General features: G+C 46.1%; 2 protein-coding genes and 1 long non-coding RNA gene across 3 annotated transcripts; 1 reads left to right on the forward strand and 2 right to left on the reverse strand.

Moving 5' to 3' along the window:
• Positions 1 to 3,267: 3,267 nt before the first annotated feature.
• On the reverse strand, positions 3,268 to 62,200 carry LOC119180014 (cytochrome P450 6A1). The gene is made up of 12 exons (XM_075870098.1): positions 62,181 to 62,200; positions 61,384 to 61,480; positions 60,120 to 60,245; positions 50,884 to 51,121; positions 42,855 to 42,985; positions 36,724 to 36,820; positions 36,050 to 36,113; positions 35,876 to 35,984; positions 30,764 to 30,855; positions 26,273 to 26,413; positions 16,537 to 16,699; positions 3,268 to 3,512 (listed from the first exon to the last, which is right to left on the reverse strand). Exons 1-12 carry the CDS (start codon positions 62,198 to 62,200, stop codon positions 3,423 to 3,425), a joined length of 1,368 nt encoding a protein of 455 aa, XP_075726213.1. The 3' UTR covers positions 3,268 to 3,422.
• Positions 62,201 to 88,308: 26,108 nt separating this feature from the next.
• Positions 88,309 to 93,709, forward strand: LOC142767605 (uncharacterized). The gene is made up of 2 exons (XM_075869614.1): positions 88,309 to 88,711; positions 93,363 to 93,709. The coding sequence occupies exons 1-2, from the start codon at positions 88,385 to 88,387 to the stop codon at positions 93,609 to 93,611; spliced, it is 576 nt and encodes a 191-aa protein (XP_075725729.1). The 5' UTR covers positions 88,309 to 88,384; the 3' UTR covers positions 93,612 to 93,709.
• A 4,741-nt stretch (positions 93,710 to 98,450) lies between these two features.
• Positions 98,451 to 103,246, reverse strand: LOC142767061 (uncharacterized). The gene is made up of 3 exons (XR_012884732.1): positions 103,189 to 103,246; positions 102,139 to 102,204; positions 98,451 to 98,775 (listed from the first exon to the last, which is right to left on the reverse strand). It is a non-coding gene; the product is annotated as an uncharacterized LOC142767061 (long non-coding RNA).
• Positions 103,247 to 144,179: the final 40,933 nt, after the last annotated feature.

The following is a 144,179-nucleotide window of genomic DNA, read 5'->3' on the forward strand; positions in this document are numbered from 1 at the left end:
CGCGGTGAGCGCATGGCAGGCGAGAGAGACAGTGACGCCACCACGTACTGCGAGGGAAGGTGTGACCTACTTAGCACCACCCTGACACCTTCGGTGAGGGGAGCACGGCGCGGCTTGTTGGCACGGAGACATGGATGGACAGCGCTAGGCAGGCTAGTCGAAGAGCTGCTTCGGATCTAAAAGCAGTGTTATCTCCGTGCCGCACAATTCACAATACAGCTGTTATGACTCTTCACATGCCTTCCTAAAGAGAGATGCTCAGTCGACGCTGCGCGTACGTGCGTGACCCATACTGTTAGGGTTGTTGTAGAGACGTGGGGCAAATTAAGAGCGCACAAGGTTATTCACGTCGTCTCGGAGGCAGCGGGTGCAGAAGCAGCGGCCTATATTGCGCCACGAACCACTTCTACCCGACCTCGGATTACTATAACTCTTTTTCCCGGCTTGGGATTATTCACAACTAGCACAGATACTGAGAAGTCAGGGTGACCGTTAGTGGCTAAATTGCGTCAAATTGGCATTGAAGACTCCGTTTGTCTACGACAATTTCAGGTTGGCGCCATGGCTACCTTTTAGCCGCATTGAAGTTCTGTTTTATCATTTCTAGCAGTAACTATTCTCACTGTTTGTAGCTGAAAGAACAAGAAAGCCTTACGAGCACAAACTATTTTCAACGTTTTCTGTCGCATTAGTCAATGCCACCGTGTTTCCTCACACCAGCCGTAGGCTGGTGCACATTCAGCTGTGCCGTGCAACACAGGGTGCGCCTACCGGCATGCAAAATTCCTCCGCTTGTGGCAAGAGCTTTCCTCTGCACAACTATATTTAGAGGCGCACTGAGCCAATAGTGAGCAACGATCGGCCATGTAGGCTCTTTATACCCAACGTAGTTGCTACGCAACCTGGGGCAACATAATGTTTACAAAATTGAATGTCAGAAAATACGAAGATATTTTCGTCGCAAGAAACACCTGACACTGTACCTATTGCACGTTCAAACATTCTTAGATCCCAACCCTTTGCTTATTATGAATATTTATAAGCTGATATATAATGTAATATTAAAAGTAAGAGTAATATTACTTCTAATTGCTATACCACCCAGCTAGCCTTGGAATTCAACACTTCCTTTCTGTATCTAACAGTGCATCAAATGTTTCGCCGTTCGGACTTGCTACATCGAATATACCACCGTATATTTTATGCACTATTTTTAATTAGTCCTTCTTGAAACCGATGAATTGAGGCAGCGTCTAAGTTACTTCGTGAACTATCACAGTGTTATAAAATGCGTAACCTTGTTGAACCCCTGTCATTTTGCAGACTTGACAATGTCGAGTGGCCAGCGTTTTATCTTTGCGTGCTGCTTCTTCTTGCGCTTCCTGTTTGCAGCACTAACCTTGAGATGGCAGTTTCAAAACTGGAGAGTCGTCAATAGAAAGGAGCACGCTTCGATCACTGTCTAAAATCTTGCAAAGTATGCTTGCGTGTTTTACAATGCACTTTAAGGTAAGGCTGTTCTACGCAGTAATAAACATGTTCTGTGTTTAGGTATTTTGCTCGTGCGTATTTTTTTTTCAATTCAAACGCACTAGGAAAAATAAATGTGCCTCCAATGTTTTGCTATTTTGGTATCCAGACGTGAAGTGATCCAAGATTTTCTGGTTTTGAAAATAATGGCAAACTCCCAATTTTGAAGAATTGGGAATTTACGGGAAGTAAACTCCGGTAATCGCCTGATTTCTGGCAAAAACGTAACTCGGCTGAACGCCCGATTTCAGGAAAAGCACCCCAAACATGGAGCTCTGGGTGGGAAGAACCACCACTGCTCAAATAATATTCTTTCTCAAGTTGCTGATTGTTTGCGCTCACTCCGATTTTGATTGCGTTTCGCCATCTCTTGTCTATAATGCTCTTTGCATTACAGTGAGCAATGAAGTAAGTAACTTGTCAGAAAATAATAATGAATATTATATGGGGTTCTCCCTCCCAAAGCACGATATGATTATGACAGACGCCGCACTAGAGGTCATCGACAATTTGGACCATGTGGTGTTCTTTAAAAAGCGCTGGCATCGTGCAGTGTGCGTGCCTCTACCCTTTCCGGCTCCACGGAAATGCGACCGCCGTGGCTGGCATCGAACCTGTCACCATTGGTTCAGCAGCCGAGCACCATAGCCACTGTTTTACCGAGGAGGACAGAAGTAAATATATAAATCCTTTTTTCTGCACCTTACCTGCGACTGGAACGCTAAGCTATAGAGAAAAAAATTGTTCTATCATTTTTGTGCCGCATATTGAAAATCATAACAGTGAGTAATAGTAAGACCCATAGATATATATTATACCTCCTTTGATCTATTTGGCTACAAGTTTGGCAATATATTTAAATGGCACGTCTACTTTCCTACCTTTATGTTTACCTCTGCCTACTTTTCTAGTATACGCAACGACAACCTTGCTAGTGGAAGAAACTGCAAAAATCAAGTGTCCTGCTGCATTTTTATACAAGTTCCCTTCGGTAGCCAGCTCTCCTGTCGAGGTTGTACTGTCTCTTAATCGTCTCGAGTAGAACGTAGCATGACCGCTCACGCTGTTCTGACTTCCGAGAGGGCAACTTGGGTCTAACACTTTCAAATGCTGCAAGCGCAGCTTCCTTCTATGTTTACCCGTACACTGGCTCCAATGCGCCTAGGTGGAACTGATGGATAATGGTGCCGTTTGATCACAACCAGTGGATGTGCTTTGTATTGCGTTGCTGGTAAACAAACAGTGCGAGTGGAGGCCGACTGAGAGAGACTGTCAAAACCTGTTGCACTCCAATTTTACTTTATTCCTCTGATAATGCATGGTTGTCGTGGTGCAAAAGACTAAAACAGTGTTATGAGACACCTCAACAGGCCTCCAGCACCACACTGTACATTCATCACAGAACGGAACTGCAGTGGAGAAGAGAAATAGAAGAGCGCGATTGCATTAAGCAGGACAGGGAGAAAGCTTAAACAAGAAGGAATAAAACAAGGCTTGAGAAATGTAATATATAACGTAGACGTGTCATTGCGAAGCAAATGTTCTATGAAGGCGGAACTGCTTCAAAGAGCACCGTAATAGTGTGCAAACTACTGGCTTTACAATTACACACCTTGTAAACTTTGCGGAGAAACAACTGCAGCCAATTGTACAATTCCATTGAAGCTGTCATAATTTCTTATTCTTCATGTGGTAATTTGAACACCACGAAGCAGGAATGACACACTACCGACAATGTTGGCAGGTTTCTCGTTCTAATTTACATCAAGGCAGCGCACGTAAAGCAAAACCAATTGTTTGAATACTCGTAAATATTTATGCTCGGAGCAAGGAGTTACATCTCATAAGATCCTTGCAGACATCTCGCAGCAAAAGAAGTGATGAATAAATATTCATTTCTTGGTGCTCAGCCTGTGTAGTCGAATTTTGACTGCTTCTTTAGGCACGGCCAAGTAAGAGTACGTTTCGAACTCGAGGTCTTCCTGAAAAAGAAAAAAAAAGACATCAAAATGCAGTTACTAAATTCACTGATGTATTTACCATTATTTGGTTTCTAAATAATTCTCACAAGTCCTACTTACACAGGGCCCGATTTTATTAGGCTCAATCAAAATAAGATGTTTCTACACTGTCATATTCAGTCGCTTTCAGGCCCGAAAGGGATTATGATTAGCGGCAGGATCGCAATTTGACTAATGTCTGCACCAAGTGCGAAAGTGCAACACATACTAGTCTAGACCGTGCGGCAGCGACCATTGTTGATCACGATCGAGAATACTGATACAGAGTGGTCCTCATTGCGAAACAATGAGCATATGAAACGGGTATTAAACGCTTATGCTGCTACTGGTATTACGCAACTGTGTCATGCCATCTAGAACAACCGCTGGCCCAGATCTTTTTACGTTTATTTTACTGAAAGATCTTCGAGCACTTCTTTAAATACTTATATAAATATACCACTCAATGAAGGACATAATTGCGCAATCATGGCAAGTACCTCAAGTAACACCACACTTCAAGTATTGTAATGCTCGACTTTCTCTGAACTACTTCCCGACAGTAAGCCTCACTACCTCTCCTTAGAAAATAGGTGTAAACTAGAGGGCTTGGTTTTCTGTTAGATGCGGTATTATTAGAACTAACGTATAATGATGCTAATCAAAGTTATCTTATGAAATAAAAATATATTAAAAACGACCCCTTATAATACACTTATTCCTTCATTCATAGCGTGGTTCTCGTTGTAGCTTACTTGATGCCGTCAGGTAGTATGCAAGAGAGTATTGGTCAGCTCCGACACGCAATAAAATCACGTGCTACGCGTGAAGAGGCAGAGCAAGCAAAAATAAATAACACTCAAGACGAAAAGTGTTCCACACTGGACGTATTGGCCACTGGCAGTGCTGCCTCACGCTCCTACGTTTAAATGCACATACAGGGAAACCTCAATTATATGGATTTCCCGAGACCACCAAAGATATTCGTATCGCCTGAAATAGCTAAAAACAGGAAGGAAAAGTAGCATGCGACACAGGGAAACTGGCGTATATTTCTATTTATCTTGTGTCAGGGTTGCATCAATGTCAGAACCACTCGTCACCGTAGACAAGATGCATTAACACCCCACTTCGCGAGAACGAACACATTTAAGAATTCTTTTTGCCCTCGGACAATAACTGAATATAATTGTGTATTTGAATCAACACGAAAATGCTGATTATTATAATTTCTTTGTATAGCGTTTCGCGAAACGTAATGGCTCTATTTTTGTATTAGTGTTTTTGTTACGTTTATTCTTTTTTTTGCCAACATGTTCACTGTTGTACCATTTTATTAGTCCTCCCTGCTTGAACTACGTGTCCGCAGTATTTGATAAATAAAAAAGAATTATTAAAAATAACTCAGAATAATTTTATTTAAGTTTTTAATAGCTTACGATCATACCAGCACTTGTTAATATATGGGCCATGCGCACGTGTTTGATAAACCTGGGGCGTTTCTACTCATGACAGCGCTACCCACTTGAAAATTCAGTGCGGTTTTTAGCATGACAACGGAACACTGCGATGGCAGTGATGGCAGAAATGTTTTGGCGCGACAGATCAACGTCACTATATTTCAATACAACAATGCAATGTTATGTTTTTGTTATCGCAGAGTTGTTCGAGATGTTTTTAGAAAGATTTATGGTGGCGCCCACACAATTGCGACTTCAAAGTTGCGCATGTTCAAGTTGTGAGGACTGACTACTTCAGCAAGGCTATCCTAAGCCTCTTTATATCCTCCTCTACTCCTAGGATGTCTAATAACGAGGAACATGGAGGCACTTTTTTTTATTATTCAGCGCTCATGCTGCAAAATTCGCGCATGCAATCTCGGGGGCCGTGCTACGTCTCTGGTGGTTTGGTCTCACCGTAAACAAAATTATTTTCAATAGCCAAGCTCCTTAGGCCCAGCCATCGCTTCCGTCGAAGCTCCACGCCACACGACCGCTACTTACCACGGCACTTCTAGAACAAAGTCTTCGAAATGAACGCGACTGCCTACGTAATAACTCGCGACGCTGCAGCTTCATCTTGCACAATTCCTCACGCATTCACACAACACGAATGGAGTACGGAGAGAGGGACCACGAAGAAACGCGCTAAGAATCGCAAACGGCTACTCTGTCCGCGTCTCAGCTGGCTGTGGCATGTGTGTCACCTCCGCGTTCCCGCGTGTGCCACCTCACGAGGGAAGCTACACAACTGTACTAGTTGTAAAAACGTTACCACATCTTACACCCTTCATGAAAGCCAGCAGCGAAATCAGGCGCGTAACCGTTTGCGTCCCATTTCTAAAGGGCTTCGCTCACTGATTGTATTCGTACACGGAACTGCTAGTTTTGTTACACCGTGATTCTCATAATTTTGCGCTGTGCAGCGCATGCCGGAGCTTGCTCGCATTCCCGAAGGCAGGCGAACGGTGTGGGTCACAGTCTTGCAACGACGCTATGGGTCCTGTTTTGAAATCTTCTGCACGGACGCGTCTGGCCCTCAACCATGAGGGGGGGGGGGGGGGGGTACTCAGCAGCCGTAGTCCATCAAAACGTTCCTGCTTAAGGGCTCACTTTTCGAGCCTTGGACATATTACTCACGCGGAAGAAGGCGCCATAGCTCTTGCCGCAATGAACCCTGCATCTAAGATCATAATTACAGATTCACGGAGTGTACCCGAAATCTTACAAAAGGTCGCGTCCCCAGTCGCGCACCTCGAATCCCGAAGGGGTGTTATCTGGAGCGCCCGAACACGTTTCGTCATCTGGACCCCAACTCACGCGGGGCTTGTTGGTAACGAGGCTACCGATTCCTGAGCCCACGCACTTATCACCTACAACATTTTAATCTTCCATCACCTGGCAGGCCAGGACCTAATCCGTTCCACTCCTTCCGCAACATCACATCGATGCACGAATCGAACAGGCTCCGATTTCCGCCCCCGGCGACGGGCCTGAATAAGTCGAACCAACGCTGGCTTTTACGTCTATACACAAAACACAGTATTGTGTCCAGCAAAACTTGAACCTTTCAATACGGAATTTCCACGTTATGATACCCGCTTGCGAATGGGTTCCACACGGTGGTCATCTCACCCGGTGGTCCACCAATCACTTTCCCTTCACTCCTATCCGAGAGATCTGGGAGGCTGCTCTGCTCGGCTGCTGGGCCTTCAATAGTCAAAGAGTGCTTGTGGCGAGGGCACCTGCCGCCATGCCACGGCTTAGGCCAAATCACTTTGGCGGATGTTTCAGTGGGCGAAGGAGCTTCGCTTTCCGGCGTCCAGATAAACGAGCCGAAAGAGACTTCATTCGATGTGCGCTCGAACGTTACGAGTGGTGGAGACGGTAAAGCGAGAGAGAGGGACACGGGGCGAGCGCGCGGCAGGTGAGAGAGAGAAAGTGACTTCACCGCGCGCTGCCAAGAAAGACGTGAACTACTTCACACAGGCCCCAACACCTGCGGTGGGGTGAGCGTGGTGCGGGGCATTGGCACGCAGACACGGACGCACTGCGTTACACAGGCTATTCAAAGAACTGCTTCACGTTTATTAATGTGGCTGATAGGACCTCACAGGTTATTTTTTTTTTGTTTTTAGAAGCAGTTCAGAACATACGCACTTCTAGGCACGTGCTGCGTTTCCTTACATCGCAAAGAAGCAGTACGGCAACCCGTAGTTTTCATGGCACTATTGTCACTGATAGTTAGAACAACACATTGAGCTAATGTTTCTTGTAGAATCTCTACAATTACCAATTTTTCGTCTAGGGGAACTTCCATACCCGGCAAACAACGTACACGCATACTTCGTCCAGTCGAAAAAATCGACCCTATATCTGCATGCTTCACTGCAAATGTCGTCAAAAGACGATAACCTTGCATCTGGAGAGAAAAAAAAAAACAAAACGTTTTTGATGTTCTGCGCGCGAAAATTGGTGAAATGTATTCTGGAGGCACTGCGTTGAATCGTCTCGATTCGTGCAGCGAAGGCGAACGAGCGCATCGTGGCACGTTAGAAACGAGAGATATCTTGCAGTTATTTTCGAAAACGAAGGAAGGCTTGCGCGCCTGTCTAAGATGCGATGAGGTGTATGACGCAAAGCTACGGGCAGGTGCCACCACCGTGTCGTCTTAGCAAAGCGTTGGAAACACTTGCCTTTTTGGGTATCGCGTTTCATTATCAGCGCAGTGTGATAAACACTACGGTCCTTAGTATTACTTGCATGTGCCTTATCTAGTATAAAGACACACATACAAAATATTGATGTGTAGTTATGGTGCATCATATATGCGCAATAATAGCTTTTTTAATTGACAATTGCACAAGTATTAACGCGAAACTTGAGCAATATTGGTGGGCTCAGATGACGGGATTGGCCGTTTGGGGTATCGTTTAGAGCAGTTTGGGGTATCGTTGCGGCAGACGAACAGACAAATGTACAGACAGACAGACAAACAAACATTTTTGCGTCGAAGTATCCCAAGAAAGATTAACGTCTTCAAAAGCATAGTGGTGCCATGCGTGCGTTACCACTCACTTGAGCAAGGAAAGTCATTATCAAGCAAAGTGATAAAACATTTTCGTTGGTACCAAAGCTTTTAGCAGCTCTAGGATAGAGTTTCAGATTTAATGTCTGAAGAGTAATAAATATTAAATACGGTGCACAGGAAACCACGAACTTACTGTTAGCCTAAATATGTTTAAAAGTTTCGTTCATACTTATTGAATTGTCACAAATATTCTATTTTTCTGCATTTGCGGCGTATTATCGTTCCCTGCCTGTCTTAATATTGCACCTTGATACATGTCGGGGAACAAATAACATCTAATTACCTCATAAAGATTGATTGATATGTGGGGTTTTACGTCCCAAAACCACCATATGATTATACGAGACGGTTTAGTACAGAGCTCTGGAATTTTCTACCACCTGGGGTTCTTTAACGTGCACCCAAATCTGAGCAAACGGCCGTACAACATTTCCGCCTTCATCGTAAATGCAGCCGCCCGCAGCCGGGTATCGAACTCGCGACCTGCGGGTCAGGAGCCGAGTATCTTGGTCACTAGACCACCGCGGCGGGGCATACTTCATAAACAAAAAAACACGCCTCATTTTAATTCTGGTGAGTGAAACCAAGTGAACCACGCTGGTTGAAACTTCGGTATAGCTGAGATCTCATCGCCTCCGCGGAGCAGGAAGATCGCGAGAATGAGCTCGAGTCAGCTCGATCGAGCAGCAACTTGAAAGCCAGCCCAACTCAGCCCGACGCAGTAGAACCTCGTTTCTTGAGACACTGAGTTTGCAGGCTGACTTGGGGTTTCCAGCGTTTGCGTGCGAATGAGCGCGCATAAACCGGACAGCGTGATCACCAATAAAACTATTTCAGTTAAGTTGTCGGCATTTTAAAGCAATTTGAACATTCTGAGCAGAACTGCGGGGGGGGGGGGGGGTCCAATTTTGCTGTTAGCGGCAAATTGAAGCATTAAGCTCGTCTAAGTGAATTACACTTCTATTACCCCCCTACATCGAAATAAACGGGACACGTGTATCGAGTTTGTAAAACACACGCACGTCGAACGTATTTTAAGGGAAACACTCATCATGGGGTCCATGTCAAGGTGTCTCACCATTCACACACAGGCAATATAATTTTTTAGGGGCGAAGCTCCTAGGGATCAAGCATGTCTTCCGCTATTCTTTGGTGAGGATGACGCTTATAACGACGAACAACAAGCGCGCTCCAGACCACACATTGTTTTTTTCGCATCACGACACAGCTCACGCAAGGTACCCATTTTAAGTGACGACGATGACGATGAAGCACCCACAGTAATGCATTGTCTAATCTGAACGAGTGACAAACAATTATTGCACTCCTTTCATTCTACCTATAGGGTGTCTTTTCTTTTTTTCTGTTTTTTTCTGGGGGGAGGGGGGTATCAATATTGAATATAAAGTAGAAAAGCCTCACTGAATTAGGTCATCGATTCTTGGCCAATCCCCCTGAGTGTGTACGAGCCATGGCTATGGAATCATCATCATCATCATCTTCAATTTCTTTCTGTTTTGCTTTGTGCATTTTAGCGATAGGATGACAATCATTGTATATAGTCATCACAAAAAGTCAACTGCTAGGTTTCTTGATCACACCGCCAGCGTGGGTGTGTCCCACAGTGTACAAACAAACAAAAATAAGCCTCTGTGTCATTCATCATTCTGCCGATCAGCACGCCACGTGCTACAGATCTGTAAGGCACCCTGTGTACTTGGTGCTGTGGCTGAAGACGGTGAAGGGTAGATGCGTTGCAAACAATATATTCTATTTCGTCCATCGATTAAAACCAGTGTGTACGTGCTCTCGCTGACTATACACAACCAACGACGAGGAGGGTGTGTACAGAGCTCGTCTTTTTTTGCGAATTTCAAACTCCATTTTATCCAAGAACTCTTGTCCCTTCATTTCACTGATCATATGGCAGCCTTAATGAAGGGGAAACGTAGTCCGCCCCTTAATTTTGTATACGACCAATAAACGTACATTGTATATGCGGTACACATGTTCAAGTGGGTAAAGTACGGGGGATTCATGGTTACCCGACTGACCCCGGGACCTTCGCCCATTCATACTCATTAACTTCGTGCTTATACTATGATCTTACTGCAGAGAGTTGCATTTTGTTACAGTACCAACTGCAACAACAGTACCTTTTTGGACATGATGATGATTGATGATGATTGATGTTTTATGGCGCAAGGGCCATTTCATGGCCAAAGAGCGTCAGTTCATCTTACTAAAAACATGGACAATGATTGTGATAAGCGGCTGTATAAGGGCCATAAAATTCCTCGCGATAAGGCGGGTAAGAACATAAGAATTAAAGACATGACAGTGGCGTGATATGCATATTAAAAAGGGTGACAAAGGTTTTGAAAATAAAAACATGTAAAATATTTGGCACTAGCACACTTGCCTCATCAGTGCCCTTGTGTCCAAGGGCTGCGAGGTAAGTGCTTTTAAATGTAATCACAGCAGCAGCGACCTCTCTTGAGAGGTCACGCTACGCAATGCCTGGGTATAATACATGGTAAAAGTTAACATCTCTTAAAAAAGCTAACAATGATTTATGGGTGAAAAGTGGTTCCCTACCGACAAACATTGCAGGGTGTAAAGGTATATGTTGTCGGTAGGGTAATGGGAAGTGTTGTCTTCTTAGAGTGTCTAACTGTTTACATTGGATTAAAACATGAAGAACTGTTAAAGCCTCACCACATTTATCACACACTGGTGGATCACCACCGGATAAAAGATGTGTGTGTGTCGTGTATGTGTGCCCTATCCTGAGTCTTGTTAGTGTTACCTCTGTTAGACGTGATTTTGATACTGGTGGCCAATGGCCAAGGTGTGGCTTGATAACGTGTAGTTTGTTTTGTGTGTGTGTATCCCACTTGCTCTGCCAGTAGTCCCTGAGGTTTAGTTTGAGAGACGGCTTAAGATCAAGGGCCGGGATTGATATGGATGTAATGGCGGTGTTCTCATGGACGGATGCAGCGAGCTGATCCGCCCTCACGTTGCCTTGGATCTCACGGTGCCCTGGCACCCAGCACACTACAACATGTTGTTTGTGCGTGTAAAGTGTGCACAAAATGGAGTAAAGTGAGACAAGGACTGGGTTTTTTGTTTTTTAAGACTGTGCAGAGCCGTTACCACACTGAGGGAGTCTGTATAAATTACTGCTTTTTGTATTTGTAATTGTTTGATGTGTTTAGCTGCCACCAGTATCGCGTAAGTTTCCGCTGTGAAGATACTTGTGCGTGGATGTAGAGGGCCAGCATCCGAAAAGGATGGGCCGACAGCAGCGTAGGACACAGAGGAGTTAGTCTTGGAGGCATCTTTGAAGAACTCAGGACATGTGTATTTGTGTTGAAGTTCCAGAAAGTATGTTCGGATATGGGCAATAGGTGCATGTTTTGTAACCTCTAGGAAAGACACATCGCAGTCTATATTCTGCCACTGCCACGGTGGCGGGTATGCTACAGGAGCCATTAAACTGTGTTCAAGTGACACTTCAGTTTCTTCTGCTAGACACTTCAGGCGAATTGAGAAGGGCTGCCTCATCGAAGGCCTGTTTTGAAACAGAGTTGAGCTCGACAAATCATTAATTGTAGAGTGTGAGGGGTGCTTCTTGTCTGCTTTCACCTTAAGGAAATAAACAAAGGACATGTAAGTTCTCTGCAGATGAAGCGACCACTCATTTGACTCAACATAAAGGCTTTCTACGGGGCTGGTGCGAAAAGCACCCGTAGAAAGGCGGATGCCCAAATGGTGCACGGGGTCAAGCATCTTCAAGGCACTTTGAGTGGCAGATTGATAGACAACGGCCCCATAATCTAAGCGGGTACGAATAAGGCTTCTATAGAGGTTCATGAGGCATTGCCTATCACTACCCCACGTACTACGTGACAACACTTTTATAACATTCATGGCTTTTAAACATTTTGTTTTTAAATACTTGATGTGCGGTACGAAGGTCAACTTGTTGTCCAAGATTAAGCCTAAGAATTTATGCTCGGCTTTGACGGACAGACGTTGCCCGTTCAGCCGAATGTCAGGTTCCGAGTGCATGCCTCTCTTTCGAGAGAACAAGACACACGTGCTTTTATGTGGGTTAAGTCGAAATCCGTTTTCGTCTGCCCATTTGGAAACCTTATTTAAACCCATCTGAACCTGCCGCTCACACACGGCTAAGTTGCATGACTTGAAGCCAAGCTGAACGTCGTCGACATATGTACAATAGAACATCATGCGGGGAATGGACAAGTGCAAAGAATTCATTTTGATGATAAAAAGTGTGCAACTAAGCACACCACCTTGTGGCACGCCTGTTTCCTGGACAAATGTTTGGGAGAGCACACTGCCTAGACGGACACGGAATGTCCGGTTTGATAGGTAACTTTCGATTATATGAAACATTCTTCCGCGCACACCAAGGTGGGACAGGTCTCTTAGAATTCCGAAACGCCATGTTGTATCATACGCCTTTTCGATATCGAGGAACACAGAGAGAAAATATTGTTTATGGACGAAGGCGTCTCTTATCTGTGCCTCGATACGAACGAGGTGGTCTGTGGTGGATCTACTTTCTCGAAACCCGCACTGAAATGGGTCGAGCAAATTGTTTGTTTCAAGAATATGTAGAAGTCGGCAGTTTATCAATTTTTCGAATACTTTGCACAAGCAGCTTGTAAGTGCAATAGGCCTATAACTTGAAGCTAAAGAAGGGTCCTTGCCCTCTTTTAAAATGGGAATAATAATAGCCTCTTTCCAGGAGGTAGGGATAGTGCCAGAAAACCAGATAGCATTGTGTAAACAAAGTAAGGTTTTTCGTGTTTCGGCTGGTAGGTTTTTTAACATTTCATACACCACACGGTCAGAGCCTGGGGCAGAAGTACTGCAGGAGTTTAGGGATGTTCGGAGCTCCGCTAGACTGAAAGCTTGGTTATATGCCTCGTATCTAGTGGATTTGTGTTCGAGTGTCTGCTTTTCTATTCTTGTTCTGTATTTTTCGAAAGTGTCAGTATAGTGGGACGAGCTGGATACCTGTTCGAAGTATGCACCGAGGAAGTTTGCCTGATCTTCCAAGGTATCACCTTGAGTGTTTACGAGTGGAAGTGTGTGTACTCGTTTCCCTGCTATCCTACCGACCATGTTTCAGACTTTGGCCTCTTGTGTGTATGAATTGATCCCTGACAAAAACTTCTGCCAGCTTTCTCTTCTGGCCTGCCGACGCGTTCTCCTGCCTTGAGACTTTATTTTCTTGAAGGTATCAAGATTTTCGGCTGTCGGTGAGTTCCGAAGCAGCCTCCAAGCTCTGTTTTGCTGTTTGCGCGCGTTTTGGCATTCAGAGTTCCACCATGGTACACGCCGTTTTCCTGGGTGTCCATTTGTTTGTGGGATGCATTTTGTTGCAGCATCAATCAAAAAAGCAGTGAAGTAGTCGACAGCAACATCAATGCTTAAAGTACATATGTCACTCCAATCTATACGAGCGATGGTATGAAACCGTTCCCAGTCGGCTCTGTTTATGAGCCATTTGGGAACACGGGGTGTACACTCAGTTGCTGTAGTTGTGCTCAAAACTACGGGAAAGTGGTCGCTTCCGTACAGATTACTGACGACTTTCCACTGAAGTAGAGGCACAAGAGATGGAGATACTATGCTTAGGTCTATGGAGGAGTAGGTGTTATGTGCGATATTATAATAGGTTGGTTCTTTTCGGTTTAGGAGACACGCGCTCGACGAGAGAAGGAACTGTTCGATCAGTCGACCTCGCGCGTCATACCGAGAGTCACCCCATAGCCTGCTATGCGCATTAAAGTCTCCAATGAGAACATAAGGTTCCGGAAGTTCATCAATTAAAGAGTATAAATCACGTTTTTGCAGCTGATAGCTAGGAGGAATGTAAATAGTGCAGATCGTGATCAGTTTATCAAAAAGAACCGCTCGAACAGCCACTGCCTCAAGGGATGTTTGGAGTTGTAAGTGTGTGCATGCAATTCCTTGATTCACTATGATGGCAACACCTCCGGATGATGTCATGGCATCATCACGGTCCTTTCTAAAAATAACGTATTTACGAAGAAAATTTGTGTGTTTTGAATTAAGGTGTGTTCCTTGTACACACAGCACTTTTGGAGAGTGTTCGTGTAAGAGTTCTTGGATGTCGTCAAGGTTTCTGAGAAGGCCCCTGACGTTCCATTGTATAATTTGAGTGTTCATGGTGAATGTAAAATAATGCTGTGTGTACGAAAAGCGAGTGGCTGTTTAGACGGGAGTTTGAGTTCACTTAACAGGGCCATCACCAGGCCCTGTTATTTGCTTTTTTGTTTTCTTGGCGCGCTCCAAGGAGCCACGCCGCTCTTTCGGCACCAAGGGTGCCGACGTATCCATTGCCTCCTTGGAGGCACTGGATGCCCGCACGTGCGGGCTGTTAGTTCGGATTTTGGGCCTCGCCTGGTGAAGGGAGGCCTTGAGACCCGAAGACTCTGGAGTCTCCGGTCTCTGTTTGGGAGTAGGCGGTGTAGCCTGGGCTACAGCCGCCTTGGGGGCAGGTGCCACAACCGCCGGCTCGGTATGCGCGGGCCGGAGGGGTGGCGAGGGCTGGTGCGGCGGTGCCCCCTGACGCGCCGCATCAGCATATGTTGGGCCGTAAAATGGCGACACTCTTCGTCTTGCTTCTTTGAATGTGATGTTTTCTTTGACTTTAATAGTGATTATTTCTTTTTCTTTCTTCCAGTTAGGACACGAACGCGAATACGCAGCGTGTTCCCCATCACAATTCACGCAGTGAGGCGTAGTAACACAGTTATCAGATGGGTGGCCATGGCTACCACATCTTGCACAAGTTTCCTGACCCCGGCAGTTCTGCGAGCCATGACCAAATCGTTGACATTTATAACACCGTCTTGGATTGGGAATGTAGGGACGGACAGAGAGTTTGATGTAGCCTGTGTCTATAGATGAAGGCAGTGTGCTAGATGCAAAAGTGAGTATTAAATGTTTAGTAGGTATTTCTTTGTTGTCGCGTCTGATGACGATTCGTTTCACATCCGTGACATTTTGCTCTTTCCACCCTTCAAGCAGTTCCTGTTCAGACATTTCAAGAAGGTCTGCTTCTGAAACAACTCCGCGTGAGGTGTTCATCGATCTATGAGGTGAAACAGATACTGGGATATTACCAAATGCTACGAGACTGCCAAGTTTTTCATAGTGGTGTTTTTCAGGCAGCTCAAGGAGAAGGTCTCCGCTAGCCATCTTTGTAACCTTGTATCCTGGGCCAAAGAGCTCGGTCAGAGATTTAGCAACAAGAAATGGTGATATGGCTCTGGCTTGTTTTTTTGGGTTTTTGCTGTGCACGACATGGAATTTGGGAAAGCATTGTCTGGGTTGGCTGAAAATTGAGATGTCATCGGTGCGTCCCCTCTTAGGCTGAGGACGATCTAGGAGACGGGGAAATGCAGGTGTTCCCATAGTAGTGTACTTTTTTTTCGGCAGCAATGGCGACCACCCACCATGGAGTCCAACCAGGGGACGCTGAAGCACTTAATAGCATAAGGCTGCAGACGCCAGCCGTACATTGCCACTATAACCAAATATAACTACTCAAGGTTGAGTAATTACACAAGGTTAACCCTTGCCGCCAGGAAAAATCGGAAGTAAATGGAAGAGAGAAGAAGACAGGACAGATTTAAAGACGAGAAAAGACTAAGATGTAGGAAGAGAGAGATAGGAAAAGGCGACTGCCGATTTCCCCTGGGTGGGTCAGCCCAGGGGTGCCGTCTACGTGAAGCCGGGGCCAAAGGGGTGTGTTGCCTCTGCCGGGGGGCCTTAAAGGTCCAATCACCCAGCATTGGCTCAACCCCCAGGATCCCCTTTTCCCCGGACACGGCAAAGCCACGCATGGCTAGGCGTGGGAGGGAGCCGAAATTCCCTCGTTAGCTCGGGTCCGTGGTGTCGCTACACACCAAACGCCTACTTGCGCAGGCGCCCCTGCGGGGGCCCTTTTTGGACAAGTTTTAGAGTGTGATGCACTCTAACAATTCCTTTAAATTGAGCATGCCTTGAAAACTGACCGTCGACAGCTCTCTGATTGAAATATGTGCCCTAACATATTTATTGAGTACTTACCTTCTGATCATTAAAGCAATTATGCTAACTGGTGTGGCGGCAGAACTTATGTGAGTCCGCCATAGGTGGCGTTTTGTCTTGAAGAAATTTTCCTTGGTTGCGGGAAACCTACCCTTCCAAAGTTCTTAGAATTTCCGAGTAAGATACCTTATATTATTTACGCAATTATGAATGTAGATTAAGAAAGAAACATCAGGAGGTGAGCCGTCGCAGATGCGTAAGTTTATGTGTAAGTGTAACAAAATTGTAAGCAATATAAGAACAACAAAACAAGGAATACCTTCTGAGAGGTGCCCAGCATGATGCGGTAATGGCGGAGGATGTGTGTAGTGGCGGAAGCCAGCTCCACTTGTGCCAGACGCTGGCCAAGGCATATGCGTGGTCCCAGACCAAAGGGCTGATAAACTATAGGGTTGATGCGATCTTTCTTCTCTGGACTGAACCTGAAATACAAGAACAAAAATACGATAACTTAAAAGGACAATAACGTGACACAATGAATCGGCTCAGGTTGATATATATTACTCTAACAACTATGTTATCGCTAACAAACAAGGAAATTCAGATCACAGTTTTATTGTTAAATATTGCGTGCGTGGAAACCTCTGCACGTTACCTCATAGATTTCCAAGTCCATGTTTGGTATTTTGGTGACAGTGGTTCGATATAATTTTCTAAGGCCTGGTATGTCCACTCTGAGGCCCATTCAGAGGACAATTCCACTGATCTTTACTGCTTGCGGAAAGTTAGCATCTAGTAGAGGCCTACAATATGTAGGAGGTCATAGTGTTTAGTGTGGGACTTGAAAGGTGGCGTAACCGCCCACATTTACCAAGCAGTGTCCCGCTACGATCACTTCCTGCCTTGGCGTTCGAATATATCTCGTAGTATTTAGGGTACCATTCAAGTCTGGCCAAAATCATTCTCTCCATTATTTTTCCAACACAATTTGAAAGTACGATCAATCGTAAGAAGTAATGTCCAGTGGCGATTTGCCAAGCCTAAGAAGCGGTACCAAGCGGCTAATCTTCCAATCTTGCGCAACGACACCAACTTGCCAGGATTCGTTGTAAGATGTTAAGGAGCGTTTTTCCTGACCGTTCACCAAGGTGGCACAGAATCCGGTAAGAAATGTCATCCAAGCAAGTCGACGGCGACCTATTACATAAGACGAGCGTCGCATCAAGTTCCTGTGATGTAAACGGTAGATCCATGCACTGGGTCCCGTGAGTTAAGATTTTCGTTCACTCTATGTAGGCTTGTGTACGTTGTCTGGCCCACAATCATAGCACACAACTCTTCTGCCACGTTCATGTCAGCGATGAAAACGTGCAAGGGCTCTGAAAGAAAAGCGCCGCTCTGGAGCAGAACGTAAGCCTCGCACAGTTCTGCATATCTGAGACATTGGTTTGTGAGCATCTAGCAACGCACGGAATTTCATCCATCGTTGGGTGTCTTAATTTGTCGGGGCGCGTTGTATGTTCTTTTGAATGCGACGGGCTGTTCGTAGATCGTCTGTGGAATTGGTGCGTCGGTATCTTCTTTCGGCACTACGGCGGATCGCATGAAGTTTCTCTGGCTCGAGGTGAAACTCAGAGTACTTCAGAGAGCATATTATTTTGCGCATAGCCACATGTGCCGTTTTCTTAATAGCTTACTGAAGACCACGGGAGAGGCCTTCCTCACAAGCATCCTCAAGTTGAGGTTTGAACATAGTCCAAACTATTTTTCGTATCGTGGTAGATGAGTACGTGTTTGAACTACCTTTGATCTTCAGGTAAGCGGAGACGTGGCCGCTTCCGTATGTTTCAATGTCCAAAAACCACTTTACCCATGTAGCGCATCATTGTGACACAAAAGACAAGTCAAGGCACCTGCGATATGTGGTGCCTCGTAAAAACGTAGGACTTCCGTCATTCAGAAGGACCAGACCATGGCGTGAAACCGATGATGCTAGACGTCGTCCTGTTGAATTAACTCTTGAGCATCCCCAGATTGGATGATGTGCATTGAAGTCCATGGTGATAATCCACGGATCCGAATGTGCCCTTATTAAGCTGTCTAGTTTGTTAGCGTCGAATCGACTTGATGGGGATATATACACACCCAGGAAGGCGAATGTCACCTTTCCATTTTTATCGGTCAACCACACATACTGACTGTCGTGATGAGGTTGCACTGACTGGGTGACGTTGGTAAGCTCCCGGCGAATAAATAAAACAACCTTGCTACTTTCAATGTCACTTGATCAGAAAACGACTCGTAGCCGGATAGTCTGATTGGGTGCGACAACTTTCGGTTCACATAGAATCATGATAGAAAATCGGTATCGACGAACGAACTCACGGAAATCAGATATGCGAGATCTAAGACCTCTTGCGTACCACTAAACAATCGACGATTCTCTGAGCTCTTGTCGAAGTGACGTGTGATTGTCAACTATGCTTTTACTGGAGGCTTGCAACGACCGGGCTAAACTCGTCCAGCACTTGAAGGCGTTGCTACGGGTTGGCGTATCAATGATTGTCAGAAGACCTCTGATGACACTCGCTATAGATCGCAGCATGGGAATGATTTGACGGTCTGCTGTCAGAGCCTCGTCAACAGCAGCAATGGCTTCTACTGGAAGCAGAGAGGGGGAAGGCTGCTTAGGAGGCCATGCGTTCGCAAGCGCCGGCCAGTCTTCAAGGAAGAGAGGCTTCGCCAGTGGAAGTATTCTTGTGCTCTCCGGCTTTCTGCTAGACGTTGATGGCGGTGTAGACTTAAGTGGTGCATGAACCCCACCTTCACTGGAGCGCTTCCGTCGGCGGCGACGTCAACGCCGGATTTTCTGTGAAGCTTCTCTATGGGTGGAGTTATCGATTGATTGATTTGTGGGGTTTAAGGTGGCGGTCGAAGCGGTTGTGGAGTCGAAGCAGTGGCGCCTTCGGAACCGTGTTATCGTCGCCGTCTTTCGTAATAGTGGTTGCAGCGGTGAGCTTTTGTGGCGCCCTTCGTAACGTCGTCGGAGGCGCGCTTCGTAACAGTGGTGGCAGCAGTGGGATTCGTGGCGCCCTTCGTAACGTCATCGGAGGCGCGCTTCGTAACAGTGGTTGGCAGCTGCGGGATCGGCTGGCGTCAGCGACATCGATACAGTGAGTTCCTGATGTTTTCCCCTCAGTTCACCAGACTACCCTAGCACAGGTTATAGTAGTTTAGAGAAGGGATGTGTGAAGCATTAGAGGGAGCTTTGATTGTTTCAAGCCAAGTCTGAACGCTTTGAAACCAATGTTAATGCGGGTGGTGTAAACACGGGAGTATTGAAAGTTGCTTGCGCGTCTTGCTAGTTGAATTATAGTGGGTACGGCAAGTAAATTGTTAGAAGGGACAAACAGCCAGAGGCTAGTGTGAACAATGGAGAACCTTAAAGCGAAGGAACTCATCGAAATTTGTGGAGAACTCGGCATTACTTTGGGCCGTGCGAAACGAAAGCAAGCGATCCTTGAGATCATGAAGGATGAACGAGTGTCGGCTGAGGAAGTCGATGAGGCCTGGGTGGATATCAAAGCGCGCCGCGAGGAGGCCGAAAGGGGAGAAGTTTGGGAACGTAAAGAAGCTGAAAGGCGAGAACTCCATGAGGAGGCCGAGAGACAGGAGCGCCTTGAATTGAAACGAATAGAATTGGCAATGCTACACTGTTCGCAGGCGCCTAGCGTAGCTTCTGCGACAGTTCAGGGCAGTGGTCAGAGAATTCGCGACCAACTGCCACTGTTAGTAGTAGGTGAGGACATGGCGAAGTATCTCTTCAAGTTTGAACACGTCTGTGAGCGAAATGCTTTGGAGCGGTCTCTTTGGGCGCAGAATGTGTTAGCTCTTCTTTCCGGCGAAGTGTCCGACGCGCTAACTTGCTTGTCGAGGAAAGCATTTGAGAGCCATGACGAGGTTAAGAAGTGCTCTTGAGACGTTATAAGTTGTCACCCGAGGCTTTCAGACAAAGGTTCCGGTATACTAAAAAGGGGAATGAGTCACACGTTGACTTCGCGTTTCGTCCTAAAGCCGATTTAATTTAATGGCTCAGGAGCAAAGGTGTTTATGACGACCGCGATAAAGTGGTAGAATGCATTGCATTGGAGCAATTCTACCGCTGTATCGAGGAGGATGTCAGGCGTTGGCTACAGGACAAACTTGGTGAAGTACAGCTAAACAAGGCAGCAGAGTCAGCTGAGGAGTATTATACTCGCCGAAAGTTGCATAGCAGGGCAGTGCGCGTTGAAAAGGATGAAAGGAAAGAGGGCTTTTCAAAGAAACCTGATCATTGGAAACCCGCTCCGCACCGTAATTTCAAGAAGGACTTGTCTCTTACGAAGGACCCTGTAGGGGAAGGGTAAACGGAAGCGGAGAAATTGATTGAGGTTCCTAAATAACGCACTGATACCACACGGGCGTTTGAATCACGGAAGCCGCTAATCTGCTACAACAGCAAAAAGTAAGGGCACATCGCGATAAACTGTAAGCTAAAGTTTGCTTTTGCAATTATCCGAGAATCGGAAAAGAACATGCGGTTGCTAGAGCCGTATCTCCAAGAAATTAGCATGAATGGTAAAACGTGTCGAGCACTTCGAGACTCAGTGGCAACCATGGACGTTGTCCACCCTTTGTTGGTGTCTCCGGATGACTTTACAGAAGAATGCGCGTTGATTAGGCAAGTCGCCGAGGAGCAGAGTGCTTGCTTACCAATCGCTACGGTTGTCATTGAAGGCCCGTTCGGTAAGCTTCGCACCGAAGCGGCTGTGTCTGTCACACTTCCCGATAGTTTTCCTTATCTTTCCTCTAACAACTCAGAGCAGCTTCTCAAAGAGCAGGGTAAATCGTTCTTCTCCAACTTAGCGTACATGGCCCTCACGCGATCGCAAGCGTGGAAGCTTTCGCAGGAGCTTGATCTTGTTCAATGTGGTGAAGCATCAAGTGACCTTGGCGGCGAGTCGACGGAACCTCAGGGAGGAAATTCTCTGTGCGAGTCATGTGAGCAGTCAATCGAGGGCCCCTTCGCCGAAGCGACTGGCGCGGTTTCTTTAGCAGGAGGAGACGACATGGCGCCATTGAGTCAGAGCGAGAGGGGTGCAACGCTCACGCCTGTAGCGTAAAGTTGGAGTGAGCTGTCGAGGGTTGATCGAGAAACGCTCATTCAAGAGCAGCGTGAGGACCTCTCGATTAAAGCGCTAATGGAAAGCGTGAACTTGGGAAAAAAGAAAAAGAATGTTTCTTTTTTTTTAGAAAGCAGGGCTCCTGTATCGGAGCAACACAAATGCGCAAGGTCGCAAGTATGAGCAGCTCTTGGTGCCACAAAAGTATTGTCGCCAACTATTGGAACTGGCGCATGAAAGCGCATGGGCAGGGCATCGCGGCATAAAAAATACCAAGGATGGAGTTTCCCTTGAGTTTTATTGGCCGAAATTCTGGAAGGATATCGAAGACTTTGTACGCTTATGCGAGACTTGTCAGAAAGCGGGGAAATCCGCGGACAAGTGGAAGGCTCCCATGAAGCTTTCTGATACCAATTATGAAATGAAATTAGGAAAGCTGCCGAACAAAATTTACTGCATTAACTTGATGAAACCATACGTTCAACGTCAAGCGGTCGTAAATCTGCTGTTGAATGCTTCAGAGGAAGAGGGAGCAGAAATTTTGAGTTCTAGTGATGTAATCGAAAGGGGATCGGAGGTAATCTTGGAGCAGTTGAACCTAGAGCCTAGGTTAAGTGAAGTCCGGAAGCAGGACCTGAAAAGGATCGTTTCCGAGTTTGGAGACGGGTTTTCGGACCGTCCCGGAAACACGACGGTGATTGAACACAATATCTAGCTAACTTGTGAGTAGCCAGTCCGTAGCAAGCCGTATCGTTGTTCCCCTGTGCAACGTCACAAGTATGAGCAGCTGTTGGTACCGCATTGGTATCGTCGCCTAAAATGTGGCCGGTCATTGAGGTGGAGCATGATACTCCAACAGCACAACTTTGACGTTCGCTACAAGAAAGGGAAGCTAAACGCTAATGCAGACGCATTGAGCCGTGCATTTAGTTAATACCTTCTCCACCTTTCGGTTTCTCGCTGGTGATTCGGGGCAAAATTTCGTCCTCATCACGGCCTTAGCTGAGCGCTCTCGTCCAGAATGAGCTCAAGAAGCCAACTTTATGTTCTATTATATTTCGTTACGTTGTTGTGCGTGTAAGAAATTGAGTTCTCATTTTAAGAGTCTTGTGTCCCACATTTGCCTCTTGATGTAGAGGGAACGAAATTCCGATAGACACGTAGCTAGGTATATGTTGTAATATACTTTTCTGGTGTTCTGTCGGGTGACCGAGGGCACTTGCTTGTGTCGTGTGTTGTCTGTTGTCGAACCGTTCTTGACAAGTTGCAGAACCATGAACAAGTGGTGAGACCAAACATCGTCAGAATAGACGAGTGAAGCTGGTCGACAAGTTGTGGCGACTAGGCAGTGGAGCTAGGATCTTTTCTCAAGAATGGGATGTGTTCCCAAAACAGAGTCTGGAGCTGCATTCTCCCCATGGCCCTGGAAGCGAACCTGGAGGGCCCTGGCGAACGAGCGCGCCTGACATCCGAGCCGCGTGGAAGCAGCTCGTCTTTCCAGTGCATTGTCTGGCAGTGGGGGTGCTGTTATGCCTGCGAATCCACACCGGACATCCATGCCTCTGAAAAAGGCAATCTGTGTCAAGGCCAGCACGCGAGCCCGCCTGACGCGAACAACTCAACAGCGTCATCACGCGGCGGTGCCTTTCTGTCGCGCATGCACCGCGAGCCCATCGAAGCAATCAGCACCTTTCTGTCTGGCGAGTCTGACGCAATGCGTGGCGACATCACTCGTCCTTTGGTGCAGCCACGTGCAGTGCAGTGGCTCCGGATTTGATGAGATTGACGCGGCCCAGCGGCGACCCCATTGGCGGATTCTGGCCTCACGACCAGCGGCGCTTCTGGTTGGACATTTGGTTACTCAAAGAATCCACCCGGTGCATATAAAAAAAGCCGTGCGGCGCGAGGAGTAGATCTGTGTGTCAGAGGAAAGAGCTCGGCTGTCCGAGTCTCTAAGCTGTCGGCCCCAGTGCCGAATTTGTAACGCCTCTGTCTTTGCTGAACATAAAGCTTGTTAACTCACCGTCGTCTCGTCCGCTCGTCTATCAGCTCTCTGCACAGAAGCAGTCGTGAGCTGAGAAACCTACGCTACCAAACGGCTGGTGACCTTCCTGGTGGAGTTCGAAGCAGTGGCGCCTTCGGGACCATGTTGGCGTGGCCGTCTTTTGTAACAGTTGTTGCAGCGGGGAGATTTCATGGCGCCCTTCGTAACGTCGTCGGAGGCGCGCTTCGTAACAGGAGATAGTTTGCCAGTTCAATATTCGATGCAAATTGTCGATGCATATTGTCATGCATATCGTCACAGTGCTCTTCCTCCCCCAATCTCTCACACCCGTGTATCCAATGTTGCCCACCCCCTTTTTTGTTAGGATGAAAGAGTGGGCACGAAACGCATACACACTAACGCTGAAGAAATTCATTCTGCTCTACACTTGAGGAAGAGAAGTCCGCTTGTCAAAACTTTGGTTCGACACAACCCCTGTTTGCAGATTTTGCATATAAATAAAGAAATGTTGATCAGATGAAAACCATTATACAAAGACAACTTAGATAACAACTGAGGTGATGCCTTTCATCACATGCTCCCGATGCGGCAGTCCCGACATGAGAATTCTCACTGAAAGTGTTTGTTTATTTCGTGTATCGTGTATCAGCTTTAGTTAAAATATTGTTAAATAATGGAATGTTAAACTCAAAAAGACTCAACAGTGCGCTGTACATTGTGGCACGCTTCTATAAATAGTTTGAAAATTGCAAATTTCAAAAAGTTTTTTTAATAAGTAGCACCATGCATACAACAGCGCATGGTTGACAATATCTGCATGCTAAGTAAATGCGTACAAGCAAGGTGTATTTTCCTCTCTGCTCTGGCAGCTTGCGTTAAATTTTCACCTACGTACATAAGTAAAAATTCCTCACCTTTGTAAAGGACACCTCATGATATGTGTAAAAACAGCAATTCTGCGTTGTTTTGTATATTAAAGTCCCAGTTTGTGAGCAGAGCATTCTAAACTTAGTGAAAGACGTTTTGAACATTTGTGTAAAGTTCAAGTTGAAATATGAACATTGTCCGCTTCACATGGGCTTCAATGCCTCCATCACCAATGTAACCTGGGTGCAGAGCTTTCTTTGTTGGAAAGCTCATGTTCTTTTCCTGTTTCTCGAACTTACGAACCTGTTGTATTTTGCTAGAAAACGAAGTTTCCAGAAGCAATTCTTGCTAATCTAAGCAGTATTTCGTTTAGAAGTGCAAGGCACTTCATAAGACTCTGGCCCGTTATTTCCTCATACTTAAATTTCCGCATGTTACGTGCAGTGATGGTCGAGTCATCGTTGAGATTAAGCTGAAATTTTGTGGGCATTTTTTTAATCAATTCACTCAGATTATTTTAGGTCCTCCTGAAGTAGAAACTTTAGGCCAGCTTTTCACAGTGGCCGACTGAAAGATCAATGATTGTTTAGCATTTTGGACAGATTTCGGAGATGTACATTTCAGGTTGTCGCCTTAGGTGTTTGCTGATTCATTGCTTGAAAGCTTTTCTCGAGATATCAAGCAGTTTGGCTGCAGCTAGATTTAAGCGTCGGCGTGGTACTTTAAACAGAACGCCTAATCGAAAGAACTTCAGGTCTAATAAACGTTTTCCTTATTCAATAACGTTCTAATTCTCCCTAAATGTTTTGCCAAAACGCTAGGGCTAATCTCTGACCTCTCTAACGGTTCACAGACTTTAAAACATCCTTAGAGGCCACAATAAGGGTTTCTCTATTGAATATCTGTGATCCAAACTGGTGCCACCAACCTGGCCGCTCACAATTCGCCTCGTGCATGGCTACAAATAAAAAAAAGTCAATGATATTGGTAGCTTAGTTAAGGTCACACAACTTTCTACTGCCGAAGTGCAGAAGTTGGGGCCTGTTTATGAGCGCAACAGGGCCAGTAAGAGAGGGGGTGCGCCGAAAAATAGGTATGGTTTCGCCACTGCAGTGTTAATCGACACACATTTTAATGTCCCGCACTACTCAGAATAATTTCCCTCATTCAATTTCAATTACAGCGCTTTCTGTTCGCGACAACATTTCTTGCGAATATATGTTGTTATGCATTATGTGTCTTCAAGGCTTGCCTACGTGGTCAATATTTTTTTCAGTTTCGCATGCTCAGTGTGTTATGCAAGTGTCAGTATACTAGAAAGTCTTTTCTACCTCAACAAAAGAGAGGTCATTTGGTAAATAAGAAATTATTCAGCTTACGATACTAACCCTATACCTCCACCACACCTCATCAGCCGATGTAATCGGAAGTAGGACGTAACCAATTCTAAACACATTTCACTCCCTGAGAGGCAGGAAGTCAAGTCGAAACTAAATGATACGAAATATGTCACACACGATCTACGGACAGCTTATACCTGCAATCTCATTCACGATTATTCAATTCACTGATGACCAATCCACGTCGTGAACATAAGTAACCTCAGAGTATATATCTGTAAATGAAAGTTTGACAGAGCCCAAATGAAGAGTGAAAATTTAATTACTGAGGCCAAGTGAGTACCAATGGAAAAATTCTTGGCGATTGCAACTGCGATTTAGCTCTAAAAATATATTGTGAACATGAGGCCTCATTCTTACAATTACTTCTATTAGCTTGAGCGTCTGGCGTACAGAACACTTAGAAGAACCTGTTTTTCCATAGTTTATTTCTTAATACGGCTTTCAGTAATGGTGTCGCAAGGGTCTGCACTTTTCGTACTAGTCTATTCTGTTTGAAGGTGCGTTGTTGGTTACAACGTTATGAACTTGGCTAACGAAACGTGCCATATGAGAAAGCTTGGCATAAAACATGATTATCAACCTTTTTTAATCTTAAGGCCATCATATATTTTCACTTACCTTTCGGGGATGAACTTTTCAGGATTCTCCCAATATTTTGGGTCGTGGTGCAACTGAAATGTGGGCACCATGACAGATGTTCCCTTCTTAATCAGGTATTTCCCGTAGAGATAATCTTCGTCAGCACACCGTGTCGTAAACCTGTGTATGTAAACCAGTGTGATGTGACATCACGGTGAAAAGATGGCAAAAATATTCGTGTTTCAAGAACCAATTTTGACTCAAGTGTAGCATCAGAAATATATCTACCTTTCTAATGAAAGTCAAAACACAATTAAGGGTTGAGAGTATAAATTCTCTGTGTGATCATGGAGCACTCCACAGTCGCTGTGTAATTTGGTTGCACGAAGTAGACCTGGCAACCAGCTCTAGTAAAACTGCTCACTTTTGAGTTTTTCCTTCCCGTGTTATACCGAGTAAACAGGCGAAATAATAAGTATGCCCATGGAAACAGTGGGATAAGCAGCTTGTGAAATTTGCATTACAAATAAGAAATCTTAGTGTGAAGAACATCGTTTGGGGCCACTGGAAGCTACATTTGCACAAAAGGCCACATGAAATAAAATTTTTAGTTTTACGCTTGATATTGTGCGATGTGTTTGTGCAAGACTTCGTAGTTAAACGAAATGCTGTAAGCCCAGCGAGGTGTGGCTTTGGATTACTTCTTCCTTAAGCAGCACCATCTCTCAATCAACACCCACATAGAGGCGGACAGACAGACAGACAGACAGACAGACAGACAGACAGACAGACAGACAGACAGACAGACAGACAGACAGACAGACAGACAGACAGATAGATAGATAGATAGATAGATAGATAGATAGATAGATAGATAGATAGATAGATAGATAGATAGATAGATAGATAGATAGATAGATAGATAGATAGATAGATAGATAGATAGATAGATAGATAGATAGATAGATAGACAGACAGACAGACAGACAGACAGACAGACAGACAGACAGACAGACAGAAAGACAGACAGACAGACAGACAGACAGACAGACAGACAGACAGACAGACAGACAGACAGACAGACAGACAGACAGACAGACAGACAGACAGATAGATAGATAGATAGATAGATAGATAGATAGATAGATAGATAGATAGATAGATAGATAGATAGATAGATAGATAGATAGATAGATAGATAGATAGATAGATAGATAGATAGATAGATAGATAGATAGATAGATAGATAGATAGATAGATAGATAGATAGATAGATAGATAGATAGATAGATAGATAGATAGATAGATGCTCAAGGTGCCTGTAATATGCTAAGAAATGTTTCGCATTTAAAAGTGCCCGTTCGTGTTGGCCACATTAGCAACCCAAACAGAAACGTAATCAAAACTGGCCTCGTCCATAATGTCAACGCAACGTCGCCATGATTTCTGTTGATAATGCTATCACAATATCATCGCTTCGTTAGAGATCGCCCTATCCTACAAAAAATGTGGTTGATTAATCTAATATAGAACTGGGTGAAACGCACGAAATTGAAATGTGTCCACACAGAAGTAGCTCAATGTTTATTACACATTGATACATAATGTCTATTGGTGTTTAGTGGCTACAGCACCATTTGATGTTGATGAACCCATGTTCATACCTGGTGAACATTTTTTCCGTCACAACAATGGAGGACTCGCAACCGGCATACCCTTTCCGGCTCACTGCACGTACCTGAGCATCGGAGAGAGAGAGAATAAACGTTTCTTAGTACTGTCAGAAAATTAAGTGGGAGGGGCCCTTTGTCTAGAGCTCCCATGGCTGTAGCAACTCGCCGGGCCTAGTCCAGGTTTGCCAATTGGCTTTTCAAGGCCTGTTCTGAGAGTCTCTCCTTCCACGACCAATGTGGTAACGGTTGTGCTTGTATGAGCGTTGAATTGGCCGCAACTGGACGCGAGGGACATCTGTATGTACAACTCACACTTGAACCACAGCGTTCGTAAACCAAGCAAATGAACCCGAGCGCGTTTTCATTGAATTGTTCTGGAACCTACAGTCTGCTGCAGCAAAGGAGCGTGATTTACGGGTTGGTGACCGTCCTGTGAATAATTTCTTGGCATCCAGCGTCGTGTCGGCGGGCAGCCTTCTGTTGATAGGTCGCTTCGGCGAAGATAAAATTATTTTGGTCTTTATCGGTGTCTTTATGCAAGCCGGTTGGGTCTTGATCCGCTCAACTGCACAAACGCCAGAAATAGTGTTGCCAGCTGGTGCCGTGAATGCGCGAAGACCTTCAGCTTGACCCTTGCATGTCCATCCCTGTAATGAACTCACTTGCTTTTCACCCGTCAACGCCGTTGTATTTCAGCGGCACTTCACGAAACACTTCTTGTTGTCGGCACCATCACACTCACATCAGAAGAAGGCAGAGATACACCATTGTTGCATAATAAAGCTGCACAACACTGCACACGCAAGCACAACGTGGAAGATGTACCATGTGCACGTAACTCAAAGCAATCAACACGAAAGACGAATCACGTAACTGCGTCATCAGGGAGTCAAATCAGCTGGTAGAGCGCGTCCCAATTACACATTGTGCTTGTGGTCTGCGAAATCACCCTAGAAACCTTCTCGGATTCGACTGCGAAGGCAACGCTACACTTTCTTTCAAATGGGGCTAACGCAGCCTAGGTGCCGTTTGCCCTACTATGATACCCAAGGGTCCACTCAAATACTACCATCGAGGCACACAAGGGGTGCACAGAGTTCTCTACCGGGGTTAGTTCGTGTCACAATACAGCACTTCTCTTCTACGCTCTTAAGTAGCGGCACCACCCAAAAAAACTCGGGGAAACAGCGAAGAATTCAGAGAGAAATAAGGAACATCCAAAGAGCTTCTCGGGCATGCTCTGATAGTTCAGTAATAAATAAAAAAGTAGTTCTGTCGACTTCCGTGGGCTTCCAATAAATAGCCGCTGATGGAGAAGTCGTGGGTTCGATTTCCAGGTCTCGAAGCCTACGAACTTTCTTTTTCTTGTGGTTCACTTTTTTGCATGTTGCTCATGTAAACTTTACCAATGTCATATCTCTGACAGATGTCAGTGATGTCTCGACGGATCTTTGAACAAAACCCTTTGGTGTTAAAATTGAAACACCAGGTGAGGTGCACAGTTTCCTTGTGTCGCAAAGGGGTTCAATCCAAACAACCAACTGTTAATACGAAGCAGCAAGCAAATGAAAAATAAAGTGCATGGTATCGGCCTTCTAGCCGTCTTAGGCGAATGCATGGGGGGTACTGTCATGACGAGGATTCGGGGACACGAGCCGTAGCGGTGAGTCTCGTCGGTTACAGCAGTGGCCTGCCATAACCGAATAGGAAAAAGGCTAAAAAAACACTATCAGACAAAAAAGTCACAGCGTATCCACGGAGTGAATAATGATGAGTCGGGCGAAGTGTCCGTCCCTCCGTCATCTGTGCGTTCATCCGTCCATGCATACGTATATCCTTCCATACGTGCGTCCGTCCGTGCGTGCGTCCATCCGTCTGTCTGTCTGTCTGTCTGTCTGTCTGTGTATCTGTACGTTAGTCTGTCTGGCGACGAGCACGAGCCACCGCGCCACTACACGCCCGCCACTCTGCTTTGTCCATGCCTCATCACCAAGGATTCACCACATAAAGTGACGATGCAGAAGACTGAGAGGGGCACTTGTTCTCCGCCCACTGAGGCACAGCCCACGCAGCAGCCAATCGGAGAGTAGCGTTACAGCGGCGTCTAGAATATCTTCTCTCAACTACCGTTTGTATGTGCTTCTATAAGACTGTGCCAACTATTATACTGTTTGGAAGATACTGCCTTCCTTTTTTCTCGTTTTCCTCTTCTGTCGGCTACGCACGACAAGGTTAGACTAAGAAGAGCTCCACCCCTAAAATTCTACTTACCCCAAAATACCCCTTAGCTTGTGAAGCAGAATACCCACTGGAAAATGCTGCGGAAATTAGAGGGTCACATTAGGAACTGCGTGACTTGTCAGAGTGTGTATTATTATGGCCCATATATTTTATAAGGGCAATGTTTACTTTTCAGCGAAGCCAGATGCTTTTATGATAATATAATTTTGCCAGACCATTGAATTGGATGTTTGCTGTATATGATCGGAAATTGTGTTTTCATAACTAGCTTTGTTCATCAAATATGATTTCATTTCGTCGCACCATACCATGTTGCCGAATGATTATTAAGCAGGATACCGCTGGTGCCTCCGAGAAATGGTACCATGTATAGTTGCCCCCCAAACTTGTGAATTACCTTTTAGTATCTTGAAACGTTAGGCAACATTTCCCGCCATCAGCTGGGCAGAGCACGGTGCATACTAACGGTGGGGCATTATATCGCGAGTAGTGGTCACATTAAGCCGCAGTTTTAATAATGCAACAATTTATCCCTACACCTCACGCATCGTGCTGCAGCATTCATGGCTGTAATGACATATTCATAACAGAAAACAGAGGAGCGTGGGATACTCACGTAATTATTGGTGGATATATCCTCAATGTCTCAGAAATCACTTGATTTGTGTACGGAAGGGTTGAAAGTGTTTCATAAGATAAACAGTCTCCCTGAAAATACATGCAACATGTGATTAGGTTTTTCGCGGGCAAACTTGAAGTGGAAAGAAGAAATTTCGGGAGCGTTGAAAGCGCTTAATATATGAACTTAAAGCTTTAAATGTGTTCTGAGACCCAGTACTGCATCCAATACGATACACATATAAGCGTATATTACGCAAGTACACTTACATGAGTATGTAAGTAGATTACCAATACTTTCTGTGGGTTCCACAAGCCAAAACAACTATAAAACAATCCCATCCTTAGTAGGTGACTACTCATTAGAGGGCTCTTAAGCATTTTGAACTGCGAAGACAAGAGAATGGTTTCTTTCTTCTTTTCACTACTAATAGTAAAGTCCATATTGCCTTTTCAACACTTATTCCTTCATAAAGCACGTGCACAATGTCACTACAAGCGCCCTCCCTACCAATATTTAGTGCTTGTCATTTACATGCTGTTCTTTACGTTTGCGCAGTCGAAAACCGTCAATACGAAGTCATGACAATCATGTTACGCAAGGAACAACGCGTGCGGAGACTACATGGCAAAGCACGGTAGGAGACGATTCACAGCTGATGATGATGGTGGGGATGATAAAGATGATTGCCTATATGTACGACTCACATGTACTTTTGGGAGATTCACAAATGATTGCCTCCGTATATGAATCAGTCGAGAGTTGGTGCAACAAATACAACCCCTGAGTTGCCATTGTGGTGCCATGAAGTGCAACGAAAAGGCGATAATAACACGCTCTTTTTTTTCTTTCCTAGGGGCCGTAGGTTCAATTTAATGTCTAACACCTCAGTTTCTACAATGTACGCCGAAGTGTAGGGACAGGGCTTTCAGAGCGTTTCACCTCCATAGGAATGTGGCTGCCGTGCATGGTCATCAATTAAAGCACCATTCGTAAGCTCTACCACAACGAGTAGTCAAAAAAACAGAAAATAACGAATTAAAACGTGCTATCCATCTGCGTCTGTGCACTTAGCGTGACTGATCTTGGTCGCCCTGACAAAAAAAAAATTGTCATAAAGAAACTGAAACGACAAAAAAATCCGATGTTAGAAATAACCTTTTACCATGCTTGACTAATCTTCTATTACAAGATATTAATTTGTTGCTACTTCTTGAAGACAACATATGCTGAGCAAGCACAAAATGTGCATGGGAGGATACATCTGATGCCATTTTTTTCTGTTACTTTGTAGTTTTCTGCAATTCTTCGCTAGTATTCTCCATCCGACAAGCTGGGAAATGAACTTGTTATTGTGAAAGATTACTTAAACAGCATCGCTACGATTACTGTATACCTATCATTACACTGGCGAAATTGGTGACTTCATGAAGAAAACAGAATGACATCAAACGGACCTGGGAAACTACAAGAACGCGTCAAACGTGTTAGCCGAGCGCGTCGACAATCGCCATCATTCATTCTATCGACTGAGATAACGCCACTTCAATAACCAAAAAACTGAATTCTACCAAAAGGCTAGTTTTGAAAGGCCCTTTTTTTTTCGATGACGAAGAACGCTATTGTCTGAACGTATAGAAAGCTACCCGGTAGCTAGACCCATCCATCGCATAACATTTTGGAATAAAAAAATTGACCCCATATCTCCGTGTTTAACTGCAAATGTCGGGGAAAGACGGTAGTCTTGCATGTGGAGAGAGTAAACTAAACGTTTATTTCATGTTCTGGGCGAGAAAATCGGTGAATAGTATTCTCGATGCGCTGCGTTAGAGAGTATTCATCTGTGCAGCGAAGCCGAACGAGCGCCTCTAGTGACGTTAGACACGAGCACCATCTGGCAGTTATCTTCGAAAACGAAAGAAAGCGTGTGCACCCACGGAGAAAGATGCGTGCTTGTCTCGGAGGCGATATAGGGTCGAACGCAAAGCGATGGGCCGGTGCTACCACCACGTCGTCTTAGCAAAGCGTTGGAAACACTTGCCACTATGACCATTGATTGATTGATTTGTGAGGTTTAACGTCCCAAAACCACCATTTCATTATGAGAGATGCCGTAGTGGAGGGCTCCTGAAATTTAGACCACCTGGGGTTCTTTAACGTGCACCCAAATCTGAGCACACGGGCCTACAGCATTTCCGCCTCCATCGGAAATGTAGCCGCCGCAGCCGGGATTCGAACCCGCGACCTGCGGGTCAGCAGCCGAGTACCTTAGCCACTAGACAACCGCGGCGAGGCACTATGACCATCACCTTGCACTGTCAGCGCAGAGTGATAAACGCTACGGTCCTCGAAATTACTTGTGTCAGCCTTCTCTAGTATAAAGGTGCACATAAAAAACATAGAAGTGTTGTTATGGTGCCTTAGATATGCGCAGCAATTGCTTTTATTTGACAATCGCACAAGTATGACGCTGAAACTTGATCAATATTGGTGGGCGCTGAGGATGGGGTTGGCCGTCTAAGGTATCGTTTGGTGCCGTTAGGCAAATCGTTACCGTAGACAAACAGACAAACGTACAGACAGACAGACAGACAGACAGACAGACAGACAGACAGACAGACAAACCAAAATTTTGGCGTCGATGGTTTCCAAGAACAAATGTTGTTTTTAAATGTTGCAGTTCTTGCCAGCTTATATATATATATATATATATATATATATATATATATATATATATATATATATATATATATATATATATATATATATATATATATATATATATGATCAAGAAATCTGAATGGGTTCCAATACGTCTCTCTATTTTCCCCATCTGATGATGATGATGACCTCATATGGATAGCGCCCACCTACAGAGAGGATTGGGCCAAAAGCCAGGCGGAAGGATGCTAAAGTAGTGAAACTAAAACCAATCTTAAAATTAGTGTAGGCATAAAAGTGAGAATAGGTGAAAATGATTACACAGTAAGCGCTCAAGTATGCTCTGTTTCTTGATTGAAATACTTACGAATTATTGAATAAGAATCTGAATAGTGAGAACATACTAACACGGCAATCTTTTTGTTGCTTTAATGTAGTCACACACAGTAGAGCATCCATTCCTGAGGCAGTAACTTTACGCAGTGCCACCAAGTGATAAAAATACTGTAACATATAATACTATTCCTAACTTCTGAATGATGCTTCTAAAACTCTTTTTTTCTGATAGGAATAACGCCGACGGAATAAAAAGTAATGTTCAATCGTTTTTGATTTTGTTGCAAAAATTCACAATGGGGACATCTTGAGCTCCCCCTTGTTTAAATAATAATTTAGTTGTGGAACTGCACAGCGCTATCTGGTATAAGTAACTTCGAACTGGGAAGATACACACCACTGTTTATTCTAGCATTGTATTGAATGTTTTATATCTTTATATTTATCAAATGATAATTTTCGTATTTTGCATGGCAAACAAGCATTTATGATTCTTCATGCTGTCGCGTAGGCCTTATCTGGTAAAACTGGGATGATTGGTGGACTCGAGAATCTTGCCGCTAAAGAACCCGCCATTTTCTACAATCATAATTCACGGTATCATGATGCTCATAGCAAATTAGCTTTTTGTACGTTTTTTGGTATTAAATCACGAAACGTATTCATCAGATCACCATCTATTGGTCAGTGATCTAATCTTCATACTCATGATACTTGCAGACCATGTGAACCTTCGTTGAACTCTTATGCATACCTATTCTTATGACGCATAGATCAAGTGTTAAAGGTGATTGATTTGCTTGGTTTACTTCGACGGAAAAATATTGTATTGTCGGTCGACTTCACCGTTTTTTACCCAAAACGGCTAAACTCCAACCACAACCGCAGCGCCCGCCACTGATATTGATCCGGTTTCGGCGTTCATACTTGTGCGTATTGTCAATTACAAAAAAACAGTGCCTGTTCCTGAGGCACAACTTCAACACGTTAATATCTGTGTCATGTTTATTTATAAAATAAAAGGCATACCTATGTAATTCTAAGGAACGCAGCGTTTATTACGCGGCGCTGACATTGTAACGCAATGCACCAAAAGGTGGGTATTCCTGCAATTTGCCACGACGAAACCATGGTGGCTCCTAACCGTTGCCTTCCATTCTACAAAATGTGGCCGTCGAGATTGCGTGCACCCGCTAATATTTCTAGGCACTATACGCCCACTGCGCACTCGCTAAATCGGAGGCCATCATTTAGTTTCCCAAGATTACTGACAGATGGCGTTATTGCTTCAAGCAGCGCCTCCAGAATCCCATTCACCGATCGTCTCGCGCGGAACATCAAATGAACGTTTTATTCGCTCCCTCCAGACGCACGACTATCGTCTTTTGCCAAGAGTTGCAGTGAAACGTGCCGATAGGAGGCCATTTCTCCTGCTTTTGTTCTCTCTACTTGGTTCCACAAACTGAAAGACTTTTTAATGTCGAAAAGGTAAGAATCACATGTGGTCGAAATTTCAGGAGCCCTCCACTAGGTGTCTCTCATAACCATATGGTGGTTCTCGGACGTTAAATCCCACATATCAATGAATGTTGAAAAGCCTCCTTGTGTTATGCTTTTATGTTTAGGTAGAGTGGTTGCTTAGGCGAGCTGTTTCATACTTAAAAACAAAACAGCACGAAAGTGGCTAAGGCTGTGCATTATCTTTTTTCTCTGTTGTTGCGTAATCTTTATTATTTGTACTCTGTTTTAATAAACACTATTCTGGGTGCAATTGAGCTATTTGTATTTATTCCTACTGGCGGATCGATTCCCCTTTAAGATTTGCCAGTATTCTAAGATAAATTAGTAAACACCATGCAAGACGCCTCTCCAGCAAGCCCAAGTAAGCTACATATTGTCACACATTTTGTCAGCATTCCGTAAACGCATGTGTGAAATTTCTATCAACGTCAGATGGTTTTTGTGTCTATCTCTACTGCACAAATGTTTTACGCTGAAGCTCAACCACAGTAAGCAAGGGTAAAATTGACATGTGAATCATGTTGCATCTTCAGTTCACTGTAAACTCTAACAGGCGGTACCACAGTAATGATAATGCAGCCGGATACTTACCTCCTTTTCGCAAGCGTGGATGACTTCTTGTCGCATCTTCTCCTGCACATCTTGGTGCTTCCCCATAAGATAAAACCAAAACGTAAATGCCAATCTTGTGGTGTCGTATCTGCAGACAAAAGACACAAGAACGTTTTCTGGTTGAAGAATACGCGTAGGTATAATACAACGTACCCTCCGAGAAAGACTGTCATGCAATTCGAAGACAGTTGGTTCAGCGTCTCCGAAGGCAGAGGGTCTGTGGTAAAAGCGAAAACAAAAATACTGTTACGGAACTGAACTCCACTTCACAAAATGGCGTATCGACATGACACTTCCTTGCCCAGATACTCGGATTTAGCACTACTCTTGTCCAAAGGCGGGACGAAGTGTTCAGGAGGGTTTATACGAAATATAACCTTGAGTTCAGCGGCACAAGACTTATAGGACAAATCATCAGTAAGGCATACCTGGTTCATGAGCGACTTTAGTTGTTTCTTGTTAAATGGAAGGGGGTATTAAGACAAGGGGTGGTGGGGAGTGACTACTTGAAACAGTCCTCTACCCTCTCAGCCCGCTTCAGGACCATCTCCAGAATGTCGAGTCTCGAGCTGCGCAAGGCAGCCTCCAGCTGCTCCTCACTAGAAATTACGCATTTCAACACGAGAAAGAGGGAAGAGGAGGGTCCTTATGGCAGCGCCATAAGATGTGGTTTAAGTATGCGGGAAAATCTGTGGTGACCGCCGCTGACTCCCACTTTTCCTTTCCCTTACCTACTACACCGCATTCATTCATATCATACTTTCTCTTGTATTTTGCTTCACTTTGTAGAGATGTTCTTTCGAACAACAAAACACGTTTCATCTTACCTGTGTTGTCTACCGGTTCCCGGCAACAATTCTCGGGAGGGTTTTCTGTGTGCCCTACACCATCAAGCAGTATTTGAGCCATGTCAGGAAGTTGCACCTAGATTAAATACATGTTCATTACGAACATTGGTCAAATGCATAAATGTTGTATATTGAATCGTGGAAAATAACATCGCCATCTGAAAAATACACGTAGTGGTACGCATGCATATATATTTTGTGACCAGGATAAGCTGCTGAAATCAATGTTTTTATTCAACGCGGACCCCCCCCCCCCCTTCTTTATTATCCTACCAGGGCTCTTTGCTGATAAATGCCCCCACGAAGCTGCAATATCACGGGGGAAGGAAAACTCAGGATAGTCCCTATCGCATCCCAATGCATTGAGAAAAGTGTGGAGGAAGTGACGGCAAATTTACGGGGCAAACGAAACTGCAGAAGCCGCGTCTGGCCTCGCGTACTGCTCTCCGCACTGATTCACATCTGCGCAGAGTTGTGGTGCCGGCACAAGCTTACCGTGCACTTTGCGGTTAACATGCAGTGAAATGTGGCAAGCACGTGTTTTCCATGCTGTTCGTCTGTGGCAGGCCTCGGCGATGCGTGCTGAAATTCTTCGAGGAGTACTTTTGCGCTACAGTACAGAAAGTTCAAGCACGTGCTGTAACCCTAAACATTCCGCCCCGGCATACTCGTATTCGAACTCACCTGGCAGTGACTTACGCGCTCTTCTGGGCATCGGACATTTTTTCCCTTTCTCGCACACCAATTTCCCTACCTTCCGGCTGACTGACCGGGAGAGCCCTAGTAGCTATTCGGCTCAACTCCAAGCTATAGTATTTAGCGAAACCTTATGTCGAAAAGAGGACACCGCTGTATTGAACATGATTGTTTACCTAAAGCTTGCGAGTCAAATACGCACACAACTACTAGCACGCGGCGTCAGCATACCGCACAATAAGTGCACCACATAATTCGACAACATCAAAAGTTTATTGCCCTTTCTTATGAAGGACCCAACCTCTAATCTGAGCTATAGATCTCCCTGAAGGAAACGCTAAAGGGATGCAAAGCAGCAGCGTTCCCTACGGGTGGTGTCACGGTTTCAACGGCACTAACGTGGATGCTGTGGTGAGTTTTGGAAGAATTGTTTGAAGTGTGGTGGTTTGGGCTAGTTGGTATGGCATGACAATAGTTATAGCGCGAGAACAAAACGACAAATTCTCTCTTTCTTGTACCTTTGTCATCATTCTGTTCTCGTGCTTTAACTATCGTCACTGGTTTTAAGCGTTGACTGGCGTGCGTCCTGTACAGACATGTTTCACAGACAGTCCTGTACAACAGTCCTGTACAGACACGTACAGACATATTTCAACGCGTAAATTTGCCGCCCGTTAGGTTTATTGCGCGTGAACGAACGAGTCGGTGGTGTAGCGAGCGGCGGTCGTGGCAGGTGTTCTGGGCGAACGGACGAGGCGGCAGCTACGAACGCCGCAGCAAGCGCGTGGCAGGCGAGGGAGAGAGTGACGTCCGCGCACACTGCAACACGAGCGTGACGTGAAAGCGCAGCTGCGGCATGACCTACTTGGCACCGCTGGAACACCTGATGCGAGTAGAATGCGTTGCGGTGCGTTTGTACGGATGCACGGACGTATGGTGTTACACGCGTGAGTCAAAAGCTGCTTCTTATATAAAAAAGGTGCACGTGCCCCCGGTAAGTGAATCATGACAAGAAGACAAACCTATGGATATCGTAAGGGTTGGTAACCGCATGTTATTCGAGAACTTGATGTCAATTCAGTCATGTAAATTTACATAGCGACGTAAAGAGCTGACAAAGCTAGGTCCTATAGTTCATTATGCCTACGTTTAAGTTGCTGACTCGAATAAACGGTTTGTGCCTGTAGGTGTCACAGAGGACATTGCAGGTCGAAGACAAATCTATAGATGATAAGATGCAGAAGGTGTACTGTGACGTTATCGACTGGTTATTATTAAGAGTTTGTGCTGTTCATGATGTGATAGAAGAGTTTGATCTGACACTTGCTTAGATTGTAAGCGCCCAAATGTAGGAGTTTGTTTGGTGTTGTGGTACTTTTGTTTTGTTCTTGTTGACATTTCATACGGTGCTGCACCGCACCGTGACGGACACCAGACGGACAAGCCTGGATCCTTGAGTTATTCATTACTAAAACAAAACGCCAGCCCACACACACGTTCACGCTCGCATGCGCCGTGCTTGCATATGTGCTAGGAGAAATTGACCGACAAGCCGATGAGCTCGTACGGTGCATACTCGAGCACAAATGCAACGTCCCAATTGAATTTCGTCCTCTAGGTGGCTTTTGAACAATTTAAATGAAATTGCAGAACTTTCATTGAATTCAGGAACAAACGCGTAAAGCTGAGCCTCTGTCTCACTTAAGAAAACCAAAAATTAGCATCAAAACGATGTAATAGATGATAAAGCGTCGTAAAACAATGGTAACATCTAACCACACGTTCCCGGTATATATTCATGGTAGCAAACAGAGCGATGAAGCTGACGGACACACTAGAAAAAAAAAAGAGTCCCCATCTTCACGAAGGAAATCATGAGGAAATGCGAATGCATTGCGTAGCATCCGTAGCTACATTTCGCACGTGAAAACCCAGCGTTATCAAAATATTGTTGTTTTTTTCACAGCTTGCAGCCAATAGCGCCGTTAGCCACACGTGGTGTTCTTTTTTTTTTTTTTTTTGTCGCGAAAAACGGGGTATGCGTTTCCAGCTCTAGTAGCTAGCGTGCACGGTTATAAAATACTATGAATAGGCAATATGCGAAATCAACAGCACCATCTAGTGAACGCAGCAGGTACTATATCCACCATTTTGATGCTGGCGAGGCTTGACCACTACGCGCGGGTGACCCCCATGCGAACGTACGCGTTTCAACGCTTTGACTGGTCGCAGTCAGATTTTTTGCTGGCGAAATGTCAGTACACTGCTGTGTGCCGCTGTGCAAGCAGGGCGGAGTGACAGACCACGATGGGAGCAAGGTATGTGGCATGAATTACGATTTCCTAGCGATCGTTTAAACGCAAAACAGGGTATGGCATGCACAAGCTTTATGGGCACAGTCTGGGATGCATGTATCCCCGCGGTGCACGGGCTGCACGAGAGCAATGCAGGACTAACCATTGTTCTGTGTTACGCGGACAGGCCGTGTTTTTGTGAGTTTGTCAGCTTTGCGGCTAGGTGTTTTCACTACGTCGGGCCTCTACACGACAGTGATGCTCTTCAATTTACCGTCTCGAATTCGCTGAAAAGCTGTGTGGCATTCAAATATTCTCATGACTTCGGGGAAGCCTCGGACTACCCGCGGACTATCCGCGGTAAGTCTGAGATGGTAAATCAAAGAGCCCCGGTGATTCCCTGCAGTCGAATAGAGAGTCCGCCACAGCTGGTGGGGTAACTAGTGTGACAGAACCGAACTGTTAGGACAGGCTTTTTAGTGACGACATTACATCATGTAGGTAGACGACGTAGAAATGTTATTTTTGAAGGTGATTGCGCATAGAGGCGTGCAGAGCTTCCGCTATTCCGCGTAACATGCCGTACACGCATCTTAGAAAGGCAGCTCGGTTGTTTGCCCGCGTTCAAGCTCCATTGTGTCCGCAAGTACGGTCACCGCGCAGCAATAAAACAGTCATTCGGAAGATAAGGGCTATGCCCACTTTCGAATAGAAAAGTATCTGCTCAGGCACTTAACTTCAATTCCCCCAACGTGCGCGGACGCCACTTTTTCATTGGGGCCTCTTTCACTAATTTTCCTTTACCAATGAAATAAAATCGAAAAAAGCGGGGCGCACTGCCGTAGGTTTTGAAAACTGGCACCATAAGTATCGCCAGAGCTTGACTGAATGACGTGCTGCATGAGTTCAAAGCGCAGCAGTCCTATTTATTCGTAAGACGGGATTCATTCTCTGAATTTTAGTCTCTTCGGCTCAGTTGCGTTGCAGCTGTTTTTTAATGTTGCAACTCTCCTCACTTGAAAAATGTTTCATGTTGCATTATAAAACATACAGCTGTGGAGACAGCGTTAACTTAGTTGTATGGAATTCAGCATTTCGGCTGTCTTACGCTCGCAGCTCCTAGAAACCTTTGAAGCTACTTAGATATAAAAAATAACTGATTTAATTTCCCCCGAATGTCCACAAGTGACTAATGCCACTTAACGCTTGCTGTGAAGGACCATATCTAGGAAAGGCTGCTAGTAAACGGGAGTGTGCACAGAAAAAACTGAGAGGAAGGGGGTCACATTACAAGTGCATCATTACTCCTTCAATGCACATATAAGTGTGAGCTCTATTCGCTGTGAGATGAATTTGTGATAGTGCGTGTGTTTGTAAACAACAATCGTTTAATCAGCTAAGAAAAACCTAGCTCATGACGTCGCACTGAATGTTTGTTTGCTTATATCTTGTAGGTATCCTTCCACCGCTTTCTGAAAGATGCAGTAACATACAAGTGTCGAGATGTGGCAAGATTCCTGAACAGTTTGTCCACATCACATGTTCGGGCACTGGGAAACGTCTTGCTGTGGCCATCGCAGTAGCTCAGCGCAGTGAAGCAAGTGTTCAGGAGTCGTACGGCCGTACTAGCGAACGCGTTGCCGTCGACCGCTCGCCCACATTAAAATGACGGCGGGGTCAAAATGCACAGTGTTGCCAGAGCACAAAGCAATTTCGCATATGGTCCATTGAACAAAACAAACACTGTTCTCGGCTCTATGGTTGCCTTGCACAGCGGCGTCTCGAGCACACATTCCCGGATGTGCTTGAGAGACGCCCAGCCAGCGAATGGTCGAGAGTGAGGCGCGAGCGGACGGATACGTGGGGCACAGGGAGGAGAGACAACGCCGACTAAATTTCAAGACCGAAAGGCTGCCGCAGTGACGTCAGAGGGTGGGGGCCCAGTTACGCCGCGAACGCGGCGGAAAGCCTGTGTTTCGTTCTCGTTTTAGGAGAACCAACGCTCCCGCTCTCGCAGCTGCTGCGGATAGATTGGGCCAAATAAAAGATGTGGAAAAAAAAGTCTTACCGAGCATGCTCAGTTGGGCAACTGGGCCCCCAACCTCTGGCGTCACTGCGGCAGCCTTTCGGCCTTGAAATTTAGTCGGCGTTGGGAGAGAGCGCTAACGGTGAGAGAAGGAGCGTCGAAGCACTGCACCTGTCCATGTACCTGACGGCCATAATGCCAGTGCCTTATCGACACATATACTACACCGATGCTGGCAGCACAAACGCTACAAAGCATTTCAAACGCACTGCTGAGGCGGTGGCAAGTCACGTTCAAGGAGGTGGGGGCTTCGGTTGCTAGGGGCGAAGATAAGCACCCGCAGCTGCCGACGCCGAAGCATGACATGGCGGGAGCTCCGGTTGCTAGGGACTCACGTGCCCGCAGCTGTTGCTATGGGAGAGGGGAGTGCACAGATCTCGATGGACGCCTCACCTAGCCCTACTAAGAACTGCATTGGCATTTAAAAGATGCATCAAAAACATTCTCTTCTTCAATTCATGGCTGATCTCTCAAGGTGGGTTGAGCCACTCTTCTAGGAGTGAATCAACCAAGCAATCTTGTCTATTCTTACTCTGTGTCTGCCCGTTTGAGGGTATGTTCGGTACCATAAATGCGCACCCTTGGCCCAGCTATCCACACTTTCATGATAAAGATCAGGTCGCCACTTCTCTGCTCTTCCCACGGTATGACTTCGAATGACGTCAAACGGCACTTCGTTCTCCGCGCTTGTGTTTCATGTTTTCATATATAAAAGCCGTCTAACAGTCCATGCAGTTCGCTTTAAATCTACCGTGAAATCAGAAAAACTGTGAGAATAGATTGCTGGACAAAAAACAGAAAGTTAGTCTTGCTGAACATGCAAGCGGAACCAATCATGGTCTTTCTCAGCGATCACACAGTGATTATGACTGCCATTACTTTAAAATAACTACAAAAGATATCCCCTTTTATTTAGCTATTTTAGGTTAAATTTAAGAGTGGTTCCTTTATTCCACAAAATTTATTTAGGGAACATGCTCTGCAGCGTGCAGATTCTCAGTGTTTCAAATGGGGAATATAATGGCATTACTAACCTGTGGATTCTTTCGCCGGTATTGAATGATGTCAGTCGCCACCTTGGTGAGGCCAACAAAAGGATTCGTGTACAATGCTGCAAATAATCTCGCTGGTATTTTCAAAAGCCAAGGCCAGTGGTAAAGATTCTCTGGAAGCGCACCACAGAAAGGGTTTATTCACAAGTTAATAGTCCTTCCAATTTATTTTATTCATACAGTACAGACACAAAAGGTCACCTCCATCGCAAAAGTCAGCTGGACACAGGAGACAGCGAGCGAAATTCATGGTCATCATGTGCTTTTGCACACGTCGCCAGTCGTTTCGCAATATTGCTGGATATCTCCAAGTGCCTAGGTCTTCCTAAGGCGCACTGGTGGACTGCTACGTCAACGCCAAGTTCGTTTCCTTATTGTCGCAGCTGCATTCTTCTTTAGCCCTTCTTGCTATTTTGATTGAGCACCATAGTAAGCACGAAATAGTGGGCACGAAGTCAAGCGTTGTAAATCGTTACTTGAATGTTTCTTGTGTTACAGAGAAGGGCCTCGGTATTTACGCCTTATTTGTCCTCCACTCGCACTGTTAGTCCCGAGGCATGATGGTGACTTGCAGAACGAGCAGTACGAAACATGCGTTTAAGCTTCGCAAAATATTTCGTTCATCTATGTGATCAGATTGGTTCATGAAGAGTGACACAAATCCATAAAGCAGTCTGCTATGTGAGGCTTTACAGAACAGGTGCCCTGTATGAATTATAAATTAAACAACCGCTCAATAGTAGTGTGAAACAGAGAGCAGAGCCGAAGACAAAACAAAAGCAGGAGAATACAAACGTTTGTTCTCTTTTCTGCTTTGTTCTTTTCTCCCATGCACTGTTTTATTTATTAAACTAATATCCTGTCAAGTATTCAAGTCCGCCACTCTCTGAGCACCACTTTAGCGTAATCTTTTCGTTGTTGCTATATATTCCACAAAGTGGGCTACACGTACCTTTCTATAAACCGATTCAGCACTTCTTCCACTGTTCCCGGCAATGATAATTCCATGAATTAAAAACAGATAAACGGGAGGAACCATTACGGATTGATGGGCCGAGAGGAACACATGGCGTATTGTTTTAAGAATCAATTTTCGCATTGTGCAATAAAGGTTGAACATTGATGAATCATGCTAATTAAGAAACTGAGGAAATTGTTGAAATGTCGTGTCTAGTACATCTTAGGTGGTGTTCACTAATTGTTGTCGCAGGCTTGTAGTCTTGTCTATCCTAACGTTGGCCGGTGAAACGTGCAAAAAAAATGCAAATAGGCAAACAACATAATATAAAATCGACACAATTGTGACCTGAAGGTGGAAGCGTGTTTGCAGCTGTTATTATTTTTTTTGAAACCATCTCAGTCTTTAGGAAGGATGAAGTCATTGCCCTAAAGGTGGGTGTGTGCAGTGGCCTCATGGTAGCACCTGTTTTCAGCAACTTTTTTTTCGTGCGATCCTGAAGGACATTCACCATAAAAGAAGTCCTGCTAATCAACACTACACTTAAGCGAATCCCACATCTCAGAGGAAAGATGTCTATTTCTTCTCACTGTTCTCTTGTTTCTTTTTTTTTACTGCTTTGGGCCATCTGCGAAGCCAAAAGTGCCCCTTGAGCCCAAGGGCTTCGATCTGTCACCCGAGACACCACCATTATCATTGACGTAGGGTGGGATGGCACAGTGGTTAATCCGCTCTTCCTCCCACCTCGCCCAAAAGAAACTGGTGGACCTTTATTAAAATTTATTCCTTCATTCTTTGTGCCGCATACTTTTTACCTGTTTCTCTCCGCATGTCTAAAAGGGTGCATGAAAATGCGACATTTCTTTGCGAGCTGCAGGCACTATCAGCACCTATATATATATATATATATATATATATATAGTGTGAGATAAATATTGGCATAATCCCGTCGCGAACGTCGTCAATAATTTCTACCAGACCTATCAAGAATCAAACCCCAACCTGCTGCGTATTACTCGAGTATTCTACCACAGAGCGATGCCAGGTCTCGGAACTACATTTCCAATAGACCGTAATGTTCGTGAGGGGGAGGAAGAGCAATAAAAAACTTTATTCTATGAACAGCTGCGTAGGGAAGATAATGGAACGGATGATACTAGGCCGCCTGGAGTGGTATCTTGAATACTACAAGATTTATCCGAATTCCATGGCTGGTTTCCGATGCGACCGCTCTTCCTTTGACAATGTCGTTGATCTAGTTTCGTACGTTCAGCACGAGAGATGCTGTAAGCGACTATCTACAGCTTTGTTTCTAGATGTGAAAGCCACGTATGATAATCCTCGTATGAAGCCATTTTGGGTGCTTTTGCTGTGGTTGGCCTTGGTGGTCGAGTCTTTCGGTGGATTATGAGTTACCTGGCTGCAAGACCGTTCATTGTGCTAACAGAAGATGGCCCAACTACGCGACACTATACTTCCAAGGGAGTTCCTCAAGGCGGAGTTCTTAGCCCATTGCTATTCAATCTTGCACGAATTGGCCTTGCTGAATACTTGCCAAGTACCATTAAAATCTCAATATACGGAGACGACATCTGTGTCTGAACATCGGCAGTCACACTACCTCAGATACGTTCCCAGCTTCAAATAACAGCAACTATGATTGCCAACTACTTGTTAAAACAAGGTATCAGCATACACCAGAAAAATGCGTGCTTGTGGCCTTCACTCGCAAACCAATGACCCCTTATGTCATCTCAATCTGCGGACGACCAATTTCTTACGTCCGAACCCACCAGTTCCTGGGCATCATTATTGATAGGGACCTCTGTAGGAGTACGCATGTGGCCTATATGTGACCGCATGTGGCCTATATGTGACCGCTATTTCCCAATTGTTCAAGTTTCTGGCAGGAAAGACGTGGGGAATGTCTGTAGACGCAATGATGGAACTCTACAGAGTCCTGTTTCTCGGTTTCCTGAGATATAGCTTGCCCGTGCATAGCAATACCTGCAATACCTGCAAGACCAATGTTCGTGTTCTACAGGCAGTACAAGCCCAATCCCTGAGAGTGTGCCTCGGTCTGCCCAGATGTACGTCAACAGAGGCAACAATTGCAACCGTTTGTGACTATTCGATACAAACTCACATTGTTGTAGAAGTCCTGAGAACGCACATCAGGCACTTCGCACGTGCTCCCTATCATCACCTTGCACTTTTGCCTTCAGAGAGGCGCCAAGCATCGTTCGCTAAAATGATTGTGAAGTACAACGAGAAACTTCCCTCGGGCTTCACTCCTGCATCTAAACCATCGATACCCCCTTGGTGTCTTATTCGACCCACAGTGCACCTTAGTGTACCGGGGATTCGGAGGAAATCTGAGCTTTCATTTCCCGTGCTGAAACAGCTGTCTCTCCTTCTTTTACACGAGAAGTATTTAAACAGTGTACAAATATATACCTATGACTCTACGAGCCGCCAGTGTTCATCAGGTGCAGTAGTTATCCCAGCAAGAGGTGTTACCATCAGCTTTAGGGCTGACCATTCCACGGCATCTACAGCAGCGTAAGTAGTTGCTTTGCGCGCTGCACTTTGTGTGGTCAATCGGGAACCACCACAACAATGGCCGATTTTCAGTGACTCAAAGGCTGCCCTACAATCACTGCTCTCAGCACTGCGTCACGGGCCGTACAAACATCTTGTTTTCGAAATTCAATGCCTTGTCCACATTTCACACTAGAAAGGGCATCATGTGACGTTGCTGTGGCTGCCAAGTCACTGCGGCGTAATGTGAACGAACATGCCGATACTGCCGCACGGGCAGCTCTTGAAGGAACACGAGAAGAATCCATATCACTTTGGCGGACCGATGCAGCCAGTAATCTTCGACGACTTGCGCGTGAAGTCACGTTTTCACTATGGTTCCCACCAAGCAACGAGGCGAATCGTCAACTCCACCTGTCCTCTTTGATGGCTCTCCACATGCCCACTGGGGTCGACCGAAGAGAAGTCAGCCTTCTTCATCGCTTATGACAGGGAGCGGCATTTACAAAATCTTATTCCTTAGTCATAAGAATGGCCGACAACGCTCTCTGCGATGCCTGCCATTGCGAAGAGACGCTACACCGCATTTTGTGCGACGGTCCATTGTATGACATCCAGAGACAGTCACTGGCATTCGTTCTTGCGCGCATCGAGAACAGCCAAATGTCTGTGGACACTATTTTGTCCAGTGCCCGAGAGAAGACATTGCAACAGAAGGCGACAAAAGCTGTGTTGAAATTCCTACGTGCCACGTACTTGAACAAGCGGCTGTAACAATAATGTCACACACCGCAAAAGAGAAGACTGGACAATAACTGAGTGTGCGCGCATGTGCTGCCGAATGTGCTGTGTTTATCTCTCTTCTCTTTCTGCTCGCTATCTTTCATCTCCCTCACCCCCTCCCGTGCGCAGGGTAGCAAACCAGCTGCATATAGGCTGGTCAACCTCCCTGCCATTATTTTCCACCTACCTTTCTTCCTTTTCTTTATTCTATGAATCTGGTGGCCTCGGTGGTGCGGATTCCACGCCTAGGTGTCAGCCAGGAGCCCTTGGGCCCTGGTGGCGTCCTTGGCCCTTTGAATTGCCAAGAGGTATTCCTCTGGATCTGAGCTCAGAAGCACATTCTCCCACTGCTCATCATTATCGATTGTGCGACCCTGTCGGATCGCCTTTGGCCAGGCCTACAGGATGTGAGGTTATTCCGCCCTTTCCTTAGATAGTTTGCACCAGTAGGTGTATTGATCTGTTTAATTGTGGCCATAGGCCACTGGGTTCGGTTACGTGTTTGTTTGAAGGAGGTGCCTGGCCATTACTTACTGCTTGCTAAGGGTGTGGTGCGCGGAAGAATAGCGGGCTGTTTCCAATCAGTAATGGTCTGTGATTTCCTAGTAGGCAACGATGCGATCTGCTCTCCAGCCTAGTGGGGGCCTCTCGGTGGCACGGCTTGTAAATTCTCGAGCCACGGTGTGAGCCGCCCGTTTACAAGATCAGAGGAGTGTGCAGGCGCCAAAACAATTTGGACTATTCTATGGTCTCAAACGTTAACCAGTGTAAGGCCGCGTTCACACTGAGCATTCCGGCCGCCGAAAGTGCTGCGAATCCGGTTCGGCGGCGGCGAGATCCGCCGGAAGGGCCCTCTCCGCGCCGATCGCTCTCGGACCGATTTTTGCGGCGTCTGCCGCCGAATCGGTCACCGCGGACCAATAGGAGCGCTAGTCAAGGAATTTCGAAAAATGGCGGCCAAGCCCTACTCACTTGTTATGCCGCAGTGCACGTAACTGAATGTTGAAACCCACGGAAGTTTAACCTACTCTGTGCCTACTTCGCGTCCGTATTTCTTGGAAGAGGTGACCGAGCTTGCTGTTGGCGTGACAGAGCTTGTTGCGGTCTTGCAGAGCAAAACGAACCCACCAATGCCGCTGGCGTCGGTGGTTTTTCAGCTCTTCGTGCATAACAAAACAGCCACATGCCAGCAAAGTAAACAGTACTGTCTTTTCTTGCTTCTTGCGTACGAGAATCGTCGAAGTATACACCACCGGATATCGTAGTAGCGTTTGCGAGCCGCGACAACAACCGGGTGACAGCGCATCCATCCCGCGTTCGCCCCGTAGTAGATGGCATATTCGGCGGCGCGGGGCGCGTCCAGTGCGAACGACGCTGCGTTTCGGCGGCAGGGGAATTTCGGTCACTGTAGAAAGCGGATGTTTCAGTGTGAACTAGGCATTATTTGTGCGCCTGGCGAGATTGGCCCTCCAGAGAAATTTCTGACTGCGGCCTAGGAGTCCCTGATTACACTTTATCTTGCTTGGAAGCGATGACCAATGTGATAGCCGATTCTACCACAGCTTCCACACTGCTGGTTCGAATAGAGCTAGCTGCTAGCCTTTAGGGCACTGTTGCTGCCTGAACGTCAGCTGTGTTTACAGTGCTGGCTATTCAATTCTATATTCATTACATACGTACTGCTCTCATACAGTGGTCACGTCGGGTTAACGTCAATTGTAGTTAGGTGCTATGTAGTGGACTTGATATATGTAGCAGTGTCCATAGCTACCATGCTCGCGAGCATCAACACTTTACATCAGCTTACCGCATATAGAGTGGCCATTGGCATCGTTATGAAACTGTAACAACTCGATATAAAAAAACATCTGCGGCTGTTTTACATATGTCTCTGCGTCTATCTGTACATATCCTTAGTGCCACTTCGTAACATTTCCCTCAATAAAAACTTTACATCACAGTCGCCTTCCATCCGCATGATTCGCATAACACAGGTTGCCAAGGTACGTGCTATCTGTCGAATTTTTCCCTTTGTACATTTTAATAAAATATTCTTTGAGAGTGAGCACCTGTTTTGTGCATTCTCCGCTCTATCGCGTCCTCTGGAGGGTTGTAATGTTCATCAAAAAGTAATAACATCAAGTGCAAATATCATATCAGTATAGCTTTTTCAGTGGTCGCCGAATGACTTGTTTCACACGAACTTTTCATCCTGCCAGGCTAATCAAAAAAAAAACAGCAAAAGTTCTTTGTGCTGCAATGTATCGCTGATGATGATAGCTTTTCACTGCACTTTTGTTCTGATTATTGAAGTTTAACCCTGGCTAAGTACTATAAAACCCACGAACAAAAAAACTGCTCCACACGCTTGCCACATGAATGTAGAGGTGTGCCGAGATTAGTTCGTTCCGATTGACAAGGATTACAAGAAATGATAACTGCACAACGCCATAAACAAGGGTTATGTGCTCGCGCCGACGTTTCGACTAGTGAACATTTTCCTACAAAGCAGCAACTGAATTTCTTAGCGCTACTCTGCATATGCTTCGTACCCTTTCTTCCAATCTAAACAAAGAAAGAGAAAAGGGCAATAGTAGAAGTGGTGGCATGGTTGGCAGAGAGGCAACCATGGTGAATAGGCTGATTGAAAAGGGAAGACATAATCCGTCAATAAAAAGAAAAAGCGAAATTTGGTAGGAGGGTTGGTTAGACTTTCGCTGAATGGTGGTTTCGAAAGGAAGTACTGCATAAAAAGGATACGCTTCCAATTTTAGGAGGGCTTAACTCTCACGGGGTTTTGTAGTTTATGTACCACATCAGATAGATGTGATAGCCCCACTAAAAACCCTCATACCGACTGGGTGGAGTGTGTAGAATTTGGGAATGAGGTATCAAGACGTATATGTCCTGTCTGTCGGGGATTGAAATTTTGACTAATGCATGTAAAGTTTGACATCGATGAAGTTCTCAGCCGCTTCATTAAAATGCTGTGCTAGTGCTTCCGGTTATTGTTTTGTTGCTAAAGCGTCATGCCGGTTTAATTTACCTTAAAAAGCTGTGTAAAATAGCTTAATTCTGAGGCATCACTTGAGAGTCAAGCTTTACTTATAGAAATATCTAGCCTACAATTGTCAGGTGGTGCTTCCTCCTACTACCATATTTCGGCAAAACATTCCCCAGCCCTAACCCTCCCACTTTTTGCGTAGTCTTTCCATTCACAGAATAGCCTATTTAATTAACCCATACAATTTATACTGGTTGCGCATCACTCGCCCACATGCCGCTTTCGCAACTTCCCAGCCTTTGTTAAGATTGGAAGATAAAGAAAAAAGCATATATAATATTTTAACTACACTATATTGGCGTCGCCATCTTGGACTGAAAAGTCGATTTTTCTTCTTTCTGTTTAATGATACGTGAATCAATAAGGTCATGAAACTTGCATACACCCAATTTTGTGCGTGCGCGCCTACTGTAACACCGGTAATATGGTTGTTGAAAGGGCAAAACGCAAAGTTAAATAGCCCAGTATAATGGCACCGAGACCTTCCGTAAACCTTGGGGCTACTGTATATAACCATAGCCCTAAGGAATTTGTTCCAATCTGTAAAAAGACAAGTCCACTTCTCGAAACGTCACCTTAAGCACACAAACCCTGTTTTGGGCTTTTTCCCAGGGCAAGCGCCCTTCTTCCTTTTCCTGTGGTTGTAAGAAGGGAGTGTGACTTACGGCCTAGGTTATAAAGGAATCCGGAATTGAGATTTGGAAGGACATCCAGGGCTACCCTGAACATTGACATCTCGGGATTGCGCTGAACGTTCGTGTCCATGCCGAAAGCCGCCTTGCCGATCACGTCGAAGGTGAAACGCTCGCACAGGCTGTTGATATCCACCTCGACGCCGCTGTCGGCATGCTCCCCCAGGATATCTATGAACTGCTGCTCGGCGTGCAGCAGAGAAGGCATCACCTGTCGTGGTAGTAAACGTCCATCAGCATTTGTAATGGCAACACGAGCAGGCTGACAGCCCCACGTCTGCACTATTCCTTTCATCATCCATCCATCTTACACGAAGGCGCGTTATGTCATAAGACTGTCAAGTGTGCTCGTTTTGCCATCAGATCTGTGCCATACTTCATGAATACATTTTACTCGAGATCGTTTTTGAAAAATACTTCACTCTTCACAAAACTTCCCGCTTCTTGACGCGTTTGTGCTCCCATATTCCTGCCCACTTTTTCTTGCCTCTCTCCTATGAATAGGCTATAGATCGGCCCATTGGCTGAACCGCAGTACAATTTATCGGGGCCACGTTGGTATGTCAGCCAAGTGGGCCACTTGATCTGGCGAGCGGTGGCGATTTCGTCAAGGTTACGTAATATACTAAGCTTGCATGGCAAGCTTCTTGGTATCTCATGTAGTGTTTGCCCTGTCGCGGATGTGCTATACCTCGGATATTATTTAGTAGAAGAGGGGCACCTTTGATAAAAATTTCAAAGGTTAAATGACTGATACCGTATAACTCGTGCAAGAGCACCAGTTTTTTATTTCCTTCAATTTTATTGGGGTGCGGCCCCTCCAGGAAAGGGTGAAAGTTTAGTTCAGTGTTCGTTCCGCATATGAAAACACCTATTTAATCCTGCATTATAGACCTAAGCACGGAATATCTGGCGTCTCGCTGCAGACATTTTCGCTAGATGTCTTCGTCGGTACGGCTGCTCGAGTTATCCGCACATTCATATAACCAGTCGGCATCAGCGTCATGTACGGCATTAGAAATTCCAGAGACATCAAAACTCTTCACAAGTGCGCTGTACGTGACGACGCAGCAGTTTGGTCGCGTGCTTTTTTTTCTTCAAAATTTCCACTGCCAGGTTAGGGGCAATGACCGTAAAAGAGCGCCGCCTATAATCAGGTGCATATGGTATTCGCAAAATCACCTAGGCTAGCTTGCTCGCCCAAGACGAACGAAAAGATGGTTAATTAGAGCGAAAGCTCGTGGGAACCACGTGACCACATGTTGATAATGCCACGTGCGCCACGATAAAGCCATAGGCGGTCACATGAAAATTTCCACACCTCCCCAAAGGAAATCGTGAGGAAATACGAATGCATTTCTTGCGCCGAGAGAGGGCACCGTGGCCGCCAGACATTCGCCTTTCCCGACTTCTGCCATCGCCTTAATGCCTAGTTCACACTGAAACATCCGCTTTCTACCGCGACCGAAATTCCCCTGCCGCCGAAACACGGCGTCGTTCGCACTGGACGCGCCCCGCGCCGCCGATTATGCCATCTACTACGGGGCGAACGTGGGATGGATGCGCTGTCACCCGGTTGTTGTCGCGGCTCGCAAACGCTACTACGCTATCCAGTGGTGTATACTTCGACAATTCTCGTACGCAAGAAGCAAGAAAAGACAGTACTGCTTACTTTGCTGGCAAGTGGCTGTCTTGTAATGCACGAAGAGCAGAAAAACCACCGACGCCAGCGGCGTTGGTGGGTTCGTTTTGCTCTGCAAGACCGCAACAAGCTTGGTCACGCCAACAGCAAGCTCGGTCACCTCTTTCACGAAATACGGAGGCGAAGTAGGCACAGAGTAGGTTAAACTCCCGTTGGTTTCAACATTCAGTTACGTGCACTGCAGCATAACGAGTGAGTAGGGCTTGGCCGCCATTTTTCAAAATTCCTTGACTAGCGCTCCTATTGGTCCGCGGTGACCGATTCGGCGGCAGACGCCGCGAAAATCGGTCCGAGAGCGATCGGCGCGGAGAAGGCCCTTTCGGCGGATCTCGCCGCCGCCGAACCGGATTCGGAGCACTTTCGGCAGCCGGAATGCTCAGTGTGAACGCGGCCTAAGAGGGGCCCAGCCAGAGAACGGTCGAGAGGGGGGAGTGAGCAGATGGGAGAGTGGGGTGCCAGCGCTCTCGGCGCAACGTTGGCAATTCGCAACGACGTCTCGAGCTCACTTTTTTTTATGTTCTTAAGAGGCATCCAGCGAGAGAATGGTGGGTGGTGGTGGTAATGGTTAGAAGAGGAAAAGGGCACCTTATTTCTGCAGCCCGGTCAGGAGCACAGGAGAGTGTACGGGAGAGTGGGGCGCCGTGAGGAAAGAGTGAATGGCGAGAGAAGGAGCGGCAAAGCACTCCACCTATCATCTCCTACACTCACTCGCAACACATGCTCCGATTGCTAGGAGTGAGAATACGCGCGCGCACCCGCAGCTGTTGCTATGGGAGAGAGAGTGAGAGCGGAGAGATAACATCTGCCGGCATAAGAAAGGGTTCTTCCTCCATGCCTGCCGGCACGCGGCGGCTGCTGCGGACGCGCCGTAATGCGGACTGGCAAAACAGGTGATGGGCGTTGATGTGTCGGGGCTGCTCTTGGGGGCCGTGAGCGGTGTTTTTTATGAATCATGCGCTTGAACGTTTCACGTAATTCTTTCCTAAAATGCTCGGGTTTTCTGAGTTCTAAACCGGTGGCTCACGCCATAGAGTTTCCTACAACATTTATTAAAGGGCACTCTAGCGCTGTGATTGTTGAGTCATCATGGAAATGATGGGTATTAGTCTTTGACTTTGGGTATTATACTAGCCTAGTTTTTTTTATTTTCGGGCTCGGAGTGTCCGTTCCGGGCTACTCGTCTCTTGTGTTTCATCTTTTTTTTTGCGCTCTACTTTCTATTTTTAGTGTGACCGCACTTTTGGCTTTATTCATGGTACTTTTTTATTTTTGTTTCGAATTTTGGAACTGACCACTGGGAACTACGTGAGCCGATTTCAATTCCTGAGCCTAAAAAAAGAAATTGGCAGATCCAACGTATAGTAGGAATCGATGATACGCGAAGCACGAATGAGAACTGTTGATATGTCCCTTTATAATCGAGAACGTTATGAGATGGAGGTAAATGATGTCGTACATGACTTCCAAGTCATGATTATCATGTTTCGAAGTGTCGTTTACCTTCGTCATCTATTGACGTCAAGTGATACAATATTTAGTATATGCGGAGCAAGAGAAACATTCTCGAGCTCATTATGAGTGTGGTATATTGTCATGTTCTTACATGACACGCGTGTCAGGGTTATCATGTTTGCACCAGTCATATACTTCATCAGCCAATGACGTCACGTAACACCAAATTATGTGTATGTCGATCTAGCAAAATGGCAGTGAGCGCATCATGAAGGGCCCAATATACTCCAATGTACCGTTGACGCGCGCGAACGCTGGGCACAGCGACGCTCTATAGTCTATAGCGAGCACTCTATAGTCTGACGCCAGGTGCGACCAGCGTCCGTCGGCACGGGAGCAACTCAGCCGTTGTTACTAACACAGTGGAACTGCAGAGGTCTCAAGAACCACAAGAAGCGGGCTCATTTCCGCCTCTATCTTGAGACCTTTGAGTTCCTTGTTGCCGTGGTTGCCCTTCAGGAACCCGGCTCGGACGTCAAACTCACAAATTACACTACATTTCAACACAACCCGGAGACATGTATACTTGTTCACAAGCAATATACCGCCCAGGAAGTCACACTCCCCACAACACTGCCTTTCCCATACACAATGGTGTCGGTGCTGCCTATAAGGCGATCTGACCCACCTGTTCATATTTTAAACATTTACTGTCCCCCAAAGCTTAAGAACGTCGCGTTCAGCGAAACTTTCACACAAGCTATGCAGGTGGCAGGACGGGACCCCCTCCTGATCGTCGGCGACTTCAATGCCCCAAGCAGGTTATGGGGTTACCCACGAGAAGACACGCGTGGAAGGAAGCTTGCGGAACTTCTTTCTACACTTGGACTCACCCTCCACACTGATCCCGCCAGCCCAACACGTGTAGGCAACTCTGTTCAACGAGATACTTGCCCGGACCTCACAATTACACGCAACATACGCCATGCCGACTGGCTGAACACACAGGACACTCTCGGTAGTGATCATTGTGTATTAAACACAACTGTGTACATGCGTCCCTTAAAACGCCCACTTACACAAGCTCGTATCCCAGACTGGACAACTTTCCGCACCACTCTACCTATTGTAGACCCTCTCCAGTCGGGATACGACACCTGGTCTAAATCACTGACGTCTACCCTGAAACAACACGAACAGCTGATACAGCTCACGGAAACTCAAACAGACGTGGACAACCACCTCCTCCATCTTTGGCAGGCCCGCCGCAGCCTCACCAAACGATGGAAAAAACAGAAACATAACAGACGCCTCAAGAAACGCATCCTAGAACTCACGGAGCAAGCTGCGGAATATGCTGTTCAGCTAGCCGACACTAACTGGGTGGACAGGTGCAACACGGCTGCACGCCAGATGTCTGGTCGCAACACGTGGCGCCTGTTTCGCGCTCTCATCGATCCAACACAAACACGCACGGAAACTCAACGTCACTTACATAAGGTCGTGCACAACTTTACAGGAACGACAACACAGCTGGCAAACACGCTCAGGGACCGATACCTGTGCACCACCAAGGACCCCCGGACGGCCGCATACTCCTACGCAGGCAAAAAGAACACGCAGTTGGACACCCCGTTCCAGCTCCACGACCTCCAGGCGGCCTTACGCAAGATGAAGCGTGGCACTGCACCGGGGCGTGACCAGGTTACGGTCAAACTGTTGGCCAATCTTCCCGACGCAGCCTACGCCACGCTCCTCAAATACATCAATGGCATTTGGGACGGAGAAACTCCTCTCCCTCTTGAATGGAAATCAGCTCTCGTGACCTTCATCCCGAAGGCAGGTAAACCTATTGACGTGGAGAACCTTCGCCCCATCTCCCTCACGTCTTGTGTCGGCAAGCTGATGGAAACGATGGTGCGCGACAGACTCTCCGAGTTTCTAGAAACACAGCACACTTTTGCGGACACCATGTTTGGATTCCGCCCTCAGAAGTCAGCCCAGGATATACATCTACAGCTCCACCATGACATATTAGATCCTGTTGAATGCCCCCACAATGACAAGGTAGTCCTGGCCTTGGATCTTAAAGGAGCATTCGACAACGTGAAGCATGAGGTAATCCTTGACCACCTCAGTCAGACCAACTGTGGTTATAAAACATTCAATTATGTTAGACAGTTTCTTACAGACCGTCGAGCCTACATACGCATACAAGATGAGGAACATGGGCCTTACGTCATCGGCTCGAGGGGAACTCCTCAAGGCGCGGTCCTCTCTCCCCTCCTATTTAATATAGCCATGCTTCATCTTCCCCCCAAATTGGCTTCTTTACCAGGGATACATCACGCTCTTTACGCGGATGATATCACGATCTGGGCCACGCAAGGTAACCTGGGTCACATGGAGTCATGCCTGCAAGCAGCAGCGACTGTAGTCGACGACTACGCAACCTACTGCGGACTCCTGTGTGCCCCGGCTAAGTCAGAATTTGTGCACGTACGTCCCTCCCCTCAGGACACAACTCAGCTCCATATCAGTCTTCCCTCGGGACCGATCCGTGAGGCCAAGGAGATCCGCGTCCTTGGCCTCTTCATACACCACCAACGCAAGGCCGACACCACAATAGCCAAACTTCGCACGGTGGGAGACCAGGTGGGCCGTATGGTCCGCCGGGTCTCCAACAAGCGGGGCGGATTACGAAGCAGGGATGCAATGCGGCTTGCCCATGCTTTCGTAACGAGTAGAATACTCTACTCGACTCCCTACTTGCACCTACGCAAACACGAGGATGATCAACTCGAGGTCATCCACCGTAAAGTTATCAAGCGGGCTCTCGACCTCCCTATCACCACTTCCAACCAGAGACTTCTGGCCCTAGGCGTGGTGAATACCTACCGGGAACTTCGAGAAGCCCACCTCGTTAACCAATACACGCGCCTTGCACAGACCCATTCCGGTCGCCGCCTCTTGGACCGAATACACATCAAACACGATTACTATATTGAGCAAAGGGTGAGAGTGCCAGAACCTTGGAGACGCGCCCTCCGGGTCCGACCCCTTCCCCGCAACATGTCCAAAGAAAACCACAGTGGTCGCCGCCAGGCGCGCGCGGAAGCGTTGCAGCGACACTTTGGTCAAGAGGAACACGTGTGCTACGTGGACGTTGCCGGCCCGCACCATGGGGGGTGGTATACTGCCGCAGTCATACACAACGCAAACACCGTAAACGGGCTCACTTTCAAAGCCTACAGCGCAACACACGCGGAGGAGGTTGCCATCGCTCTGGCTCTCACCTATCCCTCTTCTAAACATATCATCACCGACTCACGAGGGGCCTGTCGGAACTATCAGCTAGGGTGGGCTTCACCGCTTGCTCAGCGCATACTGGAACCTAGCTGCCGATACGTTAATCCAACTCCGCGAAATCTGGTTTGGGCACCCGGTCACCAAGGACTCAGGGGTAACGAACAGGCCGATCAGGCCGCCCGCGCACTCTCTTCCCGGGCTATCTCCCTGTCTTTGGAAGCCTACTCGCAATCAGACAATTCGGCCCTTTCATTCAAAGATATTACCAATTACTACAAGGAGGAGCACCGGCGCTATCCAGACCCTTGTAAGGGACTGCATCGCGCTGACGAGCGCCTCCTTTTAAAACTGTTTACCAATACTGTACTGTGCCCGGCGGTGCTAAAACATTTCAATTCATCCTTTGATGGCACGTGCCAGTTCTGTGGTGAGGTGGCTGACACCTTTCACATCGTCTGGGCGTGCCAGTCTAATCCATCTATCCCCCCCAATCCCAATCCCACGAGAGAGGACTGGGAGGCGGCCCTGCTCGGCTGTCAAGACCTGAAGGCCCAAGAGGCTCTGGTTCAACGTGCGCGGGCGGCGTTGCTTGCCATTGGAGCCCCGGAATAGGGGTTCCACCTAGTGCTGTGAGGGTAGGAGGCCAATAAGGCCCCAACCCAATTACCTCTCTGTAACCATTTAATCGTTATTAAATGTTTTCACCACCACCACCACCACCGTCGGCACGGCCCGTCGGCAACCGGTGCGGAATGCGACATGCTGCATTTCGTGCCGATGTGTTACCCAGATAACACTGCGTCTCCCACTTTTCGTTACGGAGGGACGCTGGACGCGCTGAAACGCGCATGCGTCAAAGCAATGCAGCGAGGCGCGCGCCGGCGAGTATATGGCAGGCCCAGCGCCTGGCGTGCCAACACCGGCGTGACGCGACGAAATGAACGCCCGCGAGCTCGTGCACTCCTTGACGTCAAAATGTATTGGCGTCTTGACTTTGGCATTTAGTACTGTCCTCACATAACACGCATCTCATGATTATCATGTTTGTGCCAGTGACATACCTTAGTCATCTAATCGCGTCACGTAATACCAAAATTGGTATATGTGAAGCTAGCGAAACGGCCGCGAGCGCATCATTAATATGGCGCGTAGTCATTATGTTACATAACACGCGTGTCGTGATTATCCTGTTTGGATGTGTCATTTACTTATGTCCTTCGTTCGCGTTGCGTAATACCGAATTCGGTATAAGTGAAGCTAGCGAAGCGGCCGCCAGCGCATCATGAGCGTGGCATGTAGTCATGTTGTTACATGACCCGCATCTCATGATTATCATGTTTGCACCAGTCACATACCTTTGTCATTTATTCACGTACTGTAATACCAAATTCGGTATATGTGACGCTAGCGGAACGGTCGCGAACGCTTCACGAGCGTGTCATGTAGTCATGTTGTTACATGACAAGCATGGCATTATTTTCATGTTAGGGCCTGTCGCTTGTGTTCACCACACAATCATGCCATGATAGATAGATAGATAGATAGATAGATAGATAGATAGATAGATAGATAGATAGATAGATAGATAGATAGATAGATAGATAGATAGATAGATAGATAGATAGATAGATAGATAGATAGATAGATAGACAGATAGATAGATAGATAGATAGATAGATAGATAGATAGATAGATAGATAGATAGATAGATAGATAGATAGATAGATAGATAGATAGATAGATAGATAGATAGATAGATAGATAGATAGATAGATAGATAGATAGATAGATAGATAATTTCGTCTTGCGGCAAAGCGGCTCCGGGCTTCACGGCACCAAAAAGAACCGAGAGAACATAGATAAGAAAACTCTTTGTACTACCCATCATTTTTTTATTTCCGGTGGCAGCGGCTGCATTTTCGAAGCAGGAAAAAATGCTGTAGGCCCGTGTGCTCAGATTTGGGTGCACGTTGAAGAACCCCAGGTGGTGAAAATTTCTGTAGCTCTCAACTACGGCGTCTCTCTTAATCATGTGGTGGTTTTGGGCGTCACTAGCTGCGCTTTCGTATTGTTATTTATCAGTGGTCATTCCTTGTCATTTTCGAAATGATTGAAAGACCACTAGAAGCAAAATTGCAAAGGAAAAATACCACCCGATGGGAAGTTTTCCACTTTGTAGTTGCAGTACAACGAATTCTCTTGAGACACTAACTCCCCTCAGCCAGCGCCAACCGACCACGCCCTTCGCACTGGGGCATCAGAAGATATCCCTTTGTTAGTTGTGCTCCGTTCTAGTACCTCAAGGCTGGCCAAATTTAAACGTCAATGGAAGGGTGCTGTTGCCATTCGTTTTGTTAAAGTGCATATGTCGCTTCAAAAAAGGCAGTAGAACATGTGGCATTAAGAGGCAATCGATAGTGTGGCTAGGAAAATGGCTGTAAAAGGGGATGAAAATGCGAACATAAAATAACACGATAAACACCTTCGCTAGCGTTCCACCTTCACAAAGGGGAGGAACTGATGGTCATTTTTTAAGTGAACAACACTCGTGAATAGTTAGACCAATATAATGCACCTTGAATCGTGGTAAATGGTCGCACCTAATTTATCTTTCTAACACACGTATGAGGCCTGCTAACATTTACCTGGTTTCGTCTTTGAAGTTTAGCTATATTCATTTGACTAGACTGTCCATATGTCTTCTGAAAATGTTATGGAGAAAAGCATGCTCATTCCAATCACGTACCGCTTTCAGCTTTGAAGGGGTGAAGAAGCGCATCATGCAGGCTCTGGTTGACTTCCAGACGGCACCTTTGGACAAGACGACATACTTCTTGAACAATGGGTCCATTTCGTAGACGTGCATTGTGCGCTGTGAGAGAGGCTAAAAGTGTAAAAGCTCGAACCGGGCACACCTTCATTACGCGATCGGTGAAATAGTTTATTTCTCATTCTTTTCAATGAGCAGACAAACAATGTTTTCTGCGGTTCTTTTGCCACATTAATCGATCTTGTCTTGTCCTTTCCCGCCTACATCTCAGCTTGCGAGTTCTTTTTTTTCAATTTTACATTTGCACACGTTTTTCCGTATGTTGATAGCCCATGGCAATGACTGGATATTCAGAGATTCAGAACCACCAAATGTTGGTTGGTGTTATTGAAATGGCGTTCAGTCTAATATTTTCCCCACTAAAACACCACTGTGCATAGGCTGGTGGAGGCATTGGAAGTTTAATTTTTTAGTGATGACCATTACAGAGGATATTTTGTGAGGAAGATATTTATCAAAGGTAAAAATCCTCGCGGTGTAAATATTTAGGGTGTCTCAAGTTTTACACAGTAAAATTTTAAAAAGGTGGGACTGCCATTACGCGAAGGAAATTTGGTGTATATTGTTCCTAATAAACTTCAGCAGCCATTACTAACATTTTGATGAGGTTAGTCAGTCATTTATTGTTCATCATATATGTATATATATATATATATATATATATATATATATATATATATATATATATATATATATATATATATATATATATATATATATAAGGAAGAAAGAAATGTATACTTAAGGGCTCTTTTTTCCGTGTTATGACACAATATTATAGTTGAGATCTAACAGAAAATAATTTCAAGGAAAGCATTGGAGAAGTTATTAGACCGAATGGTGACGTAAATGTGAACAAAGAAAAGTGGGTGAAAGGATAACTTGCCGTGGGCGGGAACCGAGCCTGCAACCTTCGAATAACGAGTACGATGCTCTACCAACTGAGCTACCATGGCGGCCATCCCCTACCCACTTTATTGAGTATATATTGTGCGTGTGTTTGTATGTCTACGTGTATAGTATATATGCAAGCAAAATCGAGAAATTTCGGAAATGGGGGTTGAAGCCTCCTCCCCAAACATGGCGTATGCCAAGCATCGATTGAAGACTAACTGAGCTAACGTGTACAAAAGCTGGAAAACAAAGTGTTGCTCTCACCAACAACACGATGCGCACTTACACCACGACCCTGAAAGTTGCTCGAGTTCTTGATGAATATGTCGTGTATCATGTCCAGGTCTTTCACCACAACCATTGGCGTGTCCCCGATGAAGAACCTGCAAGAGATTTTGTGTTTTATCGTATACCCGTCATGAACGAATGCACTGAACAATGTAACGAGTGGTCTTGAGTGTCAACTCAAAAGAATTGGAGAGATGATGCAGGGGCAAAAAGTAAAATAAAGATAAACTGAAAAGTGAAGTATTGCACTCGCCCTTTATATTCCACTGGAAAACGAAGCTCATGTGCCATTACTGAGAAATATATTATAGAGAACTTGCAGATTTTTCTCTGAATAATGAGAATGCCCACTTATGAAGCAAAATTACTTGTCACTGGGCCCTGTAACAGGTGTCGCTAAATTTTCATCACTCTCTATGCAGAAATTGACATATGAACTTAAAACAAGCTTGTGCAATAACGTCACTTGCCATCAGAAAATAGCCTTTCACGAGATGCGCAGTATTGTAACAGACTGAAGACTAAGCAACATATTCTTACGCGTGTCCTTGTTTTTTTTTTTTTTGAAATATTCGAAGTTCGTCACCTAAAACAAGTTGCGATCAACAAAGACGCACCGCATTTATTAGAAGCCGCTCTCGGACGTTATGGTCGGTATTTTCTTCAATTAGGCTACACAACCGCTTCAATCAAATATCAGCTGTCCTATTCCGACCTTTGTGTGTTCCCCTGGGATCAGGCACAAATATATGTTGAGGTGGACATGCATAAGGTGCCGAGATGAGGAAGTTTCACCTGAGGAGGGAATTATCCATGACTGAAGTTCATGCTCGTGACTCTATTTGCATTGTGAATGTTTGTATTTTGCTGCACACACACACACACACTTGCGCAGTATAGAGCTTAATTTCTACCATTGTGTCAACCACATTCTCCATGGTCCAGATCAAATGGCATTGCTACTCAAGTTTTCACTAAATCAGTGACATGTTTTTATGTTTTCTCACGGGGTCCATGTAGAATCCAGATTGTGGTTTTTTAATTCTGTAAGCATATCACCAAAACTGACGGATTGTTAAAAGAAACTTTTGTGCAGAAAACACTCAATATATTTTATCTAACTCGTAGTCATGTTTATTTTTCTTTCAGGGTAACCTGTTTTACAAGGTTCTTTTTTATATAAACATGAAGGGGACTCTGCCATGCAATAATCCTCCAATTACTTGAATATACCTGGTTGCTAAACAATCTCGCTTTTATAAAAAGCTCAAAACAAATATAATACGTTTACTTTACCCGAAAACGTCTCCGTATTCCTTGAGCCATTGGTCCAGACGTTCAAGAACTGTCTGCAATAGAAAGATTGCAATACGTGCAGCTACATATTGTGTAAATGAGAGAGTCATGATTGCAAACGCCCCAAACCTAGAAGCATTTTCTTTTGAGGATTGTGGCTTGCTTACGTGCTCAAATCTCAATCAATGGGAACATTACACAGCTTAGGTTGAAAGGTATATTCACTTGTTTGGGTAAACTGGCTAAGTATGATACCATACTTAACGGTATTTACTACTGTGGCTCATTAAATACTTCAGGATATGCGACACTACAGTCTGTAGTACGCAATCCAAATTCATAGATACTAACTAGCCGTTCTTATAACACTGCAAATACAGGATATTTACATACATGTGCAGCCTAGTAGCTAGTGAACAGCAAAGTATTGTCCTTAAACACGCATACTTTCACTTTAAGCAATTCTCAAAATGTTTAAAGCCAATTAGGTGATAAAAATTATTTTTTACCGACTGACAGGTGTATATAAGTACTTCAGAATCACACAAACACTCTATACTTCCCCACTGAAGAAACAAAGAATGGATGTGTTGACTGTATTCGCGAAACCCAAAGCTGCAAAAGCATTTCAATAAACGTTTTACGCAGTGAAAAAAATAAGTATGTAGTTTTAGCGCTCTGTAGAAATTGTTGTTATCTATACAATCCTTGCTGCGAGGAAATAGTTGTGCGGTATCATGCGCTGTTCTCGCAACCACTACAAATTGGATGAAGTGATATGTTTTCGGCGAGTGGTAATATTTGGAGTGCTGGCAACTGCGTTAAGAAAGTACTGAAAAGTAGCTGGCCCTACTCCACATCTTTGACCACTGCCTATTGTTCAAATAAACACAGCAAGAAGTCCTCTAGAAAAAGTCAGTCAAGGATAAGTTTGAACATTTGCAATCTTCTTATTAATCTATTAAAAAAACGGAGTGACTCTAGATTTAGATTACGGAATTGATGTAAGTAGATATTGTCACGAACAAAACAAGACCCGCAGCCAGGAGTTCACTTGAACCAGAGCAACGAAGATGTTCTCTTTTTCTTCGCGGCCAAAAACGCGTATGAGCCACAGTGGCTCGTTTATCAATGGTGGCATTACCCCCTCTCCCAAGAAGCATCGTCTCGATGCTATACATGAAGGCAAAAAAACAAAAGAAAATTAGATGAAAATTAGCATGCGAGCAAAATGAATGGCGTAAGGCGGAATAACGTAATTGGTTGTGGGGACAAAAGTTAGAGAAATAAGAAAAATAGGAAAAATGTAAGGAAAGGACGAAACAAAAAGAAAGACGCGAAGTTACTAATAAAGTCAGTCACTCTCTGGCGATTCACAGCGCGAAAAGTATGGTTTGAGACGTGAAACGTGAATGACTTCAGTTTGCGGGGTGAAACGGGAACGTCTCGAATTGCCTTGTGGGAGAACCTCGTAAGTGACGTCACTGAGACGTCGCACAACCTTGTAAGGGCCGAAGTAGCGGCGAAGAAGCTTTTCGGAACGTCCACGTTGTCGGATAGGGGTCCACACCCAGACTTCATCACCTGGCTTAAAAATAACTTTACGGTGGCGAAGATTGTAGCGGCGCGCGTCTGCGGTTTGGTGACGTTGAATGCGGTGACGAGCAAGTTGACGGGCCTCTTCTGCGCACTGCGCGAATTTGGCGGCATCCGTGTGGTATATTCCTAAGTTGTCGGGCAGGAGCATGGCGTCGAGCATCATCGTGACGTCACGACCGTGGACTAAGCGAAAAGGCGTGAAACCGGTACTTTCTTGAACAGCAGTGTTATACGCAAAAGTTACGTAGGGAAGTATGGTGTCCCAGTTCTTGTGATCGATATCCACATACATTGACAGCATGTCTGCAATTGTCTTATTGAGTCGTTCAGTCAGCCCATTTGTTTGCGGGTGGTAAGCCGTTGTTTTACGATGTTCCGTGCCACTTAATCGCAAGACTTCCTGCAGCATCTCTGCGGTGAAAGCTGTCCCACGATCAGTTATGACGACAGCTGGAGCACCGTGACGTAAGACGATGCTGTTAACAAAAAATTGGGCGACATCTGCTGCGGTGGCTTTTGGAAGTGCCTTGGTTTCACAGTAGCGTGTTAAGTAGTCTGTAGCGACGACAATCCACCGGTTTCCAGACGAAGACGTGGGGAATGACCCCAGCAAGTCCATGCCAATCTGATGAAAGGGCGCCTTTGGTGGGCCAATTGGGTGCAGTAGTCCCGCTGGTCGTAAAGGTGGAATCTTACGTCGCTGACAGTCGCGACATGTGCGAACGTAGTGCTTCACAGTCTTCGCGAGACGTGGCCAGTAGTAGGAGCGTTGAATCCGTTGCAGCGTGCGCGTATAGCCGAGGTGTCCGGATGATGGCTCATCGTGACACGCACGTAAAATGTCACCACGAAGCGTAGTTGGCACAACAAGCAGATACGTAGCTTGTGTAGGATGAAAGTTCTTTTTATAAAGCACTCTATCACGGAAACAAAAGGAAGAAGGAAGATAGTGAGCGCGCAAAGCTTCGGGGAAGGTGGGAATTGCGTCCTTCCAGGTAGTCAATGAGCGGGATGAGCTCCGAGTCATGACGCTGTTGCTCCGCTAAGCTGGTCGCTGATACGGCAGAAAGAAAAGTGTCGTCGTCTTCAAGGTCAGTATTGGCATTTTCGACCGGTGCACGTGAGAGACAGTCGGCGTCGGTGTGTTTCCGCCCAGATTTGTGGACGATGGTGACATCGAAATCTTGTAGCCGAAGGCTCCATCGTGCTAGACGACCTGAGGGATCTTTGAGATTCGCGAGCCAACAAAGGGAATGGTGGTCGCTAACTACCCTGAATGGGCGGCCATACAAGTATGGGCGGAACTTTGTTATGGCCCAGACAACAGCGAGGCATTCCATTTCGGTTGCAGAATAGTTTTTTTCCGCTGGGGATAACGTTCTGCTCGCATAAGCGATCACGCGCTCTATACCATTTTGCCACTGAACTAATACCGCTCCTAGTCCAACGTTGCTGGCGTCAGTGTGTAATTCCGTGTCAGCGCTTTCGTCAAAATGACCTAGTACAGGCGGAGCCTGGAGGAGGTTTCGGAGGGTGTCGAACGCATGGCACTGATCGGGACCCCAAACAAACGAGACACCGTCTTTTGTAAGCTTGTTGAGGGGTTCAGCAATCTTCGAGAAGTTTTTGACAAAGCGCCTGTAATACGCACAGAGCCCCAGAAAACGGCGTAGGTCGCGCTTATTTGTGGGCACGGGAAAGGTGGCAACGGCGCGGGTTTTCTCGGGATCTGGGCGGATGCCAGCATGGCTCACAACGTGACCAAGGAACTTCAGTTCTTCATATCCAAAATGACATTTGTCGGGTTTGAGAGACAACCCCGCTGTTCTAATTGCCTGAAGAACTGCACAAAGGCGTTGGACGTGTTGTTCAAACGTGTCTGCAAAGACCACGACGTCATCAAGGTAAACAAAGCATGATTGCCATTTGAGCCCCGTGAGAACCGTATCCATCATTCTTTGAAAAGTAGCTGGCGCTGAGCATAGACCGAAAGGCAACACTTTAAACTCGTACAGACCGTCCGGAGTAATAAACGCAGTCTTTTCGCGGTCGCGCTCGTCCACTGCGATTTGCCAGTAGCCGCTACGCAAATCCATGGAGGAAAAATGTTTAGCGTTGCGTATGCGGTCCAACGAGTCATCTATCCGGGTAGAGGATAAACGTCCTTTTTGGTGACCTTGTTCAGTTTACGGTAATCAACGCAAAAACGCTACGTACCATCCTTCTTCTTTACTAGCACAACTGGCGAAGCCCAGGGACTGGTCAATGGCTGAATGACGTCGTCCTGAAGCATCTGCTGGACTTGGGCACGTATAGCATCTTGCTCTTTTTGCGACACCCTATAGGCATGTTGTCGGATGGGTCTCTCAGTAGGTTCCGTGATGATACGATGTTGAGCAAGTGGTGTCTGTTTAACCCTTGACGTAGTGGCAAAGCAGTCTTGAAATGAGCCGAGTATACGCAAAAGGCTTTCTCGTTGAGCCGAAGGTAGTCTCTCGTTTACGTCGAGAGTGCTCACGAAGGCCTCGTCAGGGTGGCCATTCGATGAAAATGAAGCTAACGTAGATGGACCATCGGCATCGGCAAGTTCTTCACAATATGCAATGGCAGTGTGTCTCGTTAGGTGGCGATATTCGTCGCTGAAGTTCGTGACCAGCAGGTGAGCATGCCTATTGCTAGGCTGAATGATTCCTCGGGCAACACAGATTTGTTGTGAAATAAGGAGAGACAAATTGGCCTCTGCAATTACCGCGTCAGACAAGTCCTGTCCCAATTCTACTTTGACAAAGAGGCTGCTTCGAGGTGGGAGAGTCAGAGAATCGTCGGTAACACGGAGTGCTCTTTTCCGGAATTGCATACTGTCAGTTGCAGCGCAAAAAAGATCCTCGAACGACACAAGTAATTCACGGAGGTCGATGACAGCGCCGTATTCACGAAGGAAGTCCATTCCTAGAATGACTGGCCGAGAGCACACGCGCAATACGAGGAAAGAGCCCGCAAATGTTGACGTACGTATTCGAATGCGTGCCGTGCACATACCAGTAGGCGTCACCAGATGGCCACCTGCCGTGCGCAACTGAGGTCCTTGCCAAGGCGTCATAACCTTCCTCAGTTCAGATGCCAGTGTTGCGCTCATTACGGAATAGTCGGCACCGGTATCGACGAGGGCGTTAACAGCATGATTGTCAACGAAGACGGCAATTTCGGCAGAAACAATCTTTTTGCTGTCGGAGAACACTGCAAAGCCGGAATCGCCCTCGTGTGGTCGTTGCGTCGAAGGAGGGTCTTTTACAGTTCGCCGGGCCGCGACTTCACCCCCAGAAGTCGCCGTTCCTAGTTTCCCCTGCGGGGACTTGGTGACCGGCTCCTGAAAGGAGCGGAAGACGATGAGGGCAAACTGGGTGACGTGGACCGGCGAGGCGATGGTGATCTCGACTGGTGATGCCGAATAGTCGAAGGAGTACGTTGGCCCGTGAGATAGGCTTCAATTTCGCGGGGGCGCTCACCGTAGCGCGGGCATCGAGCATCAGGGTGGAAGCCGCGGAGACCTAGTTGCCGGTATTGACAGTTCCGGTATACGTGACCCGCTTCGCCACAGTGATAGCAGAGCGGACGGTTATCCGAGGTACGCCACGTGCTTGCCTTGCTACCACTTTGTCTTGAGATGGACGGCGGATAGGTGGGTGGGCTCGAAAACCTTAAGCCGAGAGGTGGGCTTGAAGCAGTGTCGTGAAATGGCTGCATAGCCTGGTACCTTGGCCGCATAGCAGTATCTGTAGCCGGTGGCGCAGGGGATCGCAATGCCGCTGCGTATGTCAGGACTGGGGCCTCGGGAATCGGCGGTGCGATTGGGGCTAGGGGTGTGACGGCCTGCCGGACTTCTTGTCTGATTACATCCGCGAGGGCTGACACGGGTGGATGGGATCCCACTGCCTGCAGCTGTCGCAATTCGTCCCGAACGATACTTCGAATGAAGTCTGCGAGGGTCTGTCTCTCGCTGTCAGAGCCGATAGAGCATGTGGTGGCCGGGATCTGGCGTTCGTATTGTGACGACCGCTGCTGCAGCGTACGTTCCATCGTAGCTGCCTCACTGATGAACTGGGCGACTGTCGTCGGTGGATTGCGCACGAGCCCAGCGAAAAGCTGTTCTTTTACTCCGCGCATTAAATGGCGAACCTTCTTTTCCTCAGGCATGGCAGGGTCCGCGCGCTTGAAGAGTCGAAGCATGTCCTCGACAAACATGGATACACGTTCGTTCGGCCGTTGGTTTCTGCTGGATATGGCTTGTTCGGCCCTCTCCTTCCTTTCGGTGTTGCGATAGGCGTCACGGAGCTGTCGGCTGAACTCTTGCCATGTTGCAAAGGAGCCCTCGTGGTTCTCGTACCACGTCTTCGCAGAATCCTCCAAGTAGAAATAAACTCGGCGCAGCTTGCGAACATCGTCCCATTCGTTGATGCTGGCAACCAGTTCAAAGTGGTCTAGCCAGTCATCAACATCCTCGAAGATGTCTCCATGGAACGGCTTTGGTGTCTGTGGCACGTGGAGAACATGGGCGAGAAGCGAATCATGGCCATCGCTGGTTAGGACCGCCTGGCTTGTCATCGCAGTTGCCATCTTTCTGGGTGTCGATGCCAAGGGACCAAATTCAGGGGGTAACCCACGCAGGCGGCGGCTGATTCTTGCTCTGGGAGATGTAGCTGTCTCCACGATGGCCGACACAGCCGAAGTACACGTACCCAGCGTCTCCACCAGTAATGTCACGAACAAAACAAGACCCGCAGCCAGGAGTTCACTTGAACCAGAGCAACGTTTTGTTTTGTTTTGTTTCCCTGGGAGGTTGGCTCATACCCACTCAGGGGGATTGGCCAAGAAAGTGTAGTGCAGTTTTTCTGTAATCATTTTAACTATGTGTAAAGAATTGGTATTATAATAAGACTAATGTAAAAATAAAAATAACATAAAAAGAGCAAACGAAAAAAAAATCAAGTTGAGCAATTTTGAGATTTGAGGTGTTATGTTTACCACTTAGCTGCGTTTACTTCACTCTGCCCTTGGGAGTAATAAATAATTTTTTGTTTTTGTTTTTGGTTGAAGATCACAAAGGTATACGCTTGGTTGCCTGAATATAATCGCAAACGGCATTGAAAGCATCCCTGTGGCAATGTCCCAAAGCTGAGGCGCCAAAGCTTAGCGCCGTTTCCGCCGTCAATGTAAGGCCTATTTTCCGAAATGGCATAACTAGTAACCTTTTTCTAAGTATCTCGTAGCGGCGACAATACAAAAAATAATGATCTAGTGATTCCATTTCTCCGCAGAATGCGCAGAGGGGTGATGTTGTCTGACCAGCTCTGTGTAGATATTGGTTTAGGGGGGGGGGGGGGGGGGACACGACATCGAAATTTAGTGATTAAGACTTCGATCTTTCTGGACTGACTCCAGTGGGGTTGCCATGGAAACATGAGGTGGTTATAGTCTGTCCATGTAATTACTTTTTCTATCGTATCAGTGGAGATTGCTGATTTTCGATATCTTATAGCCGTGATATATTCTACATCTGGCAGTATGGACAAAACTGGCCCATCAAGTGCGGCTCGTGCTAAGGAATCGGCCAATTCATTTAATCTTAATCCACAGTGACCCGGAACCCATAGTAATCTCAGGAGTCTCAACTGCGGCGGTACTAATGTTTTGAATGTGCTTAGAATTCGAGAGTTCTCTGAAGCTGTCAGAGCTGCACAAACTGAAAGAGAATCCGTCATTATTACTGCATTGTTTTGATTTGATGGAAGTTTTCGAAGAGCTAAAATAATCGCCAAGAGCTCCGCTTCAAAAACTGGAGTAAAATCAGGCAGTCTCACTGAAAAGGACCAGTCAAGCAAATCAGAGGCAATGCCTACACCTGCCTTTTGATTATTTACGGAAGCATCTGTGGCTATTATATTTTTAGTTTTTGCATGCTCCAAGTAATCTAATAATATGCTATTTAAAAATTTGAGGGATTGTAATTTGGCGTTTTGCGGGAATATATCATCACACTCAATAATAACATGACAATTCGAGTCATTAGTCTCAATTACATTTCTAATGTTCACATTTATACTTTGTAGATTTTTTTGTACAAACATTATCTGAGGTGTGTGAAACCATGGCCAATGAGCAAGAAAGAAGGCGTCTGGGTTTGCAATAAAAGCATATTGAGATCTTCTTGCCGGTAAGCTATAAAATTTTAAAAATGCTTGTACGGTCAAAATTCGAAATCGACAAAGCAGTGTAGGCAGGCGCGCTTCCTGGTACAGTACGTTGATAGCCACAAATCTAGGGAGTCCCAGACACATTCGCAGTGCTTCTCGCTCCAAGACAACTAGAGGTTTCGTTTTATAAGCAGGGCCACCCGAGAATAATATGCAGCCGAATTCCATGATGGGGAGCATGTACATCTTGTACAACGTTATCAAGGTGTGCCTCCGTAACCCATATTTCCGGTTACTTAGCTTGTGTAGTAAGCCTGAAGCCCGCTGTGCTTTGGTAGTTATATACTCTATGTGTGGACTCCAGTTAAGTTTGTCATTATAAATGATTCCCAAATATTTTATAGAGTTTACTTGCTGGATGGGTTCCTGTTTATATAGAATTGAAATTGAAATTGGTTCTGCAAGCGGAAACGCCATGAGCGCGCTTTTGTTGACATTTAACGATAACGAAATCGACTGCAACCAAATTTCCTACATGTTAATATATCTTTGTAATTTAAGTTGTAATGAGTAAATACCACAGTCAGCAGCAAAGAGTGCGATGTCATCAGCATAAATGTAGATAGTAACTTCTTGATCTGTTGGAATTGTGCTCATTAAAGCATTAAATAATATTGGAGATAAGACTGCTCCTTGGGGAACTCCGCGCGTTTGTTTAAATCTAGATGAGCAACATCCATCCTTGACGCAGTAGAATTCTCTTGATTTTAAGAATTCTGCCACCCACTCATTAAAATATTGTGGGAAGTTCAATCTCTCTAGCGTATTTAACAATATGAAGTGCTCCACACTGTCATACGCCTTGGCTATGTCAAGCGTTACTAAAGCAGCGTATTGCCTTCTTTTACGCGCGAGCTGTATTCGGCTCTCTAAATCAGCATGGGCACACCAAATTGAGAAATCACTACGAAAGCCGATTTGGTTCGGTTTTATTACTAAATTGTCTGCCATCCAGATACTTACTCGGCTATGTAGGACCCTCTCTACTAGTTTGACCATGTTAGATGTTAAAGAGATTGGTCTGATATTATCAACTGTTAATCCTCCACCCGGCTTTTTTAGTATAGGAATCACCTTTGCTATCCTCCAATCCTGCAACGAAGATGTTCTCTTCTTCTTCGCGGCCAAAAACGCGTATGAGCCACAGTGGCTCATTTATCAATGGTGGCAATATAGAGAGAAACCTTTAAAAAGAAAAGGCATTTTTGTTGTGTAGAAAAAGTTTCGTAAATGTCGGCTTCAGGCCACGTAATTCGAAAAGGACGCTGGCCGATCGCCACAGCAGCAAAGTCTGTAGCCTCGCGAAAAATATTAACTGGTCCTTGAAACTGCTCTTACATGCTTTTTTGTTTTTTTTTTTCAAAGCCAGTTGCTGAGTTTAGTGTTGGGGCCCTGAGCGGCATTTGTTTGTGGCGTTTTATCTTATGTCTAAACGGTCCGTGTTCTACGCAAAAGCAGCGCTGTAGAAAGCATCACCTAAACGTTTGTATATATGAGAACTGCTCTAAAGAACTTGTTTACAGTATGAATGCATACATCACTATATGCAGTCGGATAGAACTTTAGAAGACCATGGTAGACCATTTTCGAAAGCGGATGCAGACGCGCGCCTTCCCTGCATTGGGCGCACACTCCAGACTGAGGTAATCAGCCGGACGGTCACTGGCCTCTCATTCAGAGGAGATAGCCCAGAGCATGAGAGGGTCTATTTCATCACACATGCGATCAGCTGCCGTGCTTCATTCATTTTGGCAAAGCCTGTCCAGATTTAGACTATGCGACTAAAATAATAACTGTGGTTTTAAGTACTAAAACCATGATGGGATTATGAGAGACACCCTAGAGGAGGGCTCCAGAAATTTCGATCATCTGGCGTTTTTCAACATGCACCGATGATGCACAGCACCCGGGTCTCTGCCATTGTGCCTCCATACAAATGCGACCACCGCGGTCGGCATCGCACACGCGAGACTATCCGAATATAGTGAACCGCGCAAAGCCCAGTGTTTGGGCCCACACTGGCTTGTGCACTTTAACATGAAATATGGGACGTTTGGCAGGCGCAGGGAGAAATGAGTACCTTTCGCACACGATATCAAATTATGCTGTATTTTTATGTATTTGTTTTTATTAACCGCTTCATCTTTACCAAGGACCGATGAATATAAAATGCACTCGTAACAGCGCATTAATAAAAGGTCCTTCTCAATATCCCCATTCTCTATGTCCATAGTGCACTGTTCGGAAACAACCGAGTACGAAATGCTGCCGCTTTCATGACACTGCTTCACTCATTAGCCACTTACAGGATTCCAGTAGTCGTCCGAATTGCCACTGATGAGGCTCCGAAGAGGCACCGTCGGTACTCCGGTGCCTTCAAAGGCATCAAAGCATTTGCGGCGTTGTCTGTGAAATCGAATATTGTAGTTCAGTAACCACACGTTATGCATTCCTTGAACACGCGTGCCTTTGTTTTATCGATTCAGGGAACAGCATAATGACCAATTGTCAACGAATGCAGCGTCATGCTCAAAAGAGAGGGAGAGAATTTATTTACAGAAAGGTACAGAGGTCGGCCTGAGCTATATTTTGCTCTGGCCTGCTACTCTACACTGGGGAAGGGTGACTGGGGAGTGAAAGAGTCATGAATGACGATGGGAAGGTAGAGAGATGATATGTTCTTATTAGGCTGGGTAACTCTACAGACGTGAATCAAGTCTATTGGCTTCTAAGAAAGCGATGACGGCTCGTATACCCACATATGTGCTGCTGGCGTCCGGCCAAGGACGTCATTCTCATAGTTTCTGAGAATATGTAAGCTATATATCGGGCAGATAGAGAACACACCGGTTTATATTTAGTGCATGATGAGCATTACGATTATTTTTTTCTGTCTTATGTTGATTGAATACGCTGACACTGTTGATACGGACACCGGGCTGAGGAGTGCTATTGTGTAGGAAAGCTGATGCGGCACCTGCGATGTTATACAGCAGGCGAAACCAGGCTACAAGAAAGTCAAGTTCTGAACTGCTTTTCATCCTGTTTATTTTCAAGATAATGGACGCATTTCTTCCAATTTTCATACAGCAAAGACTTATGTGCTGACAACAAACACAAGTGCCATGGGATTCAACTTCCCTCCAGACAATATGCTTTAAGTATGACAGCAATAAAGCTTCGAAATGTAAGCATTTGCAATTCAAGGACTTTTGTATCTCGGACGTTTATTGTCCATTTGTTGCATGGGAAAGAACTGTAAGTGTAAAGGATCGTTTATCTTTGCTGCACACACACAGTAATAATGAAAAATAACATGAAAGGTCACATGTTCAGTCCTTGCCAGCGGCAAGTTATATCTTCTCCAACAAGTTATATCTTGTGCACTTCTCTTTTAATAAAATACTAAGAACATTCATCATACCTTTTTCGGCAATATTACTCTTAGGTATCATTGTTATTCCAAGAAAAACGAGCCCTTAAGTTTACACTTTTTTTCTTCATTCATAGCAAGGGTATTTTCATGGCATATTTGATGCCTTGAGGTGTTATTGGAGGGTTCATTGACCAGCTGCCAGGTCTTAATAAGATCATGTGCTACGCGACACCAACCGGCAAAAAAAAGTATTCCACACTTGTCGTAAAGCCTACCGGCGGTGCTTAGCGATACCCCAACGTCGAAATAGTCATATATAACAAATAAAGTGGACGGTGTTATGGCCTCCATCGGAGCTCAGTTAGTAGATCATGTGACGCGTTCTTCTAAATTGTTAATATGAGTGATCGTCAGAACCAAGTCATATTGGCGTTCATTTTTAAATGTGGAGCAATTTTTGTGAACTTCGGCGACTTTGAGCCTATCTGTCTATCTAGCCGCTTAGGTTTGGGGGCTCTCGTGGTCAACCCATTAAATTGGCGTGAACCAAAATAAGCATGGGAGGGCAAGATGGTTTAACGAAAATGACACGCTGGTCAGGACATGAATATTGTCAAAATCCCGTCGCGTACGTTGTCAAACACTTCCCGCCAGACAGTGGCACATATCCACGGTCAGGTATGTGCCGCTGGTATGAGGGTATGTGCCACAGGTGTTTGACACGTGGTCTGCACAGGAACGACGAGAACACACATTGGCAGTTTTAACGCGTGTGCGTTAAGCACACCCGACATTGCTAGCGTCGACCCAACGAAGGCTCATAACAAGTGTCAGTTTTAAGAAAAACCTGACACATGCAGCGCTGACCCCCCAACGAATGCTAATAATAAATTTCAGTGTCCCAGCAGGAATCGAACACAAGTATTTTGAGTGGCAGTCAAGCATTCTGTCACAGAGCAACACCAGGTCTCGGACCTTTTTTTCAAAAAGACGCTAATGTTCGTGAAATTTCTAGAGCGGTTCACGCTCACCTTCCCTACGCATGCTTCGCATAACATCGATTCCGAATTACGTGGGATCTGCGTCATTTTTTTTTTCTTCGCCACATTTACGTTACAGTGATTACTACAACATCTCCTATAATTTTGTTGGCCTCATTGTCTGTGAGTTTTCATTAATGTTTTTTTACGTAGGCCGCAGGAATACGAAAATTCAACTGGAGGCATATTCGCTCAATATGGTCCAAAATATATGATCGAAACTAACTTCATCATAATAAACATTTATGACCTAGACCTCAGAAAATATACAAACATAACTTGTTCATAACACAAACTACATGCCCTATAAACATAACTACAACCAGAACACGATTTCATTGTCATCAAAATAACCCATGTAGTGGACACTATTGATACCAGTGGCTAACGATCCACAGCCTGTTCAGGCACACACCGAAATTCTAAAATACGGTACATGCAAAAAAAAGCAAAATAGGAGGAAAAGAACGGCAGGGAGGTTAACCAGCCTATAGAGACCCGGTTTGCTACCCTGCGCATGGGAGGGGGATGGGGGAGATGAAAGATAAAGAGGAGAGAGGGAAGAGATGATATGCCAGGTACGAATGAGAATGGGGTATGTCACTTTACAGTCAGCGCAACGTTGCGTGGTGGATATAAATGATGCCGTACATGACTTCCGCGTCGTGATTATGTTGTTTGGATGTGTCATTTACCTTGTCATATATTCACGTCACGTAATATCAAGTTTAGTATATGTGGAGCTGGCAAAACGCCCGCGAGCACGCTATCAGCATGGTATGTTCTCATATTTTCACATGACACGCGTGTTAGGATTATCATGTTTGCACCAGTCATACATTTCGTCATTCATTGACGTCACCTAACACCAAATTTGGTATATGTGGAGCTAGCGAAACGGTCGTGAGCACATCATGAAGGGCCAAATATACCCCAATGTAGCGTTGACTCGCAAACACGCTGGGCACAGCGACACTACGTTAGCAAAACTCGAGTGCTCTATAGTCTGACGCCAGGTGCGACCGGCGCGACCAGCGTCCGTCTGCACGGCCCGTCAGCAACCGGCGCGAAATGCGACATGCTGCATTTCGGGCCGAAGCGTTACCCAGACAACAGTGCGTCTCCCTCTTTTTGTGACGGAGGAACGGCGGATGCGCTGAAACGCGCAGGCTTCAAAGCAACACAGCGCGGCGCGCGACTGCGAGTATATGCAACACCACCTAGACTATTGACATAATCTAGGTGGTGTTGGTATATGGCAGGACTGGCGTCTGGCGTGGCAACGCCGGCGTGACGCGATGAAATGAACGCCGGCGAGCACGCGCACCGCGTCACGTCGAAATGTATTGGCGCCTTGACTGTGGCATGTAGTCATGTTCTTACATGACATGCATTTTATGATTACCTTGTTTTCACCAAACAGGTACCTTCAACATCCATTGACGTCACGTAATACAAAATTTGGCATATGTGAAGCTAGCGAAATAGCCGCGAGTGCACCATGAGTGTGGCATTAAGACATTGTTACATGACACGCATGTCGTGATTATTATGTTTTGATGTGTCATTTACCTATGTCGATCGTCCGTTCGCGTTGCGTATTAACGAGTTTTGTACATGTGAAGCTAGCGAAACGGCCGCGAGCGCATCATGGGCGTAGCATGTAGTCATGTTGTTACATGCACGCATCTCATGTTTATCGTCTTTGCACCGGTGTCATACCATCGTCTTTCATTCACGTCCCGTAATACCAAATTTGATATAGGTAAAGCAAGCGAAACGGCCTCGAGCGCATCATGAGCGTGGCATATAGTCATGTTGTTACATGACACGCATGTCATGATTTTCATGGTAGGGTCTGTCGCTTGTGTTCGCCATGCAATCATGTCCTATGCTACCTGTTTTCCAACATATCATGTGAAAGAAACCACCGCGAAAGCTGCTGGACCATGAAATGTAAATCATTACATTCATGACAAAAATGTCATGACTTTAATGTTATGACTAGTCAAATATGTTTTTCATACAGTCATGTTATGCCCTACCAAGTTTGGTATCGATACCATTATCGAAACGGCCAGGAGAGCTAAAAGTCGTAGGCGGCTGGATAGATGGTATGGTGAGAAGAGTTTGAGTACGGGATGGGTTTGTGAAAATATTCATGTCAGAACCAGTGAATCATATTCGTCAGATCGCCTTACCCGCACATACTAATTTTGATTTACCCTATGTTAAGGGGGTAGTCGTTAGGGCACCCGGACGGAGGCGATTTGATAGATAGATAGATAGATAGATAGATAGATAGATAGATAGATAGATAGATAGATAGATAGATAGATAGATAGATAGATAGATAGATAGATAGATAGATAGATAGATAGATAGATAGATAGATAGATAGATAGATAGATAGATAGATAGATAGATAGATAGATAGATAGATAGATAGATAGATAGATAGATAGATAGATAGATAGATAGATAGATAGATAGATACGCTCGAAGTCGCCGATTCGCTAAGAAATGCTTCGCATTTAAAAAAACCCGTTATCGATTAATGTCGGCAGAGATTCTGTCACTGACATGAATGCTTCAAAAGAAATTGTAACACGCGTAAATATTTTGTTCTGCGTATTTATTACTTCTTTTGTATTGATACGTTGCACTGACAACATAACTCACGGCATCCGGGCCAGTCCAAATCTCGGTAAGTGAGCGTAAAAATGGATTTCGTTAGGTCGCTCCCATAGAGTTTCATACAATAATACCTAGAGAGGAATCTGGCACTGCGATCGTGTACCCTCATGAGAATTATGGAAAGTAGAGGTTTCGGATTGGATCGCGTTAGCCAGCGATCTGTCTAGGGATCTTTTTCTACAGTTTCAGTTTCGCTCTTCGAGTAGAGTGGGTACTGGGATGGGTGCAAAAGACTGAAGATACGCCTTTGTTGCTCAAAGAAGCTGAAAACTGCTAGGCCTCTCAATTTACTGCTATGCTGGAGCTGTATAAGCTGTGTTTGACAGTTAAACGAAGCGTCTTCCACTCACCGCTGCGCTCAGATGTAGCGTCCCGTGCCAGTGCAGGATATTAAATCGAGTTCACGTTTGTGGTTAGTGCGTCTTGCTAAAACTCGCTGAAATCAACTGAAAAACGACCGCGATGCGAACAAGACGCAATGCCGCGCTCTTCTGACACGACTTCACAACAACCACTTGAACCGAGACACCTGGTATCGCAGCACACGAAACGTTAAACATTTCTCACTTAAAACTGTGCTGTTATTCCTATAATTAAATATGACGCACTTTCGAGGGCAAAACAAGAATGTTTCTTTTTTAAAATGTAAAGAATACTTCATTACATCTTGATGCCAAATCTGGAACGCAATGGCAGAGCAATGCATACCCTGGTGGTTAATTTTGTCCAGGTTTCACTTCTACCACCTAGTCACAAAAACATTTCGCGATAGAGTTTGCGTACAAAAAAATGAAGGAAGTTTTTGTTAGACATAACTTCAGATTATTTAGTTTACACTGAGCAAACAAGCGTCACGAATATCAAGAACCTGATCCATCCGAAGCAGATCCGAAGCCTGTGCTTCCCATATTTCTCAGAGGGGTACGAGCTTCGCTGAAGCAGCCCGCGTAGACACTAGTGCAAGATTACCCTCTAGGTATTATTGTATGAAACTTTGAGGTCGCTTTTGACAAGTGCCTTTACGAACTGAAAAAAAGGGAGGTACGGATAGATGGAAGGTTCCACCAAAAAATTCGTACACAGGCGCCTGTGTGTAGGAGCCGAATTTTCTGGCAAGCGGAGTTGTCTTCAGCTGGCAAGAAGACAGATCCACTCGTCCTAGCGTCGTCTCCAGCACACTTGCTCTGTTTACAAGTTTAGCTACAATTTGAAGCAAGACGAATGTTTGCTTACCTTATCAACCAGTGTACAGCGGTGTAAGAAGCGCAGACGATGAATGCGAGAAAAAGGGCACTGTCAATGCTGAACATTCTTACTTCAAATAAGCTACGGCAACTTGTCTCGCTGCTTCGGAAGTTTGGTGGCTGTTGGGACCTGAGTCCTGTGGGTCTCGTCGTTGGTAGCTGGCTCCCATCGGACTCGTCCCTTATAGCGAGAAGCAATGCTTATATGGGAAAACAGAGAACAGACGTTTATTTACATTAGAGAGAGGTCAATAAGAAAGTTTAGATATATAGTGGCGTTCTTCGTACATGGCGAGCTCTCCACTCGAAAAAGCACACCGAATGAGCCGTGGGGGCTCATTATAAAGGGTCTGTCCTCCCCAGATCCCTAGATCGGGGACCGCGTACAGAGGGCACCGTCCAATCACGGACCACACATTACCCGCGAGGGTGACGAGCACGCACGGTCCACGCGAACGTTCAAAACTGAAGCGTGGTCACCGCACGGCCATGTGGCACGAACGCGGCTCCCCCCCCGTCAAGGTGTGTCGCTGGGCGAGGGGTCTGAAGTTGATGACTGCATCCATCGAAAGGGCCGCCGTAAACAAGCTTCAAATGGTGCCGAACGATTCGTTCAATTAGCGGGACGATTCCCGGCCGCCGCCGCCGCCGTCATCTTCCAAAGAAGAAGCTGCACCGGTGGTCTCCCGAACTGCTCACGGCGCCGCGGCGGCAGGACGCCGCACCCTCCGGCCAGGTGGGAACAATACATGGCGGACACAGGCCGCCAACCCGTTTGGCGACTCAAAAGGAACATCAAAAGGAACGCCGATCCATTGTCAGACCTGGCGCCGGTCCTAACAGCCTCTCCGCCGGGGAAAGAAGATCCCGAGGTGCAGTGGCCAGCAGGTACTGTGCAGCGGGATCTGTATTGCAGCTTGTCGGCTCTTCCTCTATTACTTTGGTCCCGAACACTGGATCCGATGATCATCGACCAAGAGGGCGTTGCTCGCAGGGATGAGGTGAACCCCTCCACCATATTCTCCGCCCACCACAAACGAGGAACTGCGGAAACTGCGCCGAAAGCACACCCACACACAAGCAAGCACACGGCAATTCTCTACTCAGAATCACCAGACTCAGATTCACCTGTGGAAGTCATTTCCTTCTACCTCAACTTTATTCCTGTGGCCCCCGCCGAGTCGCAACACCACATCAGCCACTTTTGAAGACATTAAACAAAACACTTGACACATGATTGGATAAATACAGAAAACTAGTGGGCCTCAAATCGAGGATAGAAAGCAGAAAATCGTTTTGAAGCCCTCGGGGTACTAGGGACAACGACTCAGACCATCTGCGTTGCTGTTGAGTTTACCCTTCTTGTAATGGATATCAAAGGTGTATTGTTGAAGAGCTAAGCTCCAGCGCAAAAGACGGCCGTTTTTCGATGACATGGACTGTAGCCATGTGAGGGGACAGTGGTCAGTCTCTATTGTGAACCTAGAACCGGCGATGTAACAAGCTAGCTTCTGCACAGCCCAAACAACGCAGGCACATTCCTTTTCTGAGGCACTGTATGCTTCCTCACGAACAGAAAGCTTTCTACTGGCATACAGTACAGGGTGTTCCTGGTCGTTCTCTCCCCTCTGACAAAGCACGACACCCATACCCCGGTCGCTGGCGTCACACTGAAGAATGAACGGCTTAGAGTAGTCAGGCGCGCTCAACACTGGCTGACTTTTTAGTGCCTTCTTTAGCGTAGAAAATGCATGTTCCTTGGCCCCATCCCATTTTACGGTCTGGGGTTCAGTCTTTCTAAGAGCGTCTGTCAAGGAACTTGCAATGTCAGAGTAACGCGGGATATACCTTTGATAATAACCGGCCAATCCAAGAAACGACCGAATGTCTTTCTTGGTTCGTGGTTGGGGAAAGTTGTCTATTGCGGCCAGCTTTACTTCTGACGGCCGGCGGTAGCCTTGGCCTATTACATGCCCTAGATAAGCTACCTCAGCGCGCCCCAATTGGCATTTCGCAACCTTCACTGTTAAGCCGGCCTCACGCAGACGACATAGCACAGCTCGCAAGTGTTTCATGTGGTCTATCCAGGAAGAAGAAAAAATAGCAATATCATCTAGGTACGGGAGGGCAAAGTCCTCCATACCCTGTAACACTTTGTCCATTAGGCCAGAAAAGCAATAAGGGGCATTCTTTAATCCAAAACTAAGGACCTTCGGCCGAAATGTTCCCATCGGGGAAATAAACGCCGCAAGCCTACTAGCCCTTTCAGTTAGAGGCACCTGCCAGTATCCCCTGACTAAATCCAAAGTAGAGATGAAATTGGCACTGCTGACTTGCTCAAGTCTTTCCTCAATATGCGGAATTGGATAAGTTTGGTCCTTTGTAATCGAGTTGAGCCTCCGATAGTCAATACACGGTCGCGGCTCTTTCCCTGGGACCTCAACCAAGATCAGAGGCGAGGTGTAATCACTCTCTCCTGGCTCGATCACTCCTAGCTCGAGCATTCGGTTTATCTCCGCGGCCATTATTTCCCGTTGCCTCGGGGAAACGCGGTAAGCTTTAGAACGAATTGGTTCCGAAGATGTCAGCTCAATATCATGAACTAGGGCTTTGGTTCTGCCAGGTGTGTCTGAAAATGTTTCTTTAAAGTCAAACAATAGTTCCTTCAGTTCCGCTTTCTGATCTGGCTCCAACTCCGCCTGCTCTACCAGGTTACTAATAGTCTCGCCAATGTCTTTGTTTTCTGTTGTTAACTCCGGGAAATCAATAGGCATTTCTTCCGGTTGATTGAGCGACATGTTTACAACGGCATGCCTCTGCTGGTACGGTTTGAGCAGATTAGTGTGGTACACCTGTTGCGTTTTACGCCTTCCCAGTCCAGTAACCAAGTAATTTGTGTCTGACAATTTCTGAACCACCTCAACAGGTCCCTCCCACTGGACCTGAAGTTTATTCTTCAGTGAGGGTTTCAGTATCATCACTTTTTCCCCCACTCGAAAGCTTCGCGTCCGGGCTGTCTTGTCATAATAGCGCTTAGCGTTGTTTTGAGCTCTGCGCATTTCCTGCTCCGCTAGTTCGTGAGCTGCGTGAAGTCGGTCCAACAGCTCAAGTACGTATGCTACTACCGAAGGGTCGTCCGCCCGGCCCTCCCAAGATTCTCGAACAATGCGAAGTGGGGAGCGAAGAGCACGTCCGTAAACAAGCTCCGCAGGCGAAAACCCTGTTGATTCGTGAGGAGCGACCCGAAGCGCGAACATAGCTGCGGGCAAGCAAGCCTCCCAATCCTCTTTTTGCTCATAACAAAGGGCGCGTAGCAGCCGTTTCATGACTGAATGTACCTTTTCTACAGCATTTGACTGAGGGTGGTACACTGAACTGTGGATGATTTTAACACCACACTTTTCTAGAAATGTCGAGGTTAGTGCACTTGTAAAAACAGATCCCTGGTCGGACTGAATTTCTGCAGGGAAGCCTACACGTGCAAAGATAGATAAAAGCGCTTTAACTACCTCTTCCGAGCTGAGCTCCTTTAACGGTACTGCTTCCGGGAATTTCGTGGCCGGGCAGAGCACTGTGAGTATGTGCCGGTACCCGGACTGCGTTACAGGAAGTGGACCCACTGTGTCTATAACTAGCCTGCGAAACGGTTCTGTGATAATGGGGACCAGCTTCATAGGTGCTTTAGCCTTATCCCCTGGCTTGCCAACGCGTTGGCACGTGTCGCAGCTTCTTACAAATGCCTCCACCTCCCGAAAGCAGCCGGGCCAGTAAAACTCCCGTAACAAACATTCTTTTGTTTTTTTGATGCCGAGATGCCCTGACCACAAACCTCCGTGGACCAGGTGCAGCAGCTCCTTGCGGAAAGGATACGGTACGACTAGCTGATTAAACCGAACTCCTTTTCGACTCGTGTACTTTCTGTACAAGACGCCCCCCTTCTTGGTGAACTGAATGTTTTGCTTAGCCACCCCTTCCTTCGCGTCTGGCGTTAGGTTACGGAGAGTGGAGTCATTTTCCTGTTCCACTATCAGTTCTGTAGGACTTACATTTAACAGCTTTATAGTGCATTCTACTTCTCGAGATGCCTCGGATTCATCCGGTTTCTTACATCTTTCTTTAGATATTGTGTTTTGAGGCTCCATTATAGGGTGGTCCAGTTTCGTGCCAGGTAAAGAAGGCTCTGCCGCTGAAGCTGTTTCGTCTGCCACCGGATCTTTATAAACTGTCTGAGCGGCGAGCTCCCTTGCTTTGGATCGAGTTAAGGCCTGTACGATACCCTCACTGAACCCAATTCCTTTTTGTCGCAGCAAGTACTCTGATTTATTTGAGAACAAATACGGGTATTGCACTGGGAGATGTGCCGAAACGGCAGCTTCAGTGTCTAGAACACCGAAAGGGCCTTCGATGCGGACTCTTGCTACTGGGAGACATGCACTGTTTGTCTCTACTGCTTGTCTTATCCATGCGCATTCTCCTGTAAACTGACTCTCCTCGACATAGGACGGGTGCACTACATCCATAGTGGCGGCCGAATCGCGGAGCACGCGGCACGGTTGGCCGTTCACGACTAGGTCTCGGATGTATGGCTCTAGCAATTTCATGTTTTCGTCATTACTACAGAGTGACATTAACACAACTTTCGGGTTCTTACAACCCAAAGAAATATGCCCCGTCTGTTGGCAGTTATAGCAAACTATCGGCTTCTTGGCCTCGAACGCCTTTTTCTGTTGCCCTTCCGCCCTTTTCTCGGGTGCTTCTTCCTTTCTCTTGTTTTTCTCATCACCGCTTCCTTTGGAGTCTAAACCCTCCTTCGGCATATACCGACCCGACTTTGTCCATCGCGGAGGCTTGTCGGCCCGATATTTACTAATCTCCCTCCTAGGGACATCCTCGCCTTCGAGGGCACGGCGATTTACGTACTCCTCTGCGAGCTCTGCCGCTCTCGTGATAGTATCTACTCCTTGTCTATCCTGAACCCAGTACCTAATGTTTTCAGGTAGACGCCGAAAGAATTGTTCCAACGCAAAACACTGCAGAGTCTTTTCCGCGTCGCCAAGCGCACCCTCCTCTCTAAGCCATTCCTCCAGATTTACCTTTAAGGTGTACGCAAACTCTGGGTATGACTCGTCTTTGGCTTTCTCGATCTCACGAAATTTTCGCCTGAACGCCTCCGCTGACAGTCTGTACTTTTTGAGCAGACTCGCTTTGACTCTGTCATAGTCGTCTGCGTCTTCTTTACCCATACGGGCTATAATGTCAGCTACTTCACACGGCAGCAGCGTAAGCAAGCGCTGGGGCCACGTGTTTTTAGCAAAATTTTCCCTCTCGCACGTGCGCTCAAAGTGCACCAGAAAAAGACCCATGTCCCCTCCTACCGCGTAGGATGGCATCAAATCTGTCATTCGGCGCTCTCTTTCTCGTGCCACTGCGCTAGCTCCGTTCATTGATTGAGCCTTTGCTAGTTCAATTTCTAGGCGTTTCATTTCCATACGATCGATACGTTCTCTTTCCCTTTCCTCTTTTTCCTCATGACGTCTCTGTTCCTCTTTTTCCTCACGACGTCTCTGTTCCTCTTTTTCCTCACGGAGCCTCTGCTCCTCTTTTTCCTCACGGAGCCTCTGCTCCTCTTTCCTTTGCGTAATAGCCTCCAAGCATTCGCTCAGCTCCTCGTCATCTGCCCCGATCTTCTCGATGGCGTCAATGATCTCCTGCTTTCTTTTCGTCTCGGCAATTACCTGGCCCAGCTCTCGGGCCAACTCTAACAACTCTGGCTTTTTTAGTCCCTTCAAATTCATGGCGGTCCTTGGTGCTGCTAACTCTTTTAACTAAACAACTTTGACGTACTATCAATACTTCCGTCCACCGTTACCAAATCACTGCTTTGTTTACAATCCTACGCAAAGCCTGGTGATATCTCAGCAAAGAAAAGCAGTGCACTCACCCTATGCAGTCATGAATTCGGACGCGTTCCTTCCAGTGTTGTCAGTGATGCCACGAAGCAGTTTTGTCCGACTCTAGGTCCTCCAGACAGCAGGTCTCAGCATTGCCTCCTGGTCGATGAGCTCGATCCCACCGCTGCCATCCAGTTGTTGGGACCTGAGTCCTGTGGGTCTCGTCGTTGGTAGCTGGCTCCCATCGGACTCGTCCCTTATAGCGAGAAGCAATGCTTATATGGGAAAACAGAGAACAGACGTTTATTTACATTAGAGAGAGGTCAATAAGAAAGTTTAGATATATAGTGGCGTTCTTCGTACATGGCGAGCTCTCCACTCGAAAAAGCACACCGAATGAGCCGTGGGGGCTCATTATAAAGGGTCTGTCCTCCCCAGATCCCTAGATCGGGGACCGCGTACAGAGGGCACCGTCCAATCACGGACCACACATTACCCGCGAGGGTGACGAGCACGCACGGTCCACGCGAACGTTCAAAACTGAAGCGTGGTCACCGCACGGCCATGTGGCACGAACGCGGCTCCCCCCCCGTCAAGGTGTGTCGCTGGGCGAGGGGTCTGAAGTTGATGACTGCATCCATCGAAAGGGCCGCCGTAAACAAGCTTCAAATGGTGCCGAACGATTCGTTCAATTAGCGGGACGATTCCCGGCCGCCGCCGCCGCCGTCATCTTCCAAAGAAGAAGCTGCACCGGTGGTCTCCCGAACTGCTCACGGCGCCGCGGCGGCAGGACGCCGCACCCTCCGGCCAGGTGGGAACAATACATGGCGGACACAGGCCGCCAACCCGTTTGGCGACTCAAAAGGAACATCAAAAGGAACGCCGATCCATTGTCAGACCTGGCGCCGGTCCTAACATGGCCTAGACTTCGCGTGCTACTATGAACTGAACTGAGAAAAGAATTTCTGTAAAGCAAGCATGATGTGTGTTTTCAGGAACGCCGCTTCGTGGATGGTCCCCTTGGCGTTCCTCGAGTGACGTCGCACTTGCCCTTATCGCGTGTACGTGCCGCACAAATCAGTGTTTAGGTCAGAGAACCAGAGAACGGTCAAGAAGTAGCTAGGTTGGCGAAGATAAGGTTGGAGCGTGTGCTGTTGTGATATGCCGCATCGGTACGTTTTCACGAGAGGATTAGAGATAAGCGCATGCAGCTAAGTGCACCATAGTGCCAACAGCGATTTTATTTACGCATACTTATCCGCAGAAAGGCAGGGCAGTGTCCCTTAGTCATAGTTTACTTTGGCTTGGTGCAAAGTGAGCAGCTTTACAAGCGCATAGTGGGTCGTCTTCTACACTGCAATTTTGTAAATTAGGACATAGTGGTCACTCCTCAAAAGTTTTAGTCTTTAAAGAGCTTGTTTCGCAGAAATTCCGCTGTTTGCGCCAGTGTCGACGTTGGCATCGTTCGTTGGTTGGTTGGTTGCAAAACATTATATTGGTCCTGCAAGGCGCGCGTCAGCACGCAGCGGGTGACTCCGACGTCAGGACCGCAAGCTTGGCCAAAAAATTGAGAGAGATACAAACAAAATAAATAGAAAACCACTGTCTGGTCCGAATGAGGATCAAACCCAGGCAGGCCCGCACGGAAAGGAGATGTTTTACCCCAGAGTCATTTTATCTGATGAATCGGCCTTGGAAAAAAACGCTATATGAATTCTTGCAGTGAGAGGAGTGTCCTTAACGAAGCACGTCGCTGAAGCGTGTAGTCTTGTACGGCGCCAAAAGAGGTGAATTGAGCAATGTGAGCGTTTTAAAGGCCCACCCGGCCGCCATAGATCACTCTGGCATAGATGATCATTATCGGCAGCAGAAGCACCAATAAAGTAAACAGCTGCGTATGTTCTTGTGTTACCGTACTGGTGTGTAGTGGGGTCTTCCTTGATTGGCAAAACGAGTAATTATTGCGTTTTGGGCACTTAACAGGAGTGCTTGGGGTGGGCATTCAATCATATCTTGAAAGGTTCAGTGCTGTACGCAGATTCGCAGTTTTTTTGTTTTTTTACGGTAAGGATGAGGCATGCACCGGGAACCAAATCAGGCTAGCAGTTCCGAAGGCGTTGCGCACTAGGCCCGATTCACTATCGCGATCAGCTCTTTAGGTTGAAGGCCGAGTGTTTTCGAGTTTTTGCAGTGGGTGTCACAAGGAGGTTTATGTCGTAAAAAGTATTGACGACACTCACGTTCATTTCCTCACAGAACGATCAGGTGTCCACCAAAAAGCGAATAATTACAATCGAACAAAAAAGCGGTTGAACCCCCCACCCCTCCCACTAAAAAAAATTCTAATAGGCACCGCTGTTTTTGTCACTCAAAGGCGGTTAAGGTCGCAAGACTCACTGGAAGTGCGCTCGCTTCCCCACTCACGCTTGAAGAAAACCACGCAGTGAGGCTGATCAGTCGTCGACCATTTTTCTCCCCATGGCGATAGTGGAACGCCTTAACGCTTCTCTGCAAGCCCTACGTTGGCTACACTGTAGCTCATAAATCACGTGGTATCAAGAACTGGCCTCGAATTGCAGATATCATCCAAGAAGATGACGGTGTTTTCATAGACATCATCGCAATGCGCTCTCAACGAGCGCATTCTTCAAGAGCCTGCGGTTTGGATTATGATTGTTGACAAGAGAGGAGTAAGCAGGTGTGCCAGTGCGCCCAAGCATGTCTCGCTTTTGCACAGTCTGATAATACTTAGCGTCTTTGGCAGTTGCTGTTCATGCATAAGGTGATACCACTTCTACTCCGCGTTCTACATGCATAAATAAACTTCGACTACAAACAAACTCAATCAGAAAGACAAAGGGTTAATTCGCTAACGAGGAATATAAAGCGGCAAAGATGTAACAACAACCAGGTGGTCAAAATTTCCGGAGCCCTCCACTGCGGCGTCTCTCATAATCATAGGGTGGTTTTGGGACGTTAAACCACACATATCAATCAATCAAATGTAACAACAAAAAAGAACGTGTAAACGCATTGAACAAACGTGTGAAAAGAATTGCCACACACTCTGTGATTTTCACTCTTTCCTTTTGCGAGTGCGAACATGGCCTTAAAATTCAATCGTGAAGCGTCCTCTGGGTTTTTACCAACGTTCTTTTGTCTGCCTTTTGTGAAAGTTTTCATGAATACTAAAGGCATTCGGCACACACCAACAGTGGGGCGTGAACCGACAATGACATGGTAAAAACAATGCCATAGGAAGCAGACCATAAAAATGAAAAACATGAAACCAGGAAATAAGAAATAATGTTCTTTTTCCTTAAATTCATGTTCTCTTCGTGTAGTTTCATTTTTCTTCTTCTTCGCGTTACGCTACGCACCCTAATTAGGTAATCAAAGCCACGATTTTCTTTTAGAGCATCAATTTAAGGACTCGTCAAAATAATCCACTGTATCGTTGGCACGTTCCTTATTAACGAGGTTTGTTAATGACAAAACCTCGATTCTTGGTTGCAAGCTATACGTGATGACGCCATCGGGCGTGCTGCGCTTGGCGCTAGAAGTTGACGAGGAAGAAGTTTGGAACTGGCACAGCCGAAATCAACATGGCAGCAGCCACTGGGCGGGGGGAAACGGCCGCGGAGACATACTCGTACGACCGCAACGCCGGCGACGGCCATGGGCCAATTCGCGGAGCAGCGCTTCCAATGTCCAGCTGTGCCGTGTCGACCGTGGCGTTGGCGCGCATTCGCCGGGAGCTCGAGGAAATCCGGTACAGCCCACTGACCAACTGCTCCGCGGGGCCCGTCAATTCGGGCAACTTGTTCAAGTGGACCGCCACCATCGTGGGACCGGAGGAGACGCCGTACGAAGGCGGTGTCTTCTTGCTGGACATCACTTTCCCTGAAGACTACCCATTCAACCCGCCCATGGTGAGTAGCGCTGACGTCATCCTTTGAAAGGAGCTTGCGTAGTGAGAGAAAAAAAATATGGAGGTCACCTTGACAGAGAGGTGTGTCCTAGTGGTATCAAGGAGGATTTTAAAAAATGCTGGAAGGGAAGCGCCCACAATGCTTTGCCAGCAGAAGTGAAGCCAGTTTCTGCCACTGCCAAGATGGCGGAAACGCCTTTTTTCTGGTAAAGCCTGCCTATATATCAAGTTGCCTTGATATGTTAATGTAAACGCTACGTTAGTTAGACAAGATATAGTTGTTCCCGACGAAATTACACACAGAAACGAGTGTGAATGACTGAATCTCCAAAGAACTTTGCCTCAAATTATAGGCTTACTGAGGACAGTTAGTAATACCAAGCCGCTCTTGGAGCACTATGTAACCCATAAAAGTTTCCGCACTTAAACTCGTTGTGCGTGTGAGAGAAACGCTCCGTTCTTAATACAGCCTTTCCTTCGACGATGGCACACACGTTTTTTTTTTAAGTAAGAGAGGGACAGCTCAAGTTTCTAGTTGTTCCGTAATAGCCATGCGCCCACTCTAGTACGCATGCATAAGCCTTATGCTGGACAATGTGATTAACTTGATTCATTTTAATTGTTCTTTGACTTTTAACATTTGGATACCCAGTGATCAATTAGATCTTGGTGCTCATTTGTGAGACGTATACGCTGTCTTTACTTGTTTTCGATGTTTTGTTTGTGTATGTACAAGTTAGGTGTACAATAAACTTCCATTTTTAATCACTGAACAGTGATACCATATCATGCCCCTAGTAAGAGGGCCACCGCAGCCGCCATCTTGTCATAGGCACGGCTTCCTTCCTGGGCAATCAGTTCCACTCCAGCAGTTTAGTGGTATTCGCTCGTCAGCGTTCATGTGCCCTACTGTATTCCTTCGATTAACTGTCATTCGCGCGCTTGCTGAGTGGATCTCAGAGGCAATGCAAAAGGAGCACGTGGATGAGATCTTTTTTATCAGGTGTCGCAACAATCTGAACTGGTCACGAAAGAAAAATGTCTGCTTTTCTGGCAAACCCACTCATAAACGTTCCCTAATTACGGTGGAGTTGACCTCTGTGTTGGGTAAACTACTGCTTCAATGTCATACATATTCAATAACGCTCTTAACTTAGACGTGACCATTGGTTTCATACCAGTTTTATTTTAAATATTGAGGAAACTTGAAAACACGAATTCCTTTATTATTTGGATGAGCTCATAGGGGCTTTCTCGTGGAAGCCTGAAAAATAAACACTTTTATCTGCAATGTAAGGTAAAGCTCATGTGAGCGAATTAAGCTTCGTATGTAGCGCCAGGCCACTGAGAAACTGGGCAGGAGTGAGGCGAGGAGGTAAGGGCATCACAGCTCGACTAACGTCAAACCCGTGGAGGAGAGAAGGATGAAATTTGCTTTCAGTTAGCGCGCACTCCGCTAATCTTTATTAAGCGTCAACACACAAGAAATTGCTTCCACTTCGCGGCTACAATATCTGAGGCTCTGCTTGATTTCATTTTAAAGCAACTGAATAAGCTGTAATTGAACGCATTCTGTGTAATTGAACGCATAGGGGCCCCAAAGAAATAGTGACAAGGCCACTGCACATGCGCAAAACCCAAACTGCGTTTGGGTTTCGTGTTGCGGACGCTATTTATAAACCGGAAGCGCCAAGCCTACGCCAAAAGTTCTGGGTCGGACAAACGTGACGGCACCCACTGAGGTGACGGCTCTCGGCCAAGGCTGGTATGACATAAAGTAGGAGCAGTGTTTAGAGCGCCGCAGACCCTATTCGAAAACTCATTGCTCCTGCTTGACCGAAAGCCTCCATACGCGAAAAGTTTTAGGGCCCCTATTCGAAAACTTTCTAATGACTAGCTACCCTATTACAAAAAGCACCTATTGGAAGGGCTCCTTCGAGACATTTAGCGGGTCGTTAGGAGCCGTCTCGCTCTATAAAAGCTACCGCGACACTATGTGCAAAGTGAAGGTCGGCCGCATTAGTTAGTCTTTTAGCCCTTCAAAATTCAAAAGTAAGATGTTTTATGTATTGTGCAATTTCAGCTATAGTGTACATCTTCCCGTCGTAGAGGTATTGCTGTTGCACTGTCCAACTAGAAAATGCAGAGAAGTATTTCTGGGCTTGCTAGCATACCTTAGGAAATATGAAGTAGGCGTTACACATTCTAAATAAACGAAAAAAGTGTACATTTAGGTTCTTCTAATAACATCCCCTAAGCTATCCTCGGCATTAATTTCTGTTAAATCTCATTGAAGCTAAATAAAGACTTCCATCATCTAGAAGTCTGTAATATATTGTCTCTGTTCCATTAGTTCGCTTGTGCGTGCGAATCGTCACCTCGGCCTTTTTGTACACCTCGGTAATCACTCTGATCTTATCTCGGGGCTTTCGAAGACAGCCTGCACATTCAAAGTTCAGTATTTATTTTTCCAGCCTTTTTGTAGACTTTATTATCAGTGAATGAAATCCCTTCAATGGTGTTTGCCACTGCGTGATACATCGCGACAAGAACTACAACGTGGACACAAAACACACGCAGATATATTGTGTTCATTTACGCCTATAAGTGTGCACGTCACACTTCGACTTTCTGGAACTTTACTTTAAAAAAAATCTGAAGTCTTTCTCCCGTCGTGAAAATGTGAGCAACCATGGTCTCGCATGCGTGTGCCAAATCTATTTCTTTTACACTTTTTTTTCAGGTCATCCTCTAATTGCCTGTACATTTCTAAACAAAAAACTCCCAAGCATTTCCCTGAGGGTGAACATGGTTAAGTGCGAATACACGGGGTGATGCTATGAGGGGTATTTATTAATTCGCAATAATATATTTATTAATCACACTATGGTGCCTTTATGGTGTAATGGTTCCTGGGAATCGCAATTTGATCACTCGGGGGAGTTTACGTTAACGCACTGGCGAATGCCAACGGATTTTAACTTTACTCCCCCTCACGACCCGCTCTCGATGGGAGACTGGGAGAGAAGGCGGGCGCGCGAGAGAGAGGGGTGCGCGCGCAGCTGCAGCGAGCGAGGAGAGCGGAGGAGCGAGCGAAGGGGGAGGGGGTATAAGGCGCGTTACTGACACCGATATCAGCGTCGCGTCCGTGGCTTATTCGGTAGAGCGTCGCGCTGCGGCCCGCCAAGTCCTCTTTCTTTTAAAGATAGAGAGAAGGCTGCGGACGCCGCTGACGGCGGTGAATGGTTTGGGGTCGCTTATAAAGTGTATTCACACTTAAAAGAAAGTCCACGCAGAACGCGTGACCATTTCGTGCGTTTTTTCTCCGCGGCGCAAGCTAAACGTCTACATTCGTTTGCAGGCGTGACCAGATGACACACTTCCCAACGCGCTTGACAATTCAGTGTCGCTGTGGCAACGAAAATGAATTATTTTGTTCAGGTGATATCTTTATTCCCGACAATGCAAACTGAGAATTTTCATAATGACGGGTGGCAAAAAAATGGACCAGCGCTGACTTCCAGCTCGTTTTTATTTTCCTATGCACGACTTATTCTCAACCACAAGTTTGCAAGGTGAGCTCACGCAGTACGTTCGTCAGCCCTGTGCCTAACCTTTCAAAAGAAAAAGGAGGTGAAAGTATGCGTTGCTTACGTCTGTCGTTAGAAATTTAGACCTTTAGGCCTTCTGTTTTTTCCGGAGTAGAGTGCAAACTAGCTCGGTTCGGTAAGTTTTTCAGATCTGATTATTTGGCATACTCTGGGATCAGCAAACTCTGGGATCAGCATAAATAAAATGATTTACAAAGATTTTGCACCTACCAAGGACTATTTATTGTGTAAACACCAATATATCAGGTTTATTTCGGTGTGTATTTTTACAAGATAGATACTACAACTAGCAATGATTGTCTTCGTCTCATATTTTTTTTATTCGTCTATAGTTGCAGTCATTGATTGATTGATATGTGGAGATTTAGCGCTCTAAAGTCGCCATATGATTATGAGAGAAGCCGCAGTGGAGGGCTCCGGAAATTTTGACCACCTGGGGTTCTTTAACGTGCACCCGCATCTGAGCACACGGACCTACAACATATCCGCCTCCGTCGGAAATTCAGCCGCCACAGCCGGGCTTCGATCCCGCGGCCTGCGGGTCAGCAGTCGAGTAACTTAGCCACGAGACCACCGCGGCGGGGCGTTGAGGTCATTCGCAATGACAATGGAAGGACAACTGGCAGCGCTTCGCTATTAATTGAAATGGTTATTCTCCACTTCCGATTTCGAAATCCAACGCCTGACATGCTTACTACACTACACTTCAATGCTAATAGTGAGCTGTGGCTCCCTGTCTATTCTAATGGTTCCAAGGGTATACTTATGACTAGCCTGTATTGGAGACGGGCGGGCTGTTGTAAACGAAATTCTATGAATGCATGGTTTCCACGCATCATGTGTTTAGTAAAGCAAAATATTGCTCGAATGATAACGGAGGGTAACGAACCTCATGAATGTAGATATTGGTGTGCCGGGCGACAGAGCTTTTAAATTGAAATGTGCGATTGCTTGGAACTTGCAATCAGCTATTAGGTTGCAGCACTTCCGATAAACCCACGCGGTGTTTGTGTTTCAAATTTGTCGCGCAATCTCTCGCAGGTCAAGTTCACCACCAAGATCTACCACATCAACATCGTGGCCGACAAAGTCATCTGCCTAAACATCCTCAAGACTCACTGGACACCTGCCTTGACCGTTTCAGACGTGCTGCTCTCGCTATTGTGCCTGCTCAAAGAGCCATACGTGGACAATCCCGCTGACCGAGATGTCGCCGCTGTGTACAAGGAAAACCGTGCTCTCTACGAGAGCACGGCACGCAAGTGGACTGCCGAACATGCAAAGCTGTAGAGGCACTGTGCCCTTGAGCAGGACATGCTGGCAACAGCGGCGTGCAATGGTTCGTGTCGAGTCACCTGAAATAAATGGCTGCCAAGGTTTCCAATTCATTGAAGCAAATATTGTTCTTCTGTAGTTCCAGGATGAGTGTCATCGTCAGGTCAACCAAAAAAATTCACAGCGTATCCATGGAGGGAGTGATAATGACAGGGGGCGAAACGTCTATTCGTCCATCCGTCCGTCCGTTTGTCTGTCTCTCTTTCTGTTCGTTCATTCCTTCGTCTGTCTGTCTGTCTGTCTGTCTGTCTGTCTGTCTGTCTGTCTGTCCGTCTGTCTGTCTGTCTGTCTGTCTGTCTGTCTGTCTGTCTGTCTGTCTGTCTGTGCATTCGTCCGTACGTCCGTCCGGTTACGCCTGACGCAGGACAAGGTTGGACTAAAAATGGCTTCGCCCTTTAAAAATTACACGATCTCCCACTAAAGGTAACCTTGAGTAGCAGAGAAAGCAGCGCATGGGTCGACTCAAAGTTCCATTCATCACCGGCACCTTGCCCGATGTTAACGCATCCTTGCAAGTTGAGGCAACCATTTGCAAGCTTCGTCGCCTATAGGGGGCGCAGTGGGTGATTCGATATGGCGCCCACAGAGAGTATCAGAGTGTGTCTTTCACAAGATGCCAAGTGCGTCCTTCACAAACAGTTACATCTTTCTCTCGGTTTTACAAACAGTTACGTCTTTGCACTCTGCGTCTTTCACAAGAGGCTGAGTGCGTTTTTCACAAACAGGTACATCTTTCTAAAGCATATGGGATGGCCTAACCTGCCCATCCCCACTGCGCTGTCTACAACTGTGCAGCTCGACCTAGTGATGGCATACTGGGTGCAGGCCAAGATGTAAACATATGCGTTTCTCACGAGGCGAGATGTAGCGGTGACCATAAACTGGGGCTTGACGCAAGCGAACATCAGATATTCTCGTTTTCTTGCCTACGTTGCTGCAGTCTCTACGTTGTGGCACCGACGGGAGTTGGTGCTGATAAAGTGTGCACTGCGCACGTTCATCAGTGATGTGACCGACTTGCCGATTCTCAACTTCACTATCCATTCTTTTTTCCTCGCTTCATCTCTTGGGAAGGAATTGAGGCTGACTGTCGCCGATGCTCTGTTTGTGCACTGCGGCACGTAGCACATGCGATTGCTTTTGAAGCCTTTAAATTTAGGCATTTCGTGGCCACGATGACGACTCGAACAACACAAAGAAAATTCACCCATGAGCCCTGCCGCCCCACCAACCAATACTCTCTGAAAAAATTGCTCCGGTGGCCGCGGGGTGGCATGACATTCTACGAAACTTGCGAATGAAATCACTGTAGTTAATGTTGCTGTAACGCGTCCCGAACACCTGTTGAAGCTTGCCGTGCGGGTTCATGCCACCCAAACGGGAGCACGTGCGTTCATCGCACGCCTGCAAAATTATCTTTCTCGGCGCCATCACAGGACTACTGAAAGATTGTAAGGGGGATAGGCCCCAATGTCTCACGCAGGCCTGAACGCTCTAGCGCGTGAGCGCGTTCGGTTAGTGCATGGGCGAGCTGTTGAGCGTGCGTAGTAATAGGGGTCTCACACACCGGATTAAACTCGTCCATAAGCTGCTTCGGATCAAAAAGTGGGAGAACGCTTGAACTTTGCTTTTAAGAGTACAACGCCTTAACGTAATCAGGCTTCGGGCACTCCGCGTTTCCAATTGCTAGTCTCGCTTCGGCTGTCGGTGCATGCCTCAACCATGTCATTAGGAACGGAATGGCTGTGTCTGTAACAATGGCAGTTTCAAACTATCGTGGACTTCCTACGGGAAGCACAGACGTTAGAGGGCACCTCACAAGGTTTGACAATTTTGAGCTGACAAGCGCAATGCATATACGAGGCGTTCATGATCACGTCTGCCAAAATTTACAACGCTACGCGCCGCGCTAATGGATCAAATTTCAAGATGAACGTTACTCCCCCTCCCTTCCTCCGACGCGTTCCCAGAGAATGAGGGCATGGCGGGTGCGTATGAATGGCCCTATGTACACGGCAATGCAGTGACGTTTGTCCTTACGTAGACGACTATAGGCACCCGGCAATGCAGTTTACGACATCTGATGGTACCACCAGAACACACAGCCTAGCGAGTAGACGCAGCAAAATCGAACTTGCACATGCATATCATTTTCTTTTTTAGTTGTGAGCAAAGGGGTCACAGCTGATTATGTAAGCGCCCAGGACGCGTTCTTTGAAAACGTGCCAAAAAGCGCACTGACACTTCAGCGTGTCACTGTGTTCAGCGAGCGTTACATTTTCTTAGTATCCCTGGCGGTCGGTACCAACAATACTGAGGCGGCCCAAAGAGCTTCGTCGCGCCCTCTGCAGGGTCCACTGTCGGGCGCCTATGCTCAGACGTTGCCAACAGCGGCATCTGACATGGCGAAAGCTACTTAACATGACATGCGTAGTTTACGCATTTGTTGCTTGAACAGATTAATAGGTCTTAAATAATGAGACGCAATAAGTGAACGTGAGCATTTTTTTTTATTTCTTGTGAACTGCAACGAGATTTGGGGCTAATTTGCTCACGTTTCACATGCGTTAGTGTCTCTGTGGTCAGCGCATCGAGAAGACGACAGCATTAGAACGCTCCTACGCGTTGACGCACTCATTGTGCTCGTCTATTCTACCACGTCAAAGCCAGCGTTTCCAAACCATCCCGCGGAAACAGTCAGTAGACTTCAAAACAACGCTGGTCAACAACAACAAAACAAAAAACGCCACTCCCTTGCATGGGGGTGGGGCTTGTTCGGACACGTCATGCGCACGTGACATCTTGGTCGAATGCCACAGGGGGTGGGGAAGTGATTTGGCCTGCGAAGGCTACGCGGAGTAGCGGCAAGGGTTTCGAGCTCACCTCATCTCATCCTCGTCTCACACCGCTTCTAAAAAAACAGTTTTCTCAGCTCTTAATAAACCGATTCAAAAACTCTTTGTGGGAAAATTTTCCTCATCGGACACCCAACCACTTACACGGTCTAACTAAAAACTTAGTATAGGGTCTGGCGAGTGGCCCTTTAAGGACCCACTACGCCATAATTTTCTTTTCTTTTTAGACTCAGTGAAATGCCCCCTTACGCGTCCACAAAGCAACACGCGAAATAACAAAACTGTCTGTCCACTCTATCGATGATTTTGCAAGTGAGGAGGATTCAATATGGCTGAGGGTTTCGTATGGCCGAGGTCTTTTAAACACCCACTCATTCCACAGTTCAGATTCGTTAACACCTGGTGTGATGTGACGCGTCCTCCAAGCATTATTATATGTTTTATAGAGGCCACGCTCTTTACATGGCACTCACACTGCTTTAACGCGATAGCTTGTTCCGCAGAATTCTGGCATGAGCGTCGGTGTAGGCGTCATTGGTTGTGAATGAAAAATCACCACATGTTTGACCGACTAATTGAGAACTATGTAAATAAATCCACTGATAAAAAAAATTTCCTTATTAGGGTGGACCCAAACGACCTGGGCTTCCACCACACGGCTCCGCATCTGCTTGCGAATACAGAGGAAATAACTTTCTGTGCTTGGAAACGCATTTTTCTGTAAATGCATTTGTGCGAAGCAATCACCGTACTGATTGCTTAACGGTGAGAGGCCAGTTGATATATAGCTTCATCGCTAGTATGACGGGCCTCCTCGCTGTTATGATCTCGCTACGTTGACGGGCCCCGTCACCGTAATCACGATCCCTCTATGCTGTAGGGCCCCCTCACCTTAACGACTGTACTGCGCTGACGGGCTTCGTCACCATAGTCACTGCCTTGTTTTTATAGAAGGGACGTTCGTGCCCTGGCTTGTGTGGCGATGCTACGCCGCACATAAGCTACCTTTTACAAGCCAGAATAGTCGTCGTGCCACCTGATCCAGAGATACATGCACACCTTCCCCATTGATACGAAAACGGCGATCGGCCTTTGACGTAGCCTTTAGCTGAAAGCTTAAATCCTGCAAAGGTGGCAACACTGACTGAGCGCTTCGTAAAAAAACAATTATAGCGATCCTTGCTTTCCACCGGCTTTTGAATAGAATAGGTAGAATGCACATGAATCCATGCTAAGTGATGGTTTATTTAAGACGCGCTCAAACATGTTTCACGTGTTCGCTCGCTTCCCTCAGCAGGCTGCGAAAAAATTCATAATGCGTAAATTAGCAAAAAAAATGCAAAAACAAAGATTGTCTGAAAGCGATCACGGTTGCAATCCCAGCCAAGGTTATTTTACAACACCGTAAGCGATATGACATTTCCATTCGCAGGACGCCTGTCTGCAACTAGAAACCTTTTGCAGCAACTGGTGATTGCCGCGCACGTTAGTGAGCTCACCTGAATATATATTATCAAGAACTCAGCTCCAGGAGAAATCTTTTTGGACACTTAACAGTGCTGCTCCTCCCAATGCGTAACGGAAAAACCACAGCGGCTTCAGGAAATATCTATTACACCTAATATAGACCTTAATGACATGTACATGCAGAAGAAGGCCTCGTTAAAAACACAGCGCTAATTCATACCCTCTGGCGTGAGGTAGTACCGTCTGTTACCAGAATTAGGCAGCTCCAGTAAAATCAATTCATTTTGTTCTATTGGTAGTCATCGGTTGCAATTATCTTGTATAGTTTTCACTAGCAACAAAAAAAATAAAATTTTACTAGTGTTTGCCTAGGATAATCTTTTAACCGTAAAATGTGAGGGTGTAAGCAGTGGAATAAAATTAGTTAACCGCTAGCCATGGGACACCCAAAGAACATTTTTGCACCACAAGGTTCAAATTTTCGCAAGTATTTTTACTGCGTAAGTTACAAAGTACAAAAGTTTCATTGTCGACCCTGCGCTTTGTTTTCATTATGCCACCTGTGTCACGTAGACGGCACACTAAATCACGTGAAGATGCGGCACGCTACTTTTCGACAGTGCCACGACAATCTAACAAGCTGACCAAAGGTTCCGGGATAAACTTCCTAAAGAAATTCCACATGGTCTGAGACATTTCTCCCGCACTATCAGTAAAACGAGGAAGTCCTCCACTCCGTGCTTCTGTGTTATGGTCCGCCATTGATGAAGGAGACCCATGAACTATTGCGAAATGGTCTGAAAGGAATCAAAAACAGAGAAGAAAAATTTGCATTATTGAACAAAGTGCCTAGTGCCACTGGCAGACTGACGTATACACATCATTTAGCTGGGAGCACGCACACACTCAGAACGATGAAAAAAGTCGCAGCATATTCATGGAGTGAGTGATGATGAGAGAGGCGAAGCGTCCGTCCATCCGGACGCACGAGCAGACGGAAGCACGGATGGACTGATGAAGGAACGAACAGACGCATGAACGGACTAACGGACCGTTAAAAGCGCCCATGCACGGACGGACGGATAGAAGCACGGACGTACAGAAAGATGGATGGAAGCACAGATGGACGCACGGACGGACAGATAGATGGACGCATGGATAGAATGACGGACGGACAGACAAAAGCATGGACGGATAGATGGATGGACACACAGATGGACGCATGGACGGGCGGACACACAGACGGGTGGACACATGGACGAACGGATGGAAGCTTCGCCCCACTCATCATAATTCACTTCGTGGATATGCTGTGAAAACCACTAACTCCATCTAGTTTTATTATTCCCAAAGACATATACACACTGCGTCATCTACTGCGCAACCCAAATAGTAGGGTTGGCTAAATACTGTTACTTCGACTGCAGATGAGAGAACTACCCGCGGTATAAGTAACTTTGTTACTAAATATAAACTTCATGCAGTCGCACTCAGGTTGCCCCGAGAAGACTGCGTTTTCCTCGCTGTGGCTTTGGCAAACCTAGAAATCAACTTTTTTCATATATAAGTGGTATAACCTGACCACTGAAAAACGTGTCTGTATCAATTTGTATTCGAATAAATTGTCCTGTTATTTTGTTGAAGATATTTTCTAGAAAGGGTCCTATGCATTAATGTTTTTCTTAGCCAACTGCAGCCATTTCACCATCAGTATACCGCGTTGGTCAGCACTCTCCTGACTACTCTCAATAACTACTTTTTCGCGCAGATATAGCCATTTGTATAAGCCGTGGTTCTATATTAAGGGCTTCTAGCCGTAATAGAAACATTCCTGAAGCCGCTAATATGGTTTGTTCAACGGTCTCAAATTGCAAATGAGAAATTTCTTGGAATATATTGCCCCGTTCCTTTCCTCAAGTTTTGTTTTCACCCCTTTACACTATGTTCAGCGCTAACCGCGCCTACGATGTTTGAGAAGCTTCGAGGCTGTAGTAGATTGTTTTGTAAAGATTACGCCCCCTTCGTGAACCTTTTATATTATTCTGGAACCTACGTCGCCGCTAGGGATAACGCTAGAACATTCGATGGCGAGTGTATAAATGCCGACACGCTTCGTCGCTGGTCAGTTGATCGACGGCCGACGCTGCATTCGCTGCTATCAGTGGAAGTGTGCTACTGTAACCCGACTTTCCGCTTACTGGGCACAGGTTCGCCCAAATAAAGACCTTGATCTGACCATCCAGCTTACTGCCTTCAACCACGTCAGGACCCAACGAAAATATGCAACGTATACACAATAAACTGCTGCAATGACCATGTGGTGCATCCTAAATACATATTGTGTGCCCAATATTTCACGGCATTGCACAGGTGAAAAATATCACTTTTCATTCCTGCCTCCTACGCACAGACTGCCACACTATTTTCACGATGAAAGAAACAGAAACAACGTGAATGAAGCACGTAGATGCACTGCGTGAAACATAAAATGAGAGGTGATAAAATCGTGCGATCGAATGCCGGCGGCGTTGGCTGCATTTTCGAATGGACGCGAAACTGCTGTAGGCCCGTGTGCTTACATTTGGGTGCACGTTAAAGAACCCCAGGTAGTCAAAATGTTTGGAGCTCTCTACTACGGCGTCTCTCATAATCATATGGCGGTTTTGGGACGTTAAACCCCCCATGTCATGTCAGAGGTGAGAGAATCAGTGAACACAAGCGCGTCCACCTCGTTTTCTCTCATACACTTTTTAATTCTTTTGTCCTGGTTATTTAAATTTTATGACGCTTTTTTTCTTCAGGAAGTCCACGTTGGCACAACTACAATGCACGTAATAAATTTTTCCGTCATTTTATTTTAGAATCGTTTTTCTTATCTATGAAAAGAAGACAAGAGCCACGGCATTTGAACTCCTTTGCTTGCGCACAACGACACCGCCACAAGCGTACTGAACGCTACAAAATTAGACAATATCAAGTAATAAGCTAAGTAGTCTACCAAAATTATGAGCAAAAGTAATAGATTGTTTACATCTGAAAGAATCATTTCAAGAAATTACGCAGTAATTGTGGCCGACTTCTCAATAAAGTGCGCCGAGGGCACCCAAGAGGTTTGCTGAGTCACGCTGTTCAGCGTACCCCTTAGTCGTAGGTTGCAGCAACCCGCCAAATTCGGACGCTCACATTCTTACTTTTGAAAAATTACTTGACGTACTTGATTGATTGATATGTGGGGTTTAACGTCCCAAAACCACCATATGATTATGAGAGACGCCGTAGTGGAGGGATCCGGAAATTTCGACCACCTGGCGTTCTTTAACGTGCACCCAAATCTGAGTACACGGGCCTACAGCATTTTCGCCTCCATCGGAAATGCAGCCGCCGCAGCCGGGATTCCAACCCGCGACGTGCGGGTTAGAAGCAGAGTACCTTAGCCACTAGACCACCGCGGCGGGGTACTCGACGTACTTGCTGAGGAATAGTATTGTTGCACGACGTGACTATGGCGACTTGAACTGCACGGGAAGCAGACAAGGACACTCACTGTCTTGCACCTGAAATTCTTTAACACTAATACGAAAAACTAAAGCAAAATAGCATATGTCATCACCGCTCATTCAATTGCGCATAACGGCAGATGCGAAAACGTGCTCGACAGATGGAAAAAATATATAGCGATAATTCATAACAAAACGCTCAATTATATCAAAACAAACCGACCGCATTTTCTGTCTCGAGTACCTTAATAAGTCCGACGTCATGTGTAATTGAATGTCTGGTGAGGACTTGTGTTGTGCTGTTCTCGGTTTCAATTTTCGTGTTAATAAATTTCAGTTGTAAGTCATCGTTGCATCTGTTCGGTTTGTTGTGCTTGTCTGTCTCACGTGCTTTTCAAGTAGCCATGCAATAACAACCAGGCCGGTCGCACACCTTGCTTCAGTTAATATGGCTGCGCATATGTGAACTTTTTATTGAAAGCAGCTCATATGAAATTATTCTTAAGAATACTGACCACACGTATTCGTCAAAGCTTGATATTTACGAACACAAAGAGTCTATCTTCCCAACAAACTCTGTAAGATACTAAAAAGTACACAATATTGAACAAACAAACGGTACAGCCAGTATGCTCGAGCTTGTTTGAACCAAAATCGTTTTACCGAATGCGATGATGCCCACAGTCATAGGCCACCTGCTCAGGAGCTCAATCATTGTTTCCGCGGTATCTGCAACGAACAATCGATTGATGTGTGAAAGTTAATGAACGTCCCGAAAGAACCATATGATTATGATAGACGCCATAGTGGAGGTCTCCAAAAATTTTGACCACCTGGGGTTCTTTAACGTGCACCAAAATCAGGGCACACGGGCCTACAGCATTGACGCCACCATCAAAAATGCAGCCGCCGCAGCCGGGATTAAATCACGCGACCTGCGGGTCAGCAGCCGAGTACCTTAGCCACTAGACCACCGCGGCGGGGCTTGCAATGAACAAGATGAGGGAAGGACTATAGCATTCGCATTTAGACAACATAGCATGCGAGACCAAGCTGTTGAAGAAGCCAGCACAAGCAATAAGACTGCACATAACCTTCAAAATACCAGTCCGCCGCTTTAGCGTTCTTGTTTATATATGCAGTTCTTGGGTAATCTGAAACCGTGATAATATCGGAGAGACCTGAGTCGACAATATGCAACACAGGACACAGACCACCCTCCCAACACTATTCTTGACATGACTAATTTTTAATATCGCGCCTTTATCGATGGATCTGGTGTGTGGTTATTACCATCAGGGTTTTTGGCGACAAAAATACATGGCGCATTTCTGAAAATAGGGTCACAAACAAGCATCTGAATGAACATGTTCCTATTCCATATTGACGTAATGCTCGACTTGGAAAAAGTTAAAGGGCCTTTAATCACGAAGGGATGGAAAACTCGCCGTCATGACCCCCCAAATAATTTTCTGCTCTAGGTAGTGTCCCACATCGCAAGTTGGTCACAATGCAGTAGTGCAGGTACACAATTCACGCGTTTCTCTTTTTTCTGTAACCTGACACATCACCTGGGCGTCGCCCTTTCTAGAACGCACTATAAAAAGAGGAGAATTGAAAATTGGTGACAAAATACTACCAAGATAGCACAATGACAAATTAACGTGTTGTAGGATGCATGTAAAATGGAGTGAACGCACATATTTCGCTTACCAAATGATGTTCAAGCAGGTAGATATGTTCTGGAGAACAAGCTGGATGCCAACATGAGTTCGAACATAGGCAGCCATTCATTATATAACAATATATGTCGCCAACACGCAACTGCCGTTGGCTCACGCTTGAAACATTTCTCAATTCCAGCTGAACATTTGCAGTGCTGTCGAAGAAGGAAGTCGCAAAATACTGCACAGCAAATCGCATTGTTCACGACGGTGACGGTTGTGCCACATAAAAATACTGCTAGAGGAAGTTGCCTCACCCGAAAAGCTTTTCCAAAATAGAAACAATGTATGATTAGTATCATCTGCGTTATTATTTCAGCCGCCCCATCATATCCCGCTTTGAACGAGGCTTCTAAGAGTTATACTGTTCAGCCTCAGAAGTCCTTGCAAGTGTTCAGGCATTTGCAGGAGCTACAATGGAGTGTGTGTGTGTGTGTGTGTGTGTGTGTGTGTGTGTGTGTTTGTGTGTGTGTGTGTGTGTGTGTGTGTGTGTGTGTGTGTGTGTGTGTGTGTGTGTGTGTGTGTGTGTGTGTGTGTGTGTGTGTGTGTGTGTGTGTGTGTGTGTGTGTGTGTGTGTGTGTGTGTGTGTGTGTGTGTGTGTGTGTGTGTGTGTGTGTGTGTGTGTGTGTGTGTGTGTGTGTGTGTGTGTGTGTGTGTGTGTGTGTGTGTGTGTGTGTGTGTGTGTGTGTGTGTGTGTGTGTGTGTGTGTGTGTGTGTGTGTGGAAGGGAATTGGGGATTGAAAGGACGAATAGGGAATAAGAGAGAAAAAGACAACATGTAAAGAAAGAAGAAACATTAAAAAAAGAAAAAGGCCACCTTTTTAGCCATTGAGTAAGGACGCGTGATAACAGTTTTCCCACGATGTCAAGCTACAGCTAGAGTTTGTCTAGACGACCGATGCTCTCCAAGTACATGAACAAAAGATTCGTAGCACGTTTCTGTAGTGTGGGGCAGGCTATAGGTGCCAATACACTGTCAGGGGAGGAAGTTTTCTCGGTTACCGAATGCATGCAATGCTCATAAAGCACACACTCATCAGCATATGCTCTACACTCAAACAAGATATGTTCCCCAGTTTCGATGGAGCCACAGTTGTTGCAGTACGGACTCGCTGACTTACCGAAGCAGTACCTTAAGCTGTTAACATAGGCCTTGTTTACACGAAGACGACGGTATAGCTTTTATTGATGTCGAAGAATTCTGAATGAAAGTCTTGTTCTGAGATAGGGGTCCAATGAGTGAAGGAAGGCATAATGATGTGCCGGAAGCGTCCAGCATCTCTTATTTTCTTCAAACGCAAGTCTTTTAGCAATCTCAGTACCATCTAATTTTGTGAAAGAACTTCGTCTGTAATTGTATTGTCGACGACCTTCGCGTGCTGCTTCACCTGCTTTTTTGTTGGAGAGAATGCCACAATGAGCCGGTATCCACTGAAATTCGAGATAGTTCCCTGCGGTAATAGCCAGGTGATGTAGATATTCTATGTCGAAGGACATGGGGCGCGAATTCGTTTTCTTTAGGAAGTTGAACAATATCTGTTGTGCTCGCTTGGAGTCGGTGAAAACTAGCGATTGTTCCGGCGTTTGGCGCAAGATGTAAATGACAGCTTCCTTAATGCCATTGTGTTCTGCTGCCGCCGAGGATGTCTTTCACTGCAGTTGATAGAATAGCATTTGTCTTGTAGAAGGGATATAAAGTTCTTAAGCGGGAGTATCCTGAGTGGTTGAGGCGTCGGTGTAAATATGTGAGTGCTGAGCATAGTTCTCGGCTGAGAAGAGGGTAGTAGTCTGCAACAACGCAGCCTGTGACATTCGTCTCCTTGCCCGATTGATACCAGGTACGCATTGTTTTATAGTCAGAGGCGAAAGCGTCCAGAGAGGAAATGTTGCTGGCATTAATTTTTACGGCTGTCTAACAAGGTAGAGATAAAGCTTTTGCACAGCTTGACTAAACGCAGAATTGCTGTGTGTTAGATTAACTTCGCATACGAAATGCTTTTTACTTCGTAATATATGTCTAAGATGTTACGCATGGTTTCTTGAACAGAGATCGCATCTAGGGGAGACATCCTACTTCCCCTACAGTTCTCAATGCTTAGAGCTACATTTAAGGCAATAATAAATAGGATGAAGCCAATGACTAATAATATTACTTGCGGCTCATATCTACAGTATGATTACAAGGGACGCAGTATTAAAGAGACACGAAAATATCCCTTGAATTCAGAGTTTTGGCATTCACCTAAATCTAAGCATACCAGCCTGAAGCACTTGACCCCTGGGAAAAGTAGCCGCCGCGCTAGGGAGCTGATCACGTGACGTCAGCAGTAAAGCATCATAACTACGTGACCTTCGCAGCGGGTGAAGCCGAAGACTCAATAAAGTTTTTATTGTCTTGTGTTGTCCTAGAGTATCGTTTTACCTAAGTCATTTCGTCCCGTCACCACAACATAAGGTGTCCTATACGTTTTACAAAAGTATCAAGTTTTTATTTGACCGCATAGCTTAACTTCGAGTGGTTGTATCATGCACATGGCTGACTCGTGGCTCCTGCAGACTTTGATAACTTCTTTTCATTATATATGCTAGTGCGCATGTGCAGAAACCTTAGTTTTGCTGCAGTGTCATCGTGATGTTAAGCACGGAGGTGAATAGTGACATATTGTACTGATCTATACCATAAGCGACGTCATCCATTTACTGCGAGTATGCCAGTGTACCAAAATGCACATTTAACCAATACCGTCACTCCTTGCTCGCTCAAAAAAGTGCAAGTGCGTTGAGCTATGAAAGATTACACAACGCCAGCTCCACGGTGCGCAATATCCTGCATGCCAGCACATTGGCACTCCAGTCACACTCGGTCGACAGTGCGTCACATTTTTTTGTGTGTGAGATTTCCTGCCACTCCGGCTTGAGACACGCTGTTGCTGCTGGCGCCAGACGTTTCAACGGCATGCTTTTTAGCAAGTGCCCCTCACAGCAGCAGGTGCATAGACACTATAATTATGAAAACAAAAACGCAGCGTAGGCGTGCTCAACATCTCTCCATTTTCGCAAGCTCACCTAGGCGTACACAGCGCACGTGGGCGCCCCAGTTTTTGTGTATCTGCAGCTGTGCTAGCATCTTCCTTGTGTTTCATAGAAAAAACGTACTTCTATTTTCGAAGCACCTAATGGCCGAGTTAGGCAACTGAATATAGAAGGGACAGAAAAGGATAAAGTGCGTTTTTACGGTACCAACTGTGGGTGTAAATTATTCGTTCATCTAGACATTCCAATCTACGATTCTGTATTAAGTACGGCACATGCCGTGCAGTTCAATATAAGGTCGTCATCACAGCAAAATCTTTGTTACCAAACCACGATTTTCCTTCGTCGAGAAAGTGAAAAATTGTGAGCCAATCGAAACGTTTGGCACAGGAAAAACTTGGAGGCGTTATCAAATAAATATAGGGTAAGCGAGTATCGAGCCCTGATGTGCGAGGAGAAAGCTACACCTCTCAGTGATAACACAGAAACAAGGACATTAGGTATGCTGTTCGGGGCCTCAGAAACATCCTCAAATACGTGTTCAGCGGCATACTGATTTGTTTTCTATGTACCAGGGTCCTGGAGAGAAAACTGTGTTTAATCTTGGGGAGCAATAGAGAAGGAACGCTTGATAAAGAACGAAATGAAAATTTTGTTTCGAACCTTCAGGACTCTATGAATGCACATAAAATTTGAGTTCGGGATTTGCTGTTATATCATTTACCTTATTATTACAGCTTCAGAAAATTCCCCATCTGCGATAGAGTCAGGTAGACCTACAGTAATTAGGGGTGTCCAAAAGGCCCGTTACAGCAGCAAGATCTCAAAGTGCAAAGAAAGGAAGAGAAGGGAAATATTACTGTGGTGGTTCTTGGGCCCTCAGACGCAGAAACCCGAGACAAGGACAAGAGAAACATTTATTGACTTCACACACAAAACGATCACAACACTGTGGCTATCTGTACAACACACTGGCTCCATAATTCAGTCATACAGTCCTTACGTCTACGCACCCGCGAGTAACCCACGCCTCCTCACTACTCGTAAGTCTGATTCCGTCGAGTGCCACTCACGCTCCCGCTGAAGACGATGGCGTCGACAACGCAACCTCGCCACGGGAAGGTTGCCAAGTGCACGAGAGCTCCCGAGCAGACCATCAGCTGCTCGTGCTGGACCAGGCGGCCCCACGCTGCGGCCGACGCAACACCGAGGTCGCACCTTCAATTGGCGGTTGTGCCGGACCGGCTCCGACGTGGCACCGTGGCCACGATCTCGGTGACTGGTTGTGCCGGACCCGAGTCTGGACAGGATCAGCCGCTTGCCCTGGCCCGCACGCTCGTCCGCCACAGGAACAGCATGTCAGGCCCGGCCCGGAACCGCCACTCGCCTCAGGAACATGCCACGCTCGTCCCGGTTGGGTTGGTGACACCCGCTCGTTGGTTCGGTCCCCTGAGGCCCAACGCCTAGCGCTCTTGCTAGCTGGCCGCGTTCTTCCTCTGCCCGTCGCTGTTCCGAAGCTCACGCGTTCACGTTCGTCTGACCCCGTGCACACTTTCGTCTTCGTCGGTTATTTTCCGCTGTCGGTTTTACTTCCAGTTTCGATTTTGGTTGTGAGAAGCACTCTTACCACACTCCCCCCAACTTCCAGTACGTTGTACACACGTAACACACAGTTCCCGAATATAACAAAGGTTCCGCACACTTTAAATGTCACAGTTTAGATGTAAAAAAAACAATTGCACTATGATGACAACATAATAAAACAATTGTGTACAACGGCAATAAGTCACTGCTCGGTAAAATTCGCACGACTCATATAGTCGGCACCAACGTTGTTCACACTACGAATGTGTTCCACGTGAAAGTCATATTCCATAAGAAGGAGACTCCACCGCAGGACTCGATTATTTAGATGCCTAGCTGACTGAATACAAGTCAATGGCTGGTGGTCACATTGCAACGTGAACGGCTTGCCATAGAGAAAAATGTGGTATTTGCGAACAGCCCAGACTACGGCAAGGCCTTCTCTTTCAATTGTGGAGTAGGCTGCTTCGCGGGGTAGTAATTTACGGCTCGCGTAGGAAACTGGGTGCAGACGGCCTTGGTGTTCCTGGAGCAATACTGCTCCTAAGCTCGGCGAAGACGCATCCGTGCGCAGAACAAATGGCCTATGCAAGTCGGGTGACTTCAGCACAGGCTGCGTGGACAATAGATTCTGCACTTGTCGAAACGCTCTCTCATGTTCTTCACCGCATAATAACTTAGTGGGGGGGCCTTTCTTTGTAAGTTCTGTGAGCGGAAATGTGAACTCAGCGTAATTGGGCAAAAAGTCGCGGTAATAGCCTGATAGGCCGAGAAAGGCTTTCAATTCCTTCTTGGTGCTTGGCGGCAGAGCTGCTTGTATCTTATCAGTAATGCTCTTACTCGTCTGCAGCATACCTTGCCCAACAGTGTGGCCCAAAAAAGTGGTAGTCGGACAGCCGACCGCACATTTCGCTGGTTTTATAGTTAGACGAGCAGTTCTGACGCACTCAAACAATCTCTTTAGGGTTACCAAGTGTTCTTCCCAAGTTTCAGTAGCGACGAGCACATCGTCAAAGTAATATAGCACATTGGGAATCCCCTCAATGACGACTCGCATTAACCGATTAAATACTGCCGGCGCAGTCTTGATGCCGGAGGGCATAAAGTTGAAGTGGTACAAGCCAGATTCACATGAGAAAGCCGTGAGCTCTTTCGACTGACTGGCCATAGGTACCTGCCAGTATCCTTTAGTAAAATCAAAGCGCGAGAAGTAGTTGCATCCCGTAAGCTTAGCGAACATCGTATCTGTGCGAGGGATCGGCTCACAATCCGGAAGTATAACCTTGTTCAGTTGTCGGAAGTCAATACACAAACGCATGGTGCCATCTTTCTTCTTGACGACCACTATGGGCGAGTGATAGGCTGACGTTGACCTTTCAATGACACCTAACTGCAGCATGTCCTTCACTTCCTCCTCGACGGCACCTTTGACAGTAAAAGGTAGCGGGTACTGTCGTACCTGTATGGGAGCCTCTGATGTAAGCTTCAACTCACAGTGAACAATGTCAGTCTTCCCAGGTACATCTGATAAAACGTCTCTGAATTCTTTAAGAACCTCTGTGGCTTGCTGTCGTGCATCAGCGTTGAGCTCCGATGCTATGGTAACATTCGTCCAGTCCTGTGTCTGTTCTAATGTGATATGGGGCACTTCGTCGGACTGAACCTCGTCTGTGTCACTTGGCAACGCCGTGGTAACGCCTGCAACCGTTCGTTGGCTTAGTGGCTTGCGCTCCTCATACTTCTTTAACATGTTGATGTGAAAGAGCGTAACCTTGCGGCCCAGGTTTACTAGGTAATCCAGTTCGCTGCGTTTCTCAATAACAGGAAAGGGGCCCTTCCAGGAAAGCACCAGCTTGTCAGCATCGGCTGGTAACAACACCAGCACCTGGTCACCAGGGACAAGTTCGCGCTGTCTCGCTTTCTTACCGTAGTACCCTTTCTGCAGCTTCTTCGCCTTCATCAATTCTTCGTGTGCGAGCGCACAGGTGCGTTCTAAACGTTGCCGCAGCTCCATCATATGCATGTATATCGTCTTGGTCTCGTCATCGAGGCGAGGGTTCGTCCAGAGCTCCTTGAGAACAGCCATTGGCCCTCGCACGTATCTACCATATAATAATTCAAAAGGAGAGAATCCAGTGCTACATTGGAGAAGCCTTCGGTAGGCGAACAGTAACGGGCCAATGTAACGGTCCCAGGTTTTCCGACGCTCTTGACACATTCGCCCTATCATGCGTTTTAATGTCCCATTAAAACGTTCAATCAAACCATTGGCCATCGGATGGTATGGCGTAGTAGGCAGTTGTTTGAATGAAAGCAGTCGGCTGAATTCCTTCATAACTGCTGACACGAAAGACGTGCCGCGATCACTGATGATCTCTTCAGGTATGCCAACGCGAGAGAACATTTCCAGGAGACCTTCCGCAACCTGTCTCGATTCAATGGAGGGAAGTGCTACCGCGTCGGGGTATCGCGTCGCAAAATCTATCATTGTCAGTACGTAGCGATTGCCCTTTTCAGATGTTGGTGACAATGGGCCGATAATATCAATGCCAACTCTCGTAAACGGTGCCTCGATGATAGGCGTGGTGCCCAAGGGAGCGCGTCCCACCAGGTGGCGTGGCACCATCCATTGACAGATGTCGCAAGATTTCACGAAGCGTTTTGTGTCGGATTGGACACCCGGCCAGAAGAACTCTCCAGTGACCCTGCTTACTGTCTTGGTGATACCTTGATGGCCGGCTAAGATGCCTTCGTGGGCTAGTTTCAGCACCACCTCACGCAACTGTCGTGGTACAACAAGTTTCTCCAAATTAGTTCCATCTGGCAAGTTGTGCTTGCGGAATAAGGTTCCGTCCCGAATGAAAAACACCGTTTCTCGATCGTTCGACATGATTTTCTTGCCAACCGCCTCGAAACACTTTCGCAAAGTTTCGTCATCCACTTGATATTTTTTAAGTGCCTCACTTCCCACTTGTAAAGCAGGCAGAGTCATCACAGGTAAAGAAGTGTGCTCCTTCGTTTCTCCTGCTTTTCCCACGAGGACTTCTTCAGGTAGGGGCCACTTTTCCATGGCTTCATGCGGTGGCTCATACGCTTCCTCCGCATTCGATCTTGGTTGGGTTGCGTGCAAATTGCCAGATACATCCTGCTCACCATTGACAGCATTCCCTTTGCTAGAGTCTGTGCATGGTGCACGCCTTGTTTCCACATGACCATGGTTATGCTGTGGTGCTGACTCATTCATAGGTAACGTATCCGGCAATGCCGCGCCCTTGATGTTGCCCAAAATTACGTCGTATAATGGGTCGGTCATACACTTAACGACTACTTCCCCAGTAAACAATGTACATTGCAAAAGGACTTTTGCCTCTGGGAGCTATCGCACAGTACGGTCCAGTAAGTATACTGGGCTCGTCGTTCCCGTGAACTTCTCCTTCGGAACCAAAGATTGCCGCACGACGACCGTGTTGCAGCCGGTGTCTCGAAGCACATGCACTGGTCTGTCCTCTAGGAACCCCTCCACAACAGGCATGTCAGCGACTCCAATGTTCGCGGATCGTCGACTTGATGTGGCATTGACGATGGGTATTATTCCGCCGTCTTGGAAAACAATGTAGCCACTCTTATGGTGTTCAGGTGTCAAGTCTTCGTGTTTTTCCGATAGCATACATGAGGCCTGGTCTTTGCCAAATTTTCTACCGGGGCATCTGTCACTGCTGTGTCCACTTTGTTTGCATACTCCGCATCGGCTGAAAGTATTCCCATTCGTGCGGAACCAGCAGTCGGCTGCGCGATGGCCTGCCTTGTCACAAAGGAAACAGCGACTTGCAGGCTTCTCCGTCTTCTTCGCGGACTCCGGCTTGGACACCGAAGGTTCCGGATCCTTGGAAATCCGTTCTCTTCCTAAGTTTGTGAGCGCCTGTGCTTCCATGAAGTTATTGGCAGTCTCGCAAAGCGAACTCAGGGTTTTGCAACTTCTCTCCTTGAGAAAGATCCTGAGTGCCGGAGAACAACCCTACATGAATTGCTCACTTATCATCAGATCTCGCAGGCTAGCAAAGCTTGTCTCCGTTTTTCTCACTTTAAGCCAACGGTCAAAGTAGCCGGAAAGTCTTGCAGCATACTGCAGACCAGTCTCGTTTTCTTCGGGCTTCGCTTTACGAAATTTTTCGCGGTAGCCTTCCGCAGTATAGCGGAACCTCTGAAGAAGCGCCGCTTTCAGCTGATCATAATTCAGCACAGCTGTTGGATCTAATCGGCCTATGACTGTTAGCGCTTCTCCTGTCATGCATAGGCTAAGCGAAAGAGCCCACTTTTCACGCGGCCACCCTTGACACGTGGCGACCAGTTCAAATCACTGCAGGTACGCTTCGAGGCCGTCCCGAGCCTCATTGAAGGGCGGAATCAGTTTATGAGGACTGCAGACCTGTGTTATTCCTCTGGCGCTCATGCTGGATCCTGCTTGTTCGTCAGCCACCATTGGCTGTACCCTGCTTGCGCTCTCCTGAAGTCGAAGCTTCAGTTCGAGGATCTTCAGCTCTTGTTCCTGCACCTTCTTCTGCTGCTCTAACAACTTCTGCTGCCTCTCAGCGTTTTCTTTCGCGATCTCGCGCTCCCTAGTACGCTCATCTCGAGCTTCAACGCACTCTCGCTCAACCCACTCTCTGAGCTCCTCGTTCTCCAACCGTAGCTGTCGGCCAAGTGCAATAAATTTCTCCCTGTTCATGACAAAGGCTGCGTCTGAGTAATGGCTTAAGAGTAATAGCTTTAGATTTTAATAAGCCATCCTGGCAGGCTCGCCAATTGTGGTGGTTCTTGGGCCCTCAGACGCAGAAACCCAAGACAAGGACAAGAGAAACATTTATTGACTTCACACACAAAACGATCACAACACTGTGGCTATCTGTACAACACACTGGCTCCGTAATTCAGTCATACAGTCCTTACGTCTACGCGCCCGCGAGTAACCCACGCGTCCTCACTACTCGAAAGTCTAATTCCGTCGGGTGCCACTCACACTCCCGCTGAAGACTATGGCGTCGACGACGCAACCTCGCCACGGGAAGGTTGCCAAGTGCACGGGAGCTCACGAGCAGACCATCAGCTGCTCGTGCTGGACCAGGCGGCCCCACGCTGCGGCCGACGCAACACCGAGGTCGCACCTTCAATTGGCGGCTGTGCCGGACCGGCTCCGACGTGGCACCGTGGCCACGATCTCGGTGACTGGTTGTGCCGGACCCGAGTCTGGACAGGATCAGCCGCTTGCCCTGGCCCGCACGCTCGTCCGCCACAGGAACAGCATGTCAGGCCCGGCCCGGAACAGCCACTTGCCTCAGGAACATGCCACGCTCGCCCCGGTTGGGTTGGTGACACCCGCTCGTTGGTTCGGTCCCCTGAGGCCCAACGCCTAGCGCTCTTGCTAGCTGGCCGCGTTCTTCCTCTGCCCGTCGCTGTTCCGAAGCTCACGCGCTCACGTTTGTCTGACCCCGTGCACACTTTCGTCTTCGTCGGTTATTTTCCGCTGTCGGTTTCACTTCCAGGTTCGATTTTGGTTGTGAGAAGCACTCTTACCACAATTACGTTCACTTCAAGTGTACGAGCCCAAACAACATTGTTCAATGCTACAAAAGCACGCATAAATATATAGGAATGCCAAATACAACAGAATCTTTATCTCCCTTTCCACGTACCTAAAAAATCCGCGATACGCATGTCAAAAAAGTAAAAAAAAACAGGGAAGTGGTGATGATGAAAATATTGTAAGACAACGTTCATGCAGCGAGGCTGAACGTTCAGGCAGCAAGATAAAATGTATTGTACGAATAAAGCTCACATTACATTGATGTTAAACTCACAACAGGCTGGTTGAACTCTTTTTTTTTAATGCAAACGAATTTCTTGGTTGCTCTGCCACGGTGGTCTAGTGGCGCAGGTCAGGCTGCTGGCCTGCAGGTCACAGGATCGAATCCCGGCTGCGGCAGCTGCCTTTCTGACTGAGGTGGAAATGTTGTAGGCCCATGTGCTCCGATTTGGGTGCACGTTAAAGAACCCCAGCTGGTCAAAATTTCAGGAGCCCTCCACTACGGCATCTCTGATAATCATATCGTGGTTTTGGGACGTTAAGCCCCACAAATCAATCCAAATAATTTCTTGGTCGGGCTACGCACATGCATATGGCGTTATCCGTGGCGTCCGCAGCGCTCTCACTTCCTTTTCCATAGCAACAGCTGCGGGCGGGCAAGCTTATCCTCGCCCCTGGCTACGAGAGCATGTTATGCGAGAGAGTGTAGGAGACGGTAAGTGAATTCTCGAGGCAATAACAGTACTCGGTGAAGGCGAATGTCAGACGGAAACAATACCCTCTTTCGGTGCAAGAAATATATTTACATTTCCTCACTCCTTCACACTACTCCTCTCTCTCTTCCCTGCGCCCCACTTTCTGATCCGCTCACGCCTCACTCTAGACCGTTCGCTGGCTGGGCACCTCTCAAGAACATCCAGAAAGGTGTGTTCTAGACGCCGCTGTTGAACGCCAACGCCGAGCCGAAAACGCTGTTTCTTTTGTTCAATTCATAGTGTTTTTTAACCCTGCACGCTAGCTACGAGAGCGGAAAACGCATGCCATGTTTTTCGTGAAAGCAAAATGCCATGTGTGGTGAACGGCTCTATTGGCTGCACGTTGTAAGAAAAAAAATAAAGCAAATAAAGCATATACACGAGGTGAATGATGATGGGTGGGGCGAAGCGGATGGATGGATGGACGCATGGATGGAGAGAGGGACGCACAAACGGATGGGTAGACGCGCAGACGCGCAGATGGGTGTGTGGATGGATGGACGCGTGGATGCACGGACGGATTGACGGACGCTTCGCCCCACTCATCATTAACTCCGTGGATATGCTGTGACACCGTTTTAATTAACATGCAACGCAATGCGACTGGCTTCTACGGCGACTACGACGACACGGGACATACGACCTGCGTCAAAACCCTCTACGGCGTAAGGGGCTTCGCCCCTATAAAAGGAAACACTATCCTTTTAACGCTGGAGTCTCCCGTAAGAAATGCTGTTATGGACGCAACGCAATGCATTCGCATTTTCTGACGATTCCCTCTCGGAGGGTTGGGACATTTTGTTGTTTCATTTTTATGTGTGATGCAATTTTTAGCGAACTTCGGCGACTTTGAGCGTATCTATCTATCTATCTATCTAGCTATCTATCTATCTGTCTGTCTAGCCGCTTACGTTTGGGTGCTCTCACGGTCACCCGCTTAACTTGGCGTGAACCAAAATTAGCATGGGAGGGTAAAGTGGCTTTACAAATATGACGCCCTGGTCAAGACATGAATAATCGCACAATCCCGTCTCGTACGTTGTCGAACACTTCCCGTCTGACAGTGGCACATACACAGGGGCAGTTATGTGCTACTGGTAAGCGGGTATGTGCAACAGGTGATTGACACTTAGTATCTACCCAGGAACGACGACAACACACATGGGCAATTTCAACGCGTTAGCGTTACGCAATACCCGGCATCGGTAGCGTCGACCCGACGAAAGCATAGAATAAATGTCAGTGTTAAGAAAAACCTGACATACGCAGCGTTGGCCACCCGACGAATGCAAATAATAAATTTCATGGTCCCAGCAGGAACCGAACCCAAGCATTCTGCGTGGCAGTCAAGCATTCTACCACAGAGCTACGTCAGGTCTCGGAACTACTTTTCCATAGACGCTTATCTTCGTGAAACGTCAATAGTGGTTGCAGTGCTGCCTACCCAATTTTATGAACATTACATATGTACTGCAGCGATGCCGTAGTGGTTAGAGCATCCGCCTCGCATGCAAAATGTCCGTGGTTCAAATCCCGCTGCCACGCAGTTCCCAACCGGATAAAAAAAACCGCGTCGTGATGGAACTGCATTAAGAGGCCCGGGCTGTGGCCTCAACGGTAACCACCACCGGGAACGCACTCCCTCACCAGAGAAGGATTGGCCGCCCTGGTGCAGTATCTGGCCACTACCTCCCACATGCATACGTCAAATAACTCACGGCCCTCAGCCCCCAGCCACTGCGAAGCAACTGACCACGGCGGCGGTCACATCTGCAACGCAGAAGAGGGTGCTCAGAATCTCTGGACTACAGGCCGCCTTTGGAACCTGAACTTGGCAACGTTTAACGCTAGAACCTTACCTAGTGAGGGAAGTCTAGCTGTACTAATCGAGGAGCTAGAGGGTGTTAAATGGGATATAATAGGGCTCAGTGAGGTTAGGAGGACAGATGAGGCCTATACTGTGCTACACAATGGGCACGTCCTTTGTTATCGGGGCTTGGCAGACAGAAGAGAACTGAGAGTGGGGTTCGTAATTCACAGAAACATAGCTGGCAGCATACAGGAATACTATAGCATTAATGAAAGGGTGGTAGGAATTGTAAGTAAACTGAATAAAAGATACAAGATGATGGTAGTACAGGCTTACGCGCCTACATCCAGCCATGATGACGCTTCAGTTGAAAGCTTCTATGAAGACGTGGAATCGGCAAAGAGTAAGGTAAAAGCACAGTATACTATAGTGATGGGCGACTTTAATGCAAAGATAGGGAAGTAGCAGGCTGGAGACCAGGCAGTAGGAGATTATGGCATCGGCACTAGAAACGCCAGAGGAGAGCTACTAGTAGAGTTCGCAGAACGCAATAATATGTGGATTTTGAATACTTTCTACCGAAAACGAGAAAGCCGCAAGTGGACATGGAGGAGCCCTAATGGCGAAAATAAGAACGAAATAGACTTTATAATGACTGCACACTCAGGCATCGTGCAGGATGTGGAAGTGGTCGGTAAGGTACAATGCAGTGACCATAAATGGCACGGTCTCGAATTCGCCTATACTTGAAGAAGGAACCACAGAAACTGATACCCAAGAAGCCAATCAATGAGCTAGCACTGAGAGGAAAAGCACAGGAAGTCAGATCACGCCTCAGAAGAGGTACTCGGCTCTTAGTGAGGAAACCAACCTTAGCGTAGACACAATGAACGATAATCTGACGAGTATCATTACGGAGTGTCCAGTGGAAGCTGGAGGCAGAGTAGTTAGACAAGACACTGGCAAGATTTCCCAGGAAACAAAGAATCTCATTAAGAAGCGTCAAATCATGAAAGTCTCAGATACAACAGACAAAATACAACTGGCAGAGCTTTCAAAGTTGATTAATAGGCGTAAGGTATGCGATTTGAGAAGGTACAACATAGAGAGAATTGAACACGCTCTGAAAAACGAAGGAAGCGTCAAAGCAGTGAAGAGGAAACTTGGAATAGGCAAAAATCGGATGTATTCACTAAGGAACAAATAAGGCAAAATAACTACCAATATAGATCGGATAGTTAAAATAGCAGAGGAGTTTTACAGAGATCTGTACAATAGCCGGGACAACCACGACTTTAATACTATAAGAACTAGCAGTAACCCAGATGACACCTCCCCAGTAATGATAGAATAAGTCAGAAAAGCTTTAGCGAGCATGCAAAGAGGCAAAGCTGCTAGTGAGGATCAGGTAACATCAAATCTGCTGAAAGATGGAGGACAGACTGTGTTAGAAAAACTAGACACCCTGTTTACGAGGTGTCTCCTGACGGGAAGAGTACCAGAGTCTTGGAAGAACGCAAACATCATCTTAATACATAAGAAAGGAGATGACAACGACTTGAAGAATTATAGGCTGATCAGCTTGCCCTCTGTAGTAAACAAGCTATTTACAAAGGTAATTGCTAACAGAGGAAAGAAAACATTAAAATTCAATCAATCAAAGGAACAAGCAGGATTTCGAACAGGCTACTCAACAATCGACCACATTCATACTATCAATAAGGTAATAGAGAAATGCTCAGAATATAACCAACCACTATACATAGCCTTCATAGATTACGAGAAGGTGTTTGACTCAGTAGAAATATCAGCCGTCATGCTGACACGGTGGAATCAGGGCGTCAATGAAGTATATATAGACATCCTGGAAGAAATCTAAAGGGGATTTTCTACCATAGTGATTCATATAAAAAGCAACAGATTACAAATCAAGAAGGGTGTAAGGCAGGGGGACACAATCTCCCCAATGCTATTTACCACATGCTTACAGGAGGTTTTGAGAAGCCTAGAATGGGAACAGTTTGGTATAAGAGTTAGTGGAGAGCATCTTAGTAACGTGCGCTTCGCCGATGACATTGCATTGCTGAGTAACTCCGGGGACGAATTTCAACTCATGATTACGGAGTTAGACAAGGAGAGCAGGAAGGTGGGTCTTAAAATTAATCTGCAGAGAACAAAAGTAATGTACAACAACCTCGAAAAGAGCAGTGCTTCGAGATAGGTAATAGTGCACTTCAAGTTGTAAAAGACTATGTCTACTCAGGGCAGGTAATAACCGTGGAGCCGAACCACGAGATACCATAGATAACGAAATTGAAGTAACTAGAAGAATAAGAATTGGGTGCAGCACATTTGGCAAGCACTCTCAAATTATGACATGTAAATCACCACTATTCCTCAAGAGGAAGATATATAACACCTGTATCTTGCCGGTACCTAACTACGGAGCAGAAACCTGGAGACTCACAACGAGGGTTCACCTTAAATTGAGGACGACGCAGTGAGCTATGGAAAGAAAAATGTTAGGAGTAACCTTAAGAGACGAGAAGAGAGCAGAGTGGATTAGGGAACAAATGGGGGTTAAGGATATCATAGCTTAAATCAAGAAGAGTAAATGGACATGGGCCGGGCATGTAGCGCGTAGACAGGATAACCGCTGGTCGTTGAGGGTAACTAACTGGATTCCCAGAGAAGGCAAGCGGGTTAGGGGGAGACAGAAGTTTATGTGCGCAGATGAGCTCAAGAAGTTTCGGGTATAAATTGGCAGCAGCAAGCACAGTACCTGGTTAACTGGCGGAACATGGGAGAGGCGTTTTTCCTGCAGTGGACGTAGTCAGGCTGATTATGATGATGATGATGGCATATGTACTCCTTTCATACAGCCGTCTCGTCGGGTAAACGTGAATTGTGGTGAGGTGCCATGTGCTGAAAATGATTTAAGTAGCAGTGTCAAGGGCCAGCCTCTTCGTGAACATCAGCGCTTCATATCAGCTTCTGGCGTTGCTAAAACACATTTCCAGCTGACATGGTTGTGCAAGTGGAAAACTGGTTATATAAACAGCTGCAACTCTTCAACATATGTCTATGCGTGCAACATTTGTACATATATTTAGCGTCACTTCTTGACGTGTCGCTTAAAAAAATGCAACATGGTCACCTTCCCTCCGCGTGCTTCGCATAAAGTTGATTACCAGGTACGTGGGATCTGCCAAATTTTTATATACTGCGACCTAGGCCACTTATATAAAAGAGATGGGGTATTACTACCCGAGAAACGAGCTAGAATTGTGCCATATTTCGATCTCATTGTATGGAAGACAAACTTAGTGAGGGAGTGAAATGAACTTTATTTGGTCCTTGAGAACTGGTCAGATGCCCCCCTAAGAGGTGTCCGCCGCAGTTGCTGTTACTGAAGCTCTGAAAGCCCGGTATTATTCTCGCTGCGAAGGCCAAAATAGGGAACACTCTATTATAATATTTTGTAATAAACGGACGGAATGTAATTAGCCACATTCTATGATAAACGTCTGAGAATTGGTGGGTCGAATATCAAACGCAATGCTGAGGAAGAGCGTCACATATGATTGCCCCTAGCTCTCTTAATACAAGGTGGCTCACTTGAGTTATTATGTGAATGAATTCATTTTGCATCTTAAACGCTCACAGAAAAAGACTTTATTAGGTGCTTAAATAGTCATCCTTATGTGCCTGCTGAAAAATTCTGTACTATTTTCACTGCAGATGCTGTCAGTGAAACCGGGCAATACAAGCCAAAGTCAGTGCCAACTGTGGTACCTTTCGAAAAGGACACCGCCAATACGTCTTTCTACATCTCTGCAACATCTGCGGCATGGAAAAATGTAACCAACTTGTCCAGAAGTTCTAGTTTTCACAGTTTCGGCAAGTTCGTCAGCATCTCAGTCCTGATACATGGTCAACTGTATAACGTTGTCGCAAGCTGCTAAATGCTGACTAGTACAGAGAAGCGAGCTGGCCATCTATAAAAAATAAAAAGTAGGTGGCATCATATATGTGCTTCTGATATACAGCCCGAGTTGTGGAGATCGGCCAAATATAACAATAAGCTTACAGGATGTTCCGGGGTGTCAGGCAGAACACTTAGAGTGAATGTTTTAGAAAGCCATTCTAGCGACTGAACCAAGGCTTTCTCACAATATCGTCAGATACTTGAACACTGACAAACAAATGCAGAATGTGGCCTCTTTGTGTGTGTGTGTGTGTGTGTGTGTGTGTGTGCGTGTGTGTGTGTGTGTGTGTGTGTGTGTGTGTGTGTGTGTGTGTGCACGTGAGTGTGTGTGCCCGTGTGTGTGTGTGTGTGTGTGTGTGTGTGTGTGTGTGTGTGTGTGTGTGTGTGTGTGTGTGTGTGTGTGTGTGTGTGTGTGTGTGTGTGTGTGTGTGTGTGTGTGTGTGTGTGTGTGTGTGTGTGTGTGTGTGTGTGTGTGTGTGTGTGTGTGTGTGTGTGTGTGTGTGTGTGTGTGTGTGTGTGTGTGTGTGTGTGTGAACCTGCCAGCATCCGTGCGGATCATGAAATTGATGCGTGTTGTAAATACATTTTGCTGTGCCGAAATGCCACATCGTCTGTACAATTTGCACACCGCTCTTCTACTTGCGGGATGAGTATTCCGTGGCCTTAGGTAGACAAGGCAGAAGTGATGCGGTAGCATTGTACAATTTCTGACCGGCTTCCTGCGTCGCAGTCTGCCAGCACACACTTCTTCACAACGTGCAGATGCATGTGCCACTTCGTAAAAGAGCAATACTTCAGTTGACTTTGTGGGCGTCTAGTATCAATGTATCATGAGTTAATTAAGCTGCTGATTTCAAGACTTTTAAGAAAGATTTTTCTTGTCATGTTACCGTGCAAATATTTTACAATTTCGATTCTTCTGCAATGCCTCTTCCTCATGCACCTGTATTCTTAAACTCATACAACACAGCAAAGAAAATTCAGCGGCAGATCACTCATTTCCGATAGTTGCAAGTTATCACTCTGTGCTTGCCTTCAGCCAGCTCGGCTTTCTCTTCGTTTCTTTTGTTTTGTTGTGTCAGCTACAGAATGCAAACCAATCAGTGCAATTATCAAGGCAAGTTGATGTTCACAATTTTGTCAACCAACAGCTACTCGTGAGTGTTATAGCCGCCACATAAAATCCGAGGTGCGGGGATACATTTGCATTAATGTTTAGTCAGAAACCTATTGGAAATATTTTTAAAGGCTAGCGCAAGCACATTATACACCAAGCCTGTTTTGCTTGCTTTTTTTTGGTTTCGTTTTTATAGTGACTTCCTCCACTGTATCGAATCAGAACTATTGAGCCGTAAGAGCAATTTTTGGTATTTCTTGTTGAGTAAGCTGCGTAGAAGCTTAGCAAGTCAGTTAGTGAATGCGTAAAACAACTTTAAAAACAAGAGGGCCCACTCAGGTACAGTCTGCTCAAACTTAACCACCCTCGCGGAGGCCATTTGTACGGCCGTTATTTGGGAGGTCAGGTACTGGACCTTGAGCTTTTTTATTTTCCTTTGGGGGAAAGGGTACCAGCCGAGGCGCAGCACCACAGCATAGACTTGAAGTCTGAATGACCATCACACAAGAGGAAATCCGCGCTTTGGAACCACTCGGGGGATGGTGTGTGTAGCGCCGCAGGGCTCGGGTAGGTGCTTGTTTGGAGTAGTCTGAGAATGACAAGTTGGGCTCCGGATAGCGAGGAGCGTGGTAGAAGCAGCACTCTTCTTAGTATGTAATGGGGCTTGCATATGTTATTGTGCATGCGGAGATGCTTGAATGACCCTGTAGATGACGCGTTATTCGGTACACGGTGCCGCACTTCGTGCAGCCGAGTGCACCTCCTTGTTCAAATTGATTGAGGTACCATCAATGGTTCCATTGTATGCAAGGAACCACACGTAATAACGGTTTTTGAAATCTCTGGCTTTTTAAAGATATGTAAGTCCTGGGGAGCCTACGGGAGCGGCCGCGTCAGCAGCACGTGTAAGTGAGCTCTGCTCATATCTGCCTATAACTTCAGCAATTTTGGTTCTAGGAGGGTCAGAGTGGTGTCTATTTGTTCGTGAAGATACAAGGAGTTCAACCGCTACAAATACTGCTATTACAAACGAAAATTTCAAATTTTAGGAGCGGTAAACAGGGTGAATCTGTGAAAACAACAACAGTCGGACCACGTGTTTTTTACGATCGCTTGTAGCTTCGTTAATATTCTACCGGGAAACTTCTTGCTTATAAAGTTGAAAGTCCTTAGGGTAGACCTGACGCTACTGAAGTTTGATCAGGCTAGGTTTAATAGTTCCAGATTTATACCGCAATCAAAATTAAGCCTAATCACTAAAAAGAATAAATTGGTAATATCACCTCGACAACGCATTTAAATTTTGTCCGCTTAGTATAGTAATAAACCGCACCCCATAGGCTACCAGGAGGCCCAATTCCATACACTCTAGGCCCTAATTAAGGTGGTAATCAGCAAAAAAGCTCATTTCATTGAAACAAATTTTCAAAAGGAGCTACAAACGCCACCAAAAAATATCTAATATCTTCTTTTAGAACACAACAGTCCGGTTTTTACCGGGTAAAAAATAATTTTGTTAGCTTAAGGTAACCGGAAGATACAGAGTTAGAAAGAATATAACGAAAACCGCTAATAAACGTGTGGCGCCCGCGTCCTCCCTCGCTCAGAGGAGGAGGGTGGCTCACTGCTCGGGAGAAAGGTACGCCCGTCAGATCAGTCTTGAACCACGTGTGTGTGTGTGTTTTTTCCCCCTTACGATCGCTTTTAACTTTGCTAATAACCTACCGGGAAACTTCTAACTCATACAGTGCAAAGCCCTAATTGTATACCTGTCGCCGCTCAGGTTTCATCAAGACAGGAGTAATAGTACCGGAACTATGTTGTGACCAAAACTAAGCCAAATCACTAAAAGGTTAATTTGGTAACATCACCTCGCAAACGAATTTAAATATTGTCCGCTTAATATATTAATAAACAGCACCCCATAGGCTATTTGGAGGCCCAAATCCGTACTCTCTAGACCCTTAATTAAGGGGGTAATCAGCTGGAATCTCATTTCATTAAAACATTTTTATACGTATAACCACAAACTTGACTGATACATCGCTGAAACCTACATTTAGAACATAACAATCCGGGTGCGGCGATGGCGTAGTGGTTAGAGAATCCGCCTCGCATGCAAGAGGTCCGTGGTTCAAATCCCGGGCCGCGCAGTTCCCAACCGGAAAAAAAAATCCGCGTGTTGATGGAACTGCATTAAGAGGCCTGGGGTGCGGCCTCACCGGTAACCACCGCCGGGAACCCACTGCCTCACCAGAGAAGGATTGGCCACCCTGGTGCAGTATCTGGCCACTACCTCCCACATGCATACGTCAAATAAGTCACGGCCCTCAGTTCCCAGCAGCTGCGAAGCAACTGACCATGGCGGCGGTCAGATCTGCAACGCAGCAGAGGGTGCTAAGAATCTCTGGACTACAGGCCGCCTTTGGAACCTGAACTTGGCAACGTTTAACGCTAGAACCTTATCTAGTGAGGGAAGTCTAGCTGTACTAATAGAGGAGCTAGAGGGTGGTAAATGGGATATAATAGAGCTCAGTGAGGTTAGGAGGACAGATGAGGCCTATACTGTGCTACACAATGGGCACGTCCTTTGTTATCGGGGCTTGGCAGACATAAGAGAACTGGGAGTGGGGTTCCTAATTCACAGAAACATAGCTGGCAACATAGAGGAATACTCTAGCATTAATAAAAGGGTGGTAGGCATTGTAATTAAACTGAATAAAAGATACAAGATGATGGTAGTGCAGGCTTACGCACCTACTTCCAGCCATGATGACGCTTCAGTTGAAAGCTTCTATGAAGACGTGGAATCGGCAATGAGTAAGGTAAAAACACAGTATACTATAGTGATGGGTGACTTGAATGCAAAGGTAGGGAAGTAGCAGGCTGGAGACCAGGTAGTAGTAGATTATGGCATCGGCACTAGAAACGCCAGAGGAGAGCTACTAGTAAAATTCGCAGAACGCAATAATTTGCGGATTTTGAATACTTTCTACCGAAAACAAGAAAACCGCAAGTGGACATAGAGGAGCCCTAATGGCGAAAATACAAACGAAATAGACTTTATAATGACTGCACAACCAGGAATCGTGCAGGATGTGGAAGTGGTTGGCAAGGTGCGATGCACTGACCATAGAATGGTATGGTCTCGAATTCGCCTAGACTTGAAGAAGGAACGACAGAAACTGATACGCAAGAAGCCAATCAATGAGCTATCACTGAGAGGAAAAGTACAGGAAGTCAGGTCACGCTTCAGGAGAGGTACTCGACTCTTAGTGAGGAAACCAACCTTAGCGTAGACACAATGAACGATAATCTGACGAGTATCATTACGGAGTGTGCAGTGGAAGCTGGAGGCAGAGTAGTTAGACAAGACACTGGCAAGATTTCCCAGGAAACGAAGAACCTAATTAAGAAGCGTCAAAGCATGAAAGTGTCAAGTACAACAGACAAAATAGAACTGGCAGAGCTTTCGAAGTTGATTAATAGGCGTAAAGTATTCGATGTAAGAAGGTGTAACCTGGAGAGAATTGAACACGCTCTGAAAAACGGAGGAAGCGTCAAAGCAGTGAAGAGGAAACTTGGGATAGGCAAAAGTCGGATGTATGCACTAAGGGACAAAGAAGGCAAAATAACTACCAATATGGATAGGATAGTTAAAATAGCGGAGGTGTTTTACAGAGATCTGTGCAGTAGCCGAGACAACCACGACCTTAATACTATAAGAACTAGCAGTAACCCAGATGATACCCCACCAGTAATGATAGGAGAAGTCAGAAAAGCTTTGGAAAGCATGCAAAGAGGCAAAACTGCTGGTGAGGATCAGTTAACATCAGATCTGCTGAAAGATGGAGGACAGATTGTGTTAGAAAAACTAGCCACCCTGTTTACGAGGTGTCTCCTGACGGGAAGGGTACCAGAGTCTTGGAAGAACGCTAACATCATCTTAATACTTAAGAAAGGAGATGACAAGGACTTGAAGAATTACAAGCCGATCAGCTTGCTCTCTGTAGTATACAAGCTATTTACAAAGGTAATTGCTAACAGAGTAAAGAAAACATTGGAATTCAATCAACCAAAAGAACAAGCAGGATTTCGAACAGGCTACTCAACAATTGACCACATTCATACTATCAATCAGGTAATAGAGAAATGCTCAGAGTATAACCAACCACTATACATAGCCTTCATAGATTACGAGAAGGCGTTTGATTCAGTAGAAATACCAGCCGTCATGCAGACACTGCGGAATCAGGGCGTAGATGAAGTATATATGAACATTCTGGAAGAAATCTACAGGGGATCAACTGCTACCATAGTGCTTCATAAAGAAAGCAACAGAATACCAATCAAGAAGGGTGAAAGGCAAAAGGCAGAGAGACACAATCTCCCCAATGCTATTTACCGCGTGTTTACAGGAGGTTTTCAGAAGCTTAGAATGGGAACAGTTAGGGATAAGAGTTAATGGTGAATACCTTAGTAACCTGCGCTTCGCCGATGACATTGCATTGCTGAGTAACTCAGGGACGAATTTCAACTCATGATTACGGAGTTAGACAAGGAGAGCAGGAAGGTGGGTCTTAAAATTAATCTCCAGAGAACGAAAGTAGTGTACAACAACCTCGGAAAAGAGCAGTGCTTCGAGATAGGTAATAGTGCACTTCAAGTTGTAAAAGACTATGTCTACTTATGGCAGGTAATAACCGCAGAGCCTAACCACGAGATTGAAGTAACTAAAAGAATAAGAATGGGGTGGAGTATATTCGGCAAGCACTCTCAAACTATGACAGGTAGATTGGCAATATTCCTTAAGAGGAAGGTATATAACAGCTGTATCTTGCCGGTACTTAGCTACGGAGCAGAAACCTGGAGACTTACAAAGAGAGTTCAGCTTAAATTGAGGACGACGCAGCGAGCAATGGAAAGAAAAATGGTAGGTGTAACCTTAAGAGAGAAGAAGAGAGCAGAGTGGATTAGGGGACAAACGGGGGTTAAGGATATCATAGTTGAAATAAAGAAGAGGAAATGGACGTGGGCCGGGCATGTAGCGCGTAGACAGGATAACCGCTGGTCATTAAGGGTAACTAACTGGAGTCCCAGAGAAGGGAAGCGGGTTAGGGGGAGACAGTAGGTTAGGTGGGCAGACGAGATTAAGAAGTTTCGGGTATAAATTGGCAGCAGCAAGCACAGGACCAGGTTAACTGGTGGAACATGGGAGAGGCCTTTGTCCTGCAGTGGACGTAGTCAGGCTGATGATGATGATGATGATGATGATGATGATGATGATGATGATGATGATGAAGTCCTGGGGAGTCACCATGCTTATTAGGAATACCTTAATGGCAGCTTGTAGTCTGAATAAGTAATGCCGTGTAGTCCTTCCGTCAGTGCAAGAGCAACGGCAACCTGTTCTGGAATGCAGGATCCAGAAGTGCAGATAGTAGCACAGCTGATTAGTTCGTAATCGCAGCCAACGACCACGGATCGAGTATCATGGGGTTGCGTCCCAGCATGCCGATTATGTCTCTACTTGCCGGACAGTCTGAGAAATTGGTGCCGGACAGTCTGACAAATTGTGAAAACTCTTGGGCTTCGACAATTTCCTCGAATGTGTTGTGGATTCTCAGCTTCAAGAGCTCGTTCATGCGTGTTCCAACGAGAAAGCCTGCTTGACGGCCCTTCTTATTAGGGCATTGATCTTGTTGCACTCCGATACGAGCCAGCTGTGCATAGCCATGAGTACACGAGATGGTATAGCACAAATGCTTGGATAATCCGGATCAGACTGTGCTCCGCGATTTCTCGGTGCCTGTTAGAAGTTCTTCGAACCAGCCCGAAAGCTGTTTTGGTCGTGAAACAAATGTGTTTGATGGCATCTTTATTGGCTTCATTGGACTGCATAATCATTCCGAGGACGATATTATTTATTTATTTATTTATTTATTTATTTATTTATTTATTTATTTATTTATTGGCACCTCAAGGGTCCCAAGGAACGTTACATGAGGCGTATCGAAAGTGATGAGATAGAAAAAAAAGTATCCGTACACAGAACTGGCGAGCCGTTACCGGTGAATAATCTGATGTGACTCTCCGTTGCTCGCTTCTAGGACCGGTTAGAACCACCTCTGGGCCTCTTGTTATAGAGTACCAGCTCGAACTTGGTGGGTGAGTACCGCAAGCCGGTACGGATGATACAGTGTTCAGTTACATAGATGGCCTTTCGCAAAGTGCTCCCGATCTCACCCTGGCATCCGCTGAGGCACCAGATGGTGATGTCGCTTATGTAGAGTATGTTATTAATGTGCGGTAGTGTGTTCAAGGCCAACGACAGCTTTATTACGCAAATTTTGAAGAGCGCTGGGCCCATCACCACCCCCTGAGTTGGCACTTTTTACCCAAGGGTTCTTCGTTTGTAAAAGACCTGTCAAGCTTCAGTCTTTTAGACCTCAAGGAAAGGAAGTAGCGCAAGATATTTTACGCCCACTTATAGACGTAAAACTCAGCCAAGATCTTCAGAATAAAAACGTGCGATACTCAGGAAGTGAAAAAAAAAAGAAATTCAACAAGGTAGACCATTATGAATCGCACATTGCGTATACCCGCTGCAAATTTGAAAGCATGGGTTGGCATGCAGGTATGAGCGCTCCTTTGACATACATAGGTGAAAACAACTGATGTTCTCTTACATTACGCGTGGCAGCTTTGTGAGCGTAAATGTTTACAATTCACAGCTCTGCGGTCGCCAAGCCGCTGCGACTATCAATAAATAGAGGCAGTCAAAATAACTGGCACTACAATCACTACTGTTTCCCAAGTTTAGTTCTCTATGAATTATCAGACAGAGGCACACAATTGAGCTATTAGTTCTTCATTGCGTGGTTAGGAAAGCGATCATGCGGTCAGCGTTTCAATAGCGGGAAGATTGAAAAGCATAATACTTAACCAAAAAATGGCCTCGAAGCAACACTGGATACGGATGCCTCGTTAGTATATGAACAAAATTGGTTTATTTCACCATTTATGTCATCGCCGCTCACAACGCGGGCGTGTTCGTCCTATGCCAGCTCCACCACATTTTTAATCAACATGTAAGAAGACTAACGAACTGTCAATTAGAAATCAAATGGAGACTGGCACCGTCAGTAGCATTTTTATCTACCCCGCCAGCGTTCATATATATGCATTGATACGCGACAATTACGAAAACATTCCCACAATAAAATGGGTATGTCGGCATATCAAAGTCTGCCTAGTTCAGATAACTGCAAATTTTCCGCGCTAATTCCAACATTCTCGACTTAAGGTCCTCCAGAAAAGGTTTAACAGCTTCTTCCATAGACTTCAGGTCCCACTGCTTGTCTTTTCCCGTGGCTTCATTCTCGTTGGCATTCGATCCAGATCTTGTGTGTCCTGAAGTCATCATGAGGATGGCTGAAATTGAAGTAGCCTTATAAATAAAATTGAAAAACAAAAATTCACAGTTTTTCCGCAAAAGCGAGGCAATGAACGCGATGGCACCAATTTCAAAGGTCCCGCGGAAAATGGCAAGCTGATCGAAACATGCCCCTCGTTTCTCACGCACAAACGACGCACGAAACGCACTTCACAGGTACGCACGAACGCGAAAACGTGTCTCAGTTGTTACTTCGCTGTGTCTGAAAAGCGCGCCTTTTTCGCGAACGGAGACAGTGCAGTGATCTTTGTGCATTCGGTAAGTACAGCAGAATCGTTCCGGTGAAAGCCCAAAAGCCCAAGGCGTGCAATTTTCCCCACCGCGAGATAAGTGCACGCACGCGTGATCGTTCACTCTGCCTCCCCCCCCCCTTTCCGAGGGTCACAGTATACGTGTAGGAGATGAGAGCGCACGCCGCCGCATCGTGACGATCTGGCGACGCCAGTTCACAGCGCCATCTCACTGGTAATGGTGAAAGTGCGATAGTACCCCTGAGATGGCCATCGCCAGTGGTAAGTCGTAGATATAAATAGGTTGCTGCTTCGACGTTGACAGAGCTGTTCCTTCATGGATCTGTGGCTAACGTCTCGCACTCACAATTCATAGGCCGTGTGTTCGATTCCGGGCACCGGAGTCTTTTTTCTAAATTACTTTTTTTCCTTGCGTTTTCACATATATAAACACGTATACCTATACGGTGAATGACCCCGACGCCGGCGGCAAAATCCAGCCGAGAGTGTCCCTATAATTGCTATCACAATAAAAATAATGCATGGCACACGTTTTGTTTAAGGACATTTCGCAAAATCTCGCCCCAGTAACTGACTAAGAGATTGGTCCGCATTTCCTAATCAGGAGCTAGTTTTGTTATCCTATACAATGCTGGTTGAAGGGAATAGTGCACTTGTTGTACCTAACAGCATTGAGTATTGCTGGCATGTATGTGAAGCACGTATACTTCATTGCATCCTTCCCTTAAACATCATTGGTCTGACGTTTTCTCAATCTCTTAGTGACGACACACCTACGACCCAAGCTTTTCTGTCAATGTCCACGGTTTCCGTTGTCACGGGAGTTGCGTGAATGTGGGACACCCACACAAAAAGTGTCAAGCGATATAATAATATCAATCAGAATTGTGACAGAACAATAAATGACACCTCAAAGCAGAAACCCTCTATACTTGTCGACGTCTTCAACCTACGCATTATGAACCTTATCAGCTAAGTTTGTCGTCGACTCTCACTTTCCGCTGTCATGGCACATTGAAAACCGTTATTACAGTCGAAACATGTGTGTTTGTGAATCAAAAAGGCTTACGATAGATGAACTACAACCATAATTGAGGCAAAAAAATGAAAAATACCTAGAAGCACATATCCTTCATTCCAGTCGGTGACAGTGTAAACATTGTGGACCTTAGAACCTAGCTTCGTCCTTCACTCAGGATGTTTTCTTATGTGATTCATTCCAAATTATATAGGGCAACGCTCGGGTAATGCACGAACATCCATAAGATATTGAGAGCTTCGTTCACTCGTCATGAGTCACTTTGTGGAGATGCGTGATTTTATTAGCTACGGAGGAGTTGCATGCCAACTTTTCTTCGACATGAAAGGAAAGCTGGAGGTGCGGAACTTCTGAACGTACACCACTACGTGAAGTAGTCCGGTATGTCATGCATTTCATTGTGTGGAAAGTGATGGCTATGCGCCTGAAGCGTTTCACGTCGACGCAGGCGCAGCTTGGCCTTCGAAGTAGTACACGCAGAAGACGCGGCTTTCTCACGCGTTCAAAAACGTGAAGATACAGGGAATAAATAAAACGAATACGAATATTTTACAGGGTGGGGTACGCCTTGTGTCAGGGAGCTACATGCAAGAACGTGCGCTGATAAGGCAGCGCTAAGCACAAAAAGGCGAATGTTTCTTGCGCTTTGCTAAGACCATACGGTAGTGGCACTTGCCGGTTGCGCGCGTCGCGGCACTTTAACGCAGCGCCTCCAGAATCCCAATCACCGATTTTCTTGCGCAGAACATCAAATAAATGTTTTATTCTCTTTCTCCAGACAAAAGACTACAAATTAAACACGACATTTGCAGTGAAACATGCGGATGCAGGGACATTTTTTTTTAGTTTTGTTTTTAAAAGCGGAAGTGTTCTTATGCTGACTGAAATAATAATAAAACCAATGCGTCCATTCATTTATCACACAACCTGACCGCTGCTATCAAAAAATCAAAGACATTATACGAAATACATTTAAAATATGTGCAGAGATTCACATACGGGCGCCCATGGTCTGAAGGCGAGTGTCGTGAGCAAGGCGCAACATACCCACTTTTTTATGTTGGTTATACATCACAGGAAAGGTGTTCACGGCATTAACACGAAATGCAAAAAAAAAATTGCTAGCCCACATTTAAGACAGTGTTCTGCACGCTATCTGTAGCGCTGGCAAGCGAGCTGTTTCGGTAGACAAGGCCACATGACTTCTGAACTTTCAGTACTCTTATCGCCCGTGTCACGATGAAAAAACAGGCAGCACGAAAACCATTTCGTTCCATGAAGTGGCCGTATTAGATACGAAGCATCTTATGTCGGTGGCTATGTCCCCCAGTACGGCGGCGTCTCATATCGTGCGCACGCGCATCCCCTCTCCCTCTCTCCTCTCCTTTGATCTGCCCTTTCTCACCTCGCAAGGCCGACGCAGGCACCGTCTGCTAGCCTACGCTCGCCCCACCGCGGTGGTCTAGTGGCTAAGGTACTCGGCTGCTGTCCCGCAGGTCGCGGGTTCAAATCCCGGCTGCGGCGGCTGCATTTCCGATGGAGGCGGAAATGTTGTAGGCCCGTGTGCTCAGATTCGGGTGCACGTTAAAGAACCCCAGGTGGTCGAAATTTCCGGAGCCCTCCACTACGGCGTCTCTCATAATCATATGGTCGTTTTGGGACGTTAAACCCCACAAATCAAATCAATCATAGCCTACGCTCGCTTTCCCTCTCTCTTCTCTAGGCATCTCTCCCAAGGTATCGACAACATCCTTGGCAAGCCCCTCCCACTCTTTCTCCTCTGTTAACTCCCCTATCCTGTAAAACACCTATCGCGTAATCATGTCCAAACTACGAAGAATACGGCACGACAAAAGGTGCGTCCAAGGGCTTCTACTTGTCCTCTACTTGTCTTCTACTAGTCCCACATATGATGGCGCCGCCAGGGAGGCGTGAACCACAGATGAAGTCAACTACGACACAAATCAGGTGCCCCCTAAAGTGCTAGATTGAGCCAGAAAACCAAGATATGTTCGTCTGGTTTCTTGAATATAGCGAGCAGGATCATAAGCAAGATGCAATAGTAGTATGCTTCCCGAAAACTGAAAAAATAAGGCAGTCTGAAGTTTAACGTCCTAAAACTACCAAATAATTGAGAGATGGCGTAGTAAAAGGTTTCGATAATTTCGACCACCTCGGGATCTTTAGCGTGCAACCAAATCGAAGCACATAGGCCTACAGATTTTTTGCCTCGATTGAAAATGCAGCCGCTACAGCCCGAATCAAATCCTGCGGTTCAGCGGCCGAGTGCTTTAGCCACTAGATCACCAGGGCGGGGTGAAATAATGAAGTAAAGTAGACACTACAAATGTGCCTAGTGTGTCTAGTGTGTGCCTATATAGTCTGTAATACAACCTAAGCGGAAGGCACCGGAAATAGTCGAGTGCTGTCCGACTTCATAAATACGCAGTTAGTCTTGTTTAATCTTGTCCCCTACCATGCCATGGTTATATTTTCAAACCATACAAAACCTATTGTTGTATGCACCAGAAATGTTTGTGGGAATGAAAATTTCATGAATGTTGTAGCAGGCCAGGTTTAAGTGTAAGTTTATAAACTTTATTTCTGTCTAATACTGGCAACATTCTATATTAAGACAAAACTTGAGTATCAAGATATTGATTGATTTGTGGGGTTTAACGTCCCAAAACCACCATTTGATTATGAGAGACGCCGTAGCGGAGGGCTCCGGAAGTTTTGACCACCTGGGGTTCTTTAACGTGCACCCAAATCTGAGTACACGGGCCTACAACATTTCCGCCTCCATCGGAAATGCAGCCGCCGCAGCCAGGAATCGAACCCGCGACCTGCGGGTCAGCAGCCGAGTACCTTAGCCACTAGACCACCGCGGCGGGGCGAGTATCAAGATATTGCTTTTTTTTACGACACCATCATAATAAAATCTTGCTGCCATTTTATCATCTACAAGCTGCAGAAATTCCCGCGAAGTTTTTTTTTTTTTAGCAAGCAAGTCGATGGGATAAGTATGCCTTACCCAGGACGACGACAGCCACAGGCAGCATCCTCATTCTTGAACGGCGATATCGCAAAATCTGTGCACAAACAAGTCCACAAATTTGTAACTGAGCACAAAGTTCACCTGCACTTATATCAGTTTCCAAATTAATACATCTACTGCTATGAAGCCTCCAAGACAAGGGTCGGTAACCTAATCAGGCTGCGGGCTGAGTAGCACGAAGCAAAGAGGAAGGAAAGGGAGGTCAGTTGCTCTGCAGTCAAACAGAAAAAAACTTGGCGATGTATACAAATTGATAAAGATTGAAATAAAAGTATGAAAATTGTGTTTATTCTCAGCCTGCATGCTATGAACTTAGCAACACACACCCATAACGCACAAGCGTTAATCCTCATTGAGGGCAGCATGTCGGCGTTAAGTGACGGGCTGCTGGCGTCGTACCGGGACCACATAATACCGAAGCACGGGCCCCGATTGGCCCGCAGGCAGCAGGTGTCCAACCCCTGCCTTAGTATATGTGCGATATTTAGAATTAAATTGGATGTTTTTGCTTCTTAATATACGTGAGAGTTGGGCTATACGACTAACAGAAGCTATTCGAAGGTGTCACACATCTACTTGTCATACTTGAAAGTGGCGGTAGCAGAGTGGCCCTTATACTATTGAAAAGCTATCCTGAAGCAAGAACTTTCAGAAGCGATCACAAAGTCGTTTATTACAGCGGCAAAATCTGCCAAATTTTGATTATTATGAAGTGGGACGGCTTTGAGCTCTCCCATAGTACAGTACCAAGTACTGTAAATTGCTAACCTCTTCTTCTAAAGGCACTTATTAGGCGTGTGAGCTGTTTTATTATACATTGCGCTAAATTCATATCTGCGAATGCGTGAAATACCCGCCTCGCGCTGTTGAATATTTCATTTGTAAAAGGCACACAAAAACTGACCCGAAACCGCACACCAAAGGTTGTAGAAGACAGCAGGATAGGTATGCGTTATTCAATTTTAATATTATTATTATTATTATTATTATTATTATTATTATTATTATTATTATTATTATTATTATTATTATTATTATTATTATTAACAGACATAATAATTAGTATACTTTAGGATTAGGCGACGCGAAAAACAATATCAGTAGTAAGATAAGCAGGGTGAACAGTGGAAGTGCCGCAGGCACAATGGCCGACGTTTTGTTAGGAGCACCTATCTTTGTGAAATGTATCGCCACTTAATGATGACAAGGTGCCTTTGATAAATATCAGTCCTGCTATCGAAACGTCGGCCGGCCTGTCTGAGGCACTTCCATTGTTCACGCTGATTATCCCACTACGTCTTTTGATATGTCGGCTCCCATCTAGATTCTGAATATCAGTAGTAAGGACGCCGTAGTGAAGGGCTCCACATACTTTGACTATAATGTGTTGTTTAAAACGCATTAAAATTTATTTACACGGGTTTTCAACATTCTGACACCACAGAAATGCGTATTAAACCCTGCAAACTGCACTTCAGCAGTCGAGTGCTAACCACCAGACCACCGTGGCGGGTACGCGTTACTCAATTCTTGCCGGTCTCCTGAAAAGCTCCGGAGATGGCTTGTTCGCTGGCGACTACTTCTTGACTAACCACCAGCGAATTTTATGAACGACGTACACGTTGTTTCTCACAGGAAGTGACGTATGTTTCCAGAGTTCAACATATTGAACACAAGTGGCGGCTAGCATGTCGACATTCCTGTATCGTTGGCGCGGTTTTTCTATGACTGTCACTGTCCTCTTCATGGTACATATGGGACCTGGGCCGTGTGAGTCAGGTAACCGTGTGCCGCACGGTTCAAGGCCGTAAAGCATCGTTGCGGTGAGGTGGGCAAATTTTAAACTGAAATATTTCGCTTACTGCCAGCCAACCAGTTCGCCAGGGCTTTACCATGTGCGACGCAAAGCGGGTTATTCGCCAAGCGCGCATACGTGGGTGAACGTACTAAAAGTGCCGGCTTATGTGGCAATGAATCAGTCGGCAGCTGAACATAGCTGCGAAAGCCACACATGCGCCGAACAATGCCATAAGTACTTATAAACAAGCTGCTCTGCATGACACGCGCTTAACCTGACTGTTTTACGGTTGCTACGTGTTTGTGCGATGAACGGAAATGATACTCGGTGCTTGTCGGGAGAAACGATAAATTTCATTCACGCCACCCACTTAAGGGCTTCCCTTTACGCCTTGTCGCATAACGACTCATATCATTAGCAAGGTATAGAACTACATCGTTAGAATATGTATAGTTAGGCAACAACCGGGTTGCCCGAATCTGAAAAAAGGGGGGCAAGAACGATACAAATAAACATGTTCTTCTATGTCGAGCATTGGTGATTGTGTCCATTCGACCATAACAAATTTATTTACCTATTACGCTAAATGCACGCGTTTTTACTTGCGCCACAGTGCTATCACAATTAACGGCTCTTCACTAACAAAAAAAATGCTTGCATGAACAGCAAAGGGATCATACTAAATACTTGAATTTGAAAAGTATAGTAGGAGGCTTGCAGAAAGGGCATTTTTCTTAAAAGGTAATGCAGGTATTAAAACCGAAAACGCAATTCATACCTTAAATAACTTCACTTTTTTCAATACTCCAAATAAAAACGGCCAAAATTCTGTGCTATATTACCGAACGAAATAAATGAAAAAGCTACTCAATCATTCTATATAAGATAATAGACAAGGGAATAAATGAATTAATAAAGGAAGCAAGAGCATAGGCTTGCAAGCATGCATATCACTTGGTAATTTTGGGGGTGAAGCAGGTTCCGGTCGAAGCTTCAGAGTCCATGTCCGTGTCCATCACGGGAAGATGCGTGGATTCGAGACACAAGAAAAATGATTAACAATGGCCTAACATAAATTATAATTGCAACGACACAACATAAACGACCTACATTCACCATCTCTTCATAACAGTCGGCCACTACAACGTAGGCATTGTAGATTATGGCCTAGCTTCACCAACTACTCCTTATTCACACCGTTGAGATGAGTGGTTTTTTTGTACTTCCAGGCATTTGCAATTAACAGATAATCATTACTGCTTGAATGATGACGACTTCGGAGCTGTCTATTCACCAGTTTTTCAAACTCACCAACAAATGCTTATTAAGAATTTTCGCTCAGCCAAGTAGATCTCTCTACTGAAGAGTGGCCGCCACTTACGCGCACGCAACTTGTGGAAGAACCGCATCAGAAGCCGCATTCATCAGAGCAAGCTGCGACAACAGAGAAGCAGCGGTACTTGGATAAGCAAGTGATTGCTCTTCTACGACACATAATTATAGCCTATCGCACGGTGTTAAACAACATGCGCACAACGTCAGCCAGAAGTGTACTTCAAGTACTGGACGCTCTGAGTCCAGTACTGGCGGCTCTTGAGTAGATAATGGCCCACCAGCCACTGTCTTTCAGGGAAGAGGTCAAAAAAGCAACAAATTTTCAGTGGAATGCACGGGGACTGAAATCACGCATTGCAGATTTCCATCGGTTCGTTTCCACCAATATGTTTCCCATCATCGTCATCTGCGAGCCAAATTTATCGAGCGCTATCAGACCCTCCGGATACGAATCATTTATGTCAGCTTGTTATAGTGGAAACAGCAAGGTCCTGCTGTTTATTCGACGTGATCTGACCTACATTCTTCGGTCTGTACCACCTGAAAACAATAACCAATATATATGCTTAACAGTGAAGAAAAGGGGTCTTATTGTTACTGTTGTCGGTGTATAACTGTCGCCATCAAGTAGATTTGACCACAGAAGACTAGGACACATCCTATAATCCACTCCTGGCCCATGGGTGATCATCGGATACTTCAACGCCCACCATACGCTATGGTGGAGCCCGAGGATCAGCGCAAAGAGTAGAAGTCTGATAACGTTTGCTTCAGACAACGAGCTGTGCTTGGTAAATGATGGCAGCCCAACATTTTTACGTGGCCCTGTATACAGCAGTTGCCTTGACTTGGCTTTTGTTTCTCGAGGTCTCGTCAGATGTTCCGGATGGTTTGCGGACTTAGAAACACATGGGAGCGACCACATTCCCACATATGTCAAGATCAGAGGATTATCACCTTGCAAGGTACGCGAAACTATCCAAAGAGTGGAGTGGACCAAGTTTGAGTCTCTCAAGGGAGAACGCTGTCAAGAGAACACCTCATATGACTTAGAAGAGGTGATCAAGTCCACTGTGCAAGGCACAGTGTGTACCCTCACATGCTCTTCGAGAGTAACCGAATTTGATGTGGAATTAGAACGCCTTCGGGCTCTCCGATGGCGTGCGGAACGAAGGTACCGACGCACAAAAGCAATCCACGATTTACGAATCGCTAGACGTCTTCAGAATAAGATACAACGCCGCATAGACAAGCTAGAGTCACAAGATTGGGCAGCCTTCTGCACGTCATTAGATCCTCGCAAGCCTTTATCACACTTGTGGAGGAAAATAAGAGGGCTCTGGACAGCTCCCATTCAGCGGTCTTCATTCAAGGCTTTAGCTCTCTCTCAACAGAGATCGGAGGTCGTCGTGGCAGAAGAGTTATGTGCCAACTTATCTGGTCAACTCGCAGATCCCAACATCTCCACGCTCTCACGTGGTGGAACGACATCACACGATCACCACATGGACCAATTGTTTTCTATTCATGATCTTAAAGCAGCACTGGCTTTGTGTAGACGGACATCAGCACCCGGGCCTGATGGAATATCATACAGAGCACTGTGTCACCTTGGTGAGTGTGCGAGGAGTGCCCTCCTCGAGATATACAACGATTCGTGGCGAGAGGGTACCCTCTCAGTTAACTGGGAGAGCAGCCGTTTGGTTCCACTACTGAAGCCTGGCAAGTCACCATTGGTGCTCACATCATACCGCCAGATTGCACTGGCTAGTTGCTTGGGCAAAGTGATGGAGAGGATGGTATTTGGACGTCTAGAATGGTTCCTGGAGCATCACAACATCTACCCGGACGCTATGACAGGATTTCGCCGTGGCCGGTCATCAATTGATAGCGTCATAGACCTGGTTAGCTGCGTGCAACACCAAAAAGGCCATAAGCGCCTCGGCGCTTCTTTATTTCTTGATGGTAAAGGGGCGTACGATAACGTCACACATGAAGCTGTCCTCACCGCTCTCAAGGAGATAGGAGTGGGTGGTCGGATGTTTCAGTGGCTACGCAGCTATCTCTCTGAGCGATACTTTTTCGGGAGACCCGAGGATGGTGACACTTCGCTACATTACAGCCACCGTGGTGTTCCCCAGGGTGGCATACTTAGCCCTGTACTATTCAACCTGACGCTAATAGCTCTCAAAGAGCATCTGCCAAGTACTCTCAGATTGTCAATGTACGCGAACGACATCTGCGTTTGGACGTCTGCAGTAACACGTCACAGCTACGAGCGCGAATTCAGAGAGCTGCCACTCAAGTTGCTATTTACCTCCGTCAACGAGGTCTGGAAATTTCTTCTGAAAATGTGCACTTGTGGCATTTACGCGCAAACCAATGCAGAACTACAGCGTTGTCATAAACAGCGAAAGGATACGTCACCTCCGATCATACAAGGTCCTAGGTGTTATAATTGACAGGGACCTCTCATGGAGCTCACATGTATCATACATAAAAAGGCGATTGACAGGCCTCTGTCATTTGTTCAAGTTCTTCGCTGGAAAGAACTGGGGAATGTCCACAACTGCTATGTTGCGACTATACAGGATTCTTTTTCTTGGATTCCTTCGGTACAGCCTTACTGTGTTAACCAACGCAAGTAAAACAAGCATACGAATGCTTCAAAGTGTTCAGGCTCAAGCACGCCGGATATGTTTAGGCTTGCCCCAAAGTGCGTCAACAGCGGCAACTATTGCCATCACAAGGGACAACCTCATCAAGACCCACATTAATGTGGAAGTGCTGAGGACACATATACGACACCTTGCTCGAACTCCTCGACATCACCTAGCCTCTCTACCAATGGTCCGACCATGCACATCTTACTGCAAAACAGTGACCGCACATGGTGAGTCGATCCCAACTTCGTTCTCTCCTGCCGCTAGACCTGCGACTCCGCCATGGTGCCTCGCTCAACCAATGATTAATATTAACATACCTGGCGTCCAGAAAAAGGCCAATTTGTCGTCACCGGCTCTTAAACAGCTCACACTTTTTCTCTTGTGTGAGAAATACCAAGACTCCACACATATGTACACTGACGGATCGGTTCAGCCGGACAGCTCTACAGGAGCAGTAGTGATACCAAGGTTGGCCACGACAATTAAATTCAAGACATCTCACGCAACAACATCAACGGCAGCAGAATTGGCAGCACTTCGTGCCGCGTTGCAATTTGTAGTTGATCAACCTGCACGCAAGTGGACTATTTTCTGCGACTCGAAGGCGGCACTGCAGTCTCTACTATCAGCCTTACGCCGTGGACCACACGAGCAGCTGGTACTAGAGATAGCAAAGGTTATACACCACCTGACTGAGAAAGGGCACCAAATTACGTTTCAGTGGTTGCCCAGTGACTGCGGAATCATCGGCAATGAACGGGCCGATCAAGCTGCCCGCTCAGCCCACACGGAAGATCATAAACTAAGACTAGCACTTTCTAGGACAGATGCTGCACGAAAGCTCCGCTGCCTTGCTCGCCAGCAAACAATATCACAATGGAATCAGCCACACTTCAAGCATGCCCGACTGTACTCGCTTAACCCTACGCTAAGTCTTCAAGTCCCGTCGAGGCTTTTCCGAGCAGACCAGACCCTGTTATGTAGGCTGTGGTTGGGCATTGCGTTTGCCAACGCCTATGCTTTCCGCATTGGGATGGCCGACACCGCAGCCTGTGGCCACTGTGGCAAAGAGGAAACAATCCAACATATTCTTTGTGACTGCCTAGCGTATAGTAAACAATGACTATGCCTTCGCAAGGAACTCAACAAATTAGATGATCAACCTCTGTCGAAGCAGGGAATTCTGCAGTATCGACAGGATGCGACTTCACAGAAGAGGGCCCTGAAAGCGCTACTACACTTTTTGCGATCGACCGGCCTTACTGAACGGTTGTAGCTAGAACGCCCTTCCTGTGTGTGTTTTCGTTTTCTTGTTAGTGCGCGTGCGTTTTTTTCTCTATCTACCCTCTCTTTCTTGCCCCTACTTCCCGCCCCCAGCGCTGGGTAGCAAACTAGATGCCAATATCTGGTTAACCTCCCGGCCTTTCCTTTCTCACTCTCTCTCTCTCTCTCTTGCCCAGCCTACAAACTTTCAATCTAAGAGCGAAGTAATGAATGCGATAGCGGCAGATTGGAATGACACACGAAACACGAAAGAATGACAAGCAGCACGAGATTAGCAGTCCGCAGCTCAACCATAAAGTACGCACGGAATCAAGCCACACAGAACAAACGCAATGGCACTGTTACAGCTCAACGCTTGCAGCGCACTGCTCAAGCACAAACGATGCACCGAAGGAGGGTACACGTGTACATAGGATTAACTCGAACTAACCACTTTCACAGTTGTTGCTTGAACGAGCCTCTGTACATTAGCTCGTCTAGGTAGCTGCTCACTCCGCGTACGCAGCCGCTAAAGTAAGCGAAGTTAGACTTTGTGCTTTTCGTAGCTGCAAGAAGACTTACAAGGCGATTCAATCCTCAACCCCCACCTCCACCCACCCCCACAAACACACAAAAAAAAGTTCTGTATGGGTCGCACCAAATGCTGCCTTTTTCAATGTCATGAACACGCAAAAATGTTTGCATTGCTCAGCTTCTCAGTCGGCTGGAAATTGTGCACTATATAAAGAAGGCTTTCTCCTCAGTGTTGCACAAAGGGCTACCACGGCTTAGTGGTACTACATTGTCATCCATATTAATTCATTTATTTTCACACAAAACTGCTCTATGCCGTGGTGTGTCGAGCCTTCACTCACGTTATTTCCGTCGTGGAAGTGACATGGCTAAAATGCGCATGCATAGAAAACAAACAAAATTGTCGTATTATAGAATCTTCTTGTATTACTGAAAAATCTGAAGTTTATTGGATTCATGCGACCCGATAGTTACTCCCTGTTGCCGACACGGTAGTGAATGGATAAGGCATTCGGCTGCTGACCCACGAATCGCAGAACTGAATCCCGGCTGCGGCGGCCGCATTTTCGATCGAGGCGCAAATGCTTGAGGCCTGCGTGCTTAGATTTAGGTGCACGCTAGATAATCCTACAGCAAGTTGTAATTTCTGGAGTCCTCCACTACAGCATTTCTTATAAATATATCGTGGTTTTAGGACATTAAACCACAAGAATTCTTGTTAGTTACTTCATGACGACAGTTTTCGGGCGCTACAATCACTGCTATAACGGCGTACATGGACCAAGTTTTCCCAAACGTGCCTTATATATCTCAAAACTCCCTCTCCCATCACTCTTGATTGGTCGGGGGGAAGACGAGGCAGCTGGTGAAGTGGGCATGCTGACGTGAATTATTGTATCATGTGACACTAATTATCATATACAAAGAGCACTTAAGGAGTTTTAGTGCAACCTACGCTTCCGATGTGTATGCGCTAATTCAGTTGTGGGATGGTACACTAACGGGCCATGTTTTTCCCGTCCTGTTAGCTTGAGAAGGACCTTCACCGGAGTAATGCTGCTTTCACGTGCACCAATGGTGCACGTGGAAGCAGTAGTAATTTCAGTAGTAGTAAGTAATTTCAGCAGTAGTAAGTAGCAGTAGTAATTTCTAGTGAGAACGTTTGTATCACCCTTAACCGTGCATTTTCTTCATTCTTTACGAACACTACTCCTGCCGTCCTTCCAGGTGTTCAAGCTCGCGATTTCATTGTAATGAATTCTGTACACGTTGACCGGGCCGGCATACGCAAGTTGATCCAAAATTTAAAAATTTCGTCGTCACCAGGCGTCGATGGCATTTCTTCTAAATTTTTGAAAAACACTGACGTTCATTCCTCAATTATTCTGTCGAGACTTTCTGATCAGTCATTAGAAGAAGGTGTTCTCCCAGAGGACTGGAAGGTGAGGAAGGTGGCTCCCTTGTTTAAATCAGGAAACGCTCATAGTCCCGGGAACTATTGCCCCATTTCACTAACCAGTGTACCATGCAAACTTCTCGAACATGTAATTTACACCCACGTCGTGAGTTATCTTGAAAGTAACGCCTTCTTTAGCATTCACCAACACGGGTTTAGGAAATATTATTCATGTGAGACACAGCTTCTGGCCTTCACTAACGATTTATTCTCTGCTGCTGATCGCTCATGTACTGTTGATTGTGTCTTCATAGATTTTTCAAAAGCCTTTGATACCGTCTGCCACAAGTTACTTCTTCTGAAACTAAACTCGCTAAATATTGATGCTAACGTCTTAAAGTGGATTGAATGTTTCTTATCTAACCGCACCCAGTTTGTAACTGCTAACGACCATTGTTCCTCGACTAGCCCTGTAACGTCCGGCGTTCCGCAAGGTTCAGTTCTTGGTCCCCTACTATTTCTTATCTACATCAACGACTTACCTAAAGACATTTCATCATCCATCAAACTATTTGCCAATGACTGTGTAATTTACCGTGAAATCCGGACTAACGCAGATAATCTTGCCCTTCAAACAGACCTGGATCACATTTCATCATGGTGCGACGCATGGTTAATGAAGCTAAACGTTACTAAATGCAAGGCTATGCGAATTTCCCGTTGTATTTCTCATAATGTACCGTGCGACTACACACTTAACCACAGCAACCTCGATCTGGTTTCGTCCTACAAGTACCTAGGAGTATATATTTCTAACAATCTCTCTTGGAACACGCATGTCGATTATATTACAAACAATGCAAATCGCACGTTAGGTTATCTGCACAGAAACTTTTCTTTGGCTCCGACTAACCTTAAACTTCTGCTTTATCAAACATTAGTCCGACCCAAACTCGAGTACGCGTCATCAGTCTGGGATCCACATACCAATTACCTCACTGACAGCATCGAGGCGGTTCAAAATCGCTCGGCACGTTTTGTCATGTCAAACTACCATCGCACGTCCAGTGTTACCTCGATGAAAGCCAATCTTCACTTACCCACTCTCTCACTGCGGCGTAAAATATCTCGCCTTTGCCTGTTCCATAAGATCTTTCATTGTATTCCATCTTTTAGCAACACTCTTTTCCAGCCCCCATCGTACGTTTCCTCACGCAACGATCATCAGTTTAAAGTGGGCGTTCCTTGCGCCCGCACGAATTTATATTTTGAATCATTCATCCCGAAAACTGCAAATGAGTGGAACCACCTTCCCGCCCCTATCGCTGCTATCACTGACCTCACTTTGTTTAAAAACGCCCTCTCTAACCATTTCGCGTGATTTCGCCACTTACGTCACGCTGTGTTTTCTCTTGTTAGTTTTTGTGTGCGCGTGTCATTCAAAGACGCAACCATGTTGAACATTGTTGTTACAACCACCCTGCCTCTTCTTCACATCACGCAGTCTTTCTTTTCTTTTATGGTTTTCAGACCGCCATTGTGCGCATATAATTTTGATTTGCTGTATTTCCTGATTTTCTGTACGATGTATACCCGCTCCTCTCTGTAATGCTTCGGCCTTGAGAGTAAATAAATGAAATGAAATGAAATGAAATGAAATGGTGTTTTCTACGCGACCTACTGCTTCGAATGTGACGGCAGAGACTAGTTAAAATGAACCACTAAGTGCTATAAGTAAGCAATAGGCTGTACGAGCGAGTCTCGCACATTGACTGCTTTCTTGAAGCGATATATCGCTCCAGCGGGAAGCAGAATGCCTTCTCGGCTCAATACATAGCCAAAGCTACAAACGAAAGTTTCGAAGTTTCACTGTCACAGTCTTAAAACGTTGTGCGGTATTGCATGGACGCCGGTTATCGTTACGATTTTATTAGTAAGCCTGTGTCTTGCCATTTCTTTCGTAAAATGACGTCGTTTTAATTTAGTCCATAACTATATAGTACAAGTTTGAAGTTTCAAGTTCTATATTTTTCCCCACAGTGTTGTAGTCTTTTTTTACATTCTTCGGTCATTTATAGGCAAGACACAAGAGTGCGGAAAGAAGGCTGCGGTACGAACGCAGCTCGATTAGCCCCACATCCCAGCAATATAAGGCAGAAAATTTTGACAACAATCATCAAGTCACCTAAATAAGCAAATATACATGAATAAATAATTGTGACTGGCACAATAAGTAATAATAGTTAGAAATGTACGCAGCATTGCACTCTTTAAGGGAATGAAAAACACTGAAATAGGCAAAATAGAAAACAAAAA

This window comes from Rhipicephalus microplus, chromosome 7, assembly GCF_043290135.1.
Source record: "Rhipicephalus microplus isolate Deutch F79 chromosome 7, USDA_Rmic, whole genome shotgun sequence".
NCBI lineage: Eukaryota > Metazoa > Arthropoda > Arachnida > Ixodida > Ixodidae > Rhipicephalus > Rhipicephalus microplus.

Bases quoted from the DNA above. Each gene is read 5' to 3' on its own strand.
- LOC119180014 (XM_075870098.1), bottom strand. From the start codon at position 62,200: ATGGATAATTCCCTCCTCAG. The intron at 36,114-36,723 runs GTAAGATGAAAC...CTTTTACCACAG, and splicing joins GGAACCGGTAGACAACACAG to ACCCTCTGCCTTCGGAGACG. The intron at 16,700-26,272 runs GTAAGTGAAAAT...CTTGTATTTCAG, and splicing joins GAAAAGTTCATCCCCGAAAG to GTTCAGTCCAGAGAAGAAAG.
- LOC142767605 (XM_075869614.1), top strand. From the start codon at position 88,385: ATGGCAGCAGCCACTGGGCGGGGGGAAACGGCCGCGGAGACATACTCG. The intron at 88,712-93,362 runs GTGAGTAGCGCT...AATCTCTCGCAG, and splicing joins ACCCATTCAACCCGCCCATG to GTCAAGTTCACCACCAAGAT.